At 35.7% G+C, this 123,820-nt stretch overlaps 6 protein-coding genes across 8 annotated transcripts; 3 read left to right on the forward strand and 3 right to left on the reverse strand.

Annotated features, from left to right (window-relative positions):
* Positions 1-855: 855 nt before the first annotated feature.
* LOC136802838 (uncharacterized) lies at positions 856-7,128 on the reverse strand. Its single transcript, XM_067059597.1, has 8 exons — positions 6,652-7,128; positions 4,767-6,063; positions 4,411-4,503; positions 3,974-4,091; positions 2,889-3,193; positions 2,486-2,617; positions 1,305-1,397; positions 856-936 (listed from the first exon to the last, which is right to left on the reverse strand). The coding sequence occupies exons 1-8, from the start codon at positions 7,106-7,108 to the stop codon at positions 876-878; spliced, it is 2,556 nt and encodes an 851-aa protein (XP_066915698.1). The 5' UTR covers positions 7,109-7,128; the 3' UTR covers positions 856-875.
* A 1,352-nt stretch (positions 7,129-8,480) lies between these two features.
* On the forward strand, positions 8,481-29,937 carry LOC136802839 (uncharacterized; the record flags this gene model as incomplete). Its single annotated transcript, XM_067059598.1, is given in 7 exon segments — positions 8,481-8,769; positions 23,318-23,406; positions 25,244-25,350; positions 25,582-25,702; positions 26,362-26,444; positions 26,964-27,112; positions 29,775-29,937. Coding segments are annotated over 7 exon segments (882 nt in total), but the record flags the coding sequence as incomplete, so codon positions are not given.
* LOC136802861 (uncharacterized) lies at positions 9,075-22,752 on the reverse strand. Its single transcript, XM_067059624.1, has 11 exons — positions 22,315-22,752; positions 19,430-21,227; positions 18,940-19,056; positions 18,088-18,694; positions 15,460-16,575; positions 13,494-15,334; positions 12,596-12,966; positions 11,102-12,261; positions 10,464-11,068; positions 9,974-10,090; positions 9,075-9,730 (listed from the first exon to the last, which is right to left on the reverse strand). The coding sequence occupies exons 1-11, from the start codon at positions 22,694-22,696 to the stop codon at positions 9,121-9,123; spliced, it is 8,724 nt and encodes a 2,907-aa protein (XP_066915725.1). The 5' UTR covers positions 22,697-22,752; the 3' UTR covers positions 9,075-9,120.
* A 10,803-nt stretch (positions 29,938-40,740) lies between the features above and the next one.
* Positions 40,741-57,962, forward strand: LOC136802840 (guanine nucleotide exchange factor DBS-like). The gene is made up of 26 exons (XM_067059599.1): positions 40,741-40,984; positions 41,473-41,550; positions 41,913-42,027; positions 42,666-42,756; positions 43,012-43,125; positions 43,396-43,512; positions 45,502-45,888; positions 46,429-46,548; positions 47,220-47,414; positions 48,111-48,370; positions 50,155-50,246; positions 50,527-50,702; positions 51,044-51,160; positions 51,628-51,737; positions 52,030-52,099; positions 52,538-52,630; positions 53,020-53,163; positions 53,388-53,465; positions 53,851-54,057; positions 54,238-54,324; positions 54,928-55,006; positions 55,480-55,563; positions 56,212-56,296; positions 56,523-56,742; positions 57,179-57,374; positions 57,795-57,962. Exons 1-26 carry the CDS (start codon positions 40,822-40,824, stop codon positions 57,872-57,874), a joined length of 3,558 nt encoding a protein of 1,185 aa, XP_066915700.1. The 5' UTR covers positions 40,741-40,821; the 3' UTR covers positions 57,875-57,962.
* A 3,324-nt stretch (positions 57,963-61,286) lies between these two features.
* LOC136802836 (SPRY domain-containing protein 7-like) lies at positions 61,287-82,554 on the forward strand. The gene is made up of 5 exons (XM_067059596.1): positions 61,287-61,593; positions 79,433-79,549; positions 80,353-80,519; positions 80,714-80,816; positions 81,339-82,554. Exons 1-5 carry the CDS (start codon positions 61,443-61,445, stop codon positions 81,434-81,436), a joined length of 636 nt encoding a protein of 211 aa, XP_066915697.1. The 5' UTR covers positions 61,287-61,442; the 3' UTR covers positions 81,437-82,554.
* Positions 82,555-92,082: 9,528 nt separating this feature from the next.
* Positions 92,083-111,608, reverse strand: LOC136802852 (uncharacterized). 3 transcript variants are annotated; one of them, XM_067059613.1, is made up of 6 exons: positions 111,536-111,608; positions 98,557-98,638; positions 95,608-95,977; positions 95,031-95,288; positions 94,502-94,648; positions 92,083-93,442 (listed from the first exon to the last, which is right to left on the reverse strand). In XM_067059613.1, the coding sequence occupies exons 2-6, from the start codon at positions 98,571-98,573 to the stop codon at positions 92,978-92,980; spliced, it is 1,257 nt and encodes a 418-aa protein (XP_066915714.1). In that variant the 5' UTR covers positions 98,574-98,638; positions 111,536-111,608; the 3' UTR covers positions 92,083-92,977. The 3 variants fall into 3 exon arrangements, with proteins under 3 accessions (XP_066915714.1, XP_066915713.1, XP_066915715.1); XM_067059612.1 differs by lacking the exon at positions 111,536-111,608 and adding an exon at positions 98,936-99,009; XM_067059614.1 differs by lacking the exons at positions 98,557-98,638; positions 111,536-111,608 and adding an exon at positions 97,043-97,195.
* Between the last annotated feature and the right edge of the window lie 12,212 nt (positions 111,609-123,820).

The raw sequence follows: 123,820 nt of genomic DNA on the forward strand, positions 1-123,820 counted from the left end.
TGAAAAGGAGTTGGGAGGTCGGTGACCCCCTTGGATCGGAGAATTTTATGGAGAATAAGATGGGAGGGTTTATATGGCTTGAGTGTGACTTTAAAATTTGGCTGAATTTTTAGGCGTTTTCAGTTGATGACGTCATCAAAACAGGAAAAATGCGATATCTCGAGATTGGATAGGAGCTGGGAAGTCGTTGACCCCTCATTTGATCGGAAATTTAATGGATAATAAGTTGGGAGGGGTAATAGTTGGTATATAGAAACTTTCAAAAATAAATATATTTAAATTGAGGCTTTTTTGGTCCGATGACGTCATCAAAACCTTAAAAATACAATATCTCGAGTTTGAGAAGGATTTCAGTAATGATTGACCCCACATTAGATCGGAGATCATCAAGAGAATATTTTGGTTAAATGACAAATTGATTTCAGTGAAGTAAAAAGTTGATTACCCTTTCGATGACGTCACTTAGGGCCAAAATGACGTCACCAAACATAAAATATGCGATTTTTCAAGCTTCGATTATTGATAAGTGGTAATATTTCGTTTTTTCGGCTTACAATATACAAATCAGATCTTTTTATACTCCCCCACCATCCAAAGGGCTTTTGATGTGTTCAACAACACTCTACTCGGCGGGTGCGACGCCGGGTGACGGCTAGTTTTCTACTAATACTAATGGCAAAGGGAGTTCAAATTTTCAGATACGTTTTAACGAGCTTACACTGAAAAAGATCTCGATTTTGTAGATAAAAAAGTGAGGTCAATTTATTGCAGAAACTGAGCGTAAAAGAAACACTGTATTTTTTTTATGAAAGAAACAATATATTCTAAGAGAAAAAACTAAAGATGAGATATTATAAAATTTATATTTTACAGTATTATTTTGGATGTTGAAATTGATAGCCGAATGAATCAAATCGATAACGCTTGGCTTTCTTCCTATAAGATATAAACAGAGATTATACAGAGGATAAACAGAGGATATAAAATATTCGAAAGTGTAATATAACTGTCCAAAACCAAGAATTTCATACTAAAGGCTCGGGTTTGAGCCCACAACCTTGGACACCGTAGCCGGATGCTCTACCTTCATGTTACAGCTAATGCTTTAAAAAACACAAAAAGGATATTTTAGAGTTTAAAAGAATGGATCATGTTTACCACCTGCCTGGCCAAAAGAACTTTCAAAGCAAACATTTCTTACAAACAAAAATCTGTACTCCTGTCTCACTTAATCAAGGATCAAGTCGACAAAGAATATTTGCTCATTAGAGCTCTGGAACATTGGAGGTACCATTCTGACTTACATATTTTTCTTGGACATTCCATCGCGCATTTCTAAGATTTCGTCTACCTCGAACGGTCCATACTTTGAGTAATCTTCGAAACAGTTTCTCGTTCTAAAAGTCAAAACGAAAGTGTGAATGAAAATGTTGATTTTGACCTTGTGTTTTGCACTAAATTGGTATACCCGACAGAAATGAAATTTATAAAAATACATGTTTTTTTATAAGCAAGTGTCTACCCCTATATCAGGCTCACATTATGCTTAGCAACTCTATTGTTCTCTATTGTTCAATAGAGCCATTGTTTAGGTACCAAAAACTGAGCCTGCGTATGCTTATAAATTTTATGCTTATAAAAAAACATGTACTGGAGGGAACTTTAGATTGGGTTTGTTTTAAAACGTTAAGATGCAGCTCATGAAAATTGCAAAAGCTAGGTAATAGAATTTCTAAAAGAAAGGGGCTTCAAAAGTAGGGTTTCTTACTTATATTTGAAGTTTCTGTTGTCTATCGAAGTCTTGAAATTCACAATCTGAATACGCTCTCACAGAATAGAAATGAAATCTAAATTCGTGCACAGTGTACCCGATTGTACCTTTCATAACATCATTCTAATTTCTTGGGCATTAAAAAATAGAAAAAATACTACGCTTCAAGAAGAATTTGATTGCTTGTTAAACTAAATGAAGTAAGCTGTGAATTTTGAACACCTCTTAATCTTGTGAAAGTATATTTCTATGTAGATGTAGTTCTGCAACATGATGGTCAACATTTCGTTACAGAACAACATCGACGAGTTTAGGACGCCAGAACGACGTAAATGTAATAGGCTCGTGAGTTTTAACCAATCACGTCTACTTTTACCTGTCCGTTGTGTTGATTGCACTAAGCTTTATACAACCCTGAAGGGTTAGCCAACCAAATTTTTTGATCGAAGTTTTTTTCAAAATGGCACCCTGATGGTAGCACTACTCAGTAGCGGTGTAAATGCTTTGAGAGTTGTTGGATCTAGTTTTGTTCAAATTCTTTGTACACCTTGTGATGTAACGCCGTTTAACAACACTGCGATGGCTTCTTTGCAGTTATAGTACCACTTCCAAAAAAAACTTCGATCAGAGATGGCGGATCTAGCATAGTAAAGGGCTTATATAAAGGTCAGTCGACGATAACAGTGCACCTCAGGAAGGTTATATGATACTTACGTTGAGCCTTGTTTAGTGTAACATTTCGGTGTGTTCTTATCCTTGTCTTTGAGGTAAGGATTTGCTTGATGTGCTAATAATAATTCCAATAGTTCCTCTCGATCAAAGAGTGCTGCCAGGTGAGCTGGTGTCCTAAATAGAGGGTAATTGTTTTACTTTACAAGTAATAGTCACTAACTACTACTAACTATTTTACTGAATTGGGCATCTCCTAAAGATTAAGATATCTTTAGTTTTTATCTTCATACCAATAATTGTTGATAAAGTAGAGGAGGGAAGAAGAAAGCACGAAACATTCGAGTAATCGAGTTAAGACTTTTGGTAATTCGACTTCGACTCGATGGAAGCCCGAGTTACGGAAACTTGAGTTATGAGATGAGTTGATACCAATTTGATTACTTACTCTCCATCTGGTAGTCTTGCATCAACGTGCAATCCATTACTTAACATGTGGTTTACACATTTCAACACGGTGACGGAGGGATCTGTCAAAATTGCGCGATGAATGAGCGAGATTCCCTCGGCTTCGATATCATCATCCGACCGAGGTGAAACTTTCCAAAGATATTTGAATAGTTCGAACCTTTCGTCACCATGGTAAGCTAATAAATAACCAAGCGGATCCCGGTCATCACACGCAGCGATCCGCGAGTCGGCGCCCGCTTCGAATAACAGTTTGACGATTTCGAGTGAGCCATTCTCCACAGCCTAAAACGGTAATGAGATATTTGGTTGATATTATTCCTACAAAACTTGTACAGAAAAAATAGTCTGCTTTCAAGACTTGATCTATAGTTCTACAACTCGATATTTTTAGAAGTCAAAAAGAGTCTGTTTTCAAAACTCTATCTTTACTTCTACAACTCGATCTGCAATTCTTCAACTTCTCGAAAATATCCAGTAGCCACTCGTCAATTTGTTTTGAGAAAAGTGTATCTGTACCATACATGTTTTCTGGACTGCAACTTTGCAATGTCAAGCTAAAGCAGAAGCTTTAGTCGGTGCAGATCTGTTAAAGATTCAGCCGCCAAACCTCACTGCCTTAGCTAAACGGTGAAGTTGAAAACTAAAACTTATCATTAAAGTTTTTGCACTATTCAACTCTTTTACTGTACAGGAATCATTTGTCAGCATCGAAGAGCTAAAGCAGAAGCTTTAGTCGGTGCAGATCTGTTAAAGATTCAGCCGCCAAACCTCACTGCCTTAGCTAAACGGTGAAGTTGAAAACTAAAACTTATCGTTAAAGTTTTTGCACTATTCAACTCTTTTACTGTACAGGAATCATTTGTCAGCATCGAAGAGCTAAACATTACAGAAAAAGTTCCTTTTAAGCAGCACTGGTTGAGATATCGAAATTATTGAATAATTATATAATACTGGACTGTCGAACAACACTTTACAAAGACGGAGTTGGCAAGTCGCCAAATAAAATCTCTGTTAAATGTTACGGAATCGAATAGTTTTTCGAATTAATTAACACAACCTTACCTTATAAAGTGGCGTCTTCCCATGCTCATCCTGAGCGTTTATTGAGAGTCCTTTGATGTTCAAAAGGAGCTTTGTTGTTTCAGCACAGCCCCAAGATGCCGCATAGTGCAAAGCAGTCCTATTAGTAAAAGAAATCCGTAGTTTTCTTCGAAATTTAAGGAAAAAACACCAGAATGTGTAGTATTTAATGATCCTTTCTATTTATCTTTTGGTGTTCATTCGCTAATAGATCACGAGTGCAGTGAATCGCTTTTACCATAGACTAGAGTCTACTTTTTACCTGAACATTGCTCTGATGATTTTGATGACGCTGAGTCCATTGAACCCATAAGCGCAATCTAGTTGATCAAAAAGCTATAACCGGCCCTTGGGCTTCTTTAACATTGCCTCTATTTGATTTCAACATATTAATGTTTTGGGAGCCTATAAATTGTTACCTTTTCCTCTCATCTGTCAAATTGATTTGACAGTGATTTTTGTCTTTGAGGAGAAATTTTTCTAATTTCTCAAGTTTCCTCTTCCATGCAAACCTAAAACAAAAATACATGCACGATTTTTTATAAGAAATATTACATTTGGGTGAAGCTGGGGATTATTCTTCAAAAGCTTAAATCGGTATTCGCCTCTGGGACTTTTGATGGATTTGCTGTGTCCTGGAACTATAGGTTTTTCTGCAGTTTCTTATTTTAAACTGACCATGAATGAACTTTGATGTTAGATTTAGTCAACACTCTAACATCAAACCATCAAACGTTTTAATAATCTTCTTTAATAAGTCTTTTATGACTCTTACCTCAATATCGGAGAAGGAAGTTTATTAACTTTAACGGTCCAGTTAGGGTAACTTCCCTCCTCAATTCCCCTTCTAGTTGGTGATTTCGGAAACCTTCTTGGTCGTTTGCCATAGAAATGTGCAGCGTGGGTGGTATCTGTTGGCGGCTTCGGCTCCGATCGTTCAGATTGTGGTGGAAGATCGAAATCTTTATTTATTTCATCAAGATCGATTGATACACGGTTCGAGTTTTTACCTCTCCCAAATGTTTTTATTTTGTTGGCAATTTTTTGTAACCAATTTTGTTTGTTGTTATTTGCAGCTTCGGCCTTTATACGTTGCACCGCCTTTACTCGTGCAGATGATACTCGCACAACTTTTCTGACTCTCCTTACAAAACGGCTCGGAAGTTCCGGCAAAATATCAACGTCACGTGGACTGTTGATCACTGTAGGTTGAAAGTCAATAGCAGATTGGACGATAACGGCCTCACGGTTGGCTGCGAATAATTGACTGGGAGGTTGGCTTGGGCGATCCCAGGGCCTCTGCGAGGCCTCTTCTCGTGGCCTCACGTCCATCAGGAAACCTTCTGGTGTGTCGTGATTGGTTACAAAGCCTCGTTGCTGTAGGCTATCACGCACGAAGGATCGATAATATGCGATCTTACAACAAGGCTTCTCTGATAATACTTGCGTTCGTATTAAGTGTAAATTACGGTTCCTCTCCAACCTAACTACGTAGTTACGGAACAATTCCGATGAAAAGAAAGACAGCATTACTCTATGTATGAAGGTTTTGTTGTCTTCCACTCTGTCTTCTGGTGGACGGAGTTTGACAAAAGCCTCACCGAGATGCGGTTCCGTCAAAGGCCACACCTCCTTTGTGACGGCCAAGATAGCGCTTGGCATTTGCCTTTCCATTTCCTCGACGCTGATAAGGGGTAACGCACGGCCATCTCGTGGAGCATCTTGTGGAGGATTGACTCTTCCTGGTGGGTGACGGCCATCTACCATGGGGTGCACCTGCACCTCACCAGGGGAGTGCCGCCCATGCCGCCCATTTACTCTAGGTACATCCACTAACGGATGCACCATAATTTCTCCTTCCGGAGAGTCTCGTCCTTCAGCTAAAGCATCCTCTTCTATTGGTTCAGGACGTGGAGATGGTACAACTTCAACTCGTTTCGACCGTCTTAAGCAGATAGGTTTTGGATGCCTGTGATTCTTGTATAAGGCTTGATACCGTTTAAGGTCTGGCCGTGGAACAGTCATATTCACTCTTCGGTGTTTTACACCTGTTTTGGATTTCCTTTGATGCTCTAAAGAAAGAAAAAGAGGGTAAAGGTTTTTACAAAAGCATGACTCATGGCTTATTCCCTAAGATGAGAAAACAGACAGACTTCCTGTTAAAAGTACAGAGAATATAGGCTATCACCAATACGCAGAATAGCCACAATAGCCTTAGAGTTGACTATGCTTGTAAATTATACTTCACAAAGCAGTTTTTTGAAATCTTTTCAAAAGGCTGTGTAGAAAAAAATGTTCTAGCTCTATACACCAACCAACTCTTCCTTAACTACGCGGTTGGCTTTTGAGGGTAATTTATTTGCAAGGAACATTAGGATAAATTATCACATATTACCGTTATGTAAATATTCACGATTTTAAACAAAAAAGTTAGTTAATAAAATTGATGTTAATGTTATTGAGACGCTGGTAAAATGTAAGATCGAAGGACAATGGATTAACGAAAGTAGGGAGGAAGTTTAGCTAGAGTAGGAGTGGAAAAGAAGAGAATATGGCTCACCGTCAATACTCCGGTATTAAAGTGAGACGGTGTAGAGCTAGAGATGTAAGATCGAAGGCCTAAGCTGGAGTAGAGTGAAAAAGAAAGGATTAAGGCTTACCGTTAATACGAGTGTAAAAGTCCTCCAACAATTTGATGAAGTCTCGTTTAGCTTGGGGAGTTTTAGAAAGAAAAACAGCCTCCTTGATTCTGTTTTTGTATAGGATTCGGTTACCGAACTCTTTGTCTCCTTCAGGGAATCTTCCAAGTATGAACTCTTTTTCCGTTGATCCGTCCGGCAAGGTGTCCAGATACTCATGCACCAATGTCTCTTGTGGGAAGACTTTACGGCTTCTTCCCGACGTTGATTCGGCGCCATGAGGCCGACCACTAGGTCCATCTCTTGCCATTTTAGATAACATAATGAATTGCTTTGATACAAAATAAATTAGATTTACAAAATGAATTTCCAATATTGAAATTGCTGAGGAACTGCTTCGTCGGCTTGCTATATCAAAATGAAATTCAAAGAATCTTCCATTTTTACTTGACGTCAAATCTTTTTTCTGAATCGACATCACTTCAGATTTACGTCACTTTCACTATTTAACTCAAAACTTCTGACCTATGCATATTGTAAACCTATACTATAAGTTAAATCCGTCATTTTAGGATCGGAGATTTTTAAAAGTGGTGCCCGCCTAGAGCAATAAATTTACTTTTCTCAAATTTTTATGATGTTGCGCCAAAACTTGAACCTATTTCACTTTTTTATGATTCTGAGAGCGCTTACGAAAGGATTGTACAAATGTTCTTCAGTAAAATCAAAAAGTGGTGCAAGTTGCTCTGTCTGGGTAGAGGTTGATATAGAGCTGTTTAACAATTGTTTCTTTGCAGGCACCAAATTAAAGTTAACTTCAATCAAACGTTTTGATGGGTTGTAATTTAAGATCCTTTTTAAATCCAGATAAGATGGAGTTTTTATAAGATACTTTAATAATTGGTCATTTGAAGTAATGAAAATGACGCGTTCTTTAGAAAAAGTAACAAAATTGTTTTATTACTGGTTAACGACCAAACAAATTAAATAAAAGCATGTAAAAACTTCATCTCGTCACTTCAAATCACCTGTATATGGCAGTAAAATTACAAATAAGAAGAAATTTTGTCAGAGCTTAAAATAAGTCCCGTCTGGGTTATGGTGAAAATAGCAATATATTTATCCAAAATACTGCATCCATCTGAAGACATCGAAACCATCAGATTTGAATAACATTTTACATACTGATAATATCTGAAATTTATGATTTTTGGGGTCTGACACAAAAGACGACAACTAAAACTTTGTTTGCTTGTTTGTCTCTTTTTACACCCCTGTCTCAGTGCCCCGGTGGCATGATTTCAGTACATGATTTTTTTCAGTACATGGTTTCAGTACATGATTTTTTCCTACGTCACTGCAGTAATCAAATTTTTATTGCTCTCATTTGTAATCATCCTAAATGGCTTGGGAATTCAAGAACTGTTTTTTATTGTCGCCGTCTTTATTCAATTTATATCTCAATTCACAAATGAGTGCAATAAAAATTTGATTACTGCAGTGACGTAGGAAAAAATCATGTACTGAAACCATGTACTGAAAAAAATCATGTCCTGAAATCATGCCACCGGGGCACTGAGACAGGGGTGTCTTTTTGTCCTAGGAGAATGCCTTATCAGCCCTTTTCGCGCTTGCTCTTATCGACGCTATAAGGGGTGGCAATAAGGATCGGAATTAGATTAGGGCGGGGCTAAAAATGGAGAAAAAAATTGAGCTTTGGCGTAATAAGGGGCCGGCGCTAAAGGGCCGATAAGGTAATATTTTGTCACTTTTTTATCACTTTTAGATATTATGTCATTTTTAGCACGTTTGAAAAAATTCCTTTAAATAAAAGTTTTTATGATTCTCAGAACACTGACCCAATCTCGCCCTCTCGTTCAATGAAAATCTTTCCACGCAAATCGCCGATACTGAACAAACCTCTTGCCGACGAATGGACAGGCAGTTTCGAGATCAAAAGATACGATGGCCAAAATAGTGCTGTTATTACAGAAAACGCTGGACTCGAGGTTGGAGTTGAGAAAGACACTGGGAACGAGTTTGGATATGATCAAAGAGGCGAGGAAAACATGGAAGAAGAAGGAATTAATGGAACTGACTCGGCAATAATGATCGAAGAAAAATGTCACTTTGAGGATGGTGAGTCATTAAAATTGAATTTTCTTGGGGATTGTTTTCGTGATCAACCCCTTTTTAAATAATTTACTTTCTTTAATTTAGTTTTCTTTAATTTATTTAATTAATTTCTGTCCATGGGAAGCATTATCAAATGCTGAATGAGCTACTAGAAATCGGGTCCTAATTACATAACTGACAAAGGCAAAAATAAAAGGATACACTGAGGAATTTATACGGACCAATATATATTTACTCAAAAATTAATAAAAAACAGTTTGATAAAAATATTTAAAAATTTATGGGAAAAAAATCTGCGAAGAAAAAACGAACAAAATAATATTATGAAAATTCTAAAAAATGATTTGAATAATTTTATGTTGTTGAGCTGTGGACATCGGTGTCAATCTTCTTGATGGAGGTCATCTTCTTATCAAGTGAATGGCTGGCAGGTGATTGACCAATAACAACATTTTTGACAGGACTGAATGTTGGCAAGTTTTTATTAGTGATCTTCTTGGAAGATTTGCGCGATCTTTTCTTTTTGTTATCTCTGCGAGAGGTTGAAGAAAATTGTTTATCGAGAGACTTTGACGAATGGTTTGATCCAGTGCTGGATGTCAAATCTTCCGATGACGAGCTTGTGGAGGAATCACCATTCTCAGATTCACTGGAATCACTGGAGCTAACGGTTGATTCAACTTCAATAAGGTTGTCTGGGCATGATTCGTCAGATTTATCTGTCACCATAGTAGATTTCTGGTCAATTGACTTCTCTGATGGTACACGGTTAGTCAACTCTAAGGATTTTTCAGTAGAGTCACGCGAGTTATCCGAAGGTGATTTGTTTGAAGTTTCCCCAAATTCATCGTCAAGAGAAAGTGACTCCCCTTTCATATATTTCTCGCCCCATCTTCTTTTGGGAATTTGAATGACGTCGTTGTCATTAGTGACGGTGGAAGCACTGAAAACAACTGTCTCTTTTCTAAAAAGGAAGAAGTCAGTTTCAAACACGAGATTCAATTTTAACATGACAGTTAACATAAGAACAATCCTAGAATAATATCTCAAATGAACCAAAGAAAATTAACTTCAAACTGATATTGAGAAGGAATCTGAACAGTCGAGTCTAAACCGAAATTGTTAATTTTAAAAATTACTCAAAATTGACCAATCATTTTGCTTATATCATTTTGAAAGTTTAAGGGAGAATGAAAAGCAAACTCACCTCACAAGTGGAGTTCCGAAGTCCTCGTCATCTGACAAACAGAAGTCACTATCATCTTCCTCTACTTTTAATGGTGTCAGATTGTCATCTGCATTTTCTTCCCTACTGTTACTGATGCTAAAAAAAAAGAGAAAATTATGAAACAGATTTTGTACCATGCTTTTAAAACCTGGTCATGCAAAGAAGGTTGACTGAAGCGTAACGTGGACTCTGCAAAACTGATTTTTCACTAACAATTTAGCATAACAAAAGGAGATAAACAAGCAATTTTCCAAAGGCATACTGGGTCACTGGCATTTGAACTTATTAAAATTGATGTGAGGAAAGAGGCAACTGAAATTTAAACCGGGACAAAATTTGAAACCAGCTGCCTCAATTTATTTTGATAGCTGACTTCTAAACTAAAGTTCTAACATTCTAACAAAGAATCTTTCATTCAAAAGCTTAATATCATTCGATTCTTTGTTCAAAAATAAACCAACTTCTTTACCTCTTTTCCTTTTGCTCCTTTCCACATGACATCAATGATCCATCACAAAGAGAGGTTGATGAAGACTTAGGAGTAGGGACTTCTTCGTCTGACGAACAAATGAACGCTTCATCCGCGCGGCCAATATTGTCCTCTTTAGTGTTGCCGTAACTGAAATCGGGAGACATCAGTGGCAATGGTTCTGAAGGTCCACTATCGTCATCTGAGCACTTCGATGTTGGATTTTCAAGACATTCTTGGTCTTGAACAACAGCTTCCAATGATTTATTCGATGTTCGCATGGCTTCCATCTCTGCTTGCATTTTAGCAATGACTTCCTGGAGTGATGCTGTTTTTTGTTTCTCGTTCTCAAGAGCTTCTTCCAACTCCATTCTCTTTTGTTGTTCGACCAAGAGTTGAGTTTCAGACACTTGGTCATTGCATTGCTCAGCATCCTGAAGCTCATTAACTATCTCGTTCAATTCTGACGATCGCATCTTTTCCTCTTTGAGCTTTTGTTCGGCCAATTCTTTGGCCATTCTATGTTTATCAGTGCTCTTGACTAGATTTGTGATTTTGCTTTTTAGGTCGGAGCGCTGATCGAGGAACTGTGAAATTTCATTATCCTGCTTTCACAGTTTCGTATTTTTCAGTTGAACCTCTTTTTCTTTTTTCTCCAGCGACAACTTCGTGTCTCTTAGTAAACTATCCGAATGGACTATCTTGTCATTCAGATATTTGATCTCGTCCTTAGCCGAGTTGAGATCTTCCTTAGATGAATTTAATTCTTGTGTTCTGGCGTCAACTCTTAGGGTAGCGTCATTGTGATTTTGGCGTAACCTGACTAAATCTTCTTCCAACTGTAGAATTCGTTGCTTCGAGGCTCCTCCTGATTCCAAACGAGCTTGCATTTCATTAATCTTATCTTTCAGAGATAGGTTATCTTGCAACGAGCTCCCATATGATATTTTGAATTGATTACTTTCCTCCATACAATTATCGTATTTCAATTGTAAGAAATGCAATTGTTCTTTAAGTGAATCTTTCTCACTAGTCAGCTCAAAAATTTGTTTCTTGTCGTCAGCTTTTTGAGCTTCTAGCTCGGCCACTAGTCTCTCCAACTGATCGTTCTTGGCAACCTGATTCCTGCTGGCGACCTCAAAATCTTCTAATCTGCACAACACAGAGAGTTTTTCTTTCTCCAAACTATTCAATTCAGCCTTGAGTTCAGTCACATTTTTCTCCCATTCTGAAAATCTTTCACTTTCTTCTTCTTTCAAATCTTCAACTAATTTCAACAGAATACTGTTCTCGTTTTCAAGCAACTTATGGTCATTATAAGCTTGTTCTAAATCGACATTTTTTTGATCCACGAACTCGATTAATTTCATCATCTCGCTGTCAGTTGCAGCCAGGCGCTCACAAAGTAACTCAAACTTTTCATCGTCATTTGATGGCGAATTCGATTCCATCTCATGGATTAGTTTGATTTGTTGCTCGATCTTAAGCTCTTTGGCGTAGAGATCTGCCTCGATTATCTTCTTCTCATCTGTCAGTTGCCTGACAGTAAGATTCGATGAGTCGAGGCTCTCTAACGCTTTCATCAAGTCTGTCTCGACCACTTTGCTCTTCTCCGTCAAGTCTTCGATGAGAAAACTCGATTGTGAGAGTCTTTGACGGAGAAGTGAGGTTTCATGTGATAAGTCTTCACCAACAGAGCTTGCTGTAGACACGGTCGTTGGTGTTGGTGCTGGATCAGCCTCAAGGGCCCGATGGCTGATCGAGTTTGTGTAAACCTTATCCAAGCGCTCTGTCAAATCTATAATTCAATTAAGATAATTCATGAAAAATTTGTACGTAAGCGCACGATGCTTTCAAGGGACCTCCCAACCCTACTTTAAAAACATCGAGGTTTTGTTTACTATCCTCAGTTTGTAAGTGGACTTTTCTTTCAATTTCTTCGGCAGGTTTCGAGACAATAGGGTGGAAAGAAATTCTAGTTTTCTTTCTTAAAGATTCTCAAGTCTTGGAGTTTTTTACATACCTCCCACCCTACAGATCTTGGTTGCCGGCAACCTATTTCACATTAATGTTGACCATAAATTAAGTTATATTTTAAGGTATGTAGTGTTAGTGAAAAGAAGGATTCTTACCGTTAACGAATTGGTTGGAGGTTGACTTCTTCTGGTAGTCACTAAACATTTTGATATCTTGATTCTTCTCCCGAATCTTCATATTCAGCGATGTCAACTCGTGTTGCAAAAGACCAATGACATTCTCATCGGCTAAATTGTGTTTTCGCATAAGTTTGATTTCGTCTTTGATAACTGTAGTTTTATTCACGACATTCGTTTTTGAAGTTTTCAACTGGTCGAGTTTATCTTTGATCATTTTCTGATCAACATCCATGTGGAACGAGCTCTGATGTTGTTTGAATTCCAAACTGGTGAAAAACGTTGGTTTTCCATCACAGAAGTGACATGCTTGCATGTCTGGAGCATCCATTTTAGCAATATTTTGCGAACTAAATAACATAATTGCGTGTTTGTACGACAAAATTACGGACGTGTCTAAAGCCGAGCTCCAAAACTTTGATATGATTTAATTTTGTAAATTGAAAAGTAGTGAAAACATTATTTGACGTCAGTTTTATTGTGACGTAAATCACTTTTCTATTTTGTGAATACATAATAGGTCGATTTAGACCAAGAGATATACATTAGAATAAATCTAAATATTATAAGACTAAATTAGTTAAAAACGAATAATAAGAGGCAAACAAATCAAGTATCACAAATCCACATCCTAAGGATAGTGGCATAACCTTTCGGTCACGCCGGGCGCAAAACAAGGGGTTAACGAGAATGCAAAAGTCTGAAAAAATAATCTCAAAATCGACGAATAATAAGAGAGGTTGACTAAAAATTTCTCCTAGTAGATTCATGAATTTCAATCTCATTCATATCAATGTTCAATTTCCTAACAGTTCTCGATCCACGTAAGCATAGGATAGCTGATCGTAGCAAGCAATATGAGAGCTTAGTTCTCAACCAATTCAACATGATACCAAATTCAATGTCTTTTTTGTCTGAGAGCTTCTTTGCAAGGGTCGTGATGATCATTTCCGTTTCTCTTCCTTGTCCTCCGTACGGAGACATAACGAACGGGCTGAACGAACCATGCTCGACTGTGATAATTCGGTTGTTGTACTTCCGCTTTTTCTCTTGTTCGTTCGATCGGAATGTGTTTTGAAGTTTCTGGTTAAGGTGACTTTTTGCGAACGGATTTGTGATCCTTACGTCAAAGAATGCAAGTTGTCCCCTTTGCCAAAAACTTCTGGCTGACACGTCAAGTCGGGCTTCATCTGTTTTGTTGGAGCTGTTTGGTAGTGATTCTCCAGTTAGAGATTGTAGGTGAGGTTCGATGGAGACGTCAGTGTGTACTTGTGAAAGGAGGTTGGCCAAGAGGTTTCTCATCTCGTCATGGCGTTGGTGGATGAAACCTCCTTTCGGACACGAAAGGGCATGGTCGACATCGAATCGAAGGCCACATGCACAATTGATCGGAAGGTATTTCGGTGTCCATCTGTACCTCAAGCAAAGGGCATCAACAAATTCTCTTTTGTTCAGACAGAAGCCTTCGCTTTCAATCGGTATGATCGTCAACCAGCTTGAAGCACCTTTGCAAGAAGCGAGTTCGTTTGCTTTTCGCTGCTCAACGCTCATCCTCTCCCTAAGTACATTCAACGTATCGTTTTCTCGATCTTCCTTCGACTTGGTGATTTCTCTCTTGACTTTAGCGTCGTCAGGTATGTCGACGTTGCTTGCGTTTTGGTTCTTTATTCGGCTGGACAGGTTGGAAGTTACTTTCTGTGAGCTGGAGAATTCTGTTATTGACCACGTGGTAAAGATAGGGATTGAAAGACCGCCTTTTCTTGGTGGCAGTGATAGTGAAAGGCGCTCATCGGCGGAGCAATGGTGACCATCGGTGATAGCTGGAATGAATATCGTGTCGAGGATAAGGTCGAAAGGTGCAAGGTATTGGTGCATATCAGGGATTGTTCGGATGTGGTATGTGAGTTTGTGCTTGAAGCCGGCGATGAAAGCTACGTAGGCGGATTGCGGTTCGGACTTGGCAATATCACACAGTACTTTTAGCTGAGAGCACCACTGTTGGACAAGCCCGTTCACGTATTCATCTTTTCCTTCGGTTCTTCCAATGAAGCCACCAAGGTATTTTCGTCCAGAGGTTGTCAGTTTGATGTCGGTACCTTCAAAAGTTTCACGGGCCTTCTCAAGCTTGCTTTCTTTGACGATGAGCCACGATTTCGAAGGCTCCGGGTAGTAGCCAAAGGATGGACCAAAAGAAACGACTTTTTCCCACCAATCTCGGACGCGATCGAGTTTACCTGCACCACCCAAATCATCAGCAAAGGCTACCTGCTGCACCGACTCGTTGTTGTTGATAGCATCCATAAGTGGTAATATACCAATGGCGTACGATGGCATTGACATTGGGTCGCCTTGCGTGGTTCCTTCAGTTGATGGGATTTCTAGTCCTCCCTGTACAAATAAGCGCGAAGGAACTTTGTAACAGTTCGAAACATATGTTGCCAAGACGGGACAAAGATACGGTATATTGTGAAGAAGGACCTTTCGATTGATTGAATTGAATGCATTCCTGGCGTCAACAAGAAGAAGAGCATCGGTCTCTTCTTCTTCGAAGATCTCCCTCATGGCGTGTACTGCTGCTTCACATCCTGATTTCTGTCCAGCACACAGCTGCAGATCACCAGAGCTTTCGAGGATGTTTGGTTTGATGACAGAAATTACCGCTTTGCCCACTATTCGACGAAGTACTTCACCAATACCAATCGGTCTTACTCCTGGAGACTTGTCGAGAGGGATTAAACGACAAGATGTGTATGCTTCGAGACTTGACGAGGTACCGTCTGTTTCAATATTCTCTCTGCAAAGTTTTTTTGCGAATACCACCAACGTTTTTTGCAGATCTGAACCAAATTTGCCAAAGTTCTTTGAAACCAGCATCCTTCTCCAAGCATCAGAGTCTCTAAACCAGATGGTCCGCTAGATCCTTTGGTTCGAATGGCAGATTTCACGATGGTAGATTCGTCTATACTTTCGAACATCACCGGGTCGACAAAAGGCTTTGGACCTTGGATCAAAACGGATTCGTCTGCTTCTTGTGCTTCTGGGTGTTTTGATTTCAAGCTGTCGATTACATCTTTCGATAGGTTAAGCACACCACCTCCTTCTTGTTTATCGAGCATTTTCAGAGCAGCGTTGATTTTGCCCATGAAAACGAGTTTTGCGAATGTCTTTGAAAATTGTGCGTCACGTTGTTTGCTGGGAAACATCTTGAGAGCTTTTTGGATGGTTCGTGACTCTCTCATTAGTGCGTCAAAATCACCCTCGTCCCATAACCGAAATCTTCTTTCCAGACATAAACTGTGTTGCTTAGCGGTTGATTTGTAGCTGGGTTTCTGGAGAAGCAGTGCGGGCATGACCATGACGACGGTGAGGGCAATATTCTTGTACAACTCGGAATCATCGACCCATCGCTGCAGCCATTTGGTTGTTTCGCCGACAAACCTCTTTCCATTTGCACCACTCGGGACGAGAAAGATGTTTCGTCTCCAAAGCACGATTTCACTATACATGGCTCGGAATATTTGATAGATGTCTTCCTTGGCGTGGTTTCCCCATATATGGTTTATTTGAGGTTGTGGGTGTGGCACGGGATTCGCATGAGGTTGTGACGTCACTTCCTTCACGGTTGAATTTTGCATTGCAGGAGATTCTTCTCGATTCTTTCGTGCATGGGCATTTTCATGATTTGCTCGACCAGTTTTGGAAGAAAAGCTTCTTGTGCAATGTCGACATTGAAACCCCTTTTCTTGTGCTGATTGCGAATCAGGAATAGCGACTTTCAGCTCATTTGTTGGAGTTCCCCTTATCTGCTGTTTGTATGGTTTTAGATGAAGAAATGATTCTCCCTTCTTGATCGTGTTGAAGGTGAACATTGGTACTCGATTTCGTGTAAAGTTCAAATTTTCTTCTTCAGGAGAGTTAAAAATTCTTAACTCATCTTTTGCGCATCCATCTGCCATGATCTTGTTGGCAGTGGGGGCTTTTAAAAGGTCAATAAGGTGTAACCTAGACTCTTCACTCGTTCGGCGAGACGCGTCTACCTCCTGGCTGCAGAGGATTTTTCTTCTGGCTATATATTCGAGCCAATCAGTCTATTTCAACTGATCTTCTGCACCCTTGACTACAGGCGTCTTTTCTTCGAGGTACTTGTTCGCCCTCACGCTCCGGCTACCTTGACTGCAGTAGTCTTTTCTTCGGGATTTTTCGACCCTGTCTAGCACCTCGACCTTCTTGACGGAAAGATTTCTTGTATAGCAAATTACTTTTGATACGGCGTTGACTTGGATGGAACACGATACTTTTGAATAGATCTTCTTTCCGTTAGTCCAGAAGTAACACCACCTTCGTAGATTTCTGTTTACCGGATTCTGATTTTCTTCGCTGCGTGACCTTCCGCCATCTTTAACCGTCGTAAAAAACAAAATATAGTAGGTCGATTTATGCATTTTAGCACATCCACTGTTGAGCCTTTTTCAGGAATCAAAATTTTGACCCCTTCAAATTTCATCGAAAGTTTGACTTTCAAATGCTCCTATTGCCTGAGTTTTGCTTCAAGACCTATTCAAATGCCTGTAAATTGAATTTGAGATTAAATATTTACTTAAGGTTGAAAAACCAAATTCACGCTGAATTTTAACTAAATTTTATAAAAACTCTTCTATACAATTCATTAAGGACTGACGAAAATTAGTCCGTAAAATGTTTAAACTATGACGGCATCAATGATAGAATAAAAAACAACGAAATTGATCTTTGAATAGTTTTTGAAAATGTGTCGGCAATGATCGAACATAAGATTAACAAACAACAACTAACAAAATCAATTTTGAAAACGTCGAGTAGCTTTGAGGGATTTATAGTCTTTTGGATTATTTTGCTGGTTGATAATTTCGAAAAACAATTTTGCTTTAATTTCTGGTAGTATAGCCTTTTGAAGGAAAATTACGTAGTGAAAAATTGCTCGTGTTTCTACTATCATGGTCGAAAAATATTGAGATTTTAGTGTATTTTAACGTTTTTCAGAATTCGGGTTTTCAAAGTTCGGGTGAGAATTGCACTTCCACTTTCTTTCATCGAATATTTCGATTTTGGAGGGGTTCGGTGGCTTTTAAGCTATATCCCAAACCTTATTGGAGCAAATTTGAGCTTTTAAATCCTGAGATTAAAAATCATTTTGTGGTGTTTCAAATTTCGTAGGGAAGTTCCCGTTGTCTGAAATGTTTTGTCCATGATTGTACTTGCTATATTACTTGCTATCCCCATAAGATACATCCCTTTCTTGAGATAACAAAGTCAAATACAACAATGAATGGACAGTTTTGAGTTTTTATACGGACCAAAATATATTTACTTTAAAATTAATAAAAACCAGTTTGATAAAAATATTTAAAATTTATGGGGAAAAAATCTGCGAAGAAAAAACGAACAAAATAATATTATGAAAATTCTAAAAAATGATTTGAATAATTTTATGCTGTTGAGCTGTGGACATCGGTGTCAATCTTCTTGATTGAGGTCATCTTCTTATCAAGTGAATGGCTGGCAGGTGATTGACCAATAACAACATTTTTGACAGGACTGAATGTTGGCAAGTTTTTATTAGTGATCTTCTTGGAAGATTTGCGACATCTCTTTTTCTTTTTGTTACCGCTGCGAGAGTTTGAGGAAAATTGTTTATTGAGAGACTTTGATGAACTGATGGATCCAGTGCTGGATGTCAAATCTTCCGATGACGAGCTTGTGGAGGAATCTCCATTCTCAGATTCACTGGAATCGCTGGAGCTAACGATTGATTCAACTTCAATAAGGTTGTCTGGACATGATTCGTCAGATTTATCTGTCACCATAGTAGATTTCTGGTCAATTGACTTCTCTGATGGTACACGGTTAGTTAATTCTAAGGATTTCTCGGTAGAGGCAAGTGAGTTTTCCACTGGTGATTTGTTTGAAGTTTCCCCAAATTCTTCGTCAAGAGAAAGTGACTCCCCTTTCATATATTTCTCGCCCCATCTTCTTTTGGGAATTTGAATGACTTCGTTGTCATTAGTGACGGTGGAAGCACTGAAAACAACTGTCTCTTTTCTAAAAAGAAGAAGAAGTTAGTTTCAAACACGAGATTTAATTTTAACATTACAGTTAACATAAGAACAATCCTAAAATAAGATCTCAAATGAACCAAAGAAAATTAACTTCAAACTGATTTTGAGAAAGAATCTGAACAGTCGAGTCTAAACCGAAATTGTTAATTTTAAAAATTACTCAAAATTGACCAATCATTTTGCTTATATCATTTTGAAAGTTTAAGGGAGAATTAAAAGCACACTCACCTCACAAGTGGAGTTCCGAAGTCCTCGTCATCTGACAAACAGAAGTCACTATCATCTTCTTCTACTTTTAATGGTGTCAGATTGTCATCTGCATTTTCTTCCCTACTGTTACTGATGCTAAAAAAAAGAGAGAAAATTATGAAACAGATTTTGTACCATGCTTTAAAACCTGGTCATGCAAAGAAGGTTGACTAAAGCGTAACGAAGACTCAGCAAAACGGATTTTTCATTAACAATTTAGCATAACAAAAGGAGTTAAACACGCAATTTTCCAAAGGCATGCTGGGTCACTGGCATTTGAACTTATTAAAATTGACGTGAGGAAAGAGGCAACTGAAATCTAAACCGGGACAAAATTTGAAACCAGCTGCCTCAATTTATTTTGATAGCTGACTTCTAAACTAAAGTTCTAACATTCTAACAAAGAATCTTTCATTCAAAAGCTTAATGTCATTCGATTTTTTGTTCAAAAATAAACCAACTTCTTTACCTCTTCTCCTTTTGCTCCTTTCCACATGACATCAATGATCCATCACAAAGAGAGGTTGATGAAGACTTAGGAGTAGGGACTTCTTCGTCTGACGAACAAATGAACGCTTCATCCGCGCGGCCAATATTGTCCTCTTTAGTGTTGCCGTAACTGAAATCGGGAGACATCAGTGGCAATGGTTCTGAAGGTCCACTATCGTCATCTGAGCACTTCGATGTTGGATTTTCAAGACATTCTTGGTCTTGAACAACAGCTTCCAATGATTTATTCGATGTTCGCATGGCTTCCATCTCTGCTTGCATTTTAGCAATGACTTCCTGGAGTGATGCTGTTTTTTGTTTCTCGTTCTCAAGAGCTTCTTCCAACTCCATTCTCTTTTGTTGTTCGACCAAGAGTTGAGTTTCAGTCGCTTGGTCATTGCATTGCTCAGCATCCTGAAGCTCATTAACTATCTCGTTCAATTCTGACGATCGCATCTTTTCCTCTTTGAGCTTTTGTTCGGCCAATTCTTTGGCCATTCTATGTTTATCAGTGCTCTTGACTAGATTTGTGATTTTGCTTTTTAGGTCGGAGCGCTGATCGAGGAACTGTGAAATTTCATTATCCTGCTTTCGCAGTTTCGTATTCTTCAGTTGAACCTCTTTTTCTTTTTTCTCCAGCGACAACTTCGTGTCTCTTAGTAAACTATCCGAATGGACTATCTTGTCATTCAGATATTTGATCTCGTCCTTAGCCGAGTTGAGATCTTCCTTAGATGTATTTAATTCGTGTGTCATTTCGTCAACTCTTAGGGTGGCATCGTTGTGTTTTTGACGTAAGCTAGCTAAATCTTCTTCCAGCTGTAGAATCCGTTGCTTCGAAGCTCCACCAGATTCCAAACGAGTTTGTAAGTCAAGAATCTTGTCTTTCAGAGATTGATTATCTTGCAATGACCTCTCGTATGATATTTTGAATTGATTGCTTTCCTTCACACAATCGTCGTATTTCAATTGTAAAGAATGCAATTGTTTTTTAAGAGAATCTCGTTCGGTAGTCAACTCGAAGATGTGTTTCTTGTCGTCAGCTTTTTGAGCTTCCAGCTCTGCCACTAGTCTCTCCAACTGATCGTTCTTGGCAACCTGATTCCTGCTGGCGACCTCATAATCTTCTAATCTGCATAACAAAGAGAGTTTTTCTTTCTCTAAATCATTCAATTCAGCCTTGAGTCCAGTCACATTTTTCTCCCATTCTGAAAATCTTTCACATTGCTCTTCTTTCAAATCTTCAACTAATTTGACCAGAATACTGTTCTCGTTCTCAAGCAACTTATGGTCATTATAAGCTTGTTCTAAATCTACATTTTTTTGATCCACGAACTCGATTAATTTCATCATCTCGCTGTCGGTTGCAGCCAGGCGTTCACAAAGTAGCTCAAACTTTTCATCATCATTCGATGGCGAATTCGATTCCATATCATGGATTAATTTGATTTGTTGCTCGATCTTAAGCTCCTTGGCGTAGAGATCTGCCTCGATTATCTTCTTCTCATCTGTCAGTTGCCTGACAGTAAGATTCGATGAGTCAAGGCTCTCTAACGCTTTCATCAAGTCTGTCTCGACCACTTTGCTCTTCTCCGTCAAGTCTTCGATGAGAAAACTCGATTCTGAGAGTTTTTGACGGAGAAGTGATGTTTCATGTGATAAGTCTTCATCAACAGAGCTTGCTGTAGACACGGTCGTTGGTGTTGGTGCTGGATCAGCCTCAAAGGCCCGATGACTGATCGAGTTTATGTAAACCTTATCCAAGCGCTCTGTCAAATCTATAAATCAATTAAGATAATTCATGAAAAATTTTTACGTAAGCGCATGATGCTTTCAAGGGACCTCCCAGCCCTACTTTAAAAACATCGAGGTTTTGTTTACTATCATCAGTTTGTAAGTGGACTTTTCTTTTAATTTTTTCGGCAGGTCTGGAGGAAAGTGGAAGGAAAGAAATTCTAGTTTTCTTTCTTAAAGATTCTCAAGTCTTGGAGTTTTTTACATCCCTCCCGCCCTACAGTGTAGCTGGAACCTCGATATTCCAGGATTAGAAAAAGCTATACCTGTTATCTTTTTTCTTTAAAGAATCAACAAGCCATCAACATCGATAAATTACACACATTCCCTCAGAAACTTTTAAAATTATCTGCCATTATGACTTTCTTGAAGCGGTTCCGAAATTAACCAATCGGGTTAGGTATCGGAATTCCTATGGGAGTTCTTTTCCGAGATTTGTAAAATAGCTAAGTCAGCAAAAAAACTTTTCCCAGGGGTTTGAGAAATACTTTAATAAATAAGTTAATAATATTCAAATATACTATTTGTATCTCTCAGAAAATAAAAACTTACAGAACGACATAGTTTATCATTTAGACTATCCCCGTGTTTGAACCATTCTATCGTGGGCGCAAAATAGGGCGGAAACTAAGTAGCACCCTCAGTGCAAGATTGCCGCCTCATCTTTATTCGCCCACACAAAAACGAGCTAGTCATTTTTTTCTCGCGCGCTCAAGGGGAAAAGGAAAGTGATCGATATTCTTTGAAGAAAAAACGTCAGAAACAAACCCAAAGACCAAAAGATGTATTTTGTTGTTGAGAATCGATCCTGTGAAGATGAAAAAATTTCTGCTATGCGTTTTTTTCGGAACGCTGAAAAACTCTAATTTCGATCTTCCTTAAGGTATAGAGGTTGCGAGATTTGGGATAGCGAGGCAAAAATTGCTAAAAAACTGGTAAAATCGTAATCCTCAAAAATCGAAGTTCCAGCCTCACTGCCCTACCAATCTTGGTTGCCGGCAACCTATTTCACATTATTGTTGACCATAACTTAAGTTATATTTTAAGGTATGTCAAAAGAAGAATGCGTACCGTTAACGAATTGGTTGGAGGTTGACTTCTTCTGGTATTCATTAAACATTTTGATGTCTTGATTCTTCTCCTGAATCTTCATTTTCAGCGATGTCAACTCGTGTTGCAAAAGACCAATGACACTCTCATCGGCTAAATTGTGTTTTCGCATAAGTTTGATTTCGTCTTTGATAACTGTAGTTTTATTCACGAGATTCGTTTTTGAAGTTTTCAACAGTTCGAGTTTATCTTTGATCATTTTTTGATCAACATCCATGTGGAACGAGCTCTGATGTTGGTTGAATTCTAAACTGGTGAAAAACGTTGGTTTTCCATCGCAGAAGTGACATGTTTGCATGTCTGGAGCATCCATTTTAGCAATATTTTGAGAACTAAATAACATAATTGCGCGTTTGTACGACAAAATAAAGGATGCGTGCGTCTAAAAACCAAATTCCAAAATTCTGAATCTTGATTAATTTTTTATAGAAAACTGACGCGAGTTTATTGTAGCGAATAATATATTTGACGTCAGTTAGTTTTTATTATGACGTTGCTTATTCGTCTAAGATACTAGACTAATAGAATGTGGGGACATTTAACTGTTAGACTATGTATAAGAACAAGCAGGCTGACGGTTTAATAAATCGGAAGAACTTCAGTATGAAATTTAAAATTATCCCGTTTACAAATCTAAAACAAATATCGTGACACAATTATCATATTCCCTCTCAAAAGCACTTTCTTTTAGTTTAATTATACGTACAATAACGTTATCAATGTTAAAAGTTTTATGTTCTATAGTCAACTAAAGACTAAGTGCACCACTGACAAGAATAGTGCAGTAGAGAAACGAAGTGTGGCTAAGAGGACACGAACGTAAGTAGAAATTGTGACGAATGTACGCGGTAGCGCCGGGCCATAAAAAATTATATCATATTCCCTGGGTTTTTATATTTGTTATATTTGCTTACACCTCCAGTCTACATTTCTAGTGATTATTTTCTTTTTTCTTTACAAACAGATACAGGAGTCAGCTCCCTACACAGAGATCTGGTCATGAAAATGTGTAATAACAGCAATCATGGCGTTTTGAACGATTGGAAACAAAATGTATGTAAAGAAAAGATTCTTTTATTTTTCATTAGAAGATTTCCTGGGAAAAGTGATCAAGACCCTTCGTTGTAAACAATGAAGAAAGCAAGGGTAACCTTTTTTAAACAAAGATGTCGCCTATGTTTGCGAAATAAGTTGAATAGATTTGAAAATCATACGGACCTCTTTTTTTATCTACCGAAAACAAATTTTGGTAGTTACGATTTTACAAACAAATGTTTTGATACGGTAAGTTTTACACGCTTTTTTTATAAGAATGATGTTTTTTTCATTACATCATAGATATTCTTCGCATTTTTGGGAGAATTATCCTAAAAAAATTACATTTAATTTCAAATTTACATTTGAAAATGATTTAAACAGTAGCGTAGACAATAGGGGCGCACAATTTGTGGAGGAGAGCTGTTTTTATGACACTGTAATTATCTTTTCATAATATAAAAAGATAATTGCCGTGTCATAAAAATCTGCTCTTTTACACAGATTTTGCGCCCCTCTTGTCTTAGGCTGGGAGCGTTTGGCTAGGTCGCTATTTTGGAAAAGAATGTTTAAAATCCAAATAACGAAAAAACTACTTGAAGTTGAAAGACGTAATAAAAAATGAGAAACAAACATCAATAACAGATTTGCAATCCCTTATTCTCAAATAAAAACATTGCTTCGTACTGTTTTTACCTACAACTACAACTAAAATCTGGGGGACTGTTTTACAGTCCGCCTAAGCAAAAGCATATTACCATATACTACCGGGCCACTTAATCGCACCATCCAGTCTACCAAAAAGCTTTAAGTGGACCCCGGGCTACTCTTGTCTACGCTACTGTTAAAAATACCGGGTGCGCCACAAAAAAGTTTCTCTCTTTAAAACTAATTTTCCCGAAATCTAAAAATTTTAGAAGAACCATCCCTATTCCATTGGAAAGAAGAAAATTAAACTTAAATTTTGATGGGTCATTTATTAAATTCGGTTTATTAGATCGAAAGTTATTCTCTATTGAATAAAAAAGTTACTTTCTGAAAGTACTCAAAAACGTCAAAAATCGACCTATCAAATTAAACAGAAGCATAATAACATGATGCATCAGTATTTTCGTTTCAGTCAATTAAAATTATAATTAGCTGTCTAAATGACCGTTTGTTATATAAAGGAAGATTGAATTTCAATTGAAGGCAGAAAATTCGTCGAAAAAAGCTAAAAAATCTGGTAAAAAACATCAAATATGGGTTTCGAGGTACATCCAGCCTTACATAGACTTTATCCAGTCTAGAACTAGAAATCTGAGGAAAATTTCGTTAAAAGTAAATTGAAATGATTTTGATGAACATTTTAAACCCTTTCGTTGCATCAGTTTCAAAATTTATGTGTTTAATTACTCTTGCGATTGCCAATTTTAAAACTAAAGTTTGATAGGTCGATTTTTAAAGTTTTCGGGCACTTTCTGAAAGTAACTTTTTTATTCGATTGAGCACAACTTTTGATCTAATGAATCAAATTTAATAAATGACCCATCAAAATTTAAGTTTACCTTTCTTCTTTCTGATGGAGTAGGAATGGTTGTTTCTTAATTCTTAGATTTTGAAAAAATCAGTTTCAAAGAGAGAGACTTTTTTGTGGCGCACCCGGTAGTATCCTTAGGTTCCATGATTGTGATATTCTTAGCATATTCTTATTTTTTTTGCCCAATTTCATCATGATTTCATGAAATTATATTTTTATAAAAAAGCTTGATTACACTGTCATAAGATAAAAATCCGTTCGCCAGATCCCGTCATCGTCGCAGAAATACCAAAAAACTTAACACTAACAGTCAATTTACTCATTTTCTTATTACAGCCAAAGGGCGGTCAATATTGGAATTACCGTAAGATCTTCATGGAGATTGAACGAGAACAGGTTCAAGAACACAGGCGCAAACAAGAACACCGGAAACGTATTCTAAGGTATACTCCAGAGAGTCATGTATATACCCTTCATCTTTATAACTTCTGCATAAAACTTGATAACGTTTCGCTAAAACTTATTTTCACTTACCTAGATCATATGAATTTCCTTTTCGAAACTCTGAATTTTTAATTCAAGATTAAGCTGGGCTAAAATGGATGAGTTTAACCAAACTTTTTTTATCATATTATTTTGTATCTTAGATTCAATTTGTTCTTGTGATTTTTAAGGTTGAAGATTGAAAAAGAGAGAGAACGAGAGATAAAAGAAGGAGAAATCTCACAGTTCCCTGAAGTCACTGTTGTTAATACGACCGCCGATTGCGATCGCTTGAATAACACCAATGCAAAGGTAAGCAAGAAACCATTTTTCGTACATCTCCCATCCAGATGGGAGTTCAAGTTTAAGGCTTTGGATTACGTAAGGTTTGTTTGGATATTACCGATACACGGCTTGGTGACAAATGATTTATCGTCCACTAAAATCTGAGTTTATCTGAAAGCTTGCTTGGACATGAAATGCGCTAGAACTAATTTAATTCTTATTGAAATTTTCAAACTCTGGCACCCATAGTTGTTCTATGAATTATCTTGTTTTCATTATGGGGTCACTGCCCACGTCTAAGTCCATTTTGTCCATCGAAAGCTCTCTTTTCAGCGCATCTTTTTTGTTGACCTGGATATTGATTGCGAAATACTGAACAGCCTGCTTTGCGAAAAGAGAGACTTTCGTGTATTCATTTATCTAAGTTTCCCATCCCACTCAAACCACAAAATGTTTAGTTGGATTACAATTTCACCTCGAACTTTAGCACGTTTTCTTTTCCTACTCTAAGGTGCCTAATAAACGAGGGGGTCAGAATACATCGGGGGAGGGGGTGGGAAAATCTTCAAATTTTGATAAACGGCGGGACCTTATTACCAGGGGGTTAGAAGTAGTACCTCTAAAGCAGGTCCGGTACGGGCAGGGGGATGGCTGTTAATTAGATTATAATTTTTCTTTGTTGACAGGGTGTTGCAGTCACTCCAAACAAACTTAAAACTGATCAACAGGAAGATAAAGAAAATGAAGAAGATGAGACAGAACTGTACAGGTATTGATCGCCTTCTGTGTCTTCCATGAATTTCATTCATAGTATACCCCCATAACCCTAGCCTCGTTACAATCATAGACATGAAAATTGTGAGACAGCAGTGGAATCCAGTTTCACCTCTTCAAGTGGCAATACCGAGTGCATGTATTTGCACTTTTGAGGACGGCTGAGTGACTGAAGCGATATGGTTTAACCCGTACTTTCGACCCGCAAAATCAAGGACGGTAAAATTTCTTGTTAACGCCGTAGGTCAGCATCCAGACAAATGACAACCGTCTCCGTCGCAGAAAAATACTTACATAGACTCGCTCGTGTAAAAAGTCATCTAATCTCAGCAATGGGTCATTTACAGGGATTCTGTATAAAGCTTGAAGAGACAGTCTAGCTTGCGTTGAATACGTCTTTAACAGTTTTGTACATGAGAATTTGTATTAAACTATTAGGCGGGTAAATGAATTTTTTTTTGTCAACAATAAATCGTGTTAAAACTGCACGTTTTCTTTCTTTCATCTTCACAAGGTACATCGATGCATTGCGTCAAACTTCAAAAGAACGGACCCGCATCAACGGCGTCTTCCTACCACCCCTTTGTCCATGTGGTCCGTCCATATGGGATACACACCCTGAAAGTTGTGCTAATAATTGTGTGTTCTACAAAAACCCAAAAGGTAATTTTTTTTTGTTTTATATCAAGATTTCCTATTTAACTGAAACTCCCAATTCATGATAATCATGACGTAATGTTTTCTACGGAAACCCCGGTTTTTGCCAATAATGGCAAATTTAAGGTAGAAAAAAATTGTTTGAAATCTGCCACTACTGGCAAAAATCGGTGTTTAACCGTAGAAAACATTACGTAATGAATATCGTGAATATGATTAAAGACCCATTTTAATGATATTAGGATCAAATTATTCCATCTTATTTAAAGTTTACTTTCCCCAGATGAATTCTACTGTTAGCACTTCTACTCTACAAGTGTTCGCGTAATACGAATCGAGTTCAGATAACAATCTTTTTTACACAGCTATGAAAAATTAGAGAATTTCAATTCAAATTCAGATGTAAATCACACATTAGTTGTTAATTTGTTGAAATATTTTTAACATGTTGATAGAAACTCACAGGATATATTGGACCCTGGGCTTGTCCCCCATTTCGATGTTTATTGTGGCCTCTCTGAAAGCAAAGATATATTGTCATATATTAGGATGGATTTGCTAATGTTTGGGGGACAACATTCATTCTCTCTAAAAAGACCTTCTTTTTCTTCAAAACACGAACTTGATCGGTGTATCGTCAATACGATTACTAGCCTCTTTTGGTCATCAACAACTTCTAACCAAAAACATTTTCGACCATTGGAAACACAAGCATTAAGATGAAAGCCGTCCAATCAAAGTTAACTTCAATGAGAGCTAAATTGAAAGAATCGGAGGATGCAGTTGACGTAGCAGCAGGCGAGCTTAACCAAATCATACAAAAAGCCGAACAAATGGAAAACAAAAGAGCTGAACTTTCAACCCAATTCTTTGAAATAGAGGATAGATTTGAAGAAGGGAAATCAGTGTTAACTGGACTCATGGTTAACATAGAAGAAGGCGAAAAAACCTTCGAGGAAACGATGAAAGCTTATAAGATTATGGAAAACAGAGTTCAAAAAGGTGCTAACAAAATAGAAGGATTGGAACGAGAATTAGAGATAGTGAAAGAGTCAATCAAAGAAAACAAAGTAGAGCATGAAGAGAGCTTGAAAACAATAAACATGCTTGAGGAAACATTGAATAATGCCGAAGAACGAAGCAGGGCTGCCGATACCAGAGTCAAAGATCTCGAAAAAGGAAACACTCTACTCAGCAGCAGTCGTAAAAAAGCATGGTAACCAATTTATAAATGAACGAGTTCCAACTGCTTACAGACCAATGATCGGTCAAGTTCGCTAGTTGATGAAAAAGAATGTCTTTCTCTTAAAAAAAAATGGAAATTTTCACTCAAACATTGACTTGTTCATCTTAATACACGACACGCCATCCCTCTTGACATAAAGAGAACCTGGAATAGATCTTTATTTCTTCTTGATCTTTACTACAGTGGATTCTCTATAACTCGAACATAACATAGCACGAACGGGAAACACAAATTTGTTCGAGTTAGAAATTTTTTAGTTATGGAGTACATAAGGTTTAAATAAAGCATGTTCGACTTAAGGGGACATTTAAGTTTTAGAGGTTCGAGTTTAAGAGACTCCGTTGTAATTCAGACATAGTAGAATCTAAATAATAAAAGGGTTTTTCCCAAACCGGTACCATCCACTGACCTTTATATATTGCTTGGTCCAGGGTTATATAAAGGTCAGTGGTACCATCCCGTAAAAATTTTCATTTTATTATATAACACCCATATTACACTGATTATAAACAACTCCAGTATACTTATAACTTTCTTATAACTGCCACATTCTTACATTGACATAATTATCTCATCATCAACCTCAGCATGGTAGTGTTAATGAAGTTTCCGATCTGATAATCTTTTTATTGGTTTCAATTGGTTGGCTTTTTCTCCCTTGTTTGTCCATTCTTATATTCATTATTTGAGGTAATAGTAAAAGTAATCTCACAAGGATGATAGAGACGATATTGTTTACGTGGATAGCCCAGTAGTACAGCCTCTTTAACTTTGAATCCTTTAACTCTAGTCTCCTTCAATTGAACAAGTTTTATGGTCCCTTTAGTAGTTAACAAAGTTCTCTAAACCTTACTAAATACTCGAAATTTCCTTAACTTTCGCATTTTCCATACAGTCTTTCGATTGATTTCATGTTTTCTATGAACTGAGCTGAACATTGAAAGGAGTGGGTTTTCGAACCGCGAACCCCTCCTTGTTTAATGCGCTGATACCTTGGCCATGGGTCCATCCCTCTCCTTGTATTGGTTTCAATTGATCGGTTTGTTCTCTCCTTGTACCTTATTGGCCAAAACTTAGTCGGTCCTAAGTGACTAAATTTTGGCTTGGTGACTAAAATTAGGGCCGACTAAAAATTTGGGCCAAATTAAAAGTTTATAATTAAGCTTTCCTTATTTTCCAGTATTTTAAGGTTTTTTCTTATTTTTCATCTGCTTGTAAATTCGGAAATGGCCCAAATTTTTAGTCGGTCTTAATTATTAGTCGGCCCTTAGTGACTAAATTTTGACAAGGCCGACTAAGTTTTGGCTGATAAGGCACCTCAATATACTTTTCGCCTCTCGCCCATCCATTGTTCTTGAAATATATTGAGGAGGCTTTGTTTTGAATCTCTCAGTAAATTTTGATTGTCTTCTTAAATTTCAGGATATATTAGGGCGTTGACAACAGTATTGGCCAATAATCGATAATGAAGAAATTTTTATATTATGTATAATATTATGAGATTTTTCCCTGTGATATATTTATTTATCGATTTGTAGATAATATTTTTAATGATGAAGAGTGAAAGAAGTAACCCTTAAACGAAGCGCAAAATAATTTTCTTGTTATATATTCCTCCTGTATATACTTTAGTACAGCTCAGTTGTCAAATTTGGTTTTCTTTAGATTTCTATGGGATATAGAACTTTAGTAGTAGTTTTTTTTATGGGATATTTGTTGTCTATAAATTGATCAAATTTATACTGTCTGAGTATTGTCTTTCCATATTTTACAATTTTGGATGTGCAAAAATTTTGATCACAGGTCACAACAGTGAATTTTTCTAAACAGAAATTTAATACCTACATTGAAAAATTCGAATATCTATACAAAAGATAAGGTGGATTTCTTTTGGGAAAAAGAAGAATTATTTCAGTAACTTGACAAATGATCAGTAAATATAGACCTGTGGAAACAATTCTGAGTGTTTAAATATTTGCTTTTGGAACTTCATATATTAGAGAAAATAGGAAGATAAAAATAAATGATGTTTTCTTTTTCGCATTTTGTGAAGTTCGAGACAGTTGAATTGTTTTTACTTCAATTCTCAATACGAATCCGTTTTTTTTTTTTTTACTTTTCCATCCATTTTGTAATATTGCTAATATAAGTCAGCTTTTAGACAGATTTTAATTTACTTTCAGCAGCTTACAGGCACTATTGTTTCCCAACAGGGGCCGGGGGGGGGGGGGTTTAAGGGTCGATTAATATCTAAGATCTAGTGCCGATTTGTCTGGTTGATCATCATCCCTGCTGCACGCACTTACCCGATCTTCTTCGGCATCCACCCTCTTCCTGCGACATCGAGTCTCTCAACAATCAAACACTTGTTCAGAGCACCTATTGGTTAATTCACATAGCTCAATCACATCACAACTTTTCGATTGTTATAGGTAAGTACGGCATGTCTTTCGTTTTTTTGTTAGCGAAAGCTAGTGATAGAAAGAAGGTTGGTGTGGCGTTCGCGCAGGTATTGATTTACGGGCGTAGTGTGGGCGGCCTTTTGTTTTGATTGTTTTGTTTTTGTTTTCCTCAAAATAAATGGTAGACTTGCTACGAGATGTGAAGAATGACAGAAAATCAGACCAGGAAAAGGAAGACGTGACATTTTCTGAAAGTAATTATATCCGTTTCTTTCTGTAGATTTTAGGTATCAGTTGCTTTTTATCAAATCGAAAGTGATTATATCATGGAAACAGAAATCTTTCTCACTCAGCAAACAAGTAAGGGGAGATGGCAGCAGAGGGAGTCACTTTATATAATAATATAAATTTGATTGGTTTTTTTTATAGCTACATTTTTAGTTTCTCCTTGTTGTCTTTTTTCCTGTCAAGGCTATTGTTTTTTCTCATTCAGCCAGAATATTGTTTTGATAGTGTACCGTGAAGGGGGGTACTGTAAGTTGGTCTAACAGTCAGGAGTTCTATCCTAATTAAGCATATTTTTTTCGATCGCACGGACTTTTTTCTTAATTAGGATTATCCCTTTGTTTTTCAATCCTAATTAAGAATATGATTTTTAAAATTCAGATTCTTCACCAACAAACAAAATCCGCAAATTCTAACTATGAGCAATAGATAGATTGACATGTCAAAGTTACCGAGGTGTCAAAAACAGATCTCACAATTTACCGCTGCGGAAGAACAGACTTTACCTTACCTTTGATTACCTTCGATGTGTTTCAGCAAATTCTCTGCTCACTCAACCCGTGGGGTCCGGTGTTTGACCATTTCAACAATTGAATATTCGAGTCAGCCTCTGTTTGAGGACAATGTTGATATTGTTATTGGTAGCGAAACTCATCTTGACAGTAGTATCAAGGACTCTGAATTCATTCCACCAAGATACAAATGTTATAGACGTGATCGAGACGATGCAAAAGGCGGTGTGATAATCATTGCAAAGAAAGACCTGGTCATTGAGGAAGTGAAGAAATCCAAAAAATGTGAATTTATTGCAATCAAGGTTCAAACACACCAGAGACCAGTCATCATAGCAGCATGCTACAGACCTCCAAAATCGAAAATTGGTGAAACAACATTCATCTGTGAAGAAATCAAATCTCTAAACTCTTCCTTTAAAAACTGCCCTCTATGGATTGGTGGTGATACCAACCTTCCGGACATTGACTGGGTAAACAATGCCATCATTGATCATAATTACAAGAAAGATATCAATGAATTGTTTTTAGAAACCTTTAACCAATGCTGCCTTGAGCAAATTGTTTTGTTCCCAACCCGAGTTAATAATATACTTGACATTATTGCTACTAATCGACCATCATTTGTAAACAACTGCATCCCTCATCCTGGTCTCAGTGATCACGAAACAGCTGTGATGGTTGATATTGCCTGTCATCCAAAGAGATCAAAATCTATTAAAAGGAAGGTATACCTATGGAAAAGGGCAGACCTAAACACGATAAAAGACCATGTTAACTCCGAAATGACAAATTTCATGGCAAACAACGATACAACCACACCAATTGATCTACTATGGTCTAGTTTCAAAATGCTTGTCGATTCTTCAATGAGTTTTGTTCCTTCAAAAACAACTTCACCTCGATATACGCAACCATGGATCACAACCAAATGCAAAAGACTTTGCAGAAGGAAAAAAAGAGCTTATAAACGTGCTAAACGAACAAATAGACAAGAAGACTGGAACAAATTTAAAGTACTCACCGTCAAATCAAGGAAAACCTGTAGAGCAGCATTTAACAATTATGTAGTGAAATGTGTTCATCCCGGAGAGAACAACAATCCCAAAAAACTGTTTACATTTATAAAATCTCGTAAGTGTGACAATGAAGGTGTTGCCCCTCTAAATGATAAGGGTCACATCCACATTGATAACAAAAAGAAAGCAGACATACTGAACCATCAATTCTCCAGTGTTTTCTCCAAACCAGATGGACGCATCCCTCCACTCATTGGTCAACGTTGCATAACTATGCCAGACATAACTATCAATATAGCAGGAGTCAAGAAACTTTTGAAAAATCTCAACCCAAACAAAGCATCTGGTCCAGACAATGTCTCCTCTAAATTCCTAAAGGAGCTTGGTAATGAAATTGCACCTGGACTAACATTGGTAATGCAGGCATCCATGCTACAGTCAATGACTCCAAAGGACTGGCGTCATGCCTTGGTTGCCCCAGTCTTCAAACCAGGGAAAACAGACCGAGCCAAAGCTGAAAACTACAGGCCTATAAGCCTAACATCAGTATCATGCAAGATATTTGAGCATATTCTTCACAGTAATATCATCTCCCACCTTGATAAAAACAACATACTAACTGATACGCAACATGGCTTTCGGAAAAATCGTTCATGTGAATCTCAGCTTTTACTCACCATTAATGACCTTGCAAAATCGCTTAATGAGGGAAGTCAAATCGATTCCATCTTGCTTGACTTTTCCAAAGCATTTGACAAGGTAGACCATGACAAACTGTGCATTAAGCTTGATCACTACGGAATAAGAAGTAATACTCTCTCCTGGATTAGAAATTACCTTGCAAACAGAACGCAAACTGTAGTTGTTAACAGCAAGAGCTCAGACAAAGCCATGGTATTATCTGGTGTTCCCCAAGGGACAGTATTGGGACCACTACTATTTCTAGTATACATAAACGATCTGCCATTGTGTGTGAACTCTCAAATTCGTCTTTTTGCGGATGATGCTCTATTATACAGAAAAATTGAATCAGTCAATGACGCTTATCAACTTCAACATGATCTAAATAATCTGATTGAGTGGGAAAAGCATTGGTCCATGGAATTCAATCCAGACAAATGCAAGGTCCTCAAAGTCACCAATAAGCGCAAGATCATCCTATCTGACTATTCCATGCATAACCAGATCCTTGAGCTTGTTGACTCAGCAAAATACCTCGGCGTATTTATACACAAAAAGTTATCTTGGAATACCAATGTCAACTACACCTCGAAAAAAGCCAACCAAATCAGATGTTTCCTCCAGCGTAACTTGCGTACATGTAACCAAGTAATCAAGCTCCAAGCTTATCGTACCTATGTGAGGCCGATTCTTGAGTATGCATCAGTTGTCTGGGATCCTCATACTGCAGCAAATATCAACAAATTAGAAATGGTCCAACGCAAGGCATCAAGATTTATATCTAATGATTGGAGATATTCCAGTAGTCCAACCACCATGATTCATAATCTTAACCTCAAGACCCTCCAGCAAAGACGGCTCGAAACTAAACTGAGCTACATGCATAAGATTCTACATGGTCGAATTGCTTGTTTATCTTCTGTTGTATGTCGTGCTCGTACCGCTAACGTAAAAATGATACCAATAAATGCACGAATCCAGTCGTATGAATACAGCTATGTCCCCTCAACAATTAGGTTGTGGAATGCCTTACCAACCCATATCGTCAATGAAGAAGACCCTGATAAATTTAGCCTTAGCATTTCTAACTACGAATTTTAACTTGTGGAATTTTTATTTCTTTATTTTTAATCTTTTCTATCCTGAGCTAGTCCTTTTTGTCTCTTCCGATTTTACTCTTCGTGTCTTGTGTCCCCATGCTTTTTCTTCTGTCGGAACAATTTTTGTGCCGTGTTTTCTTTTTACTTAGCACTGCTGGCTTTGTCACCATCGTGGAATCATCGACATGGATAATTTTAATATTGCAACCTAATATTTTTATCTTACATTTTGATATGAAAATACTTATTTTAATAGTTTTTAATTTCCAAATTAAAATATTTTTCCTATAATTCCTACAATTTTTCTACTTAGCTTGGCATGTAATCGTCTCGTCCCAGCTCACTCTTACACTTTGATATTTGAGTCTACACCTACTTTTGTGCTTTCCTTTACCAGCGTGTTAGAACATCTTGGGCTAATGTTTTTAACTTTTTATTTTATTTTATCCTTTATGTTTAAAATCACGAAAATGTACGTAATGTATTATGTGATAATTCAATAGAACTAGAACTAGAGCCATCCTGTAAGGGAGATAGGCAGGGAGCAGTGGCTGGTCGGGAACATCTTGCAGAAATTTATCAAGTTCTTTTTTGAAGGAATTTTTGGAACATTTGGTATAGCTGTCAACTTCGCATCACAAAAATGCGGGAGATGCGGGAGAAAATCCCAAAAATGCGGGAGATTTGGCAGAATTTTCTTCACGCTGGAGAAATCGTTGACATGCAGGAGTCTCCCGCTCAATGCGGGAGAGTTGACAGCTATGCATTTGGTCATGTCACATATTTTTCTTGGTAACACATTGAATAGTCTTGGACCGGTGTCTGAAAGGCAGCTCTTCCAAATGTTCTTGTTCGTTGTATTACTGGTTTGAGGTGGCATTTTCTTCCCAGGCGTTGGTTTGTATATGAATAAATACCGCCTTCCCCTTCACCATAGTTAAAATTTGGCACCAGTTGTTCGATTATACACCATGTATATATAATTTGGTATCTTTCGCGTCTTCTCTCGAGACTGTACATATTGAGGTGTTTGAGCTTCTCCCAATAATTCAAATTGGGTGGAAGTTGGATCCCTTAATTATAAAGGATTTTTGCAGATACTCCAGTTCTTGCATCAGGGATCGCTTTGTAGGAGACCATAGCTGGGAGCAGTATTCCAGATGTTGAAGTACCAATGTCTTCCAAAGAGTGATCATTACTGATTTATCTCTGGACTTGAAGGTTCTGTATATCCAGGCACTTATACCCTTGACTCTGTCAGTGATCGTTTGAATGTGCATTTCATATGACAGGTTGTTTGAGAGCAGGATACCCAGGTCTTTCACCGCACTTTTTATTTCGATTGGCTGCTGTACATCTGATTTGTATTTCAAATTAAATTCAAAAGACAACTTGACCTTTTTCTTTCCACACTGCCGGACGAACCACTGCTCCCAAATTATTATCCCTACAGGAGAGTGGATTCAAACAGTGTGAGAGAAATGGTGAATCATCGGGTTTCCAAATTGGATGATTGAGAGACACAAAGAACCCATCAAAAGTATCAAAAGTAAGTTGTAGACTGAGTGTACTTTCAGTTGTTCATTTTTTCCGTATGCAATGTGTTCAAACTTTTTTCCATTGAGCTCCATATTGTTGATGGATGTCCAGTCATAGACAACGTCTAGATCATCTTGAAGCAGACTCACATCTGCAGCGCAAGATATTGCCTTCATAAGTCTTGTGTCGTCAGCAAAAGATGAGAGGATGGAATGTTTAATCTTTTCGTTTATGTCACTGATCATTACCAGAAACAAGAGGGGGCCCAGAACTGAGCCTTGTGGAACTCTGCTTGTAACTTTAGCTTCATCTGATAGGAACGTGTTTATGGAAACTTTTTGGTATCTCTCAGTAAGGAAGGATTGTATCCAGTTCAATAGTTGTCCTTTGATTCCATTGATTTTTAGCTTGTGTAGCAAGATGTGATGGTCCACCTTGTCAAAGGCCTTGCTGAAGTCAAGGTAGATTACATCAACATCTCATTGTTTTGCAGGTGAGAGTCATTCTACATGAGCCAATAGTTGACTCAAGCAAGATCGCCCTGGTCTGAAACCGTGTTGTGTTGGATTGTATAGGTTGTTTTCTTCAAGGTGGATTTGCAATTTCTCTCTGACTATTTTCTCAAATATTTTAGTGCTAATTGATGTCAGGACAACAGGTCGATAATTCTCTGGTAAACCTTGATCTCCTTTCTTGAATATTGGTGTAATGTGGCTTGTTTTGAGAATTTCAGGTGTGATTCCTTTGTCAAAGTTGTTTTGCCATATCATCTTAAGTGGCTTAGAAAGTGATTTCTTGCACATTTTGAAAAACTTTGCTGGCAAGCCATCTGGTCCGGCTGACGAGTTGGCTGGAATAGTGTCAATTTGTTGGATGAAATCATCTTCTGTGAAAGTAATTTGCTCAAGGGTTGAGGAGTTTTTTGTCTCATTTGAATTTAGAAAACTGTAGTCTGTTTTGGGAGTGGTAAATACTGAACAGTATTGCTTTTGTAAGATGTTTGCCATCTCTTGCGAGTCAGTTGTTAATTTGTTGGTGGTTGGATTTTTCAGTGGGCCAACTTTAGGTTTAGTTTTTGTGAATCTTTTTGTATAGGAGTAGAAGTATTTAGGATTGCTTTTGATTTTCAGTGAGGCATCCAGTTCTGCTTTATCGCGTTCATTTTTGTGGGATTGCTGTAGCATCAGTTCAATGTCAATTAGTTTCTGATTTGTTTTATTGGTTTTGAAATTCTTTTTGGAGAGTCTTTTACGTTTTCTCATAAATACGACGATCTCTTGGAATCTTTTAAAAAATTTTTGGAGGTTTTCTCTTTGGCAAATGCTTTTTCACAATCAGAAGACATTTTTCAAGGAAGTTGGCATATTGACGATTTGGGTCATATAGATTTGTGTCCAGTTCTTGAGACCAATTAATGTCTGTTAATTCTTTGTTAATAATTTCCCAGTCAATTTTATCACTTTGGAAGTTGTAGAGGTCAAATTTGCTTATTAAGTTACGTTCTTCAGTTTCTCCGAATTGATTATCAAAATTCAGATGTGTTGTAACATCTACAACAAGATGATTTGAATAAATAGTAGGTGAGCATGTTTAATTAAATACAGTGTCTGTGTTGTTTGTGAATAGAAAGTCTAAAATATTACCATCACGGTGTGTTGATTTGTGTATCAGTTGATTAATGTGCAAGTCTGCTTTAAAAACATTTAAAACGTCCAGAAGCTGTTTATTGCAATTTCGTGTTGGGGTTGAAGTCTCATCATTAAGTGTGTGTGGTATGTTAAAATCCCCAAGGATGTATGTGTCAGGTGTACAATCAGTAATACTATCAATTTTTGCTATCATTGCAGAAAGGAGTTCTTGTAATTCAGGTGCTTCAGATTTGTGGTCTGGATTGTTGGGTTGTCTGTAGATAACACAGAGAAGAATATTAATTTTTTTTGATAAAAGCTTCAATGCTTCATTTACTCCGTTCGAGAATTCGAAAATGGGCTCGAAGAATGGTGCAATGTCATTACGCACATAAAATGCAACGCCTCCGCTTGCTCTGCCATATTTCAATTTTACTCTGTCTCTGTTTTTCTTAAAAAAGTGTATTTTTCAATCTCAAGTTCTCCTTTTTTGTGATTGTCCGTTAACCAGGTTTCGGTTAAGCCTAAAAACAGTTGTTTTGAGCTGTTTGTAAGATCTTTGAGGTAGGGTACAGATGAAGGTTTTGTTTGTGGGCAAAGTCCTTGTATATTGACAAATGAAAACATATTCAGTGTAAGTTTAGAAGTAGTTTTGGTAGTCGGGTCAGCATCAGTAAGGGCAGTCACTGTCCCAGTAGATTCCTTGGAAATGTTGGTTCCATTGTTGGGTGCTGGGGTGGTAGATGATGTAGGGGATGTTGACGATTGAATGTTTGTTGAGGTTGATGGGAAAAATCGTGGTTCCTGAATTGTATTTGTTGGTTTTGGTTGCTGAAACAATTGTTCACAAGAGAGATTATTTCTGTGCGAAAGTTGTCCAGGATTGCGAGAAAATCCTGAGGTTCATCATTACGATTGTTTTGCTTTTTCTGATATCGTTTGGTTCCCTTAACATGCGTGAATTTGCAGTCAAGATTAAAGCATTCCCCTCTTGTAATAGATGATGAGCACATCCTCAGGTGGAAGCTTTGGCACTTGGTACCTAGGTTGCAGCCTCTTGGTTGTTTGTTGCCATATTTGAGCAATTTTGTACAGGCTTTAGGATGGATAAATTGACAGTCTCTGCCTTTCAGTGTCCATATTTACAATTTTCCTTTTATGTAGAAGCGACATATTTGATCATTTGTCTTTGATTTGGTCTGAGATCTTGATCCAGGATATTGGGCGTGATCGTTGTTGCTGTTGTTCAAGTTGATTTCATTTCATTTCTGCTGCGTTGCAGCGAAAATATATTCAATTCAATTCAATTTGGTGGTCCGCCCGCTGTTTGGTTTATTATGTTGGAAGTATCGTCTTCTGTCATTGGTGCATTGATCTCATCGTCCTCATCTACTACACTCCAAGTAGATTTGTCCTGGGATTCAGTTGATCTTGGTGTTTTGTTTGGTGGATTCGGTGTGTTACTATCATGGGTGAAAGACACAGTGTTATCTTGGCAGGATTGACATAGGAAGATCATGCCTGGAATTTTGAAAAGTGCATCGCGTATTGCCTCATTATGATCAACTAGGTTCATATCTTTCAAAAGATTCAGGTAGCACTCTCGGTGTACTTCTTGACCACATGATGCACACTGGAGAAAGGGTTCATCATTGAGTTTGATAACATAGGACATGTTGCAGATCTGGCATGCATCTGGAAAAAAGCTTTTGACTTTGAGGCAGAGCTTTTGGACAAGTTCATTCTTGTTAGCAGATTCAACTTCCTGCTTTGACAGGAAGTTAAGTGTGTCGTGAATTGTGTCTTTTTTGAAACTTTTGGTCAGTGTAGCGATAATGGATTTTGTAGGTTTCTCTGGATTGTACTATTGAAGACAAGATTTGATCTGGGGATCCGGTGCTTGAAGTGATAGTTCTGTTACTATTCGTTTCCAAATCTGTACGTCTTCATTTGGTTCCCCCTCTGGTTCAATTTCATCCGTTGGTTTAGTAGCCATGGATCCAAGAAATCAAATACGTGACACAACCAGGGTTCCTTATTCGTGAGGTGCTGGGAAATCTCTTGGAAGAAAGCAGGACGAAAAGTAGAAAAACTATACCTGGTCAGATGCACATGTGAACCCAAGTTCTGTCATGCACAACTGTTCCTCAGGATTTAACAAGATGCCTGGGTGACCAGCCACAGGACCCTTATGCTGTGATATTGATTGAGATGTTGGATGTTTAAGATAAAAATAAATAGTTGTATACCTCGAGAGTCCAGGGCTAACCTGGTGTGTTAAAGTTTGGGGTGGTCTTTCTCTCTTTTGTTGATCTTCAGAACAAAGTCCAGGACTTTTTTATATCGGTGTCAGATGCTTGCGTGAATGCGCGCAACTGCGTTTTCGAGTTTTTCCTCGTCGATGCTGTGTGAAAGCCTACCTTTTGAGAGTAGCGTATTCACATTATTTGCTATCTATGATTTGGGTTATGTTAATTAAATGACTTTGGAGGTTTCGGTGAAATGGTGGCCGAATTGCCATCCCATGTTTTGTCAGATAGTCCCAAATTAGAGCAGTTGACGGTACAAAAGTGGCTTCAACTTATTAGGCAGTCACTGACTATTCCATTTGATATTCATACAGGGGGATGGACGAACATTTCCAGGTGGTAATCTGAGAAAAATTTCCAGGTGGTGTTTTGTCATCTTTCCCAAGGGGGTAAAAAGTTATTCTAAAATTTGCAGGGGTTAAAAGACTGAGTTTAGTACGCCCACCCTTGCTTTTTGAAAAGAATTCTTCCAAGGGTATTTTTCCAGGGGTTATCCACACATTTTCAATAATTCCTTTTTGACGTGGAAAGGTTCATCCACCCCCCTTTATGGTTTTTTTTTGGATCAGCCCAATTTGGCACATGTGTTCCAGCTGAATATATGTGTGGTTATTTTTTTATTTTTCAAAGATTTTGATTTTTAGGCTTGGCAGGAAGTTTTACACCTTTGCCAGGATTAGACCTACAATTATTGGAAAAATACTGAAGTTGAACCCAGTGCAATGATATCTTTTTCTACAAAATAGAGTAATTATGACTAATGTTAAAAGTTTTATTACTAATGGAGAATGTATTAACTATCTGTTTACTCAAATGGATAAAAATGATACAACTATTTTGTACTGCTAATTCAAGAGTAACAAACAACCTTTTAGATACTCAAAACTTGCTTTAAATAATGGGTCTTTTGTTTAGAAATTATTAAAAGAAACATAAAAGTAAATGAACATTTTTCCTCCTCGTGATCTGAGGAAAGAATGGAATTTCGTTTGAAATGGAGAGTGAATATTTAGCAGACCCTAGGGAAGATGTTGTGAATTCAAATACAGTTGATGATAATTCAAACGGTCTTCCTCAAAATGGAGAAAAGGAACAGAAAAATGCAATTGATGAAGAGAAGAAAGAGGAATTAGATGAAAAGATACGCAAAACTTCAGGTAGTTAGCAATCTTATTGAAACAAAAAATGTTTAATCTTATGACAGAAGTTTTTACATAAAGGAAATCATTGATCGGAAAAAAAAAGTTATTTCTTGCAAAATGCATGAATTTTGTCTCAGACAGATCTTAGTACTGAGCAAATTTCTGTCTCGACAATGTATAATAAAGTATTCTAACAATTCACTAACATTACAGTAGGTAAAATTTGATGGATCTTGGCTCATTTTATGTCATATTTTTCATCAAAAGGCTAAATAAATTATGTTTATATATTGAAAGCTTTGTTTGACCACTGGAAATTTACTAATGTACAAAAGTTGCATCACTTGTTGTAATATTTGATGTTACAGTGTTGTTATAGTAGTTTTTGTTCGTTATTTTGTTGTAAAAAGACATTGAAAGGTTTTAGTTTTAAATCAATTTGATAAATTATTTTTTTTGGATGGGGTTAGTATTTAAGTTATTTATCCTCTCTTCTTTTTCAGATTCCATTTATTCACTCAAACATACACCAGTTTTGTCAATTGCACACATCCTTCAACAGAAATATATTTATTTGAATGGTTTGTTTATATTCATCATTTTTTGGAAAACTGAGTTATGACCATACCGATGCTTTACATCCCATTTTTTATCGATTTTTATGCTTAAATCCATCAAAAACCAACCTTAAGTGGCCTAATTTTAAGCTTTTAGAAGAATACAAGAATTCTACTTTTCACTTTATTTTCAGGGTAAAAAAGCCTTAAGTCACATCAGTTTAGGGCAAAAAGGCTCAGAGTGGAAACAATTTTGGACTAAAGTCTTTTTTAACACAAAAATATTTCAAATGTTAATGGTTTTTCAGGATTTAAGGAGAAATGATTTAAAGTCGATTTTCTCTGTTTGGTTTTATATATAAATACCTTCATTGTTTCTTATTTAGGATGTTTGGACAAAGAGCAGCATCCTATTCTGATATGCTCATTCAACAGGTCTCTTGGTTCTCTTGATCAAGATGATTTCAAATCTACTGTCAACTATTTCAAAGAAATTTCCAGGTATTTTTTTATATTGAGTTTGACCTGGTTTGACTCTTCCTAATTTTTTTGCCTTAGAATTAGGTTTTTGCGGAAAAGGTCTTTTTTGAGAAAGATGACTTGGAACTTTTCTCATTTTTTGGACCACCTTGGATTTTTCACCTTGTTTGACTGACCACTCTGGATTTTCCAACTCATCGGTCTTACTTACCACCCATGGATTTTTTCATTCGAAAAAAGAGACCGCCCTGGACATCACACCTCCTCAACATAGGGGGTACAAACTATTTCTGGAATTGCTTATCTCTCTCTCATTTTAAGTTGTTGTTTAAAAGTCGTAAATAAATCAGTGTTAATATTTTTTATTGTTTGGCGATCTTCTGTTTTTCACAACATCAACAGCTTGGTTTTAGGTGGCATTTTTTTGTCGATAGCTTATCCAATGTTTCATAGGGATCCAAGCTTCTTATCAGTACAGATAATGTGTTGGATGATATCTTGGGTATTTAACAATAATACTCTTTCTTTTGTTCGATTTTTATAATAAAGCCTATTTTTATAGTTTATGTTTTATACAAAATCTCTAAATACAATCATCCTAAAAATGAAAAAAATAACTTTCTGTTTACTTATATACTCTAATGAATTTATTTTTTTAGTGTTCTCTGGGAGAGGTGCAAATTCTTGGTTATCATTGATAGACAACATGGGAAATGGAACAGTGTTAAGTCCATTCTATCTAATTTGCAGGTACTGATTTTCTTCTTTTGTTGTATATTTCATACAAGTTTAAACTGTGTGGTTTTTCTGACATTTTTGTTTTAACATGCTTAAACCAAAAAGTTTTTAAATCATTGAAAATAGAGAAGGTTAAAGAGCTTTCACTTAAAGATTTTTAATCAATAAAAAGGTTATCCATTTTCTCTTGAAACTCTTGTATCTGAGGATAAATATTTCATAAGGAAGAAGAAGTTGCAGCATATGTTTCTTTCTTTTTTTACCAAGGTATTTGATGCTGATGAAATCTTCAAAATTCTTCTCCTTAAACCTCAAGGATTTTTACAAAGACATTTTGGCAATAGTGATGTGAAACAAATCAAAGAGCTCTCTAAACATGAGGTACAAAACGACTGGTCAAATTTTTAAATCTTCATTCTAATTCTATTACAACACTATTTATCACTGCTAATTTAGAGCATTTTCATCCAAAACCCTAGCCTTTTTTATAGATTGGATGGCATGATTAAGTGGCCCGGTAGTTCTCAATTTTGAGCCTTTACTTAGATGAATAACGGTTATGCAATTCTGTTATTTTCAAATGAAAATTTTAGATTGACTCGAGTTTTTTCAGGAATTGTTTTTTTTCATATACGTTTACATTTATTTTAGTTGGTTTTTCTGGATAATCCTACAATGCTAGAAGACTATGTGGAGTTAGCATGTCTTCCTGATGAATTTGGTGGTTTTGATAGTTTCAATGTCAATGAATGGGTGGAGTATACTACAGTAAGTCCATGGTTTCTGCCTCATGAATTCCATATGTGACTAACGGACATTTCCACTGTTTAGCAGGCTAGAAGTCAAGCTTGAAAATAGGAATAAAACTTCTTTTGGTGTGGTAACTATCAGTAGGGGTCAAAGTTTCAAGAACCATATAAAACTTTTTCTCTTGACTTTCACTTGGTCAGAAATTGCAATTAATAGGCCCGTGACTAACAGACACAAAAATTAACATCTAAAATGGGACACTTTTACAAACAGCTGTAAAGTGCTGTTCCTAAAGCTACAGTTTGGATTTTTTGCTTAAATTCACTAGAGGAAAGGTTGAATTTTATGTTTCAAAATTAATTTTGAAAAAAATTGTCAAAGTAAGAAAGTATGACAAAAACTGGGCAAAAAATGCTGTGACTAACGGACATTTAAAAACGTGACTAACGGACAAAACGGTTTTTTAATGATTCTGACGAGGCAATCCAACCATTCCTATAATTGGTGCTTCAGGGGTGAAATGTTATATCAATAGAATGACAGAAGCCTAAAAGAATAGAAGAATTCTCATTTTTCTCTGTGTGGTACCATTCCTGTCAGTTCCTGTCAAGTTCATAGATCCCCAAAATTTGAAAGTTTTGAAATATAAAGATCTGTTGAGTTTTTATGGGTGTTTTTTGCACTGCATTGTTTCTTTGTTGAATCAGGACAAAGACAGACAAATTGGGTAAGGGTATTTTATTTATTTAAGGATTATTCTCCCTATTATGACAACTAGTCCGTTAGTCACAAAAATGTGAAATGCACACACAAAGAAAGGATTGACTATTTAACATATATCTATGGGTAAAATGGGTAAATATAGTCAAAATAGCTTTAATAAGAACAAAATACATGGTTTTCTAAGCGAGTGCCGTCTATTATATTCTCCGAACTCTGAATTTTAAATCTATTTCGTGACTAACGGACAATTGCCATGTTTACTAACAGAAAACAACTTTTAGTGAAAAAATACTTCATTTTTGGTAAGTTTAGCCTTAATTTGTTTCCAATAAGGTGTTAGAAACCAACCATTTTGAAAAAGTGATCTTATGAAAATTTCATCTCAGTTAGAATGAGTTTCGTGACTAACGGACACTTTTTGATGAGCCTCTTGTGAGCTACCCACTCAACCTTTAGGGCTAAAATTTTGCACTTATTTTATGGTCATAGTACTTCTGTTTTTAAGACAAAAATAAAAGAAACATGCAGCTTCCCTTGGCTTTCATTGGAACTTTTCTTCTTATCACCGTGACTAACGGACAGTCGGGTAGGCATGCATAACAGCCAGAAAAAAAAACAAATAGGAGTTAAGCAAAGCAGATTTTGATTATTGATATGTTTTCTATAATGGTTGTGAGTACATATTTGGATAAAAAAAGTTTCTGGTAAAGTTCTTGGTTTTCTCAAGCAATTTTGTATTTTTTTTGTATTAAAGGCTTCACCCCAGCACAGAAGCGTGAAAATGGACTTTAAAGAAAGATTTTCTGGATTCTCACACTTCAACATATTTATATTCAAGACAAAATGAAAACTCATGTTATTTCTGAATTTGAAATTTTGACCTAGATGTTAATTTTCTCATGGAATTCATGTGCCTACTTTTTCAGTCCCCCCCCCCACAGCCGAAGTAAGTAAGCTCACAGTAAGTCTTCTTCACCAAATTCTTCAGTCTTCCACGTTTTTGTAGGTCAAGAAAACATAGAATGCACTCAGGAGAGCTTAGGGGGACCTAAATATTATATGATATTTTCTTTCTTGTTTGGGGGCTACTTTTTTCAAAAAATTCCAGGGGTTAACCTTAATACCTTTATTGTTTCTTACCAAATTCTTCAGTCTTCCACGTTTTATAGGGCTAAACAAAAAAAAACACTTGTGTGTCATTTATTATTGAAATGAAAATGAAAAATAGAAGACAACACATTAAAAAACCTTATTTCAACCTTTCACACTATTTCCACTTTTCAGGCAGTTGAAAGATTCCAACAGACCTGCATTAAAATTCGCAACAGAGTCAAAGAATTTCGAACTTTGTTTGGCAGTCGTGTACCTTTATGCTCAGTGACCGAGATTGAACAACAAGCAAAACAACAAAGACAAATGGTTACCGACATTCAGGAAGACATTAAGTGCGCCAGTGAAATTGCCGAAACACTTGCGCCTATCGTTGATAAACCTTTAAGTCACTCCAGAAAAGGACCAAGTGCTTTAGAACGTTACAATTCGGCGCAACTGAAAGCATATACTGAATGTTTGTCAAAGTACCATGATGAGATTGAGGCGTTGTGGCAAAAACAAGCTAATTTTCATGAGCAATCTAAAGAATTGTGTGGCTTCGAAGAAAGCTTTGGACAGGTATGAGATTCAATAAATAGCATACCGTGGCGAATCTAAAAATAGACATTGATTTTTCTGTTTGACCGAAATTCTATCCCATCACCCTTTGCGTTTATTACGCTTGCACGCAAATTACACTCAATTACAAAGAAAAAGCAATAACTTTCACGACTTTTGAATTAAGCCGAAAAGGATAGTGGAATTGAATTTCGATCAAATGAGAGAAGTAATAATCATGACGTTTGCATAACGAAGCGCTTTGACCCCTGGGAATGTTATCGAAAGTTTGACAGACTATCAGAGACTTCTGTTGCCTCAATTTTGCTTCAATTTCTTTCAAATTGTACAATTTGAAAATTGCAAAATTTTACGTTACTCAGCAGTGAACGTGTTAAGCAACTTCCAGGTGAGTTCTTAGCTTGCAAGATTTTCTTCAATTTCGATAATGGTCATGATACCGAAACATTTAAAATTTTATTAAAATCCCCGTTCAAGGATTAATGAACACTTAGAAATGTTTCAATAAAACATATTATAATGCATTTGATATCTTTTTAGATTTCGATCAAACTGATGCAGATAACAAGTATTCTGGATGGACGTACCGACATTGGGGATAGCTTGTCATCTGCTAACGAACTGATGTATGAATTGGACGACTTTGAATTAAAACGAAAAGTAAGAATTTCTTTGAATCAAAAAAGGAAGCAATGATTCGAAATCCCTAAGGAAGTATCTACAGGGACATCATCCCTGACGGGATTTATCTAATTTTCGAAAATAGGAAAAGTACAGATCACATTTGATTTTGTGGTGTGTTCAAAACATTGGGCGTTTCCAGAAATTTACCCTCACTGTTGAGGATATTGACTTTTCGAAGTATCGAACCCAACCCCCTGGATATCCTACTTTATTAGTTAAGACCTACTGGATATCCACTCTTAAAATATGCTCAATCCCCTGGATACCCTCTCTTATAAAGATGCTTGCTTAACCCTGGATATCGTATTTTTTACTTGAAAAGACACTTAACCCCTTGGATGTCCACTTTTGAACAAAAATTGTTAACCCCCTGGATATCCGATATCCTGAACAGGGGGGGGGGCACGGACTATTTTTGGAAAAGCCCATTTAAAGAACATCATCTAACGTAACTGTTATCATTTGCCAAGGCATTTTTAAACGCTCGTCGCGCGAGTACAAATTTGGAGGAATTCTTTTAGTTATTCTGTTTTGTCAGCGACTTTTTTTTCTATACGATAAAAAAAATTTGCAAACTTTTTCTGTGCCTTTTCTATAAAATGAATATCTCTATCAATTGAGCTGTAAACCATCAACATTTTTTATAGGAGCCTTACAACGAGATGATGAAACTGAAAGAGAAAGGAATGCAAATGGTGGCCTTCTTCGGTGAATTTGCCAAAGAAAGTGTCGTTGTACGGTGCAACGAGATCAAACATTTGTTGAAAGATTTTGAAATCAAATTGGAAGCTCGAAAACAACTTCTTCAAGTTTCTCTTGACGTGTTCACTTGCTTGGATCAGGTATTAATGTTTGTTACTGCCCTTCCGTTGTTCATGTCTCATTATCTTGCTTCTTTTTAAATTTGATCTCAAAATGGCATTTATTAATTGACACCTATAAAATGTTAACTAATGTGACCAAATCATTCTTCATTCTTCACTTCTTTTTTTCATATTGAAAACTTTTGCTAGTGTAACTTAGTTGACAATGCCCCCATATTCCTATGCCATCTTTTACACATGTGGTCCTGGATTTCTGGAGATTACAAAATGATAAAGTGTCGTATGGTATTTGTAACACAAAAAGTGCACAGACAATCAAAACTAGTTGTTTCAAATCAGACTTAGAAACTTTTCGAGTGGGAAATTCTTTTTCTGGATAACTCAAAGGTTTCCTTACAGTAAAAAGAACTCGACTTCCCTTTCCAAACTTCGGTTGAATTGAGTTCAATCGGTGAGCTATACGTACGATTAAGCCATACAAGCTTTGGTTAAAAAAGCTGGACTAAACACTAACCACTTTTCATACCTTGTGAGGTTACTGTTGTAACGTTACCTGTACAGTGGAGTTCTTGTAACTCGAATACCTACGGGGGACACAAATTTGTTCGAGCTAAGGAAATTTCGAGATATTGAATGTTTATAAGGCATTGCAAATTGTAGGGACTAGAAAACGTATTCGAGTTATCGAGTTCGCTGTATGTCTTTTGTTTATAGATCGAGAAATGGTGTCAAGTTGGTGTGGAGCTGCTAGCAAGTCAGCCTGTGGAAGCTTTCAACCAAGAAGAAGCAGCTAAAAAATGTTACGAAGATATCCAAAACTTCATGAAAAACAAATCTGGTATCTCCATGAACAGAATACGAAAATTAAAAGAATTATGTCAGAAGTTAGGTAATCCCAGTATTGATGAAAGATGTGAGAATTCGTTCAAGCGGATTCAAGAGGTCACTGAAATGTTGGAGAAAAGAGAGGCAAGGTCAGTGGAAAAACACTCGATACCTCATATTTATCGTTTTACCCTTTGTTTGTACCTTGTTTTGCCGATAATCATCCGTCACACGTTTTTATAGAACATTCGATGGCCAAAATATTAAGAAAAATTAAAAATATTTTAAGGCTTCGCGTGACTCTAAAACACTCAATTTCTCAAGAAATTGCACTACAGCAGTCACAAAATGGTGAAAATAAGAACATTTTTAGAGTTGAAACCTAAAAAGTTAATAACATCCGGAAGTTGTAAAAATTTTGGATGTAAACATCCTTGTTTTGAAAATATATCAAACTAGAAAAGACAACAACAACAACATACCAGATAATGTTTTCTCCGTCTGGTTTCAAAATATTGTTTCGTAATTTTACAGTGTAGACTGTGATTCGCCCCCAGCTCGAAAGTAAATATAGTGAGCGAATAAAGCCGATTTATAACTCTTGTTTGGTTGAGGACGAATATATATGGGGAATGGTTTTCTATTCCTCTGTTTGCCGACAGTTTATGTGTAATTTTTTCTTGACCTTATCATCCACCAGATTTTGTTTATTTATTTTTTCGGTTAGTGTAAAACGCAGGTCACAGGTCGCAGGTCACAGGTTACAGGTCACAGGTCACAGGTCAACAAAGTGCAGACCGGAAAAAAGATAATAAGATCATAACATATACATAACATAACATCAATACATAACGCAAAAAAGTAATACATGTTATTTAGATAGAATAACAACCTAGTGACACTTACTTACAAAAATAATGACAAAATCATAAAATATGATGCCTAACAAGACAAAAGCACGAAAAAATTATTATACAAAATGTGATGTGGATGGTGTGAATGGATAAAATATGGCACCAAACAGAAGCTTGCAAGGTCCCTAAGAGAGTGGTTTTAGAAGGATGGAACTAATTAATTATTCAGTTATCATTTTAATGTCTTAATGACAATTTTTGACAAAAATATTAACAGAATCATAAAATCTGATGCAAGAAAAGACAAAAACACGAAAAATATTTATAATACAGAACGTGATGTTGATAGTGTGAATGGATATAAAACGGCACCAATCAGAAGCTTGTGAGGTCCCTTAAGAGATTAAGAGAGTGGTTTTAGAAGGATGAAACTAATTAATCATTCAATTGTTATTTTAATGACTTAAAATGACAAATTTTGACAAATATATTGACAGAATCACAAAATATCATGTCAAGAGAAAAACACCAAAAATATTTAGCATACCGAATGTGATGATAACAATATGGCTGGATATAAAATTACACCAATCAGAAGCTCGTGAGTTCTCTGAGAAGGTAGTTTTAGAGCGATGTGTTTTATTATATGTATGTAACCATCATATAACATTACAAACATTACAATATGTAATATACCTGTTATACGTAAAATATGGTTACAAATATTTTCTAGTCTGCGTTATACACGGCGCAAACTGCGAAAGATCGATAAAAGCACACGGTTAAATTTTGATGTTTGAAATGGTTTTATATAGATGAAATTGCTTGAGAATTATGTTTTGATAATTCTTTGTGTTTTCCAAACATTTTCCTCTGCAATGACATTGATTAGAGTCAACCTGTCATCACTGACCTGTGACCTGCGACCTGTGACCTGCGTTTTACACTAACCGTTATTTTTTTGTAGGTTTGAAGAAAACTCGTGAATTTCTTACAAAATCTCTCAACCTTATGAGTTTTCATTTAAATTAATTTGATTCCGAAACAAAGTTCTCTTTCTAACTTCTTACGTTTTTTAGTTTGAAGAAAGTGGCGTTAAAACCAAAACGCCCTGTTCAAAGGGTGGAGGCTATCGTCATCAATAAAGACTATGATTTACAGAAAGAAAAAGGTAGGGAAAACGAGAAAGAATAACGACTCATTGTGCTTAACGTCGAAAAAGGTCCATCAGTAGCTATCGACGGATGACCTAGTGGACTCTCGGCCCAAGCTCCCGCACCTTATAGGTTCATTTCATTTCACAGAGTTAACAAAGCTACTGGACTTTATCCATTATTCTGAAAGTAATTGAAAACGGTCTAAAATGTCAGAGGCCCTAGCGCCTCCAGCACGGATATGTTACTTCCTTTCAAATACGTCAGGTTTTAGAAGTCATTAACTATTTCTTAAAGGTAGCCAATCACCGAAGATCCCACAAACGCCCATTATCACCACGCCCACGGGCGGCGTGACAAAGGAGAGTATTGAAGTGGTGGTCACAGATGACATAGAGAAATACAAACGAAATAAAACATTCAGAAAATCATTGAGGTTGTCTTTCAAGAGACCCGTATCTTCACCTGCTCAGGTTAGTCTAATTGTGATTTGTGTCAATCCATTTGTGTATTAGTTTGGTGTGTACATAAATTGAACAAATTTCATTCCTTTGAAAGTGATCGAACCCCTAAAGAGGGGTAGTATTTTAATGTAGATGACAAGAGATAGCGATGAGAGGTTCTTTTAACATTCAGAAAGAATTTGCGCTTTACAGATGAGGGGAATCGAGTGTATAGATTAGCCTTAGAGTTAACGTTTGTGTTTTTATTCAAACTTTTTGGAATTCATTATATGTGTACAAATAAAATGATTATTCTGCTCCAAAACGAATTCAAAACGTGATTCTTGTTAACCATTTCATTTCTCTTATAGTTGCAATTAGCCGAGTACGAAGAGGACCCAGAACATCGAAAGAAAATCCGTTTCATCGTTGCTGAGCTTTGTGAAACTGAAATCATTTACGTCAAGGATTTGAAGGAAATTATAGAGGTAAGAAGCCAAAGTCAACGCCAAGTAGAGATCATGATTGATTTCTGCACTCACCATGCTGAAGCTATTAAATGGATGTGTCAAAACAAACGATTTGAAGAATAAGCTCTAATTTGACCGCGCATCGTTACTTGAAAATAACAAAAAAAGTTTCGTGATTCTGTTTAAACATAGGGCGCCGTATGAGAAAAAAGTTAAATTTTTGACATCGCGGCACGTAACAAGATACTTGTTATAGATTTGACTATTTACCTCAGATGTTTAATTTTCAAAGCGCGTTCAGAGGTTTGCCACGCGCTCAAGAAAATTATTGCCATCTGTTATCAGTTTAAGTAAGCCGTATTAAACCAGCTACCAAATCAGCTGAAAATTCGCAGAGATTGAGCGTGGTCTGTATAGATATTACACCTCAGGTCTGTATCTCACAAAACATTATTGTTAACATAATTTCGTACTTTTTGTTTCAGGGTTATTTTGCGATGTTCGACAATCCTTCTTTCAACGTACCTGAACAATTTCGAAGTCAAAAAGCCGTCATCTTTGGAAACATTGATGAAATTTATATTTTCCACAGCGAGTAAGATACGATACTACTTTTGATGTTAAAAAAAGGTTTTAGAAATTAGTTAAAATCAACAAAACCTGCAATTGCAACATATTTCATAGTACAGATTTTCAGAACAGTACTCTGTCGGTTCTCTTTTGCTCTTTGACTTTCCTTCCTGGCTTTTTTCAAAGAAAAACAAAGTTTTATATTGGTCGATTAGTATAGTATTTTGAATCAAACTGAAGTATTTGATCGAGGAAAACTTTAAATCCAGAAGAAAGCTTTTCAAACTTCTATCATATCGAATTTTCTTTACTTTCAGAATATTTCTGGAAGATTTGAAGGCTTGCAAAGATGCACCTTACATGGCTGGTCATTGTTTTCTAGATAAAGTAAGTATGGTTTTGTAAACAACTTGTTGGCATATAAATTGTTTTAATTCGAACGTACAAGCAATTGTTTATTTAGAGGCTGACTTTGTATAAGGCAAGCTTTTGAGAAGATTCAGATTTTTTATGCGAGGATTTCGTATGATATTCAATGTACAGTGGAGTCTACACAACTCCAACACGCATGGGTAATACAAATTTGTTCGAGTTAAGGAGATATTCAAGTTAAAAAGATTCCACTGTATTATTAACATATGTATTAACATCAATTTTGAAAGGCGGTCTTTCTGTTTTTGTTGTGTATTCTCGTCTATCCAACTCGAGAAAAAGCGAATTCATTTTTGTAATCCATGTAAAGAACAACACGTTCTTTCTTTGGTGACTTCTACCAGTTTGTGGTTGTTGGGATTCACGACAATTTCTTTCGTTTTGTATTCGTAGAAAGAAGAGTTCCAGTTCTACGCGACATACTGTAAAAACAAACCCAAATCCGAATTGTTGCGAAACGAACTTCACAAAACCACCTTTTTACAGGTAAAGTAGAACTTAATACGCCTTTTTTACGTTCATATAATGTTCCATGGACGTTATGGACACAATGTGGCCGTTTAAAGGATATATTGAACCGGCTGGTCAAAGACTGACTACACTTTATATAATATAGGTCGAAAACAAAAAAAAAAAACAAAAAAAAAAACAAAAAAAACGGTGGTGATACGGTCTTAACGGTACTAACCCAATATATAACGTATCCCACCTCAAGAAGACTGTGTAACTAATAATATTCTTTTTGAATAATGGTTTAAGTGGTAAATACTTACTTTGGAGAGTGCTATCTACCAGGGTAGATAAGATTCATAAGAGCATTCATTCCCGCTTTTCAGACTCAATACCCTAACTGTTAGAACTTTATTTTCGCGTAGGCCATACAGAAACAGCTTGGACATCCTTTAAATTTGGATTCGTATCTTTTGAAACCGGTTCAACGAATCACCAAGTATAAACTCCTACTCACAGAAATGTTGAAATATGTCAGCAAGAAGAATCCAGCTTATTCCGATATCTTGGTAAGTCGGTGAAACCGGGATATTTCTACGATCGAAAATCGAAGGAAATTCGATGAAAATTCTATTAGCCTTTCGATTACATTTTGGGAAGACTAAGAAAAGTGGCTGAAAATTCTATCCTTATCATATGTAGGCAAGAGCTCATATTATCCGAGTAAAGAAAAGTTGGATAGGGTTCTTTTCAACTGTTGTGTTTTTATTCAAAGCTCAATATTTTGTTTTAGGAAGCACTAGTTTGCATGAAACGCGTTCTGAGGAACGTTAATGACGTCATGCATTCGTCCGGATTGACAGGCTTCCCGGTAAGTTTTTTCTCTCATCATTCCGTATTTATAATAGTAAGTAACGAGTGGTACTCTTTTGGGCAGGGATCAAGGGAGTCTGACCTGGGAAAGCGAATAATGTTGTACCACACCTGTTTGCAAAATCCCGCTTACTAACAACTTAGATCGTATTATTTGGTTGGGACTGAACTAACAACCCTTGGGTTGCAAGGCGAGTGCTATGCCGGCTGAGCTGCCTTGTCAGCCGGTATTGATACATCAAAGAATCTTGCTTTAATTTATTTTAAAAGACATTTGATAACTATTCTTTGCACTTTGAAACGTAAACTAGAACTGAAATGTCTCTCGATAAATAAACAAGTATTGATCCCCTATTGTAATATTTCTATTGCTCCCGTTTCAGAAAAATTTGGATGAGCAAGGAAAGTTATTACTGCAAGACTCATTCACTGTTTGGGAAGGCAAGAAAAGCACTACATTGAAGCAACTCACCAAACTGGGTGCAAAACATCGACAAGTATTTTTGTTCGAGAAATGTTTGATCTTTTCTAAGAAGGAAGTGGAGAACGGACGAGATCTGGGAACGTATCAATATAAAGGTCATATTTGGGTAAGTTTTACCTGCTGAAAGAAAGTAGTATGTCGTATGTATTGTCCCTCATAAAAACCTCATTCAAAATTGGGCAGGGAAAAACAGCGCTCATAGTTCCAGTTCCTCACGAGGAGCACGTTGATACAACGCCTCGTTTCGAAGATGCCATTACCAATTTTCATCTTCTTTATTTTACAGACAGCAGATATTGGCGTTACCGAATCAGTTCGAGGTGATGCAAACAGATTTGAAGTCTGGAGTAAAATTGTTGTATACACACTACAGGTCAGTTTTGGGAACATTTTGATCGTTTGTATTTTTTTCGACGAAATTTTTCTTTAGTAATTTTCCTGTTTCATACTCTTCGGCCCGGATTTTTTTTGAAAACTCCGGGACTGAAAATTCTTTTTGAAAGTCTACTTGATAAGGCACTGAGCCGTTATTCAGTTTTCCGGATATTTTTACTATTTTTGAGTTAAAACCATTGCCTTAGTTATCCCTTACTTCTCATTTTTTCTTCCGAAAAAGAAAACTTTTTCTTGGAAGTGAGGTGAGGGTTTATTTATAGCTTTTTGGAGACATTTTACTCTAAAATGTCCAAGCAGGGTGTCTCTTTTGCTTGAAATTGTGATTTTTAGATCGGACCGTTATTTCAGACTCTGTTCTTTCGTGGTTGATATTGCATAATCTAAGAATGCCTTCTTCTTTTAGGGTATCTTCATTTTCTGGTTTGAAGTTAATATTTTTCTTAATTTTTAGCACTTTAACTAATATTCAACTATGCCCCTTAAAATCCAACAAGAAAGGGTTAAAACCCGTTAAAACCTTTGGATTTTTTTTTCACTTCACGTTTCTCTCCCTAAATTTTTTCAACCATTTTATTTGCAGGCGAACAATACAGACATGAAGACTAACTGGTTATCAGAAATTCGCAAAATCTTAATGTCTCAGTTCGAGGGAGCAAAAGGTAATAGAGAAATATTCATCTCTTTCTATGAGCTGAATTGTTATATTATTTCAGCGTAGTAGCGAAAAATTTTGACTGGTAGAAAGTCCATTAAATATGGTTAAAATACTCTGCTTTGAACACCATTCTACTCATGAGCTTTGTTGTGTTTTAAGGAAAAATATACATCCAATTGATTGACCCCCTGTCACCACACTACTGTCAGTAAATTAATGAAGGAGTCACTGCAGAAGGAGTCACTGCCCCCACTGCCCTCAAGTGGTCGTTTTTTTGAGGCGTTGAAATGGCAAGAGTCACTTGAAATTTGCCTCTTTGCTTTTTTACTTCCTATGATTTGCAGTTTTATCCCAAAATTTTTGTGCTCGCTTCACTTGCGTCATTGTTCCAAGATTTTTCTCAATATCGGGGTGCCAAAATAGAAAAAGATCCGAGTAGTTCTTCAACCTTAAAAATTTCTACGTTTTCATCTCTAGAAACACTGACCCAAAAGCTTTCTTCAGATATCTATAAAAGCGACGACGTCAAACAACAATTACGACAAAAACTGAAATTTCTCGGTAAGTTATTTCAAGCGTAATGCCATTTCTTAGTATTTTCCACTAATTATGTTGTTGTTCGCAAATCGGACTACGCTAATAAAATTGCTGAAACTTTGTTGTTAATGAGTCATAACTAAAGAAAAGTCTAGGCTGTAAGAATTATCATTATGCTACCTTCGGCTTTGTAGAGGTCTGCGATTTAGAATAAGAAAAACCTTAATATTTCCTACCGGTACAGTTTTATGTTTTAAATATTCATCTTATCTGGCACCCAGATGTAGAAATTTTTTTCTCACACGTTAAAGCTCTGAAGGTCGGGAAAATTTTCCACATCTGTTGATTGTAGAATTTTGCAAGACCGCGTCAAGGATTTTGCAGCGGGAGGCCTGGTAGCCCAGCACTCGTTTTCGGGGATTGGTGGGTCCAACCGAAATACTTTTAGGTTTACGCGCAAGGATAGTTGAACCCGACTGGGGTTACGCCACATCAAAAACCGACTATCATTCTTCTCCGATGGGAAATTGGCCCGCTCCTTTAGAGCTTCAGCGTGGGTGGCCGCCAATCCGCCATCGGAATATTAGGTAAGTATTCATCAGACGTTTATGGAGATTACATTAGATTAGCTTGGTTCTTTCTTCCAATCATCATCCTGCTTTTCTTTTCTAGATCCTTCCTTACGAGCTTCCACACCTGTGCTCAACCTCAATCCTTCAGATATTGGTGATCGTCCACGCATGAATACGTTTGGCGAGTGAGTGTTTCTTTTTAATTTGTGCTTGTTTGCACTCAAAACTGTAGGCAAAATAATGGTGTAAAAGCAGGTATAAAGCCCGAAAGCCCTGAATCTGATTGAAACGAAATGGAAAATATTATTTATAATTTTTCTCTGATGCTTTTCAACTTCCTTCCTGGTAATCAATTGCATAGCTGAGATAAGATTCTGTTTAATCATTGATCTAATTTTTTCCTTACTTTAGATGCTCGCCTAAAAAAGAAAAACTTCGCGCGTGCACATCTGAATCGAATCTCCTTGACGACAATCGTTCTCGGTCCACCGACTCTCTGTGGTCGGACAGCGAGTTTGAGGATGATGCTGAAAATGCCGTCATCGAAGAAACGACCAACTTACCTGACGATGATGCAAATAAAACGACTAGTGAGGAAATTTTTGAGGAAGAAGTGAGCCCTCGTACTCAGGTTAGTTTTTTGAGGATTTGCTTTTTCATATAATGTAGCCTTTGCTTTTCAATCGTTTCGTTTTGGGCACTTGCTTCCATAATGGCGGAAGTTGCGTAACTTAACATTAATTGAAAAACCTCTATAACCCATTGACCTTTATAACCCTGGACAAAGCTATATCCGTCATATTTAATCGGAGTTTTTTTTAAAGTGGTGCCCGCAAAGAAGCTATCATAGTGTTAAAACTTTGCCTAACGACAAACGGCGCTACATCACTTGTGTTCAAGCGAAGTGGTTCTAGCGCTCTCAATGAGGGTACCACTTTAAAAAAAAACTCCGATCAAAATATTTTGCCAGGCTGGGAATGAGAAGCTGCCTCCAGGCTCCTTTAACCCAGCAATACAGCTATCAAGTCTTGAATCCTTAAAATCGTCTCAATTCTCAATTCTTACAGGGTGAGATCCAGTTTTGTTCGGTAGCTGACTACGAAGCAATGGAGGAGACTGAATTATCATTGAAATATGGTGACAAAGTCTCCTTGATCAAGGAGGGTGATGACGGTTGGTGGTATTGTAAGAGCCTGGAGACGAATCAAGAGGGTTGGGCACCAAGTGGGTATCTGGAGATCAACGCCCTTGATGTCACAGATGGTGAGATTTTGATCAATTGAAATGGAATTTATGCTTTCTTAACGTGTTCCTTTGCGACAGAGTTTCAAGAGAAATGATGTGTATTCGAAGAAGTGGCATCTCTTTAGATTGTTGTTTTACGCACGTTTTCTAATTCCGAAAGACCTGACACATGGATAATTGAAGAAATGCCCTTTGATAAATATGAGTTAGAGAGAAAAGAAAAATAAGGGTTTAAATGCCTTGTGTTATCTGCTTTTCAAAATTATGTTTAGGGGATTTTGGTTAAGAAAAGTGATAACATTTTGCAGCTCTTGACAAAAATTTTTCTCTGGTTAAATATTCTTCTTTTCATTAGCTCATAAAGTCATAGATTGTCAAATGAATTTTACTTCAGCCCTGTCTGATTATTAAAATTTCATTTCATTTATTATTTGACAGGTCGAAGTAAAAGCCCACCAATCGAACCTGTCAAACCTTCAAAACCAAGTCCGAAAAAGCGACTGGAAACTGCTGTATGAAGTCATCTAACCAAATATAATGCTAATATAAGTCAGCAATTAAAAAGTTAAATGTATAATAATTTAGATTTAAATTTATTTTTTTATTTTTTTACTGATAAAATAAGGGATGGGTGAGAAATATCGATATAGTATTGGACTATTCCAGAAAATTGTGAAAGACAAATTGAGAAAATTTCTTAACCTTTTCGCTAAATACCCTTTAGCTCTTTAGACTTATAAAAGCAATCACAAAGTCTGAAACTGGAGGGTTTTCAGCCTCCCCAAAGTAACTAACAATTTCTGGGATAGCCCATAATGGTCTAATGGGGAATGGTCTATTTTCATATCAGGGTGAATTTATATGGTTATTAATGGAAACTTGACGATTGCATGTTTTTTTCTATAAGCATAATGTTTATAAGAATTTGCAGGCTCAGTTTTTGGTACCTAAACAATGGCTCTATTGTTTAAGAACAATAGAATGCTTAGCATAATGCGAGCCTGATATAGGGGTAGACACTTGCTTATAAAAAAACATGTACTTGTCGAAACCTTTTACTAAGCTTTGGATTAGGGATACTGTATAAAACTACTGCTACACGTTTTTTTATAAGAACATCTAATAATTTTAAAGCCTTTTGGATGTTTTCAACATTTTGAGTTTGAAGCCTAAACCATTTTGTGATTATTTTTGTTCAATTTTCTAAGAAATCGGGTGTTCTATAGTTTCAAAGCTTTTAAATGTCTTAGCCTTTTCTTAATATCACCATCGAAGCCTTATTTTCTTATATAGTTTGTTCTTATGAAATTTGTTCTTATAAAGGAAACGTGTAATTTGCCACGAATGGTGGCGGCGTGGAGGACCTTTAAGGTTTAGAATTTTAATGTAAGTCATAAAACAAAGTCATTTGATGAGATTTATATAATTTTGTTTTTGTTTTTGAATGAATGATGTTGAATATTTTTTTCGGTTTTTATACAATTTTTTGTCAGTTTTAATTTATTTTTTTGGAATATTTTCGATGTAATTTTGATCCTGATTGGTTTATTTTTTTTAAAAACGATTTTTTGTCGGATGGTTTGTTATGGTTTTATTATGTAGCTTAAGAATTAGAATGTAGTTTCATTAACAGATATTTTTGAAATATTTTCAGTCAATTCTAAGTGGACTTAAAATGCTATTATTTAAATAATTGCTTCTATTTTGAGACGCTTTTACCTTCTGTTTGAGAATTTTACGATTTCTGTGCTGTTGAAAGAAAATCGCAACCATTATCAACGTAAATTTTTGGATGAATGAATTTTACTCTTTGTATTTTTATTACTAATAAATTTTTGGTAATCATCTTTATTTTTTCCCCAAGTATTTTCTAATATTTATTTTTAGAGTTTGGAAACTATTCTAGTCGCGAGTTAGGGAGTTGCTAGTTTCGAGTTGGGGAGTTGCTAGTTTCGAGTTGGGGAGTTAAAAAATTACCGGCTACCGAAAAAGAATAACATACATCAAAAGTACGATTTTGAAAGTAAATGTAATATGAGAGTAATATATAACACATATAATACGTATAATACATATGCCACCTGTAATATGCTTATTGCCTTAAACACGTGCGCTGAGAGCATGGAAAGCTATTTTCTACAGTCAATTCATATCCATTTATATTTCCTGCATCACATTGAGTATAAATATAATTCTTAATTAAAGTGACTTTAGAACCATTGCATTTTATAATGTGATCAAAATTTTTATTAAAAAGTGTCAATTCCAATGATAAAATGACAAAAGAAAGTGTCATTATTTTTCTAGCTCTATAAGCTATCTCTAAGAATTTTTTTATTTTTCTAGCTCTATAAGCTATCTCTAAGAATTTTTTGAGGCTAAAATGACTGTCAACTTATATCCTTTTATACAATAAGCATCACTTGCAGTATGATCAATTTTTTTTGGGGAATTTGTTTGACAATCATTGTATTTAAAGATTTTGTCAATAATTTTACAAGAACAGGTCATGTTGTCAGCATTATGACAATCACATAACAGTACTTAGTATTTTGGCTTTGCTCGCCAGCACCTTACCATTTTCATGATCTTAAAGTCAATATTATGTTTGGTACTGGCTAATTTGAAATTTGTACTTTTGGGCTACATTTGTTTAAATTAGAAAATTTTCGGTCGCCGTAAAGTTTTACGAACTCCCCAACTCGAAACTAGCAACTCCCCAACTCCCCAACTCACCAACTAGAACATTACCTAGACTCTTATTTTTAAAAACGAACGATTAGTTTATTTTGGTCAACCAATGCAGTATTTGATAATTTGTCATCTTTTATCTCTAACTTAAAATTTATTATCTTTATTATTGTAATTTATAAATTTTGTGAACGCCCTTTATTCAAGAAGTGTTTTAAGTACACTGTTCAGTGTCAGACAGACTTCTGTCTCGTTAGAACATAAAAAAGCTCTCAAAAGCTCGCTTTGCTTGCTTGCTCGCCTTGTTGTCTTTTAGGGAATAATGAATCACCTTCTCTTTGGAATTAATTTCCGACTTTTCGAAACTTAAATCTTACAATTATTCAACCGAACGAACTTTATATTTGGTGTTTTAGTGATGATTTCTCAATCAGTCCTCATTTTTATCGTCATAGTATAATGTGCTCTTAATGTGAAAAGGGTATTATATTATCGGCAAATACAGTACTACCTTGGGGATGCATATGGCCTACAGAAAGCCGATTATAAAGTAGTCTTTTATGTGTAAATTATGTGTTTCACGAAATATACGAACAGACAATTGAACAACAGTAGTCATAATTCATAGTTTTCAACTTAGAAAAATACTTGGCTCAATTACAAATGAGTGAACTGCTCGAAGAGACAATATTGTAGACGGTTTCATCGTAGAAAACTACCCCTAACCGTAAACACAGAAAACGTTTGCCGTACCAGATAGACACGGCTACAGTACAGTTTCAAGGGACTGACGTAACTCCGGTGTTAATGAAAACACGTAAGACGTAGGCAACAAAGTGATAAAATGCGTGGTGTGAGATAAGATTAAGCTTAAGACTAGAGTCCAATCTCCTAATTAGGATTTAAAGCCACTTATTTTCTACACAAGTTTCGCAACCCGCTTTGTTTTCCTGATCCATTGATTTAATCCATCGTGTGCAAGCATTTGGGTTGAAGCTCATGCTGAATACTAATACTACCAGCGAAGCCTGGGTTTCCCCGTATTTCAAACCTTCCAGGAGAATATCCTGAAAATCTTTCTCAACTCACAGTGCGCGTCCCGTCATATCTTTTTCCCGCCCTAAGCACCGCCTTCAGTTTTCTAGACGCCTTCAGTCTCATGGTAAAGGTTCACGAAAAAAAAATAACATAAAGCTAGTCGGGCTCAACCTGAACGCCGTACACTATTCATAATACACTCCTTGATGTCTACATACATTAAGGTTAAAACCGACTGAATTGGTCAAGCCAAAAAAAACAAAACTGATGATGTGTTTGGGAAACTGGATGACTGTTTCGCTTTGACGTTTTTGTTTCAACCATGTCATGAGATTGTTTACCAATTATTGAGTTGTAATGTCACTTTTGAAGTACGTAAACAGCTGTGGACTTAATGTAATCGGATGCTGCTTCCGTAGTCACAGAGGATTCATTCCGGGACCAGTTTCGCAAAAAGATGATGGCTTGAGTACTGAACCACATGTCAGTTTAGACACATCATTCATGGGTATGTATTTTTTAGCTATAACTGCCAAACATTAGCTCAACATTACCTTTAACTTAGCAGAAGTTCCTTTCAGTTAGGGAAACCATCCAGGATCCTGCCATTGACACTTGTAAACTTAAGTTTCTTACCATTTTCCATCGAAAACAACCAAAAACAATGCTACTTCCCAAAGCCGGAGAACAAAACAAATTATCTTCCAAGATTATGGTGCCCTTTTGGATCTATATTGTTAAGGCCATATAAAATGGTAGAAAGAGTTGTGGAAAGACAAAGGCCCCGACTGCTTCGAGGGTGGTAACGCCAAAACGCCCAATATGATCTTCCAACAGAAGGCAAGTTAGTTGCCACGCGAGTTACGTTATGCACTCCACTGTAGTAAGTAAGTAAGTAACTATTTATTTACCATTTGAACACTAAATAATACACAGGACAGTATCCACAAAATAAAAAGGAAGGAGACCGCCTTATAGCCTAGTAGACTAATCATAAAGATGCGGCCACCTAAGTCAGTGAAGTCAAGTTTGAAGATATTCTTTATTAGAAAAATGGTTAAAAGCAGTCAAAACCCAATTTACCCGGTTGGTTCGAAACGCAGGACACAGGACCCAGGAGGCAGGACACAGGACACAGGACAGTGCTGACAGGTCAGCTTTAATTGCTGTAAAAGACAAAGAAAATGTTTGAAAAACACTTGTAATTGTTAGAAATATCATTCTGAAGGTATTTTATTGGTGTAGAACCTTTTTAAAGGTCAAAATCTATCCACATGCTTGCCACGTGCTTTTGCATTCTGTGCCGTGTATAACACGGACCTGTAATACTTGTATTATATATTACACATAAATCACGCATGTATAGTAGCAGTTATCTTTTCAATGTCATTGACATGTGACATATATGTTATACACAAAATACATGTGTTAAAAATATTTATCTCATCTTTAAACAGCCCCAACAGGAAAATAGCTATTTCACAATCGCTATATCATATCTCATTATATCTCCTGCATCACCTTAGGTATGATAACAAAAATTGACTAAAATAGCGCCAAAGGTTTGTATTTTATTAATATATCAATATTTTCATTCCCTATCTCGTATTTTTGATGAAAACGACGTCACTATTTTCATATCTCTAAAACAGCTCCCTTGGAGCATTTAATGTTTTCAAAATATATAAATCTATATCTACTTGCACCATCAGCATCCTATTGAGCATGAAAAAACATTTTGTTGTAAACTGATGTACACACCTTGTATTTTGTGCTAGCGTCATCATTTTTACATAATTTAAATGTCATTTTGTCAATATTTAGGATTGATGGCTTGTCATTTAAAAATCTTTTAAATAGCGTATTTTGTATAATATATAATTTTCCATTGCGTATAATGTTTTTAGAAACATTTTATACATTATATGTTACGAGTGTATGTTACAATTTTCCGGTCTGTAGTTTGTATGACGTGCGTCCTGTGTCCTGCGTCCTGTGTCCTGTCTCCTGCGTCCTGTCTCCTGCGTTTCGAACCAACCGCAATTTACCTTACCTCCTGAGATGCTAATCAAAAATAGTGTGACATTGGAAAAAATTGCCAAAAACAACTTTTTGAAATAACTCCCCAGGTATTTTGAATCTAGCCTTCAAATCTCAGAGGCTTATAGAACTCAAGACGAGGATATGATTGAAAAAAAAAATTTTGTTAATTGAGCCAAAATTGTGGCTGCAAATCAAAAAATGTTGATTTTTTTAGAATGTAAGCCACATCAAAACTAGAGATGATACAAAAAAGAAACCTTCAGCTCTTGACGGTAGAAAGATTGAATTTTACGAAAAGCATTAAATGTACATGATATTCCACTGTTAAACGTTCTATTTTGTGGCTTACATTAAAGGGATATTTTTGTCAGAAATTAAGCGTTTAACCTGCTCCATACGCTTCTAAAACATTTGTAGCTACTCAAAATGATCTAAAATCCAATTTAAAATCACCAGAATACTTTCAAAATGTTGTGAAGTCGTAATTTGAGCACAAAATGTGGCTTACTTGGAGGTAAATGCAAGATAATACCGTTAACATGACAATACAGATAATTGATCCATTAAGAATGCAGGGTTGGTATTTTATATCAAATTTGAAAGGAAACCATCAATAGTAGTCTTTTCATGATTAGATGAGCAATTTTTGTGGCTGACAGACAAAATTAAGTTACACTAGGTACTGTTCTAGCTTCATAAACCACCACTGAAATCGATTTGAATCACATTGTTTGATAAATGCTTTACAGTCATGTTTTTGGATCTGTAAGCCACAATAATGTGCATTTATAATTACAAAATATAAGGCTCTTTATATTTATAAATAATCAAAGAAATACTACAAATAGTTTAAGGCTTGATAGTCAATGGACTTCCAGCCTGTATAATTTCTGATTATCTCCCCCGCTGTAAGCCATATTTTTTACTCACAGAAGGGCAGTAAGCCACGATTTAATACAAAATGTAATGTGTCAATAAATAAATAAACATTCGGCTATCCATTACTTGGATAATCTTAATAAAATCTTTGTCAAAGATCTATAATGCATTTATATCCATTTTAATAGAGCTTCTTATAGAGTCCGTAAGCCACCAAAATGTACTTTTAACAACTATATTTTACTTTCTTCCTTGATATTCAGCCATAAATTGATGGTTTTCCTAATCAAAGTGAAAGAAAATATTGAAACAAAAAAATCACAGCACTTTTATGATGTAAGCCACATTTTCTCTCATTTAACAATATGTAAGCCACATTTTTGGATTGAATATGAGAAATCCAAACCTTTTCTGAGAACTTGCAGAAGGAACTAATGTCATATCTAATTCCATTGCTGAGAAATAGCTTCTCAAAGATTGCAGGTAGGGTAAGCCACTCGGCATGTCAGCCACAGAATTTACTCACACTTTAGACAGCTATAGATCAATTTTGAGTCAGCCACAAAATTTCATTATTTTTGCAACGGAAAGCTGAACTATTCAGCTTAACAACAGATGCATTTACAAATGTAAGCCACAAAATGGTTTCACTCTATGAGCAAAGTTGTGGCTGACTGTAAAAATGTCACAAAACAGGGGTTAATTTTTGATTAGCATCCTGAGTTTGTCTTTGTTATGCTAAAATATAACAAACCTTTGTCATGCTGTCTAATTACAAAAACCTCCAATCACTACTTCTCCGCCATCTTGTTTCACTTTAAATGCCGTGTTTTAAAATTCCTTAGCTACATTATATGTACGGAAAAGGTTTTCTCCGGGTTTTTTCAATCCCGGGATTAAACTACGAGGGCGGTTCCGCCCGCTTATTTTCCTTTCGGTGTTGAGCCCCGGGGATACTTAACAATAAAAGAGATTTTAAAACTAATGTTGAAATGCGTATTTTTTCGATAAATTTAGGCGATACTCAACAAAAAATGAGGTGGTTTTAAACAAATCTTTGACAAATTGGCGTTTCTTTCTGTTCTAATATATGCAAATCACGTCGAAAAAATAATATATTTCCGCCTTTACTTTCACTTTTGCTTTCGTGTTACGCAAATCTGATCGGATGAATACCGCTCGCTAACAAATTCTGATTGGCTGTAAGTCTTTAGCTTCGGGATTCTGATTGGATCATTTCCCGCGCCACCGTTAAATTTTGATTGGTTTGGATGAATACCTCGAAAGTAAACAATAGTATGTAAGTATTTTGCTTATCAAAACCTAAAGATTTCCAGGGGGTTTTATTTACTTTGCATGACGATAATTAAGCCTACAAAACACCGAGAAAAAAACCCAACATACAACAGGTGTATTTTGTAATGCAGAATATGATAATGTGAATCTTTATGAAATTCTATGTTAGGATTTTTTTCTCAATGCCCTGTAACTATGCCCGGTGTACCCGTTGCTAAGACCTTATGTTAAAAACGAAAGCGATTACGGCAAAACTCATCAAAAATAGCAATTTTCGTAATACGTCAAATATTGATACTTGACTGTACTGTAAGTGCCGATAACATTCGTAAAATTTATAAATTATTAAAGTATGTTAATTTTATAAATTTTGTTTAGATAAAGATAAAAAGAGAAAGTACTCTGTGTGTAGGGAGGTGTGCTCAGTATTCCCCAAGACAGTGAGTAAAGGCAAGAGATTTGACAATGCTCAGAGTAATATTTGGATAAGATCGCTGAATACTATTCCATTGTGTTATGCATATTTTAGAAAAGGATTTATTACCAAAAGTAATGGTATTGTAGGAAGGAACAAAAAGAAGCTTCAATCTTGCTCCTCTGGTGCCTTGGTTATCTTCACGTTCACCATCAGCATCAAGCTGGACAAAGTTAAAAGAATTTAGAAGGTCAAGGGGTAATTCAGAAATATGTGAACAAAAGAAATGTTAAGGCATGACTAGGTCAAAGACTTTGAGAATTTTAAGATCAGAAAAAAGTGGAGAAGAAGGGCATTGAAAGTTGTTGAAAGTCATGAGACGTAGGGCTTTCTTTTGAAGAATAAAAATGGGCTTGGATGTGGTGTTATCAGTAAGACCCCATAGTTGACAACCGTATTGAAGATGAGAATAGAATAGAGCATGGTAGATGTTAACTAAGTTTTTTCTTGAAACGTAGTGCCTGAGCTTAGATATGATACCATTAGCTCTGGCGAGTTTTGCTGATAATGAAGTGGTATGGGCTTTCCAGTTGAGATGTGAGTCAATCAAAACACCGAGATATTTAATATTTGAGCTTTGAAAAGTTTTCTTACCTCCGATTTTAAGGAAAGGAATAAAAGGAAGATTTTTACGAAAATGTCTGAAGATTAAAAATTCAGTCTTCCCAGCATTTACAGTAGGGATATCTTGCTGGCTTTGAGCCATGTTTGGAGTGATCTCAGATCACGATTGACTCTTGTGCAAATGGAAAGAAGATCATCATTAAAATATAAGAGGTGTGTATCATCAGAAAATGGCATTGTGAAGATCATTAATATAAATTAAAAATAAGAGAGGTCCAAGAACAGAGCCTTGTGGAACCCCATGAGGGACTATTTTGATAGAAGATTTATTAGACGAGATACAAACAAACTGAGATCGGTTTGATAAATACGATCTGAACCAGTCATTAGCCTTTCCTCTAACCCCATAGTGATTTAATTTTGAAATAAGTATTGAGTAATCGACAGTATCAAAGGCCTTTTGTAGGTCTACAAAGACACCACAAGCAAGGTTACCAGCATCAAGAGATTTACGTATGCGTTCTACAACATTGAGTAAGGTATGGATGGTTGAGTGAGACCTGCAAAAACCAAATTGACGCTCAAAAAATACTCTGTGAGAATCTAAAAAGGTAATTAGCCGGGAGTACATCAGTTTCTCAAGAATTTTCTCCATGTTGGAAAGCAAGGATATTGGATGGTAGTTTTTAAACACAGGGATGACTTTTGTAAGTTTAAGCATTGTAGGAAAAAAAACAGATTCAAAAGATAGGTTGAAGAGAAAAGACAGGGGGCCAGAGAGATCAAATCTCAATAAACGGATGATCTTAGGGGAAATGCTGTTAGGACCAGATGATTTCTTTAGAGATAAGGAATTAATTGTTAATAATACTTCAGCAGAGTTAACACGATCAAGAAAAATAGAATTCCTAATATGGTTCTTGAGGTAATGGGAAAAGTGACGCTTGGTTGGACCAATTTTAGAGCGAACGGTGTCAGCAATAGATGTAAAGAAGTCATTGAAGCCATTGGCAACAATGTTTGGATCAGAGTTGAGATGACCATTGACACGAATAGATGATGGAGATGATTTAGGATCAGAACCAATGAAATTCTCTAATACCTTCCCAGACTTTTAGGATATTTGTGGCATGGACGGAAAAAAATGAGAATCAATGATTATTTTTGCTCTTACGTGTAAGAGTAACTATGAGGTTTTTATATGTTTTATATCTTTGGTAGTAAAAAGATTTCATGATTGGGTCTTTGGTTTAGAATATTTTCTAGAATAAAATTGATTGACGTTGTGAAACTGATTTGATTATTCAAGGGGTGATCCATGGTTTAGCCCGAGTTTTTTGTTGCCGTTTTGTCACAATAACAGTTGGAACATGTTGATCAATTAGGTTTTAAATTAGTTCATAAAAAAAGTCTTAAAAGCTTGATCAACATCTGCTATGTTATATAATTTATTTGCCCAGTCAATGTCCAAAAAGTCTAAAACAAAATTGTCTTGGTTAAAGTTCTTCCAGTCTTTCTTAAAGATTTTTTCATCTTTAGATTTAGGAAAAGGACTGCAGACTAGATGAAACTGAGGAAGATGGTCTGAGATGGAATAGAGCAAATTTCCTGAAAAACTACGTTTATCAGAAATTGAAAAAAATATTGTCAATAAGTGTCATAGAATGGTCAGTAATACGAGTGGGAAGAAAAATATTGGGTATGAGAAAGTGTGATCCAAGATTGTTTAGATAAGACAAGATATTTGGGTCAGACGAGGAACTCAGGAGATTTTAAAATGTTGAAGTCTCCAAGAAGAAGAATTTGTTTATTTTCTTTGTTAATTTTATTCAAAAGTGGATCAAGAAGTTTGTGAAAATCATCAAGAGTAAGATGAGGATATTTGTAAATTGATCCATCGATTGTATTAGTAGTATTTGGAAGATAGATTTCAGCAAACGTAGATTCAAGAAGAGTTGGACATAGAGTCGAGATCTCCTCGAGGTTCATAAGAGAGATTTTTTGAGACGTATAACATAGAGCCACCAACAGAAGCCTCTGTATGTGTGTAAATTGGTTCCTGAAAGTTCTCAAGATTAAAGTATAAAGAAGGTTTTTTGTTTTTTTAAATACGGGTCTCGGTAATAGCCATCACATCGAAGTTAAAATTGAGTTTAGAAAGGAGATTGGTTAGGTCATCCAAGTGCAAAGCTATTGAAGCAATATTGAGGTGAAGAAATGAAAAAGAAAAAGGTGCGTTTTCGCGGGGAAGTTTTTGAAAATCAGAAGTTTTGTAATACTTACAGTCAGCAGCTGTCAAATAATCGAGATCAAGACAGTTGTTTTGGCAGTGGTCAGAAATGAGGCTGAGATTGCGAGCAACATCAACAAGTTGGGGATTCAAAGCACCAGAGGGGGAGGATTGGAGTTTAGGTTTGAATGGAAGAGAGCACAACGAAGCGTGTTTCAATGAATATCATCATTATTAATAAGAATATCTTATGTGCTTACTTTCAGTAAACTTTGAGTGCTTCATTGAAAATGAAGAAGTAGGGTGTAAACTGGATTTTGAATTTTAGAGTTTCAAAATTGTCACAATTTTTTATCAAAATTTATTATATTGTAAGACTTTTTGCGCAATTTTGAGGTCCATAAGTCAAAAATCCACTGTTTGCCCCAGGGGTATCTGATTCGCAGTAGTAGCAAAGAACGGCAAAAATTGCATTTTTTGTCCATTTTAAGACTATTAAAGGCCAGGAAATGGTCAAAATGGTTTCTAAATGGTGTCTTGTACTAATATTCAACACAAAAAGACAAAATAACCCCAGCGAGATCGCTCAATGTTTCAATTTCAGGCTAAAAGGCCGATTTTCTCGGATTCTGGGTAGCAAAATGCATGAAAGCAGCATTTTTGAGGACCCACAACTTTTAAACTTTTTAAGGTACACACTTGAAATTTTCAGCAATGAAACACTTCAGAGAAGGCTCCAGGAAAAATCAAACTTGAGTTTTCAAATATTTCCTATAAATCCATAATGGCGCCCTATAAATTGAGTTTTCATGCTAAATGCCAACATTTCAAGCTAAAACTTGGTTTTCTCTGGCTAAAATCTCAAAAATGGTTTCAAATGGTGTCCTGAAATCTTTGGGCGTTGAAAGTATTCAGGAAAAACTCTGGGAGAATCAAAATGGTTTGGGTTAGAAATTTGCCAAAGTCCGCCATATGGAATTGCATTTCCACTTAAAACGCGATATTTAGAGTTAAAGTCTAATTTTCTCAGACTAAAATCTCAAAAATGGTTTCAAATGGTGTCCTGAAATCTTTTGGTGTTGAAAGTATTCTGAAAATACTCTGGGAGAATCAAAATGGTTTGGGTCAGAAATTTGCCCAAGTCTGCCATTATGGTATTGCATTTCCCACTAAAACGCAATATTTAGAGTTAAAGTCTGATTTTCTCAGGCTAAAATCTCAAAAATGGTTTCAAGTAGGGTCCTGAAATCTTTTGGTGTTGAAAGTATTCTGGATATACTCTGGGAGAACCAAAATGGTTTGGGTCAGAAATTTGCCCAAGTCTGCCATTATGGTATTGCATTTCCCACTAAAACGCAATATTTAGAGTTAAAGTCTGATTTTCTCAGGCTAAAATCTCAAAAATGGTTTCAAATAGGGTCCTGAATTCTTTTGGTGTTGAAAGTATTCTGGATATACTCTGGGAGAGCCAAAATGGTTTGGGTTTGAAATTTGCCTAAGTCAACATGCCAACATTTCAAGCTAAAACTTGGTTTTCTCTGGCTAAAATCTCAAAAATGGTTTCAAATGGTGTCCTGAAATCTTTGGGCGTTGAAAGTATTCAGGAAAAACTCTGGGAGAATCAAAATGGTTTGGGTTAGAAATTTGCCAAAGTCCGCCATATGGAATTGCATTTCCACTTAAAACGCGATATTTAGAGTTAAAGTCTAATTTTCTCAGACTAAAATCTCAAAAATGGTTTCAAATGGTGTCCTGAAATCTTTTGGTGTTGAAAGTATTCTGAAAATACTCTGGGAGAATCAAAATGGTTTGGGTCAGAAATTTGCCCAAGTCTGCCATTATGGTATTGCATTTCCCACTAAAACGCAATATTTAGAGTTAAAGTCTGATTTTCTCAGGCTAAAATCTCAAAAATGGTTTCAAGTAGGGTCCTGAAATCTTTTGGTGTTGAAAGTATTCTGGATATACTCTGGGAGAACCAAAATGGTTGGGTCAGAAATTTGCCCAAGTCTGCATTATGGTATTGCATTTCCCACTAAAACGCAATATTTAGAGTTAAAGTCTGATTTTCTCAGGCTAAAATCTCAAAAATGGTTTCAAATAGGGTCCTGAATTCTTTTGGTGTTGAAAGTATTCTGGATATACTCTGGGAGAGCCAAAATGGTTTGGGTTTGAAATTTGCCTAAGTCTGCCAATATGGTATTGCATATCCTACTAAAACGTGATATTTAAGAGTTAAAGTCTAATTTTCTCAGGCTAAAATCTCAAAAATGGTTTCAAATAGGGTCCTGAAATCTTTTGGTGTTGAAAGTATTCTGGGAACACTCAAGGAAAATCATAGTGGTTCACAATGGTCATATATATGCCAAAGTCTGCGTGCCATTATGAATTTCATTTCTTTAGGAAGAACACTCAAGCTTACTCAAAACATTGTGTTTTAGAATGAAATACAATTCAATAATGGCAGACTTTGGCAAATTTCTGACCAAAACCATTTTGGTTTTCCCAGAGTATATCCAGAATACTATGAACACCAAAAGATTTCAGGACCCTATCTGAAACCATTTTTGAGATTCTAGCCTGAGAAAATGAGACTTTAACTCTAAAAATCGCATTTTTATGGGAAATGCAATACAATAATGGCAGACTTAGGCAAATTTCTGACCCAAACCATTTTGATTCTCCCAGAGTATTTTCAGAATACTTCCAAGATTCAAAGATTTCAGAACACCATTTGAAATCATTTTTTAGATTTTTTCCATATTGCAGATATAGCTAGACACATTCAAATACAATAGAACCAAACGATTTTGATTTACTTTCAAGTATTTCAAGAATACTATCACTGAAAGAAGATTTTGGTCCATCAGTTTTATATTTTTTTTCATTTTATAATATCGTACCATCAACTGCTCTTAACTCGGGACTATCTTCTGACAAAAAACATGGCACAGCCATTCGGCCACCATTTCACTGAATCTCCCCAAAGCCGTTAATTAACATAACCGCAAATCATATATATATGTGCGCGCGTTTCATACTTTCACTAAACACATCTTTTTACAACTTTTTATCTGTGGTGGTGTCTAGCTAACACTGCTTGGCCTACCTACACAACCCTATTTCCATCATATAGGAGGATATTTTCACAAATGGCCGAAATCCTGTGTAGGTCGAAAACTGAGGAACAGATAATGTGTTTTTTTGAAATATTTTTGTACTCATATTGAGTTACTTCTTTCCATCTTAACTCATATTGAGTTACTTTCTTCCTTAAAGTCATTTTAGATCACTAGTTTTACATTGACGGATTTCTATGTCATCATATTTTCCTTTCCTACTCCAACCTGATTGATTTTCTGTGAATGTTCATTCTAGATTTTTGTTGTATTTGTATTGTCTTTTTGTTTTGTGGGTTTTTGTCTTTATTGTTTCCATTTTGAGTAGTTGAAGGTTTTATACTTCTAGACTATATATATATAGTGAAGATATGTAATATCTGTCATTTTAGAAAAAGAAAAGTATTGATATATAAATAACTCAAACTGATAAAAACGAAAAAAGTTAAGAATATTTTTGTTAATTGTGTGTATTTACGATTTTTTTGGTATTTTTTATTTTTTAATCATTCCGAAACAGAGGGTAATTTAGCAAAAAGTTAAAGGGAATTTAAATAGTGGTATGTGAAAGAAAAACCTAATCCAAATAAAGATAGAAGAAAAGTAATAGTGGAGAAACAATGAATTGCAAAAAACTTTTTTGATAAACACACTTCCGTAAGTTCATCAAAATACATACAAAATGGGGACAAATACAAAAGCAAACACATCAAATAAATTAAAAAAAAAAAAAAAAAAAAAAAAAAAAAAAAAGATACATAAACAAAACAAAACCCGAAGTCCCAGACTTGTGACTGGCATAGTGACTTTCCACGTGTTTAAGGGCCCACACTCAGTCGCCTTCGGAAAACATAGTAAAAAGGAACTGACCAGCAGCTTCCAAATAAATAACAGACAACAAACAGACACTACAACAAAATACAGTACAAAAGGGCAGAAAGACACACTGTACCAACTATCCCACGTACACTACAGGTGAAACAAACATTTATAACAAACACAATCTTACATAAAAATAGAAAAAATCACACGAAAACTGAAAAGAATAGAATCGTAAGTTGGCCGAGAACCCGGTTCGGCGTGCCGCGACGGGAGGACTGCACAGGGCAAAGAAAAGTAGGAAATGAATACCTCCGATGCTAATGCTAATTCTTTAGACAGAAAAAAAAACAAAACAAAACAAAACAAAACAAAACAAAACAAAACAAGAAAAAACAAACAAACAAACACACATACAATACACGAGAAACAATTTCAATTTCACAATTTGAAAATATGTAAAATTCTTCGACGGTTTTCCCATACTTCATAAAACAGTCAGGAAACCTGGAAAAACATTTGACAACTTGCTTCTTCAAGAAAGCGTTTGAAGCACCCTGGTTTCGCATTCGAATGAAAAGCTCAGTGACTCTAGGAGTCAGATCTTCAAACATGAGTGTGCTACGTGCTATCCGTAAAATTTCTGAAAAGACGGATCCATAAAAAATGCACGATGGGATGTTACTGTCGGCATGTGGCATCCTTACAATGAAGAAGGGAAAGGCATCTCTCTTATCAAAAAGTTTATATCTAAAAATATTGTTTTCAACGGTGATATCTAAATCTAAAAACGATGCATGGTTTCCATGGTGCTCAACTTTGAGATCTAATTCTTTAGGGTAAATCTGTTTGTAGCAATTATGAAACTCATCTCTGTCATTTAAGGCACACAAATCATCAATAAATCTACCTACAGAGTGGAAGTTATAGGCACTAGGCGAACTAGCAGAAATGAGACCTTTGACATACTCAGATTCAAAATGGTACAAAAACAGATTTGCCCAAAAAGGAGCAGGATCTATTCCCATGGGAATTCCAATGCACTGTTTAAGGATAGAATTGCCAACTTTGAAAAAATTTTTTATCAGAAAGGACACACACTCAGACAGTGAAGTACTAGTAAAGAACCTATCATCCTTCCCTTTTGTAGTCCAGTATGCTGAAGTATTTGAAAAACCAAGTTTATTTCTACAACCTAAATCAAACACAAAGTTAATAATTTTGGTTAAAATTTCAATGAGAAGATCGTGTGGAAGGGTTGTGTACAGTGTTGCAAAATCGAATGTCGAAATTCGTTTTGCTTTTTTCTTGGCATTGATTCTGTTAAGATGTCCAATAACAGGCGAAGAATTTTGTACAACCCAGAACTTATTGAAACTAGAAAAGAAACGAGATTTATGATGGAATTGCTCAACATGTTTGTACAGAACTTTGAAGACCAAGGAGACAGCACGAGACAGCGGTTTGGTACTACATGATTTGGAAGCAATGATGAAGCGGCAACCAATAGGATTCTTATGCATTTTAGGAATCCAATACATAATGGGGAGAGTTTTCATTTTGTCAGATAATGATAATCCAAATGTTTTACACAAGTTTTCGCTATTTTCTAAAATGGAGTTCAAATCAAGATTAGAAGGCTGATAGGTGTTATTTCCAGAGATTTCTCTCAGTAATCTAGAAACATAAAACTTTTTACAAATCAAAGCAAAGTTCTTAGATGCTTTGTCGATTGTGACAATGACAAATCTTTTCTGTAAGGTTTCCAGATATGCCAGCACTTCTGGATTCTTAAGAATAGGTTTAGTGTCATGTATTTTCGTTTTCTTTTTGAGTTTTCTAAACTTAATTTCAACTTTCGAAATAATTGTGTCCCTCCAAAATTTAAATGCCCTTGCTTTGAATTTAGTTTTTTGCTCTAAAGTATCAATGCATTCATCTAAAATCATTCAACTAAAGTCTATTCACGATAAGTGTGCACTCTTTTTTCATTTACCTATAACTTTTGAAGGAATTCTTCAATCTTTATAAATTTGGTATCATTGGAAAGATATTAGTGAGTGGAACAATTTGAAATAAAAAAAACTTTAAAAAGATTATAAAAATGAAGATGAAAATGAAGAAGAAAAAAATGAAGATCTTGTAGAAAAGTGCTATAAGCTGATTGACGTCTAAAAACGCTGTTTTCTGCAGTTTTTTGCAGTTTTTTGGGGTCAATCACTTATTAACTTTGTATCATAACTTTATATTGAATAAATATTTTAATGAAATTTCTTCACAGTGATGATCTCATAAGATCAAAAAATCTTTCCAGTGAAAATGAAAGTTATAGCACTTTTCTACAAGATCTTCATTTTTTTCTTCTTCATTTTCATCTTCATTTTTATAATCTTTTTAAAGTTTTTTTATTTCAAATTGTTCCACTCACTAATATCTTTCCAATGATACCAAATTTATAAAGATTGAAGAATTCCTTCAAAAGTTATAGGTAAATGAAAAAAGAGTGCACACTTATCGTGAATAGACTTTAGTAATGATATTTTCTAAAGCTCTTTTAAAATTTACACGTTTTGGTTCACGGTAGTTGGGGCCTTTTGTTAAAAGTTTACGTAGTTTAGAGTTTTCTACAATTCTCAAATCACCAGTTATAATGTGTTGGTGGAAGGATCACAAAATTCTGAATTAACACATTCACAACGAACAGAGTCAAGTGTAAATGAGACCTCATCATCGATAAAAATAGAATTTACAGTGTCTTGATAATTGAGAATTTTATTTCGTATAGTTTTATGTAGAGAATAAGTGACAACTGGTCTATTTTCTTTGGTCGTCAAAGGTTCAGGAAGAAGTTCTAAAATGTCAGGTTGGTTTAAAATAGAAGGAAGATGAATGAGTTCTATGGCTTTGTTGTCAAAAAATACATTGCAAATATGTTTTGGTGCTACTTTCTTTGCTTTACTAGGGAGTGGAATATAAATAAGAGTTTCGATGATATCCAAAATGTAAAGATAGTGTTGCCCAGAGAAAGAGTCAAGAGAAACCAAAGGACCACGTGAGATAATTTCGGAAGCAATTTTCTTCAAAGTCGATTTCTTTAGCCTGTTAAGTGCAACTCTGATATCATAGAAAGAATCAATGATGTCATTCTGAAGATGATTGTCAAGAAAATTGAAAAAGTCTGTGTGGCTAGAAAGTATTTGATGGTTATTTCTATTATTACGACTGTGTGTCATTCGAGAGATAAATCTGGTGATTTTAGGAAATAGTTTTCCCACTGGAAGATTTTGATCATGTCCCCTAGCTCTCTCATTAAGACCATAGGGGAAGACAGTTCGGAGCTCCTTCATCCAGAAATTTTCTCGGTCTACACGTTTATATATATATATAAATTTTACCAAAATACTATGACTAGTACTATAGGGGTGGGAAGCATCGAGAAATCCAGATCAGCTGATCTGGATTGCAATATACTTCCCACCGATCATCATATCAGCAAGAACAACTAGAAAAAATAAATTAGAAAATCATTTTCTCAACATAGCACTGTTGCAGAGACCATCTGTTGTGAGGGAGTTTTGATCAGTTACTTGATCTAGCAGAGTTTTAAATGGTCTTCCACGTTTCGTATACTTATCATCGTTGAACATCAACAGTTTAATGGAACGCTCGTGGGTTATACGAATAACATGTTTAGCATATTCCAGCTGCTGTTTTCCAATGAAATTAGACAAATCTGATGTACCACATATTTCATGGAGTCTTTTGTTGGTTACCTGATAACGGAAATCGTTGTTAAACTCATTTACGAAACGAAAACCACCATAGATAGCAAATAATGTGAATACGTTAAAAAAGTTTGTTCTTCCGTAGAAAATTGTCTGTTATCGACACTCAGGAACTTTGACATGTGAAAATAATTTAAAAATATATTTTGACAAACTTGGTGAAAAATATGGTCGTGAAAAGTGCGGATTATATCGCGATGACAGTCTTGGCTGCTTCCGCGGATCCGGCCCACGATCAGAAAGAATCAAAAAAGATTTTGTTGAGATTTTTGACACCGACATCGAATTAAAAATAACAATCGAGACCAACCTAATAAATTGTAAATTTCCTAGATGTTACTTTCGATCTGAACCAAGGAACGTTCAAACCTTACTCAAAACCTAACAACGATATCATGTACATCAACACCGAGTGAAATCACCCTCCAAATATCATCAAATATATACCGTCAATGATTTCCGACCGTATCTCCAAAATTTCGTCAAGCGAACAGATCTTCAAAAAGGCGGCCCCTCAATACAATAACGCCCTTAAATCAAGCGGGTACAATGAAACAATAACGTACAAAAAACCGTCAACAAAAAATCGTAAATCTAGATCACGTAAAATAATCTGGTTTAACCCACCGTGGAGTATAAATGTCAAAACCAATGTCGCAAAACGCTTCCTTGCCATATTGGACAATAACTTCCCAAAAAACCATAAATTCAGAAAGATTCTAAATAGAAACTGTGTTAAAGTGAGCTATAGTTGCTTACCTAATATGTCCAGTATCATCTCCACCCACAACAAAAAAGTTTTATCAAAACCATCACAACCTGATAACAACCCTGACTGCAACTGCCGCAACAAAACCATCTGCCCGTTAAATGGAAAATGCCAACAGTCGGATGTTATATATCAATGCCATATCAAATCTTCTAATGACGATGCTGGAAAGTACTACATCGGCTTGACGGGCAACACCTTCAAAACCAGATGGAACACCCACAAGTTTACCTTAAACCACGAAGAATCTACCAATCACACCCAATTATCGAACCACTACTGGGATCTGAAAAGAAATGGAGTGGAACCAATTCTCTCCTGGGAAATAATCGACCACGCATCGTCCTACAGAAATGGCTCAAAAAACTGCAATTTATGCTTAACTGAAAAAGTGAATATAATCACCTCCAAGCGTGAACTCGTTAACACAAAATCTGAATTAATTTCAAAATGCCGACACGTGAACAAATTCTTATTGGAAAATTACAAAACAGTCCCTCCAGATAGGTGATAACTTTCACGTTCCTTTATTGTATTTTATTATCAAAATCAACATTTTATTTAAACCAATTTCCCTAGACACAATTTATATACATACTTTTTAAACCAATTAACTCATTTTTATTACTATTTATCACTTTTACAACCTGTCAATTAATCATCCTTTTATATGTTTTTAGAGCAGAAATTTGTTCAAAATTTTTTATTCATCGCACATCTGATGATCGTCTATACAGGCCAGTATCACAACCCGATTCTACAATATATGTAGTTCTGTACATTCTAGAATCTACAAAATGTGTAGATTCTGTATTATCAGAAACTACATAATATGTAGATTTCAAAATCTACATAATATGTATATCTTAGAAGATTCTAATAGTGACGTAATGTTTTAAAACAGGCCAAAATCACTCCAGAAGTGTCAACAATTTTAATTATGTGCGTGCTCGAATTAGTTTCGGGCTCCAACCCTGACCCTAACTGTCTAGATAGTCATTTCCCCAGGATTACACCATCCACAACCCCAACCAAAAAGTGACTGAACCGCCCTTAGCGATTCATCCTTTATATAATAAGAACGCTAAATAACTCATTGTGGTTTATACAATATAGACCTATATGTGGAGCAATACTCCATCTTTTCCGGTTCTACAAAATACGTAGAAATTCTAGAAACTACAGAATATGTAGATTCTGTGCTATCAGAAACTACATATACTGTAGATTTCAACCAATTGACAGAACTACATATATTGTAGAACCGGGTGTGATGATGTGTTGGTCTATAAGGCGTGAAACAAGCTGTAATGTTGTTTTGATTTTTGAAGAAATATACATTTTAAATTAATTCAGCTCTACCTTGGTATAGAGCACTTTGTCATTCACAGATTATTGATGTTATTAAAATATATTTGGTTGTGGTTATGGGATGGTGAAAGTTTGATTGATAAAACTTGGTTAAAGTATCAAAACAAACTTGTTTAAAGTATCAAAACAAACTTGTTGTCAAAGAGATTTAAACAGTAAGTGAAAATACAGAGAAATCCCAAGATTTGACCAAATGTCCCACGTTAGAGCAGTTGGGACGGTACTAAGGTTCCTTTTGGATTGTGAAACTTCTACTGTCAACTGCTTTAACTTGGGACGATTGGTCAAAACATGGGACTGACGATATCTGGTCTGTATTTTCACTTACTGTTAAATCTCTTTGACAACAAATTTGTTTTGATAAATAACTCCACCAAGTTTATCAATCATACTTTATGTCATAGCATGTCACAATAACTTTCACTGATAGCGCGCCCTTTTTAACTTTTTTGTTTTCATTCAAAATGACCAGACGGCGATTGGAGAATTAGAGAACGCCCGCCGCCTAACCGCCTATCGCCCGATGGGATTAACAAATAATAAGTGTGTAACTTGCCGCGCGAGTGACATCAAACGCTCCATCGTTTTGCCACTAATATGGACTTTTATAGTTCCAGACAATCGCGTGTGTTCCACTATGGATTTTTTTCATATTTCGATTTAAAAGCCTACTGGGTGCAAAAGAGAAATCGTGTATTTTTTTGATACACTGTTCATTAACTCAAATAAAATGACTTTGGAGGTTCGGTGAAATGGTGGCCGAATTGCAGTCCCAAGTTTTGTCAGATAGTCCCAAGAGCAGTTGACGGTACAAATATGAATAAGAAAAACAAACAAAAGATGGAATAATTAAACACTTTTATAATTATTATAATTAGGCTAAATTTTTTACCCTTTATGATGTTGATATTTTTCTGAATTCTCAGTAATGTTTTAAGTATTCTCAATTATTTTGAAGGTTATATGATTTTATCAGTTTGTTTTTTGTTGTTTTCAGGGAACGAATGTGTGATTGTAAAGAATGGGACTAGGATATGTGGTACAGGAGCTGCTCTTGCCACAGCTGATGTTGTCCAAGATAAATGTTATTTTGAAATGAAAGTTCAATCAGATGGTAGGTTCTTTTAACTGGCTTACTGGATGACATCCTCAAAACTTGAGGTGGCTGGTTGGAAGATATTGAAAAAAGATGTTGTTAAAGTAGAACTAAGTTAAAGAAAAACTGATTTGGGGTGTTGGAATAAAATTACCTTTGCTTTTAAAAGAAAAACAATTTCTAGAAAGGAAAGAAGTGACATACAAACATACAAACCACGGCTATTGTTTATTTATTAAGATAAGTTAGATCATTTTGTATGTACCTTAAAGGAAGAAATTTTGGTGGGAATTTAATTTGGCGGATGGCCGAAAAAGTTTTTTAGAGGGAATTTAATTTGGCGGATGGACGATAAAACTAAATTTGGCGGGATTTTAATTTGGCGTTTGCTGAACAAATTATCTTTAAAATGGCGTAAAAATAGTAAAAAAAAATGCAAAAACACCTTAAAAGAGATAATATTTTCAAAAAGTTTAATTTGGCGGGAATTTAGTTTGGCGGATGGCGGAAAAAAGAAATTTTGGTGGGAACTTAATTTGGCGGATTCTGGCCAAATCCGCTAAATCCGTCAAATTTTCTTTCCGCCAAAATTTCTTCCTTTAAGGTAGCTGATGATTGTGCGCAAGAAACTAAAAGTACTACAAAAAATGAAGTTTTGAATTTTAACTATATATACTATATATATAATTATATAACTTATAACTTCCTTAATATTATATATACTTCTTATGATTTGGATCTCTCTGTAATTCGAACAAAACAGAGCGAGACAGAGCCAGCTGTATAATAAATAATTAATTTTCTGATCATCTTTATTTCAGGTATCTGGTCTGTAGGATTAGCATCTTTGAATTGTGATTTGAACAAATTACCACTCGGGAATGATGGGAATAGTTGGGTATTATCTTATGATGGTGCTTTAAGACATAACAAAGTTTCATTGGACAATATCGATCTCTCTGTGGCGGAAGGTGATTCCTACTTGTTTGTTGGTTTGTAAATAAAAATCACTTTTAAATGCTCGCTTGAACACCTCCTTCATGGTTGAATATATACCACTGCATAATTAAAAATGAAAGATGTGATTTATTGAATAAGTATACCTTTATTCTAACCTCACAATACTTTAGAAGCTTTTGTTTTTAGTATCTATTATACTTTTTCTTCTTCTTTTTACTTTAGGGCTGCAGTTTTGATCATGTCGAATTGAACTTTTTTCACAATGGAAAGAACTTACATTGTCCCATCACTAAGATACGCGGCACTGTTCGACCCGTCATATCAGGTATTTATCCGAAAGTCGTTTACAACCAGTGGTTTAATAGAAACTTAGCTTAACTTTTTTACCAGAAGACTAATGTTTGGTAAGTGGTTTTACTTCGGTTCGCTAAACAAATAATATCTAGACAATCGCTGCCATCATAGTCATTATAAAAAACCCCGGTCTGGCAATGTAATTGTTTTAGCTTTTTGTTCAATTTCTTTTTGTTACAAACAAAAGACAAGTTGCGATTTGCATACTTTTTGATCACGTTAACAAAATCTCCTCTTGGGATTGGTCTATTTTCTAATCACATGATCAAAAAGTTAGCAAAATAAATCGATCTTTTACCAATAAAAAGAGACAAAAGCCTTCCAGACCAGTGTTTTTATAATGACTATGCTGCCATCGATAAATGAATTGATATTTACTTAATCGATTAATGATCGATGAATTGCCAATTTCAATAGATGGTTTTAATGGTACCGACTGAAATGTTAACAATTTTTTGAAAAGCATTTGACTTTTTTCTTTGTTATCTTCTAGTGGATGATGGCTGTATCATAGATGTATTTTTCGATAATTTCGTTTACCCACCGCCTCCTGGATTTTCGAAACTCATGGTTGAAAAAGATCTGATATAGATTAAACTATTCGACTTGTTCAAGTTGATTCTGCTACGAAACGTAGAAAGAAGAATGTAGGACATTGAAGAACCAATACCCATAATGCCATGGTTTTCATCTTCAAAGACGTAAAACGTTCGATGCGTTTCGCACTTCAATGGAAAAAACAGACATTAAGGAAACAAGCTTACTTCAATCGGATCAATTTTCGCAAGAGATTTGATTTTGCGAGCCAGAGAATTCGCTGGATGAAAATTTTTCTGGATTCACTTTTGCAAATCGGCATTTTAAAAATTTTTCACGTGGATTAAATTTCGCGAATCTAAAAAGAGCCTATTTACAGTTTTGTTTAAAATTTCGATTACGAAAGTTTCGAGTTGATTTACTTTTGCAAGTCAGCAATCTCACTTGGCGAAAATGACGAAAATTCGCGAAAATGCGAAATCAAATTTCGCGTAAAATTAATCCAATTAAAGTATAGTATAGTTTTTTGACTTAGTTGAATCGCAGAAGAAAAAGAAGAATCGTCGTTCGGTTTTACATCAAAAACAAAATATCAAATGATCCTCGTGCCTTTGGGGTAACGTTGCTTTGCGCTCAAATAAATATGATGAAAGTGTTTGAAAATTGAATTTCGTGCTTGTATCATATCATGTTGTTTAGTTTTTCAGCTAATTATTATTTTGCTTTTTTACGCTTTTTCAATTTAGGGTCGCTCGGACCTCATAGAACAACAATTTATGTTGAGCTTGAAACAAACAGTGTTTATCTACTAGACTAGGCTTTATTGGCCCGTGGCTTGAGATATTTGGTTTAGTGTCACCCAGTTTCAAAGATGCCATGGAAACTCTTTGACTCGGACCTCTATAAGTTGTTTGCCTCCGAACTTGAACAAGTTTTATGGTCCCTTCAGTTAACAATACCTTATAAACCTTACTCCATAACTCAAAAGGATTCGTGCTCCCCGCCGTGTATGTTTTCGTAGTGAGTCTTTCGATTTTAGGGTTCAAATTAATTTTGATTTTGCAATGCAATATATATTATTTTTTATAATTTATGATAAATATCCTTCTTTTTGTATACGATGTCTTTTGTTTAAGGAAGATTTTTAATGGGTCAAAGATGACTTCATTACATATATAACCCTTTGTTAGTTTCTTTCATGAATCTATAGTTTTTTTAACTCAAGGGCCTGGGGTACTTGATACTTCTCTGCTTAATGCTGAGCAATCAAGAGAAGGGTCAGTGGAGTGATCCAGGGAGAAAGACAGGCGCCCTCCCCTTCCTTCCAGTAAATATTTATAGAACTTTAGGCCATCTCCGACTTCGATCACAAACTTACTTACTTTTATTTTTATTACTAATATTTTAAAAAAGTGTTTGATAAAAAGTGTACCTCGTCACGTACCCTACCCATTGTTTGGTTCTGTCTCAATTGACCGTTTTGAGAAAGAGTTTGACAAAAAGTATACGAAAAAAATCTCTCCTTTTATGTAAAACTCAAGCTTTTTGAGCTCAAATTTATGTTAGATGACGGCATCATTTTTGAGTACTTTCAATTTTACCGACAACAAAATGAAAAGTCATCCAAATTATTTTGAAATAATTCTAACAAACTTACCAGAATCTTTAATTTACGACTCTAGTTAAAATTTAGTGTTGACAGCATTAAAAATGAAATTCTTACCGTTTATGTGTCTTTTTTTTTCGATCAGAGAGAATCTCTCTGTATCATCGATTAAAGAGAGTAAGTATTTCATGATGTCAAAATCACCTTTTAAAGTTTCCGTTCGATCCAAATGTTCATTGAAAATGATATGTACGGTGGCCCATATATGCAAACACATTAAAATATACAAACACAAACAAAAATTACAAACACTAACAACTTAAATGCAAACCAATTCTGAAAATAGTCCAGACCGACTTAAGGCAAAATCTAATCGGGTGCTGTGTCTTCAATTTTGGTGCTACGTCTTAGATATTTTGCAGGCTTGTTCTCCACTCGGTAGAGATGCCTCAAGGCTAGTTTGACCGGCTGAAAACGCCGTACGGCCTGGCAATCGTCCTTACGGGGACATCCTGCAGCGCACCTTTCGCGGCCCGTAGCCCGGCGACCAGTGACGGAGGAACAATGAAATTTGGCATGCTTTCCCCTTTTGATGTGCTCGACGTCTCCAGAAAGTTTCAAGCCGTGATATCCACCCAGTCCGGCGCTAGTGGAGGGGGGTCATTTACGGTCCCTTAGCGCCCTTCCGTCAACTTTTCAGGACTTCGGACCTATTTTTTCGGAATCTACACCCAAAAAACAAATCAAAGCCTGAATAAAACATTTAAATGTGACCCTGACCCGATTCGAACTGGGGATCCCTAGTACGTGAACCCAACGCGTTATACCACTGGGCGACTGGGCCAACTTCTAGCCGGGCGCTAGTGTAATTTCTGAGGGATGTCATTCCTTCGCTAGCTTAACTTGGCCCAGAGCTCAATAGGGACCCCTCAAAGTATTTTTTAGACTTGGCTGATGAAGGTGTACGTCAGCACCAAGTGGTTCACGAGTTGTAGAAACGTCTCACTGCTTTCCATCCCACCGGGGGCTCCAAGCTGGTCTGGTACGAGTTCTGACCCCCACTCTAGAGCCTTCCCAGGCACGACGCAACGGGTACGGCAGGTACGGCGGCCGCCGTACCAGATTTTCACAAAAATACCCGAAGTTTTCCTCTTCGTCGGTAAAATCGCTATAAAATCGCTTAAATTTCCTCATTCGCCGTACCAGATACAAAAAGCTTCCGTCGTGCCTGCTTCCCATGAACTTTTCAGGACTTCGAACCACTTTTTTCGGAATCTACACCCAAAAAAACATAAAATATCAAAACCTGGTCAAAAATTTCCGAGTAGACCTGAACCGGATCGGATTCCATCAGGGGATCCACAGTGCCTGAACTTTGGACCACTGGGCTAACTGCTGGCCGAGCGCTGGGAAATTTTCTCAGGGGTGTGAGGGCTTGTTAATGAGCTCTAACGACCCCTTAGAGCATTCTTGAGACTTGGATAAAGGTGCAAAAGTAAAGCACCACCACTCAAAAGCATAGTATAGCATTACTGGAAGAAAAACCTCCACCACCGCTCCTCGTCACCGGAGTTCCCAGGCGGTCCCCCATCCAAGTTAACTTCCGTGATCTGACGAGAACGGGTGCTTCCATCCTGGTATGAACGTGGAGCGTGCCTGGAGTGCTTTTTCTGGCTATTTATACCGACTAAGCAGTCAGGCAAAGTTTCGAAAGTTCCCCGGTCAATTTCCTCGAACTGTACAACTACAATAAGAATAAAAATAATAATAACAATAATTTAAGTTGATAGTGTTTGCATTTTAAGTTGTTGGGGTTTGTAATTTAAAGTTGTTAGTGTTTGCAATTTTAGTTGAAAGTGTTTGCAATTTTAGTTGAAAGTGTTTGCATTTTAGTTGGAAGTGTTTGCATTTTTAGTTAAAAGTGTTTGCATTTAAGTTGTCAGTGTTTGCATTTCAGTTGAAAGTGTTTGTAATTTAGTTGAAAGTGTTTGCAATTTTAGTTGTTAGTGTTTGCATTTTAGTTGAAAGTGTTTGCAATTTAGTTAAAAGTGTTTGCAATTTTAGTTGAAAGTGTTTGCATTTTAGTTGAAAGTGTTTGCAATTTAGTTAAAAGTGCTTGTAATTTAGTTGAAAGTGTTTGTAATTTAAGTTGTTAGTGTTTGCATTTTTAGTTAAAAGTGTTTGCATTTTAGTTGAAAGTGTTTGCAATTTTAGTTAAAAGTGTTTGCATTTTAAGTTGTTAGTGTTTGTAATTTAAGTTGTTAGTGTTTGCAATTTGAGTTAAAAGTGTTCGCAATTTAGTTGAAAGTGTTTGCAATTTAGTTGGAAGTGTTTGCATTTAAGTTGTTAGTGTTTGCATTTTAGTTGATAGTGTTTGTAATTTAAGTTGTTAGTGTTTGCAATTTGAGTTGAAAGTGTTTGCATTTTAGTTGAAAGTGTTTGCAATTTTAATTAAAAGTGTTCGCAATTTAGTTGAAAGTGTTTGTAATTTAAGTTGTTAGTGTTTGCATTTTAGCTGAAAGTGTTTGCAATTTTAATTAAAAGTGTTCGCAATTTAGTTGAAAGTGTTTGTAATTTAAGTTGTTAGTGTTTGCATTTTAGTTGAAAGTGTTTGCAATTGGAGTTGAAAGTGTTTGCATTTTAGTTGAAAGTGTTTGCAATTTGAGTTAAAAGTGTTTGCATTTTAGTTGAAAGTGTTTGCATTTTAGTTAAAAGTGTTTGCATTTTAGTTGATAGTGTTTGTAATTTAGTATAATATGTTTGCATTTTAGTTGTTAGTGTTTGCAATTTTAGTTGATAGTGTTTGCAATTGGAGTTGAAAGTGTTTGCATTTTAGTTGAAAGTGTTTGCAATTTGAGTTAAAAGTGTTCGCAATTTAGTTGAAAGTGTTTGCAATTTGAGTTGAAAGTGTTTGCATTTTAGCTGAAAGTGTTTGCAATTTTAGTTGATAGTGTTTGCAATTGGAGTTGAAAGTGTTTGCATTTTAGTTGAAAGTGTTTGCAATTTGAGTTAAAAGTGTTCGCAATTTAGTTGAAAGTGTTTGCAATTTGAGTTGAAAGTGTTTGCATTTTAGCTGAAAGTGTTTGCAATTTTAATTAAAGTGTTCGCGATTTAGTTGAAAGTGTTTGTAATTTAAGTTGTTAGTGTTTGCATTTTAGTTGAAAGTGATGTGCAATTTTAGTTAAAAGTGTTTGCAATTGGAGTTGAAAGTGTTTGTAATTTGAGTTGAAAGTGTTTGCATTTTCGTTGAAAGTGTTTGCATTTAAGTTGTTAGTGTTTGCATTTTAATTTGTTAGTGTTTGTAATTTTAGTTGATAGTGTTTGCAATTGGAGTTGAAAGTGTTTGCATTTTAGTTGAAAGTGTTTGCAATTTGAGTTAAAAGTGTTCGCAATTTAGTTGAAAGTGTTTGCATTTAAGTTGTTAGTGTTTGCATTTTAGTTGATAGTGTTTGCAATTTAGTTGAAAGTGTTTGCATTTAAGTTGTTAGTGTTTGCATTTTAGTTGATAGTGTTTGCATTTAAGTTGTTAGTGTTTGCATTTTAGTTGAAAGTGTTTGCAATTTAGTTAAAAGTGTTTGTAATTTAAGTTGTTAGTGTTTGTAATTTGAGTTGAAAGTGTTTGCATTTTCGTTGAAAGTGTTTGCAATTTAGTTAAAAGTGTTTGCATTTAAGTTGTTAGTGTTTGCATTTTAATTTGTTAGTGTTTGTAATTTTAGTTGATAGTGTTTGCAATTGGAGTTGAAAGTGTTTGCATTTTAGTTGAAAGTGTTTGCAATTTGAGTTAAAAGTGTTCGCAATTTAGTTGAAAGTGTTTGCATTTAAGTTGTTAGTGTTTGCATTTTAGTTGATAGTGTTTGCAATTTAGTTGAAAGTGTTTGCATTTAAGTTGTTAGTGTTTGCATTTTAGTTGATAGTGTTTGCATTTAAGTTGTTAGTGTTTGCATTTTAGTTGAAAGTGTTTGCAATTTAGTTAAAAGTGTTTGCAATTTTAGTTGAAAGTGTTTGCATTTTAGTTGAAAGTGTTTGCAATTTTAGTTAAAAGTGCTTGTAATTTAGTTGAAAGTGTTTGTAATTTAAGTTGTTAGTGTTTGCATTTTTAGTTAAAAGTATTTGCATTTTAGTTGAAAGTGTTTGCAATTTTAGTTAAAAGTGTTTGCATTTTAAGTTGTTAGTGTTTGTAATTTAAGTTGTTAGTGTTTGCATTTAAGTTGTTAGTGTTTGCATTTTAGTTGATAGTGTTTGCAATTTTAATTAAAAGTGTTCGCAATTTAAGTTGTTAGTGTTTGCATTTTAGTTGATAGTGTTTGTAATTTAGTATAATATGTTTGCATATATGGGCCACCGTAGATATGAAATATTTCTGCTTTGAAATCGGCTAAAAACCAATGATCGTTTAAATCATGAATTTATTATAGACACTGGAAAAACAACGTATCCCCATGGGCACGCAACGTCTTATGGACATTCGATGGACGGCTTTAAGACCTATGGACATCCTAGAAACGTACATTAGACGTCCAAAAGATGTTTGTGCCCATTGGGATAAAACGGTGGAGAGCGAAGCATTGTCTTTCTTTTGTTTAAGAAAACAATCGAGGATCTAGCTTTGTCCGCAAAGGACAACTGTCATGGCGGCTCGAAGTTCTCTGATTTTGAAAAATGATTAATAATCTTTTTTTTAAAAGTCCTCTATCTTTATCTTTTTGTACTTTTACTCGCCAAAAATTTTGAAATAATTGCTAAAATACTTAACTGATACATGTATTAAATCTGTTGTGACAAAAACATCATCAGACAAGAAAAATCAAACAAAAGGCCTAAAATGATACAGAATTTTAAGTTGGCAATATCTCTCTAACATTTTTCTGAGAAGAGCTAAGATCGACATATATGAGACTTGAGTGTCTTGGCTTCACCGTGGAATGAAAATATTTTGGAGGCTCGTGGTGGATCGGTGGTTTTATTGAGGTTAAATTTTGAAAATTTCTGGTGTCAACATTCAATTTTTCATACATAGCATGTTTTTCGTATCTTTCTTGTAACTTGAAACGTCATAACGACATGTTTATTTTGATGCGTTCGCCTCTCTAAGGAAAACTTAATTTTCATTTGGGAATTGAAATGACTGTGTTAAGATGAGAAAAATGATTAAATTAAAATGTTACGAAAAATCGTTTAATGAAGGAAGGAGAGTGAACAATAATGTCATTACTGCGGACAAGGCTAGAACATGAGAAATCAATGAAAATATAGCTCGTTGGTTATCCAGTGTCTATAATAAATTCTTGTTTAAATATAATATATAAACTTTTTCGGAAGTGTTGAAAATATTTGACCTTTCGCATTCGCTTTATTGAATATTTTTACGATCTCAAAACACGAGAATTGATCCAAGGTCAAAATTTGCTTGGCTCGTCTCTTGAATTATTCGGAAATTTCCGTTTCAATTTTCAACTGAAAAACCGTAAGGACTGATTTAAGGATTAAGGATTTTCAACTGAAATGTTTGTTTTCATTTGATTGTTGAGCGTGCTTTTGGATTGAACCGTAAGGACTGATTGCCCCCGCAGGAGCGTAGCGACGAGGAGGCACTCATAGTTTCACGCATAGATATTGGTTATGATACGTTATATGCTATTACCATTATTACATATTACAATTTATTAGTTTTGATTTAGCTTTGAAAAGCTGAAGCGAGTGTTATAAATCCAAATTATAACAGTGTATGATATAACACGAATTACAATATTACTTGTGCAAATCATCAAAACAAACAAAATGGCAGACTGGTTATGATGATGAGCTGATTCATTGACTGGAAAAAGTGTTTCGTATGTCTAATTTTGTTTCTTGTCTTTGAAACTGAATACCTAAATACTGTAATTTAGTCAGAAGTTCATTTCAGCAATGATTTCAATTCTTTTTCTGGAATCTTTAAAGAAATTTGCCTAAGTTTTTTAATGTACGTACATTTGATATTTTTTGTTCAAATTGTAATTTATCTTTGTCCTGTTATTATATCAATAACTAGCTTTATTGTTTATAGAGCTTCTTGAGCTTTAAATACCATCATATGGTCGTAACTCAAGAAAGTCCTTCTTAACTTTGTAAAACAAGATACCGGCAAAGTACAAAAATGTCGAATGTATGCATTATGGCCATATGTAAAGTTGAATCCAAAAGTGGTTGAATGAATGTTGAATGTCAATCAATGTAAACAAACTTTTTCTTTTGGTCTTCAAATAGATTTACCTCACTTAGAGTGTATTCACTGTTTTTTCAGTGTGGTGAAATCTATTTCAAAAACCTGAAAAAAGTTTGTTAACATTTGTTTAACTTTACACGCACACAGGCGCATATTCAACTTTTTCTAAATAACTTACGCTCCAGTGGTTTGGTGAAATAGCTCCAATTCTGGCTTTCCAAGTTAGGAGAGACCTTCCCGAAGGCATATATCCAGCCCGTAAACTTTTTTTTGATTTTGATATTTCTTATGTTTACGGTCTGGTTTACCTAGATCGTCTGCATTCTCATCTGAGGATGATTATGCGGATATTCTGATTGGTTGGTCCAAGCGAATCAGAGATCTGAATGGTGGCGCGCGTATAAGAAATTATGCGAGCCGACTTGAAGTGTACGCCTAAATAATTAGGTGAACCGCGCGGGCGATCAGCAATGCGCATACGCTGCTTTGCAAATCTCCCTGACTTTTCTTCTTCGAAGCAAATAACAATAGAATATGTAATTATCTCCCTTGGGTGTTTGACCACGCATCCAAATAAAAATAACAATAATGGTAGGGAAGAAGTGAAGAAGTGGGAAGATCAAAACATGGGAATTTTTTGATGTTCTGGTTGTTTTCTTTCCAAATACTTGCTTAGATATTCTTGTTTTAATCTTCTTAATGACTTGGTTGCATCGTGTAAAGAGCTAAAGGTATATCTTTATTTTGCTTCAATTCTTCTTTTCTGTTTGCCAATTTTGTAGTGCTGTTTTTTGGGTTGAAAGTTTTGTTTTGATATTTTTTTTTTCTCCAAAATTCACTTTGCACTTTCTGTCTAACAGACTTTCCACCACACTGTCTATATTTTATGGTCAAGGCTGCCATTCTAAATTAATTTATCACTGCTGGGGTAGCATCTTGAAATTATGCATGTCATTATGTGCATAAATTTATTTGCAGCCATGGGATTCATGCAGGAAAATCTGTCAACAGGGGTTCACCTGATTTCTAGGTGAACCAAGCTCTATAATTTTAGAACTTTGTCTGGCTGAGGTAAAACTTATTTTTTCTAAAATTTTGAGCTTGGATATCCAGGCTATGGTTAGACTAGATACACAGACATTCATATGGAAACATAATAACGTCTAGCTTCCTGGAGGCACGTCTCTTCATTGTCTGCGCTGCGATCATCTTAATGGCTTCGATCCTTTCAGCTTGGAGAAAAGATTGCACCATGAAAAAGCTCTATACACTTGAAAAAAAATTAAAGCGCATTTCAACTTTTCTTGACTGTAAGTCTGAATAGACCACAATGGCATTCCTTTATTTTTCTTTTGACCAACAACATAGAAGATTTTGCTTGAGAAGTGCAATCACAGCGTACACAAGAGGAGCCCGGGCCTTAACTAGGATTGGTTTCTATTTCACCCAATTTAAGATGGCGCAGAACTTTTTGATAAATTTTATACGTAGTATTCTCTTGACTATTGTTTATTAGGCAAAGTAGCAATAGAGAATTGTTGAAATATAGCAGTCAATGAAAAAAGCAAGCTATTTCTGATTGGTTGCCTTGTTGATTTATTCACCGCTATATATTTTGCCTACAATCTAAGATGTCTGCGGCATTATCAGAAAAGGTCTATTGTGAATAATAATCATGACATGTATTGTTGTAAGAAAGAAACTGGGAGAAAAAAACAAACAGGAGATGTGAAAACCAGTAAGCTAATGATACCATAATTTTTGAAATATATTTTTGAGAAGCTTTTTTTAATTCCTTAAATTTTATCAAATTATCAAGCTGTATGAATTCTTCAAGTATTGTGTTAATGGAATATTTTTTTTTCAAGCATATGCCTCAATCAATTAATCAATCAATCAATAATTAAATCAATCAATTATTCCTGATTATTTTTATTGCTTTAATCTTTAAAGCATTAAAAGCTTTATAAGTGCATGACATGATCTTCTGCGTGGGCATTTAGTGAAAGCTATGACTAGTTTAAGGATCATTACGAAAAGAAAAAGCTATTCGGTATAGTGCGAACACGGTGCAACCCTTAGGGAAATCCAAGCTTTAAACACTTTGCTCACAGTCTGGTGTTTGATGATTTATTTCTGGTTTGTTTTTCCATGTATAAAATTAACGAAGCCTTAGATAAATGGCCGTTCATGCTAAAGCTCTACAGGCCAATTTCAGTTTGACCGGACGACCCTCGAAACATTGCTGGGGTCTAGAACCACTCACTGTATAATTCTTAGCATGGTCAAGCGAAATTTCGTCATCCAAACGTTCTCCAAATTGTTAAAAAACTTTCCCGATATTCAGCTTTCAACGTGGTAAACGAAAATTTCTACCAAATATGTTTCCGGGGTGCCGGTATAGCGGATCATTTTACGCTACATAAGTTTACGTAAATGTTGACCTCCCAGTTGAAATAAGCAAGGAAATAGTGACTCCCCTAAAGTAACAATTTCCCAGGAAATATTAACTCCCCTACTAAATAATGACTCCCATAAAAAAGCTGAGGGAGCTACAATAAATTAGTTTATCATGAACCACCCCACTCAAGTTGTTCGATCGCGGATGTTTTTAATGATTCAAATATGTTTTTGCAAGGAAGGCTCCTACACTTGTTTCGAAATGGCCCAACGAAATGTCCATCAAAACTTTCATCACATTGTGATCGTTAGTAAGGGGGCGTTACTGAGTGCTTAGTAACCGTTAAAAAAACTCTACAACTCTTTCAGATTGCAATCGCCGGGCTTTCATCTCAATCCATTTCAGTCGAGTGGACGTTCTTTTATAAGTTATCCTACTCCGTTATTTTGTACCTCCTTTCTGGGTCGGAATGGATAGAAGACTCACGGTTCACTCATTTCATATTATATTCTAAAAACCAGAAAAGAAACTAAAAAATCTTTCTGAAACGAAAATATTATTACTTACTTAATATACAAAAAAATTGAAAAAAAAACTTCTGAATCAGATTATGTACACAGAAATTATATAAAATGGAAATTAGCAGTAAAATGGGATTCTTCAGTCACGAGCCGGTTCCGCATCATTCCAAACCGTAACATTAAGAAACAAGCCGAAGACGTCATAAGCGAAGACGCCATGAGAGAAGATGTCATAAAATGTAAAACAGAAAGCAGGAGGATTTTGTTCTACTTTTCCTTTCCTATCGGTCGGAGCCGCTCTGATTATGTTTACAAAGAAAAGCTTAAAAATTATTCATTTAATTATTTATTTCCAAAGTTTATGAAAGCAAAGAAGAACGACTTCGGAACGATGTATAAACGTACCGCGCCTGCTGAGTCCCTGATGACGGACACAAACCGAATCTTCCGCGGCGAAAGTAAAAAAATAAAATCATTACTTCTAATAATAAAGATGCAATAAAAACTTTTAAAAAAATCCATGCTACCATTATGATGAAACTATGTAGTACAACTTTCGCATACCAGTTTCAAATCAAATGATATTTCCAAATAAGGTTATAATAAACATATGACAAACTCTTTAATGATCTAATATGTTAATTCGAGGGCGCACTAAATTTCGCCCGGAAGTCTGCTGTACAATGTCATTGATTATCCCAATCATGATTTGACCATTTTGGTATCTTCGGATCGCATTATTCCCGGTTTTCTTAACAGCGGAATATCCGAGGTCCGGTCACCCTTTATTCCGGACTCCTCCAAATCCCTTAAGAGCATATCAAGAGCAAATGAAATGAAAAGTTTTGAAACATAAATCATCTTAATCATCATCCTTATTCTTAATAAGACGTATGGACCTCACGGCGAGGCCGAAGGGTCCCTCCACAAAGTCCGGGTTTTCCTTTCCATCAACAGTAACATGACTGATTAGAATACCGAGACAATCAACTTTCGAGAAATCGACATTTCCGGGTGACGACAATACATGACCGAACATTGTCGGCCAAAACGACAAAACATCGATAACGACCGTATGGAATTGATTATCCGGCTCCACAATAAATTCAGCTTGCCAATTGAACGATTTCAAATGAGCTTCGTTCGCCATTTGGAATTTATAACGGATATTCTGTTTTTCCAAATTCATGACTTCGAGCATGACGGCTTTGGTGTTTTTCAGAATGCCCCTAAACTCGTCTTTCACTGTGGGTAAAATCCGAAAGCTGGCAAATCCACCCCGGTTTGTTCTTGCTAGGTTACCATGGAAACTCAAATACTTCTTCTCCTAAAGGGTAACAAAATTACTTTGAAAAAATCACTTTCGGTATATTCTAGAAACTATATTTTATGACAGAGATGAAAGCCTCAATCATGCACTACTCACAGTTCTAATGACTTCGAAAGACTTCAAACATTCGTTTACTGCAAGAGGAATGTATGGATAATACACCCGAGATGGAACGAATGGGATGTGGATAACGAGAAGAGGTCAAATTTGTTGTTTTACGGGATGTGCAAGTCAAAAAGTAGGTTCGGTTAGCAACTTTGCTAAAAAGGCAGCATAAAACTATTAAAAATCTAGAAAACAACCGAAAAAGGGTAGAATAAATCAAATCTAATGCATATGTTTCCCGAAAAATTGAAAAACTTAAAAGCTATCCGTATTTTGATAAGTTGACGGTTGGAAAAATCCAGAGAGCGATTAATATTTCGAATTTTTCAATTTCGAGTCGGTATATTTAAATCAGTCTCACATGAAGACGTCCCTTTAAAGGTTCTGCAAGTAAAAGGAACAGATATCGTAGCATTGTAATTTCCCTAAATACGCGGGTTGCAAAATAATTAAATCAATGAAGTCAAAACATGTGATTACTCGAAAAAGTTCATGTGATTTTATTCCCATGTTACTTGCTTTAACAACTTACAGCTGATAAATTCAATAGTGTCAATAAATTCGAACTAATCAGAAATAAATGTTATGTAACAAGCACATAAAAATTTCGAGTAAAAGCGTGATTTTGCAACCTGTGTATTAGTCTCGATTTCCAGACCATTATTCTTATTACACAAAATAGGGGCACTTCTCCCAGCTTCTCCTACAAAGTAGAAAATAGGAGTATGTCTGCCATAAAAAAACACTCTCTCCGCGCGAGAGAGTGTTTTAAATAGTTTTTCCTCTTTTGACGAGCGCACTTCTCTTTTGCAGTACTGTTCACCTTTTAGTGTTTGATAATTAGGTGAAGCTGATTATAGACCTGGAAGTTTGAATTATTAGTCTAGATCTAGACTACCTGTGTATTGAATAAAAGCCAACAAAAAAAAACGAGAAACAAAATGATTATACCTCTTCTAACAAAGCTTGGGCGTGACTGCTTCCACCCATACATTTATCATCTAAGATTTGTATTTGATAAGAGAACATGGAGCCTCCAGCTTGGTTGAAATCCACTACAAGCATACCGCTGTCTTTGGGTTTTTGTTTTTTCGATTTCTATGAGAAAAAATTGTGATCGATAATTTGAAGATATTCTTTTTTTATAAGATCTTATGCTGAAAAAGCATAGTAAACAATAAAATTTAAAAATGCTGTGTAAGCACGCTCAATGACGTTCGTTGATTAAAAAAGAGCTGTTCATTGGATAGTTTTTCGTTTTTCTTTACAAAAAATGCTGCTTTTCACTCTCTTCAAAAAAAAAAGATACAAGTCTGAAGAACAAGTGAAAAGGTAGAAATAAATTTTGTTTGAGAAATCTTGAAAAATTTCAATCTTTGACATAAAAATTGGCCTCGATAATTTTAGCGGTCTCGCGGGGGAGGGGGGATGTTTTTAAACATATTGTTGGAATATAAGACTTGAGTGAAAGAGAACTCACCAATGGTCCAACACTGGGCGAGTAAACTTCCGGCAGCCGAACTTCATTATAAACTCGATCCAGGCTTTCTCTTAACTTTCTGTTCTTCAGATCTAGATCATCTGCTGACTCAGCAATTTCAAGAGATTCGTTGACCATGACTTTAGCAGCTGGTGAGATCAGATCACGATATTTGTCATTGTTTTTCATGTCTTTTAACAAGTTGATGTATTCGGTAAGGCCGTGTTGTTGATCTCCTGATGTAATTTTGCTTGACGCCTACATGTACATAAGACAGAATGCGAAAACAGTTAAAGCTGTAGAGAATTCAGACAACCAATTAAACTTCATCCCTTTGTTACTTTCTGCTTTCAAATAAGCGCATCTGAGCCCAGGATTTATCCACTTATAAACCCTGGATAAAGCTAAATCCGCCATCAGTTTATTCGAAAGTGGTTCCCGAAAAGAGGACATCACAGTGCTAATAATTAACGTCAAATGGCGCTATATCATCATAAGTAGATCTAATGCTCTCGATGCATTTACACCGCTATTCATGATATGCACCACTGCAATGACATTTTAAACAACACTATACCTTATTAATGGTATCTTTGATTCGAGTATGAAGATTTGAAGGCATGGCATCGGAAACTTCATTGTAATCACACAAACATTCATCATAGACTGTGTCAATAGCGCTCCTCAATTTCCACGCGCGGTCTTGAGCGTTCTCATCTTGAACTTCCAGCGCTGTCTCCAATGTTAAACAGCGATCTGGTTTGAAATGATCTGAATGATTTTTCAAAGCGTCTTCGATTAAACGCTTGTAGATGTTGGCCGCGCGGTCATAACTACCGCGACTGGTGAGTGTTGCTCCCAGCGTTTGTGTAGCCCGTATACGTGTCATGAGGGATAGGAATTGTCGTTTTCCTTTGTTTTGGTCCACATATTGTGTGTGGTTATCCCTACAAATAAAATGTATTGTGTCAAAAAATCATCTTAAAAATAATCTACAAGAACCATATGACGTACTGCCATATTCAATAAGGTTTATCGTACACGTTTTTTTTTATAGGAATGTATTTTATAAGAATATTTATGATGAAATTGGCCAAAAAAAATTAAGAATATGCCAAGAACATCACCCATCGTAGAATTTAGCATCTGAACCTTAAATTGCCTTTTGTGGGCTTTTTTATCTGTAAATTGCAAATTTTCTCAGAGAGATTGTCAAGACTTTCGCAAAATAATTTTGCTCGAAGCCTGTACCACATGTTAGATTTTAGGTTGTGTTTGGATCCTAACCTAGGAATACACCTCGTTTTGGTGCTAAAACTCGTGACCACGCCCTTGAAAAGGAAAATTTTGAGAAATGAAAAAAAACAACAAAAAACCCAGAGGTTCGCCGAGGATCAAGTTTGAAAAATTTCAGCCGAAGTGAACTATTTTTGAAGTCTCCAGTCTGCTCCAAAGTTTTAGCCTCGTTTTAATGCTAAATCTTGTGACCACGCCCTTAAATATGAAAATAGTATCAAGTGTGCAAAATATCAGCTAAATCGAACCATTATTGAAGTCTCGAGACTGACAGACAGACTAACAGATAGACAGACATTGCCAGATTCTAGGTCAACTGAAGTTGAGAATTGTTTTTTGAGACGATCGATAAATGATACGTATTTGGTCAAGAAATCTTAAGGATGCAATTTAATCATTTGACGAAGCCCGATTTTTATTTCACTTTATTGTTTCCTTACTGGAATAACCTCAGTTAATAATATACAGTTTTGTAGAAAGTATAACAGACGCAACCTTATGAATGGTGATTGTATTAAAAAACTTTTTTCCATGTTTTAGTTTAATTTTCATTTTTTGAAACGGAAAAAGTTTACAAGATCGATGAATAATCGATATTGAGGAAATCACGCATAGCTATGTTACACAACTCATTCGGAAAATGTTTCATCAGAAATATTGGAGTTTGATGAAAAAACTATAAAATCTTAAAAAAAGTTAGGAAAATATCAACTCACTTGTCCAAATCTTTCATGTTCCTCTTCAAAAGAGTGAAAAAAACAACAAAACAAATTTCAACTAGTTTGAAACTTTTTATTTTGCCTTCATGAAATTAATGTTTCTCTCAAACACTTTTTTGTAATACTCTTCCTTAACTTATGTAACATACCAAAACATCTCAAAAACAATATCGTCTCCCCTCGTCTTTATTAATGACTTTTTAACCTTTTTATAAGATCAACATACAAAGATAAAAGTGAACCAGAATCTAACTTGAAGAATCTAAAAGATCCAAACAATTAAAAAGTTCACATTTAAATTACCCAGAGCTTTTTGTTCCTGTCCCCATCGAATATAGCATCAGTTCATCAGTATGAAAAAAACGTGCGAAAAAAGAAAATTGTTCTCATATTGTCAAATTTCTTATAATAGAAAAAACAGAGATATTTTTCGATTTTTTATAATTCATGTCAAAGAGCTGCAAAGAGTTTTTTTATAAGAAAAGTATCGACAAAAATACTAAAATACACAAAAAAACTCCACTTTTAGGCTATTATAAGCATTTCACATGCACGTAAAATTTTTCTTTAGACCTTATAGTTAAAAAATTCCCCGAAATCCTCGAAGCTTTCACTTGTTGTAAAGCAAAAAGACTGTCCGACATACTTTTCATTTTCTTCGAATCCTAACCAACGATAAAAATTTTCTTATACCGCATTTTATGCCTATTATCTCTGCTTAAACCATGGACGCAAAAAGATATTCATTCACTATTTAAAGTTGTATCTTGTACCTTTCAATCAGAACCGTTGAACCATTGTTCAGACTTATTTTTTTAGAACTGTCAGACTCAAACTGTTTTTATCATGTTCTTATTTCTAAAGTAAATGTTTCCGCATTTTTTAGGAGGCCATACCCTATCTTTAGCTAATGAAGCCTTTAATTTGTTAAAAGTTCAGTCATTCCGACCCGAGTGTGTTCTTATAAAATCGGTCTCATAATGAAGAAGAGTATAACTTATGATGGATAAAGTGTACTTATATGTAAGACATCGCCAACAAATTTGATAGATCTTTGCAAAAAAAATGCCCTCTGCTACTACATAAGGGGGTAGGAGCAATCGTAGTAGATCAAATTTCTCTATTCAACCCTTGATCTTATAGTCTTTTTTAAAAAGCTCCTGGGAAGCTTTAGAATCGATATATTTGAAAGTTTGCAGGTAACGAGCACAATCTTTAAATCAACGAAAGTTTCCATTTTTAAGTGTTTTGAAAAGTGAATTTTAAACTTTCAAACCAAGGAAAACCACATCAAAGTTAGACTATCCACTTTGAGCTCAACTAAGATTTTATTTAAGGTGTAAAATTCTTTTTGGGTCAGCTGGTAATGTCAGAATGTTTTTAGACCGAGGAAAGAGTCCTGCGAATTCCAGAATATCTAAGAATATTCAGCCTTTTCTGACAGACGTAGGAACCCTAACACAGAACTGTTGAAGCATTTTAAATTATGATTGTCGAAGAAAAACACTTACAATATTCGAAGCAACATCTTTTCTTTTGATTTCTCTTTTCGCTAAATATTCATCAACAATCTTCCAGTCCTATCAAACCATTCTAAAAAAACAAACATCAGATTCTCAGATCAGCCAGAACGGTCAAAAATGTTCTGATGAGTACCAGAGCCTCTAAATACCGAAAGCACCCCCCTGAAAACGATGTCTGAAAATACCGTCCAACAGGAGACGTGACGGATTTTTTTGTCGAACTCGAACACGAGGCTAGGAAAATATCTCCAGTGTTTAGGTAGGAGGAGTTAAAAATATCAGTAAGAGTTTTGAGATTATGATCGTGGACCTCTGACAAAAGGTGCAGTCAGATATCATCGATGATGAATAGAGACGATGAACTTACCACTATGGACTTCTCCTATCAAGCGCGTTAAATTAAATTTCCTTTTTAGCAATTATAATTATTATATGAAGATTCTAAAATGAAAAAAGAAAATCCATAAAAACTTCTTCTGAGCCTGGCTTATTAATCTACATTGTGTTTGGGTTCTACTGACATCAAAAATCTACTTTGTATCATTTTCAATGTCGAATCTCAATTCTGTCAGGCTACTTCTAACCGAAAATGACTAAATGTAAAACTTTAAACAAAATACTATTAAACAGGCCAGGGAGTTTAAGAACGGTGTTTATCTAGACAAAGAGCTGGTTCAGCTTTTGATATTTAATCATAAATAAAAGTTCTAATATGAATTGCTTTCTATAAATAAAGGACAAAACATTTGTTTTACTGTATAGTGTCATGGTGCACAATGAAAAACTACGTATAGCTGAATACAAATGAAAATGAACAATTGAAAATTACTGAACCGAAGCTGTTTCAACGCAGTTTTGCAAAAAATAAACACTCGCCCGCTGGACTCCGAAGGAGTCAGCCGACGATGTCGCCGATCGAAAAAAACATTAATTAACACATAAAATTGGCATGCTGAATGTAAACCCGTAGAATGGAAAACTGCGGGGTTGGAATATCCCCGCAGAGGGAACAAAAAACTCCAGTAGTGTTTACCATGGAAACACTACGTCGACGTTCCGGACGCGGACACCGTTATTATTTTTATTGTTGTTGTTTTATCATTATTTATCGAATTTGAAATTTGAACTAAAAAAACTTTCGTTGTTGCTTCTTCTGAGCTTACACCAGGAATTAGACCTCCCACTTTCCAGCAGTGGTTTGGCATCGACCTCGGGGAAAATTATAAATCGTTGTATTAAGCTGTTTGTTTTTCCTGACAGGCGGGGAGGGGCTCTATGTTGGGGGGGCTGCATAATTTTATGTAGCTCTGGGGCTAAATAACACTTCCTAAATATTTTTCTTTACTGTTGGTTTTTAATTTCTCTAAACCTTTATGTTTTCATCCGAAGTGTCATCTGATCCTTAGAATGCAAAAATGAAGACATGCTATTGCATTCTCTAAAAGTGCACACACACATGTAAATAGAGCTTTGTGAATTCTAAACAAAACATTCGAACATACAGCAGATTCAAAAGAAGAAAAGTTCGCAGTTGTTCTACATGTAGAATATGTACGTATTTTAAAACAAAAACAACAGTTGAGAAGTAAGTTTCGTAACCTATTAATAAGTTGTTATTACAGTGTTATTGATTGATTTGATGTTTTTTTTAAGAGAATGAGAAAAAAAAATGAGAAAGTAAAAAAGTAATATGTCAGAGAGCAGCAGCAACAAGCGAGGTCAGGTCAATGGTTTTGATGGGATCCAGGGGCCAGCCACGCAGAATCGGATCAAGTTTTGGACCAAAAACCAACCGCTGGGGCAGTGGAAAAGACTCAAGCCATTATGTTCGTTGTTGAAATTTTGTTTTTAGTAGTTTTATTGTTCCTTACTTTTTGATTGATATAAAATCAATGCACTTTTACAAAAACAATGAAGAACTTATATTTTATTTTCAAAAAAGAAAAGACTTTTATTTTATCCCACAAAAGCGAAAGTATATTTTATTTTGTTGATATCTTGATATTTATTTCATAGTTCTAAATTATAGTTTTCACTATACAGAAGAATAGGTCTATATATTATTTTTAAGGTTTTTAAATGTTAATTAATGTGATATTATTTTTATCTCATTATTTATATACCTGGGTTTTTTCCAAAAACGAAAAAAAACTTAATTCATTACATTGACGTTTTAGCTAGATACTCTTCCTTTCTTATGTAAAAAGTCTGTACAACACAAAAGTTTCTTCAAATTTTAAGATAAACTCCAAAAGGAACCCCTTGATTGTGTTTCTAGTCACAGAGCCAAGCTAAAAGTTCATGCAGTCTTCTAGAAATATCTTAGCTGACTTTGGTTGTAGCTAAGTCTTACTGCTTGCCTTGAAATTGTATTACATATAACTTAGTCCTTTGCAAAATCTTTCTGGAAAAGGTTAAGCCTCTTGGCACTATTTCAGAGGGCAATTAAGAACTCAAGGGTGCATAAGTTGTATAATGTTTAGTTACTACTAATTTACTTTACTGTTTATTTACTGTTTATTTACTTGTGCTTTCATTGACTAAAATGGTAAAAATTCACATTGAAAAAAATTATTCATCAAAAATTATTCCACTATTATACTGGGACCTAAAATTTTATCAGGCTGGGGTACCTTGTTCTCAGGGGGGACCTAAATTTGGCGGGGGGACCTAGAACCCCAGTCAGAGCCATTGGCCTGCGCAACCAAGGCTTATGACAATAGGCTACAAAATAAAAATGATACTACATACTAATCTCCTTTGAATAATATTATTGGATTGCAATACAAAAAAAAAAATCAATAGTCCTTTTCAGAATATCAAAAATGAGAAATCCAAATAATAAAGACTTCCTTACTACGAGTTAAAAAGTCAGTAAGAAAATATATTAATGACAACTCACGTTTAATTGCATAACTTTAGGATCACAAAGAAAGTTATGATAAGAAAAATATAATATTACAGAGTTATCAGATTAAAGTAAGCCAATTTTGTATGACATAATAATAAGATGTTATTATAGAAATCTCCAGAGTGCATCACAAAAATGATAAGAAAAGAATGTCAAATTAAAAAAATCTGTCAGCTGCAATGTTTTCAAGTCCATTTACTTTTAAATTAGTTTGTTAATTAAGAATTTTAAAAAGAAACTACTATTCAAAAGTCACCATACAGTAAGAGGGAATTTCAGGTTTCAGAAGAAACACCATCAGTCATCTACGAGATCCCAAGACAATTTAATAAAAGTTGAAAGCTTGAAACCAAATTTATTATCTAATTCTCGAGATAGAGCTTTGATTTGCTAGGCCTTCTTACAACCTAAAGTAAAAATAATTCTGCACATGTAGATGCGTCATTCGCAAAAATTTTTCGAGGAAACGTTTTTTGCGTGTACTAAATTTCGCGATTGCCAGTTTCTGGAAATATTCACGTGTATTAAATTTCGCGATTCACTAAATTGGGCATTTTCAAAAAGTGGGAATGAGGTAAGAAAATGACTGATTTCGCTTGAAACACAACGTATTGGGTGTAAACATACCAAAACTAGTAACTATAAGTGTAACAAATAAGTTTTCGATTTTTGACCTATTTCGAAAATTTTTTGTGTGTATTTAGTTTCGCGATTTTGTATTTTTGAAAAATATAAACGGTATTAAATTTCGCAAAATTTGGCCTAAAAAATCGCGAAATTAAGTACCCTCGAAATTTAATACATATATTAATAAATATATACCAATAAGGTAGGTAATTTTTCAAAGTGTTTTTTAATGTTAAAACAAGGCATCAGGTCATTGGAGAAAATGTAAACTTTTAGGAACAAACCTATAAACGAAGGGCCATTTTTCATTCCCTTTTAGAGTCCAGTTATCAGACGCTGCCCTCCTGAAATCACTAAAATTTAGTTAGATACAGCCTTTTTAGTGCAAGAACACCAGAAAAACCCTTGTTGCCAATTAACGGATGTTGTCTTGCCTTTTTAAAATATGGCCTGAACAACAACTATTAAAACAAAACTGAGACTTGTTCAATATATCGAACCTATATTTCTGTATAATGGGCTTTTCCAGAAAAAAATTGAATATGGGGGTGGAGGATATAAAAATTTTCAGTGATTTACCCCCGGACAAAGTGACTTTTAGCTCCCAAGTCAACAGGTTTTACCCCCGGACAAGCATCAGTTGACCCCCCGGATAACCCAAATTACCCCCAGACAGTGCAAACTTATACCCCGGACAAGGCAAATTTTGATTATTTTTCACTACCCCTGGACAATTAAGAGTTTCCGCAGTCACAACGGCGTGTAAAATTGCTTCATGTAGGTGTTAAAAAAACCAGCGTTCCCGTTGTTGCTCATTTTTTATTTATTTATTTTTCACAACGACAACGTCTACCATTTTTTAAAAGTAACGAAAAATGGTTAACCCCAAAGCTTTTCTTTTTCAATGTAAACTAAAAATACTGTAATGATCAGAATTATTTTGTAATGCTATTAGTAACAAACTGTACAAACTTAAAATCAGGATTTCAAAAATTCAATACTTGAAACTTACACAGGTAACACAAGAAAAAAAGCATAAAAATGATAAAAAGTTTAAAGATTCTGAAATATTTTTTCAAAAATGCCTTACGTTCTGCTTTTTATGTTGATTTTTATGTAGAAATCTTACATTGTTTGACAACGCCAAAATGAGTGATTTGCTGTCGGGCACGAGAAAAGAAAACGGCTTATTGGGGTTTAGTCAGAGTTTTGACAGCTCAAAGGTGTGAATTTGATATTTTCACGTTGCGGTTGCAGTTGCCGTTGTGACTGAAACTCTCTAATATATCCTCCAACCCCCATGTACGAACATTTTCTGGAAGAGCCCAATGTAGAAACATGGACACTCACAAAAGCAGATGATCAGTCCATCGATGCATTCCACAGAAAAATCTTTAATGTGAAATGGCCACATACCCTCAGTAATGAAGCATTATATCAGTTAGGGAAGCCATCCAGGATCCTGCCATTCTATCAGCCACCAAAAACTGAATGACACTTGTAAACTTAAGTTTCTTACCATTTTCCATCGAAAACAACCGAAAACATTACTACTTCCCAAAGCAAAGGAAAAGATCATTATTTTTATTTATTTATTAAAGAATTACAGTCCAGGCACACGAGGGCCTCTAAACCGATCTTGTACAAAAAATCTTTTTTAGGTACAGTTTGTCACGAGGACTTCCCCGCACCCTCCAATTAAAGTCTTCATTCGACTTGGCTTTATTCATCTCGTCTGCTCTTCTTTTCCATTCTTTGATTTGCTCTCTCTCAATTTTCGTTAAATTGTCGGTGATGCTCAATTTTACGTACTTCTCGTGCTGTCTTAGTTCAGTCAACTTCTTCATGAAGCGGTACTTTATAGGGCTGTCTTTGAAGGCGACTTTGATTGGACGCACACTATTTAATTGTTTTCCAACTCCAGAGACCAGGTTGGTTGAGTATTTACGTTGACGTCGTTCAAAAGTTCGTTTACGAAATCGATATCTTCTTCATTTTCTTTTTCACGCACCCCGTGGATGATGATGTTTGTGTCTATTGACAGCTTTCTTTGGTCTTCGATTTGTTCTTCGACTTTCTCCCTTCTGAGTAACTGCTTCATGTTGTTTAGGTTCAACGAACCATTTACTTTCGCAGCGTCGGCAAAACTTTTTGGTTCTTTAGCCACTTGGACTTTCGAAATCTTAGCATTCACTGTCTCTTCAATTTTAGTGGATAGCTTCTTTTCCAGGACGGAAAATTGGCTCTGGATTAGATCAGTTACTTGATTTTTGTCTTTTAGGTATTCCTGACATTTTGCCTTTAAGTCCTTGACCACGGTGTTAAGTCTCTTTTCATTCTCACTTTTATGGTGTATTATGGTTTCACATGCATCAATTTTTTTATAGCTATGTGTACAGCATTCTATTCTTTCTGCTTGATGATGGATTTTTATGCTGAGGTCTTTTGCCGGAGAACAAAGTTATGCATTGGTATTTTCTGTAACCTTTATTCAAAAACATATTCAGCTGGTATGGTGGTAGTCCAGTGCAGGCATAATGTAGCATTCTTTGACATTTATGGCATTGAATCTTCATTTTTTCATTATCTTTAATGCAATTATGCTCCGTACAACGGTTGTTGTCAATCTCATCTTCATCAAGGGTCAGGTTCTTGTCAGGTGATGCCAGTTTTTGTCAAATTTTGGTTGTTTTTTCCATTTTTTGAAATTTTATTAAAAGTTCTCCATTTTTTTGAAAAAACGAAGAGCACAACCTTTCTGATTGACGTCAAATTTATGGAAAATTTATGGTGGCTGATAGAATGGCAGGATCCTGGATGGCTTCCCAAACTGATATAATGCTTCATTACTGAGGGTATGTGGCCATTTCACATTAAAGATTTTTCTGTGGAATGCATTGATGGACTGATCATCTGCTTTTGTGAGTGTCCATGTTTCTACATTGGGCTCTTCCAGAAAATGTTCGTACATGGGGGTTGGAGGATATATTAGAGAGTTTCCGCAGTCACAACGGCAACTGCAACCGCAACGTGAAAATATCAAATTCACACCTTTGAGCTGTCAATGTATTTTAAGAATACAATATACAAGAAAATAAATTTTTTTTAGATTCTGCTGATGTCAGCAAGATTTGAAAAAACATTTTATTCAAAATAATCCTTTTGATGATATGCAGCTTTGGTCCAAATTTCATGTTCATACCATTATGAAAAAAATTTTTTTTAGATTCTGCTGATGTCAGCAAGATTTGAAAAAACATTTTATTCAAAATAATCCTTTTGATGATATGCAGCTTTGGTCCAAATTTCATGTTTATACCATCAGCCAAACTGGTGTTATTCAAGAAACAAGTTTGTCAGTATTTTTTGCTTTTTTCCTACTATCTTTTTTTTGGTGTAAAAACTAATTTTTAAACAGCCAGTCTAGTGATCTTCACTCCAATACGCTTCTTTCGATGTTTGAAGTGATACGATTTGACAAGTGGAAGTGGTGAAAAAAAATTAAGGTACATTTGAAAAATTTGGACACGCCTTAAATTGCCTAAGCCTAGGCAAGCTCACTCCAATAGCCTCAAGGAAATGTCGAAGCATCGGACATCGTTAAGTGCTGTGGTATAGTGGTTATTAACCTTGTTTGCTGCACAGGCGACTAAGGTTCGATTCCTACTCGCAGCTGTTCACTTGGCAAGTGAATGAACCTTTGCCCTGGTCAACCCATGCCATATGGGGGAATTGGGTACCTTAAAGGAAGAAATTTTGGCAGAGAGAAAATTTGGCGGATTTTGCCAGAATCCGCCAAATCAAGTTCCCGCCAAAATTTCTTTTTTCGACCATCCACAAAATTAAATTCCTTCTAAAAAACTTTTTCGGCCATCCGCCAAATTAAATTCCCGCCAAAAGGTTTCCTTTAAGGTAGTCAGTCCAAGGTACTGACGGGCGCTCATCGAAAGCGTCTATAGTTGCAAAAATGGGCCTCAAAGCCTCCTAGACTCAAATAGTCTGTCTAAGCTTAAACTCCTATATCAGGATTAGAAACTACTTTAAATCGTAGAAATTTTAGCGAGACTAATTTTAGCGTTTTAGTGTGTTTTCCCTATTTTCGCTAAAACAAATCTCGTTAAAACAAGCCGAAACACCAGATCGCTAAAATTTATCCGCGCAAAATTTCTGGTTATATTGCCTTGATACCTTGATTGCCTTGCCTTGATTTTTATCAATAGAGAAGGTTTCGGTGCAAATAAATGCTAGAAAACAAATTCAATCAATAATGTAATACGATCATTCGCTAAAATTTATCCATGCAAAATTTTTTGAAATCGTGATTCGCTAAAATAAATCCAAAAAAAATCAAGATTTTCCTGACTTGCTAATATACGCTAAAATTAGTCTGGCTAAAATTTCTACCAAAAGTAGGCTAGTTTTACATATTTTATCTTTTCCTTTACAACAATACAATAATGACAAGGTGACACAACACATGTGTACATGTACATTGACAAGTAATCCCTGAGAGAAGTTTATATAGTAATCTGCAACAAAAACGAAAGTGGTCTCTTCTACTGATTGCTTCCCAGCGCTCCTTCACAGCTGTTTATTAACTTTCCACCAATGAGGTTGCTGCATTTCAAACGAGCGGCTGTAAAATCCCACTGTTCATATATTTGTTTCAATCCGTGATCCGTCGCTTAGATTTTTTCGCATCTTCAATTTACTGAAGAAAGCGAGAATTTGATGCGAAAAAGTGAAACATAGAAAAGTTTCATTTTTCATTGCATTAATCGAAATGGGGGATTTGGAAAATGTTCTATGTTTAGTTTTTTTGCACAAACCCCTGTAACTATGGGTGAGCACCCTGTTGCTAAGATGTTGGCTTAAAATCGAAAATAAAACCACTCAAGACGAAAGTAAAATCGGCCCATACTCGAAATCCTGTAATCTTGATATACGAGTTTAAGTCTGACACTGGGTACAAAAAGGTAGGTACGATAAAAGAAAAAGTTGTAACTTTTTTACCACCAAAGTTTCAGATTTTGCTAAATTTAACATGCTGAATATTCAAAAGGTAATTTTGTCGACATCCCTCTTCTAATTTCGACATCCTTCTTTAGAGATAGGAATAATAGGAAGGTTGGAATGACTGATGGACTCCTCAACTGACTTTCCTATCATCCTTAGCTGGGAGACCTGATGTTTTGGAGTACGTGACGGCCTATTGAATAACTCTATTTAAGAGCATGAGTCTGCTAATGTCACCCATTTTCGGTTTTGTCAACTTTTCAACTTTGAGGCTCCAGTGAAAAATCTAGGTGCATGCAATAATGATACCAGCTGATGTTTTTTATCAGTCTTGATACTGGCAAGCTTAAACAGTCATTTTTTTCACTTTACAAAGTACACAATTTTTTCAGGACAGCTTTTTACATCAAAATATGAACGGAAAATGAGGTTTTTAGCAAATTGTCTAAGTTCATTATTTAATAATCTAGGCCAATCATGTCTGATCATACTTAATTTTTCTTTTTATTACAGCCAAGGGATATGAAAAACAAAATCTACAAAAAGATTTTTCAAAATGAAGTTTTTCCCAGAATAAATGCAAAAAGTTGCGGACATAACTTTTTCCGTTCACAAAGTTATGTCTGCACACAATTGATTTGCTAGAGAAGTGAAAGTGTTAATATCTATAGTTATTTGATTTTTAACCCTTCCCATCCATTAGAGAACCAAACCAAGTAACACTAAAATACCAGTTGTCCTTCATTGAAAAATATTCCATTTTGAAGTGAACAGGGTATGATTTCCGTTCACAATTTTGAGTTATGTCCGCACATTATGTTATCCTTTAAATTTTCAAAGGAGTTATTCTTACTCAGCTGAATCACTTTTCTATATCAAGGGTCATATTTGGGGTCATTTTTTACAAATTTGAAGTCCCAAAGGCTATTTGTTGGGAGACAGAAACAAACTAGTTTCTCCAAAAATTAGTTATGTCCGCAACAAAAAATTATGTCCGCAACAAATCATGAAGTTTTCTCAGCCCCCAAACACCATTTTTAGGTTTCTTTGACAAATTATTGCATTTGAGGTCATTATAAGTTGGTTAAAACCAGAAAAAAGTCTGATAATTTTCCATTGGCAAGATTTCAGTTTTATCACCTCATATCATATGTATTTCATGTTGCGGACATACCTATTTCATCTAAAATGTTGCTGATAAAGTGTATTTGCAAGCTGGCATGATGTTTTATTATATGGAAGTAGCGCTTAGGCTATTAGAAATAGAAAACAAATACTCTGATGCTAAGTTGAGGTCCAAAATTAAAATTTTAACAGAAAAATAACCTTTTTGTTTCTTTGAAAATGATGGTTCTGAGCCTGCAAGCTTGAATAAAGGATAAATCATGCATTAATTTGCATATTAAATTCATTGTGTAGTGTTCACACAACATAATCTACTACACATTCACTTACAGACTGGTTAGAATTGCTCCAATAGTTCAAAACAGAGTCATATTCTGTAGCATATTGTATGTTGCGGACATAACTATTTAAAGTATTTTATCAGATTTTTGACCCCCTTAAGCAGTTATGCTAACACTTTGACAATACTAAAGAGTTACATTTGTAAAAACCATGCATTTCCTTGCTTCTTTTAATTTTTTGTGTCCTCTAGAGGGTCGTTCTTCTATTAGAAATATGAGAAAGTTCTAATATCATTGATAAGTCCTCTTTTGTTCTTTTCAAAGAAAAACATGTAATAACTGAAATCAAACCAAACCAAATCTTTTGGTTTTATATTGATTTAGTCTCTATAATATTCCTCAAATTTTGGCAATAGAAAAAGACACTCCAAAATCTTTAATTAATGATGTATAATGTTCTATGGTTCTACCCTAAGAAGAAAAAGTTATGTCCGCAACACAGCATTATTATACATTTAACCCTTTCTATTGAAAAAGTATAGTGACTCTCAAGGAAAAATCATATTTAATGATTATGAAAATGTACAACAGTTGATGTCAAGCTCAAATCTTAACTTTGAAGATTAGATTTTAACAAAAAATTATATATGATTGGATTCTCTTTTACAAATAAATCTTCAATTTTCAGGAAATCATAGTTAAAAAGACAATTCAAGACAACAAATTTCAATAATTAAGTTTTGGTTCAAGTACAGCAAAGTATTAAAAGGCAAATAATAACTCATTTTAATGTTTATTGCTGATTTTAAATCAAATTTAACAAAAAGTTATGTCTGCAACCAACAAGGTTTCATTTTCTAATTTTTATTGGCTAACTGAAATATAGCAAACTTTTGGTTTTTTGGAAGCCTTGTGATGAGTCCTTCAAATCTAGAATGAAATTTCTATTATTTGATTAGCAAAAACTTTATACAAAGTTATTATCGCCAATGTAACAAAAAATATGATTAATAAAATGAAAAATATTAAGAATGTAGCCTCAATTTATAATATATAAAATATAGAAATAATAAAATAATAAGTATTAAATAGTAAAAATCAATTTATTATGTACATATAAAGATCTAGATAAAAATATTAGCCTCTAATCTAAAAACATTACCTCTGTGGCTTACATTCAAATTTTTCTACTATCAAAATTGTCCAAAACTGCCTGGTTCTTACAGAAAATGGCTCTTAATTACTCCACAACAGTTAACTAGAGACAATACAATTTATCACGTTTTTATTGACTGAGGGAAAGTAATGTATATATGTGGAGTAGTGATTTCAACGATAGTTGTTTTGGATGGAGAACGCAACAACCTGGTCGCGTCACTTGCTCATAGTTACAGGGGTTTGTGCAAAAAACTAAACATAGAAAATTTTCCAAATCCCCCATTTCAATTAATGCAATGTAAAATCAAACTTTTCTATGTTTCACTTTTGTTGCACCTATTCTTCAAAATGAAAATATTTAAGATTTTAAGTTCTTCTTTTATTCAATTATATTTTACGGCATTTTGTTGACAATCTAACTCTCGCATCAAATTCCCGCTGTCTTCAGTAAATTGAAGATGAGAAAAAACCTAAGCCACAGATCACGGATTGAAACAAATATATGAAGGGTGGGATTTTACAGCCGCTCATCGTGCAAGGCACTGAAAGGCCACGGGTGCCAAAAAGAAGGGCCGTTTTAATTGCGGCAAATTCATTGGTGGAAATTTGATAAACAGCTGCGAAGGAGCGCTTGGAAGCAATCAGTAGAAGAAACCACTTTTGTTTTCGTATATAGCAGATTTCTATAAAAACTTCTCTCAGGGATTACTTGGCAATGTACATGTATCGTCAACTGCTCCAACTTGGGACGAGTGTACGCAACATGGGACTTGTTGATATCTGGTCTGCATTTTCATCTACTGTAAAATCCAGAGAGAAATCGTGTTTTTTAATACGCGGTTCATTAAACTCAAATCAAATGACTTTGGAGGTTCGGTGAAATGGTGGTGGAATGGCCGTCCCATGTTGCGTAAGATAGTCCTAAGTTGGAGTAGTTGACGGTACACATGTGTTGTGTCAACTTGTCATAGCATTGTATTGTTGTAAAGGAAAAGGTAAAAGAGGTAAGACTAGCCTAGTTACATCTAGTTTGGCAGATTAAAGATGGCAGCATAAGATTGTGTTGATTGCCGACTTACTTGATTCATCGGGATTTACTAGATCTTAAAAATCTGACAAAATTTACTATACCGACCGACCGACTGTATTTGAAGATGTTTTAGGACCCGAATGGAACATATTTTTGATTGCCGCCTTTGTTTGTAAACTTAAAAAGTCTAAAAAATTAAACTCTTGAAAGATCAAGTAATGAGAGCATGAAAGGAGATTTTGATTCACATGAATTATCCTCCCCTTAAATTCAAAATGACTTTTCTTTGGTCCCCTTTAAAAGAAATCCCCCTCCCTTAGTCTACACAATAGACAGATGACAGATCCAGGCATTTAGGCCTTACTCTTGGTAGGTCTATAGGCACTGCTATAGGCGGCCACTAGTGACCCCCACCGGGAATTGCTTATTACTGGTTATTAATAGGTTTAAACATAATAGACAACATTCACAAAAGATGTTTATCAATAGAGATTTTAAATAAAAGAATGTTTAAAACACAGCTGATTGGCTTAGGTTTCGAAACTCTCTATTGTTTCATTAAAACTTCAGTGCGCATGCGATTTCTCTGGAGAATTTCTATCCAAAACAAGAGCAGTGCTCATAGCCCGAAGAGTAGGAGTTGTTTTACGCTCGAAACGAAGGAAGATATGACGTAGCCTACCCTCCCTCAGCCTCATGCCTCATTTCTTGTCATTTTGCCCAAAATTCAAGGGGCTGAAACCATGCTATATATATTATTTTATTGGACCTATTGGCGATCGATGTAAAGGAACCAATAGAAAAAGGTACAATACTTACCATAAGCAGGCAGAAAAACCGTGAACCGCAGGAATTTTCTTTTCCAATGTGTATTACGGTGGTCAGACTCTCTAACGCATCAGGCGTGCTCACACTTACTTAAAATATCCGAGCGGAACATTAGAGTAACTGGATTGGCTGTCACTAAAAAAGATTACGAAATCGAATAAGGTAAATCTCAGTTAAAGTGTGTTCGTTAGGTCCGCAAATCTCCACAGAACAAGGCAGGTTCGAAGGTTTGACTTTTGACTTTTACACTTTATGTTTTATCTTTTTTATCTTTAAATACTTTTGCTCAGTATTCATATACTAGAGGTCAGATTTTAAGGTAAGGCATAGTTTGAGAGTTTATCAGTTTTTTTAAACAAAACTTTAAAATGTTTTCATACCGTTACCAATCCAGTAGCGGCCTGGCTTAAAAAAAAACTATGAAATTGGCGCCCCTGTTATTTTTGTCCTTATTTGCGCCTATACTATTATATGAAACTATTAAACTGTAAGAGCAGTGACTGGTTGAAAGTAACGCCCGGAATCTCTGAGTTAACAAACTTTTATTTATACGAAGGTGGTGTAACTGTAAGTGGTAAATGATAATTTGATATCTATTTCCTTGTTATTTCCTGGTCTTACTTCACTCTCCATTAAAGATCAATGGGTGAAAGAGGCCCCAAAAATTCAAAAGTTGGCAAGAATAAGGGTTCTTTGTAATTCTGGCGCCGCAGGCAAAAAAAATTTGGTGTAAGAAAGGTCAAACAGCTTACAAGATATTCTAAAAAGGAGAAAGTTAGTCCGCATAAGACCACAAAAACCACAGCGAGTAGTTTCGATCAATCTCTCATTTTGGGGTTTGAGCATCCTCTTTAACTCCTGGCGGATACACAACACTTCTCTTGCTTTGACTTTTCGCAATTCAATGTTGATAGTAAGTAGTTTTGAAAAGATTCGTAAAATAAAACGAAGCGCCGCAGGCGAAAAAAATTTACATTGCACTTATAGAAGCCGCTAAAAACGTGTCAAAGGGCGCAAAATCGCCCAACCAAACATCAAAGAGAATTTTGGCGCCCTCTTGAAAAGCTTTTTTGGCGCCCCTCTCAGGTCTTTCTGGGTGGTGCACTGCACACCCTGCACCCCCTGCCAGGCCGCCACTGCCGTCTGGACCAATACGCAAGCCAATAGACCTTTTTAAAGAGGCCACCCTGTTGAATAATTATGTAGTCCAGCAGAAAAACAATGATAAAACTATGCATAATTATTACAATATGCATGATACAGTAATTATGCATGGCTCTATCATTGTTTTTATGGCTGGACTACATAATTATTCAACAGGACGTCCTCTTTGAAAAAAGGTCTATTATCTGACCTCTCTGGGAAATGATTGATAAAACTGCTCGAAATGAACACAGTAAAAGTATCATGAGTAGTATTCGAAAATTATGATCCTGTTTTACCTAATGGGGATCAAAGGATAAGGCTGAATTAGATTTACTTAGTCTGTTGTTCGAAATGAAGATTCTGTTTTGCCTAGCATGGATGATCTGAGTGAGAATAAATGGAGACACGACCCACGGCATGGCCGGAGCATGCTAGGGCCTCTGGATTAATACTTTTAAAAAATGGCCAGACCATGTTCGGGCCAGATTTTCGAAAACTTGCTACGATCGCGCGTGTAATTTCAGGACCCAATATTTATATTTTAAATTCCTTATTTTAGCAAACAAATTTAAAAATCTTCATCTTTATTCAAATATATATTGTTCAAATATAAAAGTTAATCATCTATTTTCCAATTAAGTTAGGAAATTTATTAAAAAGAATGATTTGAATCTTACATAATATGGTCTTCTTTTTGTTCTTTATTTTATCCCGTTCCCTTTTCTCGTGGTCTTCTCCTATTCGAAGCAGAATTTTACTGGATCATTTTTTGTACTGTTATACAACTTTGTGAATCAAACTGGTATTTGGAACTTTGAATTTGTCTAATGAAAATATTTAACAATGGATGATGATAAAACAGGAAAGGTAAATAAAATTAAATTCCACTATTCCTATGAATACATTCCTATGTAAATACATGGCCCGAACATGGTCCGAACAAAATGGACCGTGGCCGAGCCAGTGTAAATAGCATTCATAGCATCAGCCCCCCCTGCTGGTTGGGGGGGGGTTACACCCTAAATTGTTCCCAAAAAAGGAGGGAGCTGGAAGTATATACACCAATTTTCTGGGGGACCTAGGTACATGGGGGGAGCTAAAATCTCATCACTTAACCTGGGGGCTAAAATAATTCAGCTTAATAGTTGGCTTCAATTACTCAAATTGAAGCTCATGAATCGGAAAAAAATTTCTCTGCGGGCAATATTTTTATAGAAAGTGTGCAAAATATTTTATCTTAAACTTAGAACTGAACGCAATTTAACTTGGAAAACCCTCTTTTACTGGATCAATTTTTTGAAAGTGTCTAGGGTCAAAAGTCCGGGGGGCTAACAAAAAATTCATAAATCTTTGGGGGGACTTAAAACTCAGGGGGGACCTAATTTTTGCCTGGGACCTAAACCCAGGCTGACGCTATCAGCATCTGTAAGCACTGTGGACCGTGGCCAAGCCAGTGTAAATTATAGCATCTGTAAGCGCTATGGACTGTGGCCCAGTCTGGAATTCATGCACAGTACGCCGAATATATTCGGCGTGAGAATGTCCTCAATTGGGTGTAACCTTCTTGATCCTCAAAATATCTTTGGCGTGGCTTTTGCATGGATTCCACACTGCCGAGCCAGTGTAAAAAGTATATGTAAGAAGCACTGTGGACCGTGGCCGAGCCAGTGTAAATAGTATCTGTAAGCACTGTGGACCGTGGCTGAGCCAGTGTAAATAGTGTCTGTAAGCACTGTGGACCGTGGCCGAGCCAGTGTAAATAGTATCTGTAAGCACTGTGGACCGTGGCCGAGTCAGTGTAAATAGTATCTGTAAGCACTTTAGACCGTGGCCGAGCCAGTGTAAGAGACCATATTATTAGGATTTTTGAAAAGGGTAGATTTTGCGATAAAAACTACCGGTTAGTGATTACACAGCACATCCCAAATAGTTGGTCCTTGGGCTAAAAAACCTGCCATCAGGAAAAAACTCTAGGACCAAGGCGCTGGGTGGTGATTGGTTGACGACGTCGAACCGTCATGTTCACCTAAAAGAGAAAAGAAAAAAGGGAGAAAACCAAAAAACAACATGTGTTAGGTGGTTGGGCGGTAAAGTTATTTTAAGTTATTTGGCAGAGGTGGAGAATACAAGTGGAGTCTATTTGTAGAATCTATGCTGGCCGTGGTTTCAGAGATAATTGCTGTCAGCCGATTATTGAGAAGAAACATGGTGGAAAAGTATTGGGGGAAATATTGACACGTTAAAGTGGAATGCTAGACATGGGAATCTGTGTGCGAGAGAAGCAGGTTCGATAATTAACCTAAGCTAATAAATTAGCTCCAATATATGTTTTGGCAAATGCAACAGTAGTAGTGTCTTTTATTCCAGGGGATGTCAATCGAACAGAATCGAATTCAATTGTCAATCAAATCTGTTAACATTGTTCTTCTAGTTGAATAATTAAATAAAGAAGTGATCCTGTTGGTTGATGTCCAACTATTGTGAATGGTGAGTAACAACCAATTTACATGGTAGCAGCATTCGGTGGTTTTGCAGTAAAGATATTATTGGTTGGTTACTAAAGTGTGATAAAGTTTATGAACTTTGGTTGTTATAACAGTATAAACTAAAGTGGTTAATTGTTGAAAATGGCAGGTGTTGTTTCGATAGGGCAAAAGTATGGATTGCCCCCGTTCTCCGAAGATGGAGACTTTGAACATTGGTTACATGAAATTGAAATGTGGCAGTTAGTAACTGATTTAGCTAAAACAAAACAGGGACCTGTGTTGTATCTCAGTTTATCCCCGAAGGTTCGCCAAGCATGTGCAACATTAACGAAAGAACAGCTAAATGTCGAAGAGGGTTTAGATGTGCTTATTATAACCAAATTGAGAGAACTCTATGCAGTGTCAAAAGATCAGGCAATGTTTACTGCATACGAACAATTCGAAACGTTTCAAAGAGATACGAGTATGAATATCGCAGAATATATCAATCAGTTTGAACAACTCAATCATAAACTGAAAACTTATAAGATTGAGTTACCATCGCCAGTACTAGCTTATCAATTGTTGAAAAATGCTAATTTACCAAAAAGTAAACGTGATTTAAGCCAGAGCCACTATTCCAGAACTGAAGTATGATGATATGAAACGGCAGATTAAAGCTAAGATTTACGATTCGTGTACGACTGATGATAAAACGACTGAAGATACATCAGATATTTTAGTTGAAAATGAACAAGCATATTATTCTCGTAACAATTATTCTGCTAATCGAGGACGAAATTTTCGAGTTAATCGATATCGTGGACGTGGAGGAGCTAACTATCGAGGATCCCGTCAAGAGGACAGTCGCGCTCCTCAAGCACAGTCATCGACTCGTTATAGAAACTGTCCAGATGAAAATGGTAACCCTACTCGTTGTAAAAATTTGTGGTTTCATCTAATCATTACTACTACCGTGACTGTCCGGATGCAGATAAAAAGGACTTATCATTACAACATTTGAAAATCCAGTTATTTACGCAAGAAAGTGGAGTCGAGTTATGTTTTCTTGAGCAGATGGTATCAGAAACATTAAGTTGTGCAGTTATTGATCCAGGGTGCCCTTCAAATGTATGCGGAAAGAATTGGTTAAATTGCTATCTCGATTCGTTACCAAATCGCGAAGACGTAACAGAAACAAAAAGTAAGAAGTCGTATCAATTCGGTCCTAGTCAAGTTTATCAATCATTGAAGAAAGTAAACATTCCTATTAACATCGGTGGAAAACCAGGGCATATCCTTACAGATGTGTAGTCGACTGTGAGGTACCTCTTTTGCTTTCCAAGCATAGTATAAAGGAAGCCGGTGGACAACTTGATTTTGTTAAAGACACGATAACTCTTTTCGGTACAGAGATAAAACTTCAACACACTTCAAGCGGACATTATTGTATTCCTATTTCGCCAAAGCAGATTCTTGTCAATCGTAATATCGCACCTGAAGCACCAATTGAGTTATATCTTACAATAAATGATTTAAACACAAAGTCGAAAGAGGAGAAAAAGTCTATTGCTGTTAAGCTGCATAAACAGTTTGGACATCCTGTTGATTCCACAAAACTGAAAACTATCGTAAAAGATGCAGAAATCAAAGATGACGAGTTATTGGGACTTATCGATCAAGTTGCAGAGGAATGTGATGTTTGTACACGTTACCGAAAAGCCAGAGCCAGACCTGTCGTATCGTTATCGCTTTCCAAAGAATTTAATGGTTGCCTTGCAATGGATTTAAAGTTCATCACAATTAACGATAAAAAGTACATTATTTTTCATATGATCGATTTGTTTACTCGCTACTCTGCGGCATCCGTCATCAAATCTAAACACAAGGAGGTGATAGTTGACGAAATCTTGAAACACTGGGTTGCTATTTTCGGTTCACCACAATCAATCTTTGCTGACAATGGAGGAGAGTTTAACAATGAACTGCTTCGTGACGTAGCAGAACTTTTAGATGTATCGATAGCTTCAACAGCTGCTGAATCACCATGGTCAAATGGGGTAGTCGAGAGACATAATGCCACTCTAGGAAACATGATCCACAAAATTGTTGCTGATACTCAGTGCTCCATACAGAATGCACTTGTTTGGGCTGTAAGTGCGAAAAATGCTTTGTCCAACAACTTGGGATACAGTCCTAATCAACTTGTCTTCGGCCGTAACCCAAATCTTCCGTCCACGTTAACATCTCAGTTACCAGCCCTTAGAACGAAAACGTCAAGTGAATTTGTTGCTGAACATTTGAATGCTCTTCACTCTGCTAGAAGGGCATTTATCCAAGCTGAATCCAGTAAAAGAATCAAAACAGCGTTATCACGTCAAACACGAACAACAACGAGCAAAGAGTTTAATAATGGAGATACAGTCTATTACAAACGAAATTCAGACAAGGACTGGCATGGTCCAGGTACCATTATCGGAATTGACGGAAAAGTTGTTGTTGTGCGTCACGGAGGAAGTGTTCTACGAGTAAGTCCATGCCATTTGACGAAAGCAAATAAGGAAAAGTCGGGATCATTACTAAAGGAGATACTTATCGTACCAGATGAAGATGAACAACCACAAGTACCCATTCCAGAGCTATTAGACATCGATATTGTTAGTAATGAAACAGTTATGATTCCAGTTGAAAACCCGATCGCAGAACCTAAGCTTACTAAACCTGACAAAAAGATACCAGAGATCCAAACAATTGAAACGACGCATCCGGTGGGAGATAAGAAAAAGACTGATCGTAGAAATAAAAGTAACTCTCAACGAATTCAGCTTCCTCGTATTGGACAACAAATTTTGTTCATTGACCCAGATACCAATAAGGAAGAAAAATTTATCGCTGTTAATCGTGCTGGAAAAGCTAATGGCAAGAATAAACATTGGTTTAATGTTAAAAATTTAGTGTCGGGTGTTATTAAGTGCGTTGATTTTGAAAATATTCAATGGCAGCCAGTTGAAGAAGAAGTCCTTTACAGTTCCAGTAACAACCCTCAAGTATTGGCAGCTAAACAAAAAGAACTAGAGAAATGGACCGAGTACAATGTCTATGAAGAGGTTGACAATGAAGGTCAAGAGACAGTATCGACCAGATGGGTTATTACCGAGAAATCTGACAAGGACACCAACACCGTGAAAGCAAGGTTAGTCGCTCGTGGTTTTGAGGAAATCAATACTGAAGTTCGTACTGATTCCCCAACTATCTGTAAGGAAAACCTTCGTCTCGTATCAACAATTGCCGTGAGCAATTCGTGGAAAATACACTCTATGGACATTAAAGCTGCTTTTCTGCAAGGGTGTCCAATTAATCGCGAAGTATTCATTCAACCGCCAAGAGAAGAGTATACCTCAAAACTTTGGAAATTGAAACGTACTGTTTACGGTTTAAATGATGCCCCTCGCTCGTGGTATCTTAAAGCTGCTGAGGAACTAGTTAAAGCTGGTGCCACAAGAAGCAAATATGACCAAGCGTTATTCTTTTGGAGAAACAAAGGAAAGCTTCAAGGTGTTTTATGTTGTCATGTCGACGATTTCTTCTATGCTGGAACACGCCTGTTCCATGAGAAAATTGTATCACATGTACAGAAATCATTTGATTTAAGCAAAGAATCGTTTTCAACTTTCCCGTACCTAGGATTGGACATCAACCAGACAGGAGAGTTTGTAGCAATGCATCAAAATGACTACATTAAGACACTTCAACCTATTGAATTGAAAGATACATCAAAACGTAATCTTACTCAAGAGGAAAAGTTACAACTGAAAGCTTTAATTGGACAGATACAATGGGTGTCAAAACAAACCCGCCCTGATTTAGCTTTTGCGTCGTGTGATTTAAGTAATCGTGTTAAAGATGGTACAACAGATGACATACGGTTAGCGAACAAGTATCTTCGCAAGCTTCAAAATTCAACTGCTCAGATCCACTTACCTAATATTGGTGATGTTAAAAAGTCAACGTTGTATGCTTATAGTGACGCATCACACGCCAATCTTCCAGGATTTAAGTCTCAAGGAGGTTTCATTATCCTGATTAAAGGTGAAAATGGAAACTCTGCGCCTATTGTCTGGACTTCAAAGAAAGTAAAACGTGTTGTGAAAAGTCCACTTGCTGCCGAGACTCTTGCGCTACAGGAAGCAGTAGAACACGCATCATTAATTAAAGCACTACTCTGTGAGATTTATGATTCAGAACAATCAACATTTCCGACTGTTTGTATAACAGACAGTAAATCATTGAGAGACACTGCTCACACATCTACAGTTGTTGAAGATAAAGGTCTTATGATTGACCTTTGCTGTTTACGAGAAATGATTCAAGGCAAACTCATTACGATTGAATGGGTTCCTGCCTCAAAACAACTGGCAGATTGCTTAACAAAATCTACAGCATCTGCTTCCTTATTGATGAAGGTTTTGGCTGGTGAAGCTGGCCTTCCAAGTCAATAAGAAGACCCGCCAAATGTACATAGTGTAAATATTGTTGGTATTGAACATTAAACTTCTGTTGACATTGTGTTATTGATGCAGAAACACTTTTGAGATTGATTTGGTCTCAGATTCAAGACACACACACTTATGTTTCGTTACGTTATGTTACAACACGATGTACAACACTGGATCACAAATATGTCGATCAATACAAGATTCGTCCGGCCGGAATCTGTTAACATTGTTCTTCTAGTTGAATAATTAAATAAAGAAGTGATCCTGTTGGTTGATGTCCAACTATTGTGAATGGTGAGTAACAACCAATTTACAAAATCAATCAAAATGATCAATCAAATCGATCGAACCCAATCGACAGTTACATCAATATGCCAAAAAAATTTTGTTCAGCCACCTTATCTTCAAGATAGGCCACCATAGAATGAACTTCCTTTTATAGGATGAACCATATTCATGTGGCTTTCAGCCGTTGCACTCCATTGCAGAGTCTAATCAATTTTAATGACTTTTTTGACTAATGACCAAGTTGAAATTTTTTAATGTAAAATTACGATTGGGTTCGATTGGGTTCGATTGTCCAATTTCCGATTGGCTTAGGCTTACATCTAGGCTTACATCTTTGTAGCGTAGAACTATTTACCTCGTTGGCCCTTTTTGCGCCGGACCTTTTTACGCTGGCCCTTATTATGCCACAGCTCAATGTTTTTTATTTTAAGCCTGGTCCTACAGACCCCTAACGCCGGCCTTTATTACGCCAGTGACAAAAAAAAATGCCAATAAGAGCTGACGTAAAGGGAGCCGATAAGGGTTGAAAGGAGACAATCACAGCTTTATCATTTGGGCTTTAGTCCTCAATCACAAAAAGTAAACTTAACCGAAGGCAATCAAATTCAACCGAAGGCAATTGAATTCAATCGAAACCAATTGAACTCAATCGAATTGATCGATCGAATCAATCAAACTCGATCGAATCAATCGAACTCGATCAAATCAATCAAACTCAATCGAAGTCAACCGAAACCAATCAACCAAGAAAAAAAATGTAAATATTCGATTGGGTTCGATTGTCCGCCAATCAGTTCAATTGAGTTCGATCGATTTGACCAATCAGTTCGATTGGTGGTTCAATAGGCTCAACAATCGAAATTTTCAATTGACCTCCCCTAGTTTATTTGAATTACTAATTACTCCACATATATACATTACTTTCCCTCAGCCAACAAAAACATGATAAATTATCTTATCTCTAGGTAACTGCTGTGGAGTAATTAGTTATTCAAAAGTCTGTCGCATTCACTAAAACGATTATTTTTTGCGCGTTTGCGCATTGACAGTTTGAAACTCTCCCACCAACACAAACTCACCACGGAACATAATGTTATACATTATATGTAGGTTTATAATAATTATAATGTCCTACATTATAAATGATGTCGGGTTTTGCGACTTCTACATTAATAACACGCATGCGTAATTTGTCGTTCTTTGAGACATGTAGTTAGGCCAGGCCCAATTGATTGTATGGTTCGTGTCCTAGAAGATTTGAAAAATGGGTCGGTCGGTCGGTAGCTAAAATTGAAACCTTTTTTTCATTTTCCCACCAGAAACCTCAATTTTTGAAATTCCTCAAGCAATCGTGCAATCCTGGAATCCAACCGCAAATGTAAAGAAATAGCCTGAAAGCCTGGATCCATAAAGGCAAGCGCCGCGACCGCAAGATAACTTCGAGTTGGAGATGAAGGTGTTTGCGGCGTGCTTAAAGGAATACAGTTGCAACTCTGCTTTTAGGTGCTAAATATTTGTTTTTAAGTACGGGTTACTTTTTACAGGACATTTTCTGTGCGCTAAGTGGATATTTTTTATAGAAGAATCAAAGCAGTCATTTAAAAAAGAACTGCAGAGATAGTAGTTTATCATGTGAAAAGGAAGTAAATTATTTTTGATTTTTCCGACTCAAAGTGAAACACTTTTTCTCAAAAATTTCGAGTCGGTCGGAGGACACGAACCAAACTATCAATTGGGCCTGGCCTTAATTCCTGTGATAAACAATTAGGAATGAATCGGTAGGGGTGGTTTAGTCACTTTTCGGTCGGGGTTGTGGACGGCCAAAAGTGGACTTTTTTTATTCTTCCTTTTCGACTTTTTCAATATTTTCGATTTTTGATTATTTCGGTCTTATCAGTTAGTGTCAGGGTTGGAGCTCTAAACATTGCGTCATTATTTAGATGATCTGGAATGTTAGATGCAGAAAATTCCATCAAACACACTAAAGCTCTGAAGTTTGGGAAAATTTTCAACATCTGGAAGGTTTGAATATTATATATATTATATATATTTTTTTTTGATAAAAGAGATGCCTTTCCCTTCTTCATTGTAAGGATGCCACATGCCGACAGTAACATCCCATCGTGCATTTTTTATGGATCCGTCTTTTCCGAAATTTTACAGATAGCACGTAGCACACTCATGTTTGAAGATCTGACTCCTAGAGTCACTGAGCTTTTCATTCGAATGCGAAACCAGGGTGCTTCAAACTCTTTCTTGAAAAAGCAAGTTGTCAAATGTTTTTCCAGGTTTCCTGACTGTTTTATGAAGTATGGGATAGCCGTCGAATAATTTTTACATATTTTCAAATTGTGAAATTGTTTCTTGTGTATTGTATGTGTGTGTGTTTTTTTTTTTTTTCTTTTTTTTTTCTGTCTAAAGAATTAGCATTGGCATCGGAGGTATTCATTTCCTACTTTTCTTTTCCCTGTGCAGTCCTCCCATCGCGGCACGCCAAACCGGGTTCAATTCCAACTTACAATTCTGTTCTTTTCAGTTTTTGTGTGATTTTTTCTATTTTTATGTAAGATTGTGTTTGTTACAAATGTTTGTTTCACCTATAGTGTACGTGGGATAGTTGGTACAGTGTGTCTTTCTGTCCTTTTGTACTGTATTTTGTTGTAGTGTCTATTTGTTGTCTGTTATTTGTTTGGAAGCTGCTGGTCAGTTCCTTTTTCTATTATGTTTTCCGAAGGCGACTGAGTGTGGGTCCTTAAACACGTGGAAAGTCACTATGCCAGTCACAAGTCTGGGACTTCGGGTTTTGTTTTGTGTTTGTATCTTTTTTTAATTTGTTTGATGTGTTTGCTTTTGTATTTGTCCCCATTTTGTATGTATTTTGATGAACTTGTGTAAATGATTGTACGGAAGTGTGTTTATCAAAAAAGTTTTTTGCAATTCATTGTTTCTCCACTATTACTTTTCTTCTATCTTCATTTTGATTAGGTTTTCTTTCACATACCACTATTTAAATTCCCTTTAACTTTTTGCTAAATTACCTTCTGTTTCGGAATGATTAAAAAATTAAAAATACCAAAAAAATCGTAAATATACACAATTAACAAAAATATTCTTAACTTGTTTTCGTTTTTATCAGTTTGAGTTATTTATATATCAATACTTTTCTTTTTCTAAAATGACAGATATTACATATCTTCACTATATATATAGCGTGTAATTATAAAAATATTAGTGCTTTTTTATGTTTCATCTTTATTTTATTTAGTATTTTCAACACTTTCTCTCCTTGAGGTCAGATCTCTGATCTTCACCATATATATAGTCTAGAAGTATAAAACCTTCAACTACTCAAAATGGAAACAATAAATACAAAAACCCACAAAACAAAAAGACAATACAAATACAACAAAAATCTAGAATGAACATTCACAGAAAATCAATCAGGTTGGAGTAGAAAAGGAAAATATGATGACATAGAAATCCGTCAATGTAAAACTAGTGATCTAAAATGACTTTAAGGAAGAAAGTAACTCAATATGAGTTAAGATGGAAAGAAGTAACTCAATATGAGTCAAAAAATATTTCAAGAAAACACATTATCTGTTCCTCAGTTTTCGACCTACACAGGATTTCGGCCATTTGTGAAAATATCCTCCTATATGATGGAAATAGGGTTGTGTAGGTAGGCCAAGCAGTGTTAATTAGACACCACCACAGATAAAAGATATATCTGACAGGAGAAAACATTTTATATTTTCATACTATATATATATTATACCTAGCATGACTTGGCTGTGTTTGAAAATTTTTTAAGGAGCTTGGAAAGAATCAGCTAGAACCAGATTAGGAATCTTCAGCAAATTACTGCGGATACTTTCCCA

This window comes from Clytia hemisphaerica, unplaced genomic scaffold (genome assembly GCF_902728285.1).
Source record: "Clytia hemisphaerica strain Z4C2 unplaced genomic scaffold, Clytia hemisphaerica genome assembly, whole genome shotgun sequence".
Taxonomy (NCBI): Eukaryota; Metazoa; Cnidaria; class Hydrozoa; order Leptothecata; family Clytiidae; genus Clytia; species Clytia hemisphaerica.

Excerpts from the sequence above, each read along its gene's own strand:
- LOC136802838 (XM_067059597.1), bottom strand. The coding sequence starts at position 7,108 with ATGTCGATTCAGAAAAAAGATTTGACGTCAAGTAAAAATGGAAGATTC. Across the intron at positions 6,064-6,651 it reads CTTTTACACTCGTATTAACG|AGCATCAAAGGAAATCCAAA; the intron begins GTAAGCCTTAAT and ends TTCTTTCTTTAG. Across the intron at positions 2,618-2,888 it reads GCAAGACTACCAGATGGAGA|GACACCAGCTCACCTGGCAG; the intron begins GTAAGTAATCAA and ends CCCTCTATTTAG.
- LOC136802861 (XM_067059624.1), bottom strand. The coding sequence starts at position 22,696 with ATGTTATTTAGTTCTCAAAATATTGCTAAAATGGATGCTCCAGACATG. Across the intron at positions 15,335-15,459 it reads AAAGAACTTTGGCAAATTTG|TCTCCAGGAGTAAGACCGAT; the intron begins GTTCAGATCTGC and ends CCTCTCGACAAG. Across the intron at positions 9,731-9,973 it reads TTCGGAACTCCACTTGTGAG|AAAAGAGACAGTTGTTTTCA; the intron begins GTGAGTTTGCTT and ends CTTCCTTTTTAG.
- LOC136802840 (XM_067059599.1), top strand. The coding sequence starts at position 40,822 with ATGGAGAGTGAATATTTAGCAGACCCTAGGGAAGATGTTGTGAATTCA. Across the intron at positions 48,371-50,154 it reads TTGGAGAAAAGAGAGGCAAG|TTTGAAGAAAGTGGCGTTAA; the intron begins GTCAGTGGAAAA and ends TACGTTTTTTAG. Across the intron at positions 50,703-51,043 it reads CCGTATCTTCACCTGCTCAG|TTGCAATTAGCCGAGTACGA; the intron begins GTTAGTCTAATT and ends TTTCTCTTATAG.
- LOC136802836 (XM_067059596.1), top strand. The coding sequence starts at position 61,443 with ATGTCACTTTTGAAGTACGTAAACAGCTGTGGACTTAATGTAATCGGA. Across the intron at positions 79,550-80,352 it reads AATGAAAGTTCAATCAGATG|GTATCTGGTCTGTAGGATTA; the intron begins GTAGGTTCTTTT and ends TCTTTATTTCAG. Across the intron at positions 80,817-81,338 it reads TGTTCGACCCGTCATATCAG|TGGATGATGGCTGTATCATA; the intron begins GTATTTATCCGA and ends GTTATCTTCTAG.
- LOC136802852 (XM_067059613.1), bottom strand. Across the intron at positions 94,649-95,030 it reads CGCCCAGTGTTGGACCATTG|AAATCGAAAAAACAAAAACC; the intron begins GTGAGTTCTCTT and ends TTTTTCTCATAG. Across the intron at positions 93,443-94,501 it reads CCCAAGCTTTGTTAGAAGAG|GAGAAGAAGTATTTGAGTTT; the intron begins GTATAATCATTT and ends GTTACCCTTTAG.